At 46.5% G+C, this 142,646-nt stretch overlaps 4 protein-coding genes across 16 annotated transcripts; 3 read left to right on the forward strand and 1 right to left on the reverse strand.

The window, feature by feature from the left end:
- The first annotated feature begins 12,427 nt into the window (after positions 1-12,427).
- TMEM72 (transmembrane protein 72) lies at positions 12,428-38,121 on the forward strand. 6 transcript variants are annotated; one of them, XM_055092689.1, is made up of 6 exons: positions 21,541-22,406; positions 24,617-24,684; positions 29,035-29,101; positions 33,103-33,174; positions 34,743-34,882; positions 35,763-38,121. In XM_055092689.1, exons 1-6 carry the CDS (start codon positions 22,393-22,395, stop codon positions 36,239-36,241), a joined length of 840 nt encoding a protein of 279 aa, XP_054948664.1. In that variant the 5' UTR covers positions 21,541-22,392; the 3' UTR covers positions 36,242-38,121. The 6 variants fall into 6 exon arrangements, with proteins under 6 accessions (XP_003816796.1, XP_008968087.3, XP_008968088.1 ...); XM_003816748.3 differs by lacking the exons at positions 21,541-22,406; positions 24,617-24,684 and adding an exon at positions 12,428-12,788; XM_008969839.4 differs by lacking the exon at positions 24,617-24,684 and having other exon boundaries at positions 21,508-22,460.
- Positions 38,122-61,303: 23,182 nt separating this feature from the next.
- RASSF4 (Ras association domain family member 4) lies at positions 61,304-96,287 on the forward strand. 7 transcript variants are annotated; one of them, XM_003816747.6, is made up of 11 exons: positions 61,306-61,450; positions 71,762-71,861; positions 73,370-73,445; positions 84,116-84,258; positions 85,618-85,709; positions 86,409-86,566; positions 90,861-90,962; positions 91,257-91,308; positions 92,536-92,657; positions 93,495-93,592; positions 94,849-96,287. In XM_003816747.6, exons 2-11 carry the CDS (start codon positions 71,800-71,802, stop codon positions 94,907-94,909), a joined length of 966 nt encoding a protein of 321 aa, XP_003816795.1. In that variant the 5' UTR covers positions 61,306-61,450; positions 71,762-71,799; the 3' UTR covers positions 94,910-96,287. The 7 variants fall into 7 exon arrangements, with proteins under 7 accessions (XP_054948669.1, XP_063463730.1, XP_003816795.1 ...); XM_055092694.2 differs by lacking the exon at positions 93,495-93,592 and having other exon boundaries at positions 61,304-61,450; XM_063607660.1 differs by lacking the exons at positions 93,495-93,592; positions 94,849-96,287 and adding an exon at positions 93,286-93,491 and having other exon boundaries at positions 61,305-61,450.
- Positions 78,947-80,500, reverse strand: DEPP1 (DEPP autophagy regulator 1). Its single transcript, XM_003816749.6, has 2 exons — positions 80,210-80,500; positions 78,947-79,648 (listed from the first exon to the last, which is right to left on the reverse strand). The coding sequence occupies exon 2, from the start codon at positions 79,621-79,623 to the stop codon at positions 78,979-78,981; it is 645 nt and encodes a 214-aa protein (XP_003816797.2). The 5' UTR covers positions 79,624-79,648; positions 80,210-80,500; the 3' UTR covers positions 78,947-78,978.
- Positions 96,288-99,271: 2,984 nt separating the features above from the next.
- ZNF22 (zinc finger protein 22) lies at positions 99,272-106,900 on the forward strand. 2 transcript variants are annotated; one of them, XM_003816750.6, is made up of 2 exons: positions 99,272-102,564; positions 104,853-106,900. In XM_003816750.6, exon 2 carries the CDS (start codon positions 104,942-104,944, stop codon positions 105,614-105,616), a length of 675 nt encoding a protein of 224 aa, XP_003816798.2. In that variant the 5' UTR covers positions 99,272-102,564; positions 104,853-104,941; the 3' UTR covers positions 105,617-106,900. The 2 variants fall into 2 exon arrangements, with proteins under 2 accessions (XP_003816798.2, XP_034786282.1); XM_034930391.3 differs by lacking the exon at positions 99,272-102,564 and adding an exon at positions 102,747-102,869.
- Positions 106,901-142,646: the final 35,746 nt, after the last annotated feature.

Here is a 142,646-nt window from a genome sequence, read left to right on the forward strand (position 1 = left end):
AGCCCCACATGCAGAGAAGCCCTGCAGCTGGCACCACAAAGCTCAGGCTGCCCAGGTCCTGCATGCAGCTGTCTTGAGGCTCCTCCCCTGCAGTCCTGCCTTCATCCATCCCTGTCTGAGCCAGGAGCCAGTAAGGCTTCCCTGGAGACCCTGCCAAAGGCTTTTCAGTTCCTGCTGGTCGATTTTCTGGGTCATGTTACCTTTTCAGGGCATTAGCAGCCTGGCTTCTGAGGAAATTGAGCTACCCGTCCTCTGGGGGTGGCACAAAGTGACTGGGAGGCACCAGCAGTCTAAAAAGAACTCCTTGGGCCAAGCACGATGCAGAGGGCCCTACCTGCAATTTCCCTGATGGGCCCACCAGAACCAAAGCAAGAGAAGCAGGGTGGCTGTTCTGGAGCAAAGGATCTCATCAGAATCTCCTAGAGGGTTTGTGAAACCAAGACTCCTGGGCCCCACCCCAGAGTTTGTGATTCAGTGGGTCTGGATGGGGCCATAATTTGTCTTTCTAACAGGTTCCTGATTGGGCTGATGCCGCTGGGCCTGGGAGCCTCCTTGTAGAACCGCAGGCCTGGGCTGCTGCTTTCTACTTTCCCACAGTGTAGCTTTTTCTCTGACATGAGCATTCTCTGCAAGTCTAACCAAAGCACTCTGACTTCTTGTGCTGAAGTTCCCCACCCCAATCTTCAGCAGAGGCAGAGTGTGTGGAGGAAGGATGGAGAGCGGATGGGGCAGAATAGCGTCCAGGTCCTAATCCCCGGCACCTGTGAGTGTTGTGTTGCTGGATAAAGGGAATACAGGCTGCAGACGGAATTAAGGCTGCTAACCAGCTGACCTGAAGATACAGCAACTAACTAGCCTGGGTCATCAAGGTGGGCCCATTGTAATTACAATGGCACTCCCTTCCCAGTTGGAAGAAAGAGAGGAGCAAAGAAGTAGAGACTCACAAGTGAGAGGGACTGGGTCACATTTGCTGGTTTGAAGACAGAGAAAAGCTGCAAACAAAGGAACGTGGGCCCTTCGAGAAGCTGGGAACAGCCCTACCCTGACAGACAGCAAGGAAAACAGGGACCTCTGTCCTACAGGCACAAGGAACTATCTCTACCCACAGCCTGAATCAGCAAGGAAACAGGAAAAGCAAAAAGGCAGAGGAAAAGTGAGAGCCTGGCTTTTAAAGTTGGGAACATACAGACAGGAGCTGACTCGGTAGGGTCAGAGCTGGGCGCATCAGCCCACATGGAAGGTCATGGGGGCATGCCCTCCGCCCCAAACTCAGAATCGCTTGCCAGCAGCTCAGAGAGGTAGCCTGGCCTCTCCCAAAACCCCCAGCAGCAGGGACCTCACCATGCTCCAGGTCGTTCAGGTCATCAGTTCCCGGCTCGCACTGATGGAACTGCTGGAAACTTCTCAGCAGAGAAAGCTTTGAGTCTGCTGCTGCAAGGCTCATAATCACTAACATGGGCCCGTTTTTCCAGCAAGACTCAGACAAGCACTTCAGTGGCTGTGGGTGGCATGGGCTGGCATGATCCTGGGCTGATTTCATCCTCTTGGGTGCTGAGGCCTCCCATTTGTGACTTGGGGTGATTCCTGAAAACACCTTCTCTGAGAAGCCTCCCTGGGTCAGCTCAGCCTGCTTATTTCTCCCTCATGGCACTCAATTCATGTAGCCTTTATTGCTGTGAACTGTACAGGGCCTCATTCTTTTCTGCAGTATCTGTAGTGAGACATCCAGGTATAAGCACTCTGAATATTTCTGTTGGCACACAGATGATTCCAGTATTTAGGTTAAATAAATCATTATTTAGCAACATGCATGTTAACTTTTTATGGTAAGGAAATGTTTTTCTGTATATGCATAAAAATACGTCTAAAAGGATGTATTTTAGTATATTAAAATCTGGATGGGGAGGAAGTATTTTCTTAATGTTTATGCCTGTTTCTTTTTTTAAAATACTTTTTTATTTTTTTCAAAGTAGTACATGCACTGAGTTTAAAAAGCCAAGAAACAGTAAGTCTTAAAAAGACAAAGAGAAACAACAGTAACACAAAGCAGTCCCATTTCACCCATTCCACCCCCAGTTCTCCCCAAAGACAAACATTGTCATTAACACTTCTAGGAAATTCTTCTCATCTTCACTTTCATATTTTTGGTACTATATTCATGTTGCAATTTTTAATTGATTAGCTGTAGGCATTAACTTTTGAATTCCCCATCACTAACCCTCTTCCCATCTTCCTAACACATAATCACTTTGAAGACTCCTTTTCTTCAGTTTTGGGAAATTTTCTTGCATTAAGTCTTTGAAGCTTTCCTCCCCCCATTCTGTTTCTGGAACTCTTGTAGGTCAGGAGACTGGCCTTGAGAATAAACACTATAATTTGTTTTATGCTTTCTCTTCTATTTCCCTTTGTCTTTTTGTTCTACTTGATTTTAGCTTCTAACCATTCTGTTGCTTTCTTGTTTTATTTTATTTGGGTTTTTTAATTTTTTGCCTGTCTTTAATTTTGAGGTTCTTGTGGTCTGGTTACTTTTCATGGTATTCTATCCTTGTTTTATAGATGTAACATCTTCTCATATATCACTCAGTATAGTAACTGTAGGGTATATTATTCTTTTAAGTTCTCTGTATGTGTCCTACATTGGCTGCACTGCCCTCTCCAGGTCCCCTTTTTCTGTTTGTCCTGGTTTCTGTGCTTCATGTTGGATCCTTTCCTCAAATACCAGCTTACTTTGGGCTGTCCTCATACCTAGGACAATGCCCTGAAAAACTGATTGAAATTATTACATGTGAGTGTTGAAGATTTCAAAGACTTATTGGCTTCACCAGGGGGTCATAGAATTTTTGTTCCTGCAAATGTTAGTATCCCTGTATTAGTCCATTTTCACACTGCTGATGAAGACATACCCAAGACTGGGCAATTTACAAAAGAAAGAGGTTTACTGGACTTACAGTTCCACATGGCTGAGGAGGCCTCACAATCATGGCAGAAGGCAAGGAGGGGCAAGTCACATCTTACGTGCATGGCAGCAGGCAAAGAGAGAGCTTGTGCAGGGAAACTCCCATTTTTAAAACCACCAGATCTCATGAGACTTATTCACTATCATAAGAACAGCACAGGAAAGACCCACCCCCATAATTCAATCACCTCCTGCCGGGTTCCTCTCACAACGTGTGGGAATTATGGGAGTTACAATTCAAGATGTGATTTGCGTGGGGACACAGCCAAACCATATCCCTGTCTTTTCTGGGGTTACTGACACTCTCCAGGAAGAGTCCTCTAACTGCCTGGGATAGAGGTACCTGCTGCTGTTCTGGGGACGGGGACTGAAGAGCCACTGGTTGACACAAGTCTGGCTTCAGTCCCCATCTCCATCCTCTGTGTCACCCAGCCTGCCAAGGCCTGGCCCGTCACCACTCAGTTCATCTGGAGAAAAAACCTCTGGTCTGCATTGGATGGGGAAGCAGGAGAAGGGCAGGGAGGGGGCAGGGAGGAGAGGAGGGATGGGGGTCCCCAGATTGGGTGGGGTGGGAGGAGATTGGGGTCCGACTGCTCTAGAGGCAGACTTTCAGCTATCCCCTCATTTTCAGCCCCAAGCCCAATCTCTGCTCTTTAATTCCTGGTGTTTCTGGGTGCAAAGCCCTTCAGGTGGGCTCAGGTGAAACATTCATTGCTCACAGGAACAGCCCACTGCAGGCAGAACCCTCCTGTGTTCCACAAGATCAGTTACCCCCCAACCCTTCACCAGAATTCCTGTCTGCTCTTATCTGTGTCCTCAGAATGAACGTATTTTAAATTCTCACTTTCTTTTTTGGTGGGGAAGAGCCAAATGCCGATCACTGAGCAGCTATATGTATCTGGAAGTCCCTGTGTTTTCAAAAATAAGCCTGTTTTTTGTTTTGTTTTTCAGTTATGCCAGGAAGTGTGTATTTTTGCTATGTGGATTGGCAATTGGTTGATGGCGGGTGAATGAACAGAGCCAAATGAATAAAACACAATTTTAACACTTAGGGAAGTTACAAATGACTTTTACTGACTAAATTCTCATTTTTCCTGATAGAACTTTAGCCATCTTTTGAGAATTAATTTAAACTGAAAAATTCAAATGTTCAGAGACATTATTATAAAAAGCACTGACACAGATGGGAGGTTGTAGCTTCCCTCCAAAGTCTACTCCAGCCCTACACCCCTTGAAGAGCACAGCCCAGCCCTCACAGAGGATCCTTTGTGCTTTCTCCTGGGCCAGCCCCTTGCCCCTGGAGGCTCTGATTAATGAGGAAACCCTTTTCTCATAGCAAGAGCAGAGGGGGACCCTGTCCACAGACACTCGGTGCCTTCGCCTGAAATATTGCTTCCTCTGCATGTTGGAATCCGTTCCTGGAGGCATTGGGGACTTAACCTCTTGAATGCTGTGTACTTAGTCTCCTGGGTCTCTGGGGAGGACTGACGTCAGACACCAATTTACAGAAATCTGCCTTCATCTAGAAGGCCAGGCCCGGGAAGGTTCAGACTCTACCGTGACCAGACATTGTAAATCTGCCTCGCGACAGCTCATCCCAGGAGACAGAGCTACCCAGCAGGGCCGTCTGAAGGACGTCCAATGAGCTCGTGCAGCAAAGAGGTGATCCCTGGCCTGACCCCAGCTGGCATGGCAATCTCTCACTCTGTCAGTGCCCTGTTTCAAGGAGGCTTAGGTGAAATGGAGCTCATGGTGATAAAGACCTCAGCTTCAGTGACTCACGAGGATCTGAAGGGTTCAACTACCTCTTTGTGAACAGAAAAACCAATGCTCAAAAAGTGTGGCTGCACAAGCTCCCACTGACCTTTAGCTCCAATCAGGATTCACCCCCCAGGTAATCTGGCTCAAAAACCACTGCACCATCCCCCTACCAGAAATCAGGTGGCAAATGACAGCTGCTAAGGCCCCCATATGAACTGCAGGGGGAGCAGAGCCAACTGTTCTGCAGCCCCATTGTGGAGCAGGTATCTCACTCCATCCTGCACAGACCAATGCCCAGTGGACTAGGCAGTTCTAATGCCCTGGAAGCTAAAGATAGACTTGCTGGGCAATGGTCAGGAGAATTATGCACAATAACAGGGCCTTTCTGCTTTGCTGGGAACACAAGCCCTGCGCGTACTCTAGATACTGCCCACAGTGTGAGGCAGGAAACAGGGACTGCATCTAACTCAGAGAAGGAGGGAGAGGTGAGGGACAAAGGTGAACCTGAAAATGTATCCACTGCACCCTGTTCCACAGTTGGGTGTGTGGCTTTACCTGCTTCATGGATGTTGGCCAATTGATTCTACAGAAAAGAATCTAAATAAAAGAGCCCCCTTGGACAAGCCTCCTTCATTCATTCCATCATCTACCACCTCTCATTTTACAAATCTTCCCAGCTGGTGGGAAATGCCAGCATTAATTTAGGGAATTCAAATACAAAGGGGCTGGGCATGGTGGCTCATGCCTGTAATCCCAGCACTTTGTGAGGTCAAGGCGGGAGGATCGTTTGAGCCCAGGAGTTTGAGACCAGTCTGGGCAACATGGCAAAACCCCGTCTCTACTAAAAATAAAAAATAAAATAGTCAGATGTGGCAGCACGCACCTGTAGTCCCAGCTACTTGGGAGGCTGAGGTGGGAGAATCACCTGAACCCAGGATGCAGGGGCTGCAGTGAGCCAAGATAGAGCCACTGCACTCCAGCCTGGGTGACAGAGAGAGACTCCATCTTAAAAAAAAAAATACAAAGAGATGAGTGCTGGGGGCTGGAGGGCAGGTAACTCACTCTGACTGTGAGGATAAACAACTGTCGGGGGGTGACTTATCTGGACTTTGAATAATGTGTGTAATGATGATGAGAAGAAGAGAATGTTGAGGGAAAAAAGGAGAAGGAGGAAACAAAAGAATAAGGAGAACATGACAAAGGTAACAGGAAAGCATTTGTCTGCATGGCCTGGGAGTCAGTCTGGAGGAGAAGGAGAAGGATGGAAGGTGGAAGATAGAGAGGTGGTGCAGGGGAAGCTTGCAGAAAGCCTGGGATCTGGACAAAGGAACTCAGACTTTAGGCAATGGAAAATCTCTGGGAGTCTTAAGCAGGGCTGTAATTGTGAAGACCTGCTGTTTCCAAAGTGAATTCCAGCAGTTGGAGGACAGATTGGAGAGGGATGATGCTGGAGGCTGGGAGGCTCATTAGGAGACTGGGGCAGCATCTGTACAAGAAATGAGAGGGATGGGAGCCACAGATGAGAGATGGCAGGTGTGGAGCAATGAGGATGGGGATTGGCAGAACGGAAGAGGAAGAAGTATTGTCAAAACTTATTTTGTTTCCAGATTTGGTGGCAAGGGTAATAATTAAACCAGTGGCCAAGATGTAAAGTCCAGGAAGCGGAAAGGAATTGAGGTGGAAAGGTGGTTTGATTTAGAATACATTGAGTGTGACACAGAGGTGACCAATAGGCAGGTGGAAATGGAGCTCACGGCTGAGGAGAAATGCTGGTGTAAATCCTTGCTAGGAACAGTCCTTGTGCTTATGGTGCTCAGGCCACAGAGCCCCTTAGCAATAACCAGGAAGAGAGCGGAGAGTGGATGGGAGAGAGAGGGTTGCAAATGATGCCTCGGTCTATTGCTGAGTAACAGATTACCCTGACACCTGGTAAGTTGAAATAACAAGCATCTATTATCTCACAGTTTCTGAGGGTACCTGGGGGCAGCTTAGCTGGGTGGCTCTGGCTCAAGGCCTTTCATGAGGTTGTAGCCATGCTGTCAGCTGGGGCTGCCATCATCTGAAGGCTCAACTGGGGCTTGGGCATCAGCCTTTAAGCTCCCTAACATGGCAGCTGCTGGCAAGAGCCCTCAGTTCCTCACTGCATGGGCCTCTCTGCAGGGCTCCCCATGGAGGCAACTGGCTTCCCTCTAAGAGAGCAACCCATGAGTGAGAGAGTGGCCAAGGTCTTATCTTTTATAACTCAACACTTGGACTATTGCTACTACTTCTGCTGTGCTCAGTCCTATAGGCAAACCCAGGTATAATGTGGGAGAGGACCACATAAGGATGTGAATAACAGGAGGGTGGTTCATTGGAGGCTGCCAACCACAGATCACCAACCCAGGAAACAGCACAGAAAGATGAGTCTGTAAAGCATGCCCAGAAAAAAGAAAGAATGCAAGCCCCAGTGCATGTAGGATGATTACCAGAGAATAATATATATGGGAGATTGTCCAGAAGGACAGGGTGGTTTCAAATGCTAAAAAGTCCAGGCAATGGGAACTGAATGAGCATGGAAATTAGGCCACTGGACTTGGTGACCAGCTTCTAGGCTGGCATGGCCAGCCACAATGCTACAAAAGCAGGTAAAAGCCACCTCTTGGCAGATGGAGAAGTGGGTGGAAAATGAAGACATAATGGAAGGTGCTGGTAAAAGTAAACCACTTTCCAGAGTATTGGTGGTGATGTGAGGAGAGACTGAGAGTAGTTTGCAGGGGAAAGCTGTTGTGTACACAAAAGCTTTGGCTGGTGGGAAGAGGTAGAGGGGAAAACTGGAAGACATGGGACAGAGACTTAATTGATGATCTAGAGTCCCAGAAGACATATGAGGACAGTGATTGGAAGCATGAGCTGAGATAATTAACTCCCCTTCCTCTAGTGGCAGGAAAGGACAGGTGAGGAATGGTTGAAAGGGATGCGAGAGGTATGCAGGCTGCTCGTCTGAGGGTCTTTATTTTCTTCTGCTGACATTGAGTTGAGGGATGAGGTAGTGGAGGGGGTTCAGAAGAAATAAAAGGCTTAGGTTAGCTCTGGTGACTTGTCTCCAGGGACAGGCATTGGCATTGAGTAATGCCCATGACCTTCCTGCTGTGTTGTGAAAATTTCCTCACCCCACAGCTGAAGAGTAGCACACACCCCTGTTTCATCCTCCCCCGACTTCTCATGCTCCACAGAGCCACCCAGGCATCTGGAATTTGTGTGCTACTATCAATGGTGCACAATTTATGTCCATCCCCTACAGCTGGGAATGTCTACAAAGCATCTATTTATATTAATAGAAGCTCCAGTCAAGGCTGGGGGACTTGTGGTCTTGACTGCTGGGGGAGCTTATTCGCCTGGACCACCTGGAAGGAAGATGATGGGAGCCTTCCCCAAATCCATCATCAGCTCTGCAGATCTAGGAACAGTGAGATCAACACCTCTGCCTCTAGTCCTCCCAAATCATCTGCCCCGAGGCTGTGCAGACAGTCTCTTCTCACTAGGCAGCTCTAATGCCTGAGGTACCTATGAAACCAGAGTGGCAGCAGAGGGTCAAGCCTTGGGCAAGTCCACTTAACCTCACATGACCCTGCTTCCTCATCTGTAAAATGGGAAGAATGGGGTTGTTCATATATCATTTAGCACAGTACCCGGAATGCATTTAATGTTAAGCAAACACTAACTGTTTTTCACAAGCCCTGGAGGTCAGACATGACTGCCAAGGGACTTGATTATAGGTTTATTGAGTCTGTCTTCCTATTGCTCCCGCACATAGACACTTTGCTTAGTGTACAGTGAAATGAAACAATATGGTGAATATGGGCTTTGGATGAGCCTGTCATTCCAAAGAAAAGCTACTCCTTTTACCCCAATTTTCCATGGCCAGGGGGCCAGGCTGTGTCCCCAGTTTGGAGTGTTGGTTCAGTAGGTGGAATCCTATAATAAAACCTATGCAGGATTGGTCAGAGTGGCCAGTTTTCTTTGTTCCCTTATGATATTAGCTTCCATTTCCTGGCACCCTCTCTAGACACAGTATATCTGACCCAGTAAGACAACTTCTAGACCCATTTTGCAGATGAGGAAATTAGGACCAACAGAGTAACGAATTTCCCAGGCCACACAGCTGCTGACTGCGAAGCCGGGCTTTGCTCCCCTCCTGTCCCCTCCCCTCCCCTCCTCTCCCCTCCCCTCGTGCCTCTTCTGGCCTCCTTCCCTTCATACATGGCTGCTCTTCCTGACCAAACACCCAAGGACCATGGACAAGAAAGAACCAGCAGAGGGGGAAGCCCCAGCTCTGGTCCTTTGTATGCTGGATTCCAGCAGAGATTGTCTTCCAGAAGTCCTTTTCAACTTCTCAGAGCTCTCAGGGTTCTTTCAGGAATTGCAGATGCCCAGAATCACAGACTCCTGGGTCCAAATGGTTGAGTCAGTGTGTGACAACTGTCCGGGACATCCTTCCCAACCCAGCACCCAAATGGGCTCCAGGTCATCACTACCTCCCGCAGCAGCTCAGCCTAACACCAAGTGGCAGGTTGCTGGAGCATCTTCCCCTACTTTGAGCTAAAAGCTCCCCTACCCAGCTTCCCCTCACTAGCCCAGATTTGGACTCCTTAGGATGCAATGGCAATTGTGCTTTCTTTGTGTAATATCTACATTGCACCATTTTCCCCAGGCAGCTGGGCCCCTGTCCACTCTGCTTCATGAATGCTGTAACTTGAGACTCCCTTCTCAGAGTACTTTTCCGCACTCGGCAGGTTTCCACCTCCCTCACTGCCTTGGGGCTCTCTGTCCTTCCCTCTGTCCTTCCCCCTCTCACAGCCTGTTAGAAGCAGAGCTCCCCGGGCATTCGCTGATTTCTCCAGGAAATGCCCCTTCTCTTTTACCTCTGGGTCCATTAGCAACTGCTGGGTCAGACATGGATGTCTGGGGCTTCACCACCTTCTCTTCCAACTTCTATTGTAGGGTGTGGCCTTTGGTTCCTGGCAACCTCTTCTCTAACTCCGGAGAGGTCTAAGGAGTACACCCACCCAGCCAGACCTCTCCCTCCTCCGGGGGCTCCACAGATGGGCTTAGATGGTAGTAGAGGAGTTGGAAGTTCCACCAGAGCCCTCTTTGCGGGTTCTTCAAGAGGGACTTTCTCTGGGGTTCCTCCATATTTTGTTTTTTGCCACAGGCCCTACTTCCTTTCCACTGTCACCCAATACCCTCCTCTTCCCTCCCTCTTATGGGGGCAGTCCCAGGATAACCCTCAGCCTTGTTAGTTCTCAGCTCCCCTAACCTGAGCCCAGTGCACAGAAAAAAAAGCCTTCTGCAGAAAAGGCTGTGGGGAGAGCACAGCTCAGACACAGTCCACTGTCAGCAAAATGCTCTTAGCTCTAACTGGAAGCCGACATCACCCATTTGACAATTAGGAACAGGCAAGTTTAGCAGCTCCAAAACGTCCCCCACTGCCCAGTGCTGCTCCTGTCTCATGGGCCAGGACCTGAGCTGGTGATGGCCTTGGCTGAGCCCTGCCACAACAGCAGACAGCTGGCCACCCTGAGCAGGTGCATCCAAAGGGAGGGAGTGCAGCTGGTCCTCTCCCTCTTGTTAAAAGCAAGAGAGGCTTTCCCAGAAGCTCCTCAGCACACACCCTGTCTGGGCTATTTGATCGGAACTGGGTCACACCCTCTCATTCCTAAAGCAGTCTCTGGGAAAGGGAGACAGTAGACTAACCTGTGGACTGAACAGACCCTGCCAAGCCAGGCCCGGAAGGAATTCATATCTTCTGAGCAGGTGGCCATCAGATACAAAACAAAAATAAGTGGCTGTTGGCCAGCAAGAAGCAAGTGAGCACTGTGGGCCAGCCAGAGCTTCCCGACCCATGCAAATCAAGGGTTCCTAAAGGACAGGGAGCTGCCATCGCTGCTGAAGCCCGGCCCCCGCAGCTCCATCTGTGCAATTCAGCATATGCCACAGAGACCGGAACACCTGCATTTGGGGGAGTGGGTGTGCGTGGTGTCAAGATATGTCAAAGTCTAAGAAGATTGAAGTTGATAGTCTGCTAATAGAAAACAACTAATCCAGGAAATAAATATGTAAATCATACACTCATAAACTTGATCTTGAAGATCACACGAGCACAGAGGTTCCTAAACTCATTCGAGGCGGAAAAATACAAAAAACGGTAATCTTTATGGAATGCCATGATTCTTGATCAAATTGATCAATCAAATTAAAATAATTTTAATAGCAAAAAATATCTATTCATTATATATGTTGAGGGTGTATCATCCTCAAGCAAGAAAAATGCAAGCCAGGCATGGTGCACACCTGTGGTCCCAGCTACTCGGGAGGCTGAGGTGGAAGGATCGCCTGAGCCTGGGAGGTTGAGGCCACAATGATTGTGCCACTGCACTCCATCCTGGGCAACAGACAAGACCTTGTCTCAAAAAAAAAAAAAAAGAAAAGAGGAAAGAAAGGAAGAGGAAGGGGAAGGGGAAGGGGAGGGAGGGGAGGGGAAGGGAGGGGAGGGAAGGGCCAAACTAATTGTTCCTGAGTTTTCCGTTATTATTGGCAGACCTTGGCTTTCCATGGTTCAACTTAGGATGGTGTGAAAATGATGTACATTCAGTAGAAATTGTACTTTAAATTTTGGGTTTTGATGTTTTCCTGGGCTAGCAACATGCCCTACAATATATTCTTATATGAGCTACTCCACACTTTATAACATAAACCTTGTGTTAGATGATTTTGCCCAACCATAAACTAAGAGTTCTGAGCACATTTAAGTAGGCCAGGCTAAGCTCTGATGTTCAATAGGTTGGGTGGATTAAGTGCATTTTTAACTTAAAATATTTTCAATGTCTGATGGGTTTTTTGGGACATAACCCCATCATAAGTTGAGGAGCATGTGTATTGGGTTTGCTTGGAGTTTTTTTCCTTATTTGGTTGTTTTGTTTTCTATCTTATATGAGCAAAGGGGTAAAAGATTTCAGAAAAACACCTGAGAGATAAATCTTAATACCATTCAATCTAGCACATCCGTTAGTAAATTAAGAATGAGGGAAAGCCCACCACTGTCCAAGTGTAAAGGCTGGGCTCCTTGAAACAGCTACAGGGACACTCCAAGTACGTCAAAAACACCAATTCAGCCAAAACTTCACATTTATTTTCTGCAAAAGTTACCAAGGCTCACAGATGCCTTTGGGTTTCCCCAAGGTCACCCGGTTAATTATTGACATAGCAACTCCCCTCGCAAAGCAAAGAATCAAAATGATTTCCCACGTCCCATGTTGGGATGCATGTTAATGAGGAAGGAAGGCCTCTGTATGGCGGGGCCTGAGCTAAGTATGTCTAGTCAGAGTCCAAATCCGGGACAGACTTGAAAAGCTTTCTAATCCACCTATACGCAGAAGAATAAAGCTTGGAACTCATTTCAAAAGTTGTTTCTACTGGTGATTTAAAGACACACTCCTCTCTCCCATATGCACATAAGCATAGACCTGCAAGAGCACTGTCCCCTCCAGAGCCTGACACTACAGGCCCCCAGCAAGTGTGAAATCCAGGTGTGACTTTCTAGGCATGGCTTGGTAAGGAAGGGCCTGGCCCACTCCTTGGCTCCCTCCTCCCAGCCAGAAACGGTTAATTGCCAGCTCCAGACTGCCTCCAGCCCAGCCCTAATCGCCGATCTCAGGCGGCTGGGCTGCGCTGGGGCTGAGCGGCTCCAGCCCAGGCTGGGGTTGTGTGAGCAGCGGGAGCATTCTTCCAAGGTAATGATTAAGCTGAGTGCCTGGCAAGGGCACGGGCTGAGAGCAGGGAAGGTGAGCCCTATTCACACCTCGGCCAGGCTGCGGTGGCCAGGACTGGTTTGGGAAGGCAGGGCCCGGGTGTGCAGCCACAGCCAGCAGCCTCCTACCTACACAAGGGTGTTCGGGAGCATCTCAGGGCCGAAGACTTTGCTGCCTGCCCTGCCAGGACTTTGTCCTCACCCCTGGCACCATGCAGCTCCAGGTGTTCTGGACTGGGCTGGAATACACCTGCCGGCTCCTGGGCATCACCACTGCTGCAGGTAAGACCCTGCCTCCTGGCTGCTGATCCTTGCGCACTGGCACCACAGATAGGGCTGCCTGAGGGGTGGGAGGTGGCCAGGAGACAGCAGGCACATCTGGCCACTTCTGTGCTTCAATTTTTTTCCCAAGACCCCTAGAAACACTGCTCTGTAGAGCAGCAGCAGGTGCAGTGGGGTGAGCCTAGGGCTGGGGACCAGAGGGCTGGGTGCTGGATCTTTGCTTGGCAACTCACCCTCCCTGTGACCTTGGGAAGCCTCAAGATCCTTATCTGCAAAATGATTCCAGGGGTCCACCCCACCTACTCAGAGAGTTGTCATGAGATGGAGGTGGAGACAGAAGGTGAAGATAGAAAGGGCTGGGCTTCGCTGTGTAGCTACAAAAGGTCAACTGAGCTCATCCTGCTTTACTCAAACCATAGCCCTACCTCATGGAGACAGAATTCCCAGTCATGAGCAGCTCTGCCCTGGAGGGACAGGCTGAGCCCGGCTGGACATGGAGATCACAGGCTTCCCTCGGGCCCATGCTGGACCCTGTTAACAGAACACCCTGTAGGAACCCAGACCCCTCTCTGAGGTCTGACTGCAGGAATGCACTGTGGTCTTAGCAGCAGAGATGCTTCCCAGAGATGCTGGGCTCCTTCTCTCGCCCAGCAGAATCACAGGGCTGCTCAACTGGACAGGAGGGCAGACTGTTAGAGCAGAGCCCAGAGCCACCATCCTGAGCCCTGCCTGCTCGCTTCCCCAGGGCAGGCCTGAACCTTAGCCCCATTCCCCCTACAGGGCCAGGAACTGTTTTGGGGAAATGAACAGGCAGAATTCTGAGCCCTTAACTCTGAGCCACATTGTCCCTTGGGGACAAAGAAGAGACACACCCCCTATCAAAGCCCTTCCCCACCACTGGGCAAAAGCTTACCCACGGGTCTTACCAAATGGGAAAGTTCTCCTAGGTCAAAATCACATAGTGCTTGTTCCTGCCCCAGCCCAGTCACTTGCGTGATATATGACCTTGGGGAGCCCCTGACCCCTCTGAGGCTGCACTTTCTGATCTGTATGATGGAGATGCTGGACCTGCTGGCCAGGTGTTTGGACAGATTAAGGATGCAGGAACTGAGCATGGCTAAGTGGAACTGAGGATGAAAACCTCTCAGCAGAAGCCCCCATGACACACTCCAGAGCTCAATGGGAAGCTGCATCATTTCAGGAGCACTGGGCTGGGTTCAGCCATGAGCTGGCCAGTGGGCTCTTCCAGCATCTAGGCCATGAGTGAGATCATGAAGGTCTACTGGATGGTTTAACCCCACCCCTCCTGCTACAGGATGGGGCACCTGAGCTCAAATGCGGGTGGTGACCTTGCCCAAGGTCATGGTCAGAGGGACAGCCAGCCCGGAGCTCTGGTCCTTCAACTTTCACAAAGGCCAGGGCTCTGGCCAAAACCTTCCCTGTCTTCCAGAGTAGGCAGCAGGAAGAGGTTCAGAATTGCTCTGCTGAGGCTCTGAGTGGAGGCACTGAGGGAGGAGCCAGATCCAGCCACTTTCAGAACCACGTTGTCGTCTACACATAAGAGAATGATGGCCAAGACCCCCAACAAGCAAAAGAGCCATCCTGGGGAGGGGAAGGCCACCCTAAATAGGTTTCCATGTCTGTTGATCTGAGTCCACCCTGCTCCCTCTAGGCTTTGGTTTCCAAATCTGTAAAATGCCAAGAATCCCACAGTTCCCCCAGCCACACTCCACCCAGAGCTGAGGCCCAGCTCCCATCGAGAGGCTGTTCTAAGATGTATGTACCTATCCTTCTAATGGATTAGCTAGAGACAGTTTAACAGTCTGATTTATCTCAGTCACCGGAAGAATCTGCAGCCCCTGACACTCCCATGTGCGCGCGCACACACACACACACACCCGTGCGCGCGCACATAGGGCTCGTCTTAACCACAGCCTTTATCTCCGCACAGGGACTGCTGTTAATGCTGAGAATGGGCCTCCCTCTTGGTTTTGATAGGAGATTCAGACTAAAAATAGCCATGAGCTCCCTTCTAATGGCCAGGCTTTCAAATGATCTTGCTCGGGCTTTCTAGAGTGCTGGGAGCGAGTGGGAGGCTAGAGAGAGGGGTTTGGTGTTCTTGGGCAAATCTCGAGTTTCTTCCAGCATCACTGAACTCCTGGCCTATTTCCAGTACATAAGATTTGCAAATTCCTTATTCTCCTAAGCCTCTTTTTTGTTGAAATCTTCTGTTGAGAAATCCAGGCTTCATTTACAAGGGCACTGCTGCTAGAGAGGAAATAAGACCGGAAATAGAGGGCCTCACTTTGCAGAAACCCTAGGGAGGTAGGGAGTGTGGATTTCTTAAAAGCTAGGAAGACATGTGACCCAAGGGCACTCAGAGTGTCACCTGCAGGGACCAGGCAGCTGCTAAGAGGCTACAGCCTCTCATTAGCAGCCTCTTCCCTGGACCCCCTGCAGACAGGATCAGGGCTGTCAAAAGCACTGAGGGCACCTGGTGGGTGCCTCTGCCAGCATGTCAAGGCCCTATGACTGTGGATGAAGCCACAGCCTTTGGATGAAGCCTCCTTAGGATTCCTCGAAGTCCCGCAGACCATTCTTGCCCCACCTCAGTGTCCAGCCCCATATCATGAGGGGTCGTAGAGCACAGACGGATCATTGCCGCCACCAAATTGGGAAAAACAGGCCTCAGGTAGTTGCACCTGGGTGGAAGTGTTTCTAAAATTAGAAAATTCCCTCCCTCTGGAGCAGTCATGTGGTTTCCAGGACATAACAGACCACTCCCGCATTGTTTACACCGGGTTCATTTGCATCACCTCCCTGGCTCGGGATGTGGGGGTTGGGGGCAGGCGCCCATGGGTCCATGTGCATGCATGCGCCTGTGTGATGTCTAAGTGCCTCAGTTGCTGAGACGCGGCATCCATTGCCGCCCATGGAAGCAGACACAGCTGGGAAATGGCACACAGGCTGTGAGCACTCCACATCCCCCTGTGTGGATGCCGGAGCTCCTGCCTGTCCATCCCTCAAAGCAGGTTCTCCCCGTGTCCACTAGAGACAGGGTAAAGATGTCCTGAGTGTGAGACTCAGGCCCCAGAGGAGGCTCAGCCCTGTGACAGGTTCTCAGCACAGACCAAATGGCAGGAAAGGGGTCCTGGGAAATGGATTTAACTGAGCCTGGAGCACAGCGGTCCAAGGCACTCCTCCCCTGTGAGATGAGAAAGGACCTGTCCCACAGCATTGGTCGCAGTTGCAGGCTAGGAAGGCAGGGTTGGCTTCCCTTTGAACTTCAGCCATCCTCTTACCCTTTAACCTCAGGGGAATCTTGAATAACTCCCTTGCCACTCCCCAGCCCCTGCTGAGGTGGCCAGGAAGAGCATGGGAAGAGCCCCCTTTGTGGGGCAGAGGAGGCACCTCTCAGGCCATCCAGGCTGGGCATGGAGGGAAGGGGAGACATGTCCCTGGGCCCCTCCTTGTAGAGAAAGCCCTCCCCTCAGGCTGTGTCCTCACACACAGATGTGCATGGGCTTCCCCAAAAGAGGCTTGCTCAGAAAATGTCTCTGGGCACTTGAGCAAGGCCTCCCAATTTCCCTCAGAGCAAAGAAGCTCCAGCTTGAGGCCCCACTGCCCCATCTCCAGGGCTGAATTTCACTCTTCCAGCCTCTGCCCAGAGCAGGGGTTGCTGAGAATGAACATGATTATTTGAGTATTTACTCAAATAATACTCAAAGCCCAAGCTTTGCACTATGTATTTTAAATGCAGTATCGCATTTCATCCTCCTGTCATTGGAAGCATCATCATGTTCATCCTCATACCCACTGTACAGGAAGGGAAACCGAGGCCTGATGGAGCGAAGCATCTTGCTCAGGGTCTCACACCAGGAAGCAAGAAGACAAAGTTCCACCTGATGATGGTCTGCTCCTGAGACTCCACTCCTAATCCCTATTTCCTCCACCTGAATCAGGATTAAAAAGCATGTCCCATAGTATTTTGATGACCCCAAGATGCAGGATGCAAAACACACAGAGGAGAGCAGGAGAGGCTTGATCAGAACTTCCCCATCCTCTACCCTCATGCTACTGCCCTTGGTCAGTTCTGATCAGGCAGGTGGGGTCATGGTGAGGACACACGTACACTGAAGCACATAGTCAAGGATCACCAAACACTTTCTAAATCTCAAGACACCGATATTCATTGCAGCTATCCATTCTCTATCTCAAGATTGCCACACATGCTTTAACCAGCACCACCATGACCTTCTCTAGCCAAATATGCTCCTGGAACCCATCTGGGGACAGACAAATCTGCACACATTTCCAGAGGGAACTATCATAGTAGGGCTTGCCTTGATGGGTCCAGAGGTGCAGGGCTGACTGCATGCATTATGGTCATTGTCTCGCTCCAGCCCCACAAATGCCTGAGAGGCTAGAGTGCTGGGCTCAGTCCCATTTTACAAATGAGGAAACTGAAGCTCAGAACACTGAGGTAACCTGGCAGAGGTCACATGGCCAGGAGACAGAGGTCCGGTGTTGGAACTCCACTCTGCCCAAACACAGGGCTGTGTTATGGCAGCTCCAAAGCCAAGGGCATGGCAGAGCCAGCAGGGCATGAGGGGATGGAGGCAGAGCCATTCTGAGCGAACTCTGCTTGTCAGGCTGACGTGCTGTTTCTCACAAATTGAGTGCTTGGAATCAACCTGGAATCACTGAGGGGTTTTATTTTGTTCCAGGTTTTGACCCATTAACCTGTTTCTCTATATAATGGACACAGCCACATTTTCAACTGCTTCCATGCTTCCCGCACAGTTAGAGCATTGGCTTATTAATGTACATTAGGAGAAAAGAAGTATTTAAAACCCAGCTGTTCTCATTATATTTTAAAGGATACAGCAAATGCATAGTTTGACCTTAGCCCTGTTCAAAGCCTTCAGGAAAACAAATGCTTCTGAAGCAGCCATCTTGGGCCCTCCATGCTAATTTCACCCCGCTTACATGTATATCCCCATGACCACCTCCTGCTGTTTAAGAAAGCGTCACGCACTCCAACGCCTCGCAAGAGATTTATCACCCAAGTGAGCCCACATTGCATTTTCAGACCTTCCAAGTGAATGTTGACTGTTTTCCTTTCCTGTTACAATTGGCTCCACAAGTAAATGGAATCTGCCTCCCTCTGTTCCCCCCACCTACCACCAACAGGCAATAGGATTTGGTTCAAACATTTCTTTTTTCACAACTTTGTGCCTGTGCCTTGCTTCTAGATTTATAACAAGAAATCTGAAACTTCAATTAGGTTTCATTTACTTGGCAAACTGTTGCTGAGTCCCCAGTGGTCTGTTCCTGAGACTGCACTCCTAATCGCTATTTCCTCCACCTGAATCAGGATTAAAAAGCATGTCCCATAGTATTTTGATGACCCCAAGATGCAGGATGCAGTCCAGTCCTGCATCCCCAGTCCTGAGTCCCCAGTCATGCCGCATAGACACATGGATTAGAATGGCAAGACCTTGCCCTGTGGGAGTGTATGGGCTGGACAGAGAAGCAAACTAGTAAGTGCACATCCGAGCACCAAGCACTGCAGCGTAGTGTTTGGGAGGTGGGTCTGTGTCCTGGGACAACCACTGTATCTACCCTCTGGAGTTGTGAGGGCTCAATGAAACAATGGCTAAAGTAGCAAGCTGCCTGGCACATAGATTCTCACTCAGCATGGGCTAATTTTAGAGGAACGTGCAGGGCATGGAACTGTGTAGCATGAGTTATTGGCTCCTTTTGTTGGAAGGAAGAAGAAGGAAGATCCGAGGAAAGGAGCAAAGCAGTATGTGACTCATGAGGCTGGAAGGAGGAAGGGGCTACACTGTAAAGAGCATTATACTGGGAAACATTTCCCATCACATTCTGAGCTTTGGTTGTGAAGATCAGCCCACAGGAACTTGGCTATTTCTACACCACATATAGTAAGCCAACCAGAGGAAAGATGGCAGTCCTGTTTTATTTTTCATGGGATGACAGCTCTTTCAAGATTGTCCTGGGTTCTATTCAGCCTTCTGAAGAGGGCTGTGAACAAAAAGAAATGTTGTCTGACATAAGTGGCTGACACTGTGAAGAAGGGGCTCAGGAAACCCTCAGGAGTCCAGGTAAGGGTCAGATGAAGAAGCCTTGTGTGTGTGGAATGGACAGAGAACAATGGGAGCATGGACAATGCTTTCTGGAAACCTGCCACGTGGATGAGTGAGCAGATGCATTCTCCCTGAACACTGAGAAGGAATAGGAAGTGAATACCTCGGTTCTCCCTGACACTGAGACCTAGAAGAAATTTCTCCTGTGGGCCTGTATAAGTTTGTTTTCACACTGCTGATAAAGACATGCCCAAGACTGGGCAATTTACAAAAGAAAGAGGTTTAATTGGACTTAGAGTTCCATGTGGCTGAGGAAGCCTCACGATCATGGTAGAAGGCCAGGAGGAGCAAGTCACATCCTACATGGATGGCAGCAGGCAAGGAGAGACAGTTTGTGTGGGGGAATTCCTCTTTTTAAAACCATCAGATCTCTTGAGATTTATTCACTATCACGAGAACAACACGTGAAAAACTTGCCCCCCTGATTCAATTACCTCCTGCTTGTCCCTCCCACAACAGGTGGGAATTCAAAATGAGATCTGGGTGGGAACACAGCCAAACCATGTCAGGGTCCTTACAAGGGAGATGCTATTCTACGTGGGAGACACTATCCTCAATAGTGCCAATGAACCATGTGGGTCTGCAGAGTCCTTCCTCATCACCAAAGAGTGGGGTATCAGCACAGATGGCCTCACAGGTGAATTCTACCAACACTTAAGGAAGAAATAACTATTCTACACAAACTCTTCCAGAAATTTGAAAGGAGGGAATACTTCTCAACTCATTCTATAAAATTAGTATTTATGTGGATACCAAAACCAAAGATATTACAAGAAAACTATAGACTAATATTCTTCTCAATATAGATGCAAAAATTCTAAGCAAAGTTTTAACAAACACAAATATATTGAAAGAATAATATATCATAATCAAGTGGAGTTCATCTCAGAAATGCAAGGTTGTTTTAATATTTGAAAAATCAATTAATGTAACTTACCATGTGTTATGGACTAAATGTTTGTGTCCCCCCAGCCAAATTTATATGTGGAAATCCTAACACCCAAGATGATTGTATTAGGAGGTAGGGCCTTCTCTGAATGGAAATAATGCCCTTATAAAAGAGACCTGAGAGAGCTCCCTAGGCCCTTCTATCATACAATGTGCGGTAACAGTGAGAAGACAGTTTTCTATAAGGAAGGGGTCCCTCAGATACCAAATCTGCCAGCACCTTGATCTTGCACTTCCCAGCCTCCAGAACTGTAGGAAATAAATTTCTGTTGTCTATAAGGTACCCAGTATATGGGATTTGGTTATAGCAGCTGAAATGGACTAAGACATCATATTTAAAAACTAAAAAAGAAAAACCATATTATCATCTAAATAGACACAAAGTTTTAAACAAAATCCAACATTCTTTTATGATTAAAATAAAACTATCATCAGCAAACTAGTAACAAAAGGAAACTCCCTCAACCTTAAGAGGTCATTACAGAAAACATACATCTACTTAAATGTAAAAGACCAGGTGCTTCCTCCTAAGATTAGGAACAAGGCAAGGGTGTCCACTCTACCACGTCCAGTCAGCATTGTACTGGAGGTTCTAGCCAGTGCAAGAAACAAACAAAATGCATACAGATTGTCCAGGAAAAAGAAAAATTTTATTCACAGATGACATTATCATCTATAGAAAATCTAATAGAATCTACTCCAAAAGCTACTTGAGCTAATGGAGGGAATAGCAACATTGCAGAAGACAAGCTTAATATATAATAATCAACTGTATTTCCATACATTAACAACAAACAATTAGAAAATGAAATCTTTAGAAATACAATTTATAATAGCATTGAAAATCTGAAATATTTAGGGATAAATCTGACAAGAGATGTAAAACAAACTACACTAGAAACTAGAAAACATTGCTGAGAGATAACAAAGAAAATCTAAATGAATGGAGATGTATCTTGTTGATGGGTCAGAAGGCTCAATATCATTAAGACATCAGTTCTCCCCCAAATTGCTATACAGTTTCAATAGGAGCTCAATCTGAAGTCTCTTCCAACTGAATGTCCAGAAATATCTGCCATGAAATCCTTCCCTTTTCCCACACTGTCTCTGAACCCTGGCTCATGTATATCAGCTGAACTGATCTTCACACGTAGGTAAACCTCCCCACCATGCTTACTGTTTGCCACAACTTCTGAGCTAAGAAGCCTGTGGCTACTGCCTTACTGTCCCAGTGAATTCACAGCAACTGTTTCCAGCAACTCCGTAGTCTTGGAAATGGTACAAATCTAGCTTTTCACCTCTACCCTGGCGGTGACCACCTCTCCTGGACCATCCACGCCCATTGTCATCAGCCTGGAGCATCTTTCCCTGAGGTGTCTTTGGACACCCTGAGTCCAGCAGGAGATGAGAATGAAAAGAAGCAATAAATATACACGGTGGGTTCTGAGGCTGCCCTCAGCAACAGTGAGTACAAAATTTTCATCCAATGCCCAGGGCATACAGTGCCAAGGTTAGTGTGGCCTCTCATGACTGTGAAGCATCCTATGTTACCACCAAGGGCATCACAATGAATGCAAGACATATGTCACAATTCAACCCATGGAGTCAGAACGGATAAGCAACAGTGGATCATCAGGTCAGCCCTATGGCAAAAGCAGCAGCAGCCTGAGGCCAGGGGAATATCCCCTCAGTAGGCAGCCCCGCAGATGGCCCCAGCCTCAGGAACATGCTGGCCTGAGCCCCGTGGGGACCCTAGCAGGGTTATGGAGGGCTAACACAAGAGATGTGGAGATAGATGGGAGTTTGGGTCACTTATATCCCAACTGGGCTTTGAGAAGGGACCTCAAAGTAAATTAGTGAACAACAAGCAACATTGGTGCACAGGGAACAGCTTTTTGGCCACAAAAAAAACCCACAAGTGTGTTAATGGGAGCAAAGGATGAGAATAAACCCTCTCCTTCCACTGGAGAATACTGATGGGAACCGCCTGCCTCTTATAATAGCTTTCCTAGCCATCGTCTGCATTTGCGCAGCACTCTCATTTACTTAGACTGAGCAGTGGTCGGCACCATTTTGCATGTTTTTATTTTCCCCATTTTCCAGAAGAAGATGCAGACCAAAGAGTTAATCACTTTCCTGAGGATGCAGGACTCAGCTTTTCTGATGCAGGCCCCATATTCTTTCTGCTCTGGTGCAGCCCCCTCCTAGCTTTCGTCTACCCATGCTGAGACCAGAGCTCCAGGATGAGAAGGATACTCACACAGTGGCTGCCCTGCCCAGGGCTGTACCACAGGCTCTTGGCCCAGGATCTCTGATCTCTGCTAAGCCTGAACTACAACAAACAGCTCAGGAAAGCAACACAGAAGCAAGCCCTGGACCCTGAGAGAAGAAAGTTCTTGTACCAAGGTTGGATCTGGCCCAGACAGGAGGGACAGAGACTGGAGGGAAGGAGCTAACAAGATGAGAGAGGCCAGGCTTGTCCGTGAATGGCTCCATCAAGGTGCGATGCAAGGCACCTCCTGGGATCATGCAGGGAGTGAGACAGAGGCATGGGGTGAGCTGTGCTGGAGTGGGCATAAGGTACCTCTGTTGGGCTGGGGTGAGAGTAGCTGGGGAGCCTGAGGTGGGATAATAGGGAGGGATGGAAGGAGTCAAAGGCCACTAATGGCCGTGTCAAGCAGTGCTGTTCAGTGTTCCCATGCCCCTCCACCTGGGTGGGAAAGACAGCACAGCCGGATTGAAGCACATCTCAGGGCGATTATTTCTTGTAGAGAATTTGGTGTCATGAGGCTCTGATTCTGCGGGTAGCAGGGCCTTTGTCCCATTGTTTGTCTCCATTGATTGGCTCCTGATCATTGATCAGCTGATCCAAAGATCAGCTCTTCAGTCCCTCGTCCCAGCTCAGGGTAATGCCCTGGGGGTATCTTTTCCAGTGAGTTGCTGATTCAGGCCAACCACTTCCACACTGGACTAGTACCCTGTGAAGGCAGAGCTTCCAAGACACCAGCCCCACTGCCCTGTGAGAAGTATGGAAGGCCAGAGCGCAGGCTAAATTCCAAGAGGAGCTAGAAGCCCTCAGACTCTGGGCCTCCCAAATCTCTAGATGCCAGGGCCAGAGCTACCACTCTCAGGGCCCAGGAAGGGCCTACACTGCCCCTGAGGGAGGGAGTGCCACCTTGGGCTTAGACTGAAGGCCACATTAAATTACAATGAGGGCCCCCTTAATTGTAAGAGGAGCACCTCCTTCATTGTAGAACACCTCCTTAATTTAATGGCAAATATCTTCTTAGTCTTAGGGAGAACACCTCCTTAATGAATGAGCACCTCTGTAATTTTAGGAGGTGTGCCTCCTTAATTTTGAGCCCTGGTGTCCTTCTGGGCCCACCCTGCTCCTAGTTATCCGGGTGCCATAACTTCTTTGTGTTTAACAGAGAGCCCCACCTAAATCTGAAACCTGGCAGAAACCTAAGGTCCAATTCCACAAAACAAGGAGTGGGCCGTCCTCATCCACAGGTTGAAGTGCGGCCTTTGAGAGGGCGGGGGCCCACCTGTGCAGTCTCCGGGAACAGACGCTCAGCAGACTGGAGAGGAGCTCCTTCTTACCTGTGACAATCCCATTCTTCATTCAAGCCCCCAGTAAATTTCAGGCCACACTTCATGTTCACCTCCTGCCAATTCTGGAGACCAGTCCCCTGGAAAAAAAACTTTTGGGAAACTCCAGGCCCTGGGTGAAAACACTTTGGGGTCCTATGTCTATGTCATGTGGAACTGTGATACCTTCCAAAAATATTTTGTTCCCAGTACAGTCCAGTTAGCACACCAGGCTAGGAGCTTCCACAGCCAGTCCCAACATGGCTCTCTGGGGTGAGTGTTGGATATGGTTCACGAAATTCCTGCAGCAAGGAATCTCACTTCTTGCTTTCTTTACTTTTTCTACTGGGAATGTTTGCAAAATGCAACTGTGGGAGGGACCTGCTTTGGATGATACAGGATTCTCCTCCACAGATCCTCTATGAAGTCTTAAGTTATAAAACCACCAATAGGATTCCATGACCCAGTGGGAGTCCCCAGACACCATCCCTATTCCTAGGAGCCTGAATCTCCAAGGCTATGGGGCAGGTGCTGCAGGACCCAGAAATGCTTACTCCTGAGGAGTCAGAATATAATGTTTACTCTAAGGCGTCAGGCCAGACACAGAGACTTCTATGCCAAAAACCTCAGGTGGCTAGATGATTGAATTAGCTGCTTTTCCAGTTAACCTTGCATGGCTGCATAACAGCCCACTCTAAAACGTAGTGATGTAAGACTACAATCATTTGATTATACTCAAAACATTGTGATTCGGAAATTCTGGCAGAACTCGGTGGAGGTGGCTCACCTCTACTCCATGATAACTGGGGCCACAGATGGGGTCACAGGTAGGGTGGCTGGCATGGCTCACGTGGCTGAGGTGGCTCATCTGGTGCTTTGGTTCTGATTGTTGTCTGGGTCCATCACTTCCAGTCTGTGTCCCATCTGCTGGAGCTGGAATGTCAAAGATAACTTCTTCCATCATTTGTCCTGTGCAACGCTGAACCAGCTGGGGCTGTTGTGCCTCTCTCTCTCTCTTTTTCTTTCTTTCTCTCTCTCTCTCTTTCTCTTCCTTTCTCTCTTTCTCTCTCTCACTCTCATTTCTCCCTCTCACTCTTATTTCTCCCTCTCTCTTTTTAGAAGTCTCTCTACAAGGCTGGCTTGGGCTTCCTCACAATATGTCGGTCTCACTCCTCAGGGATTAGCAGGTGTGTCTTCACAGCAAAACCATTCTTAGCCAATTTTCCTGAGAGATGGCAGCCAGCACATCGCTGAGAAAACTGGGAGATCTTAGAGTTGGCAGTTCCCACTTGGGAGATGTGCAGAGGAAACAAGACGTATGGAGAAGGTCTACTGTCTACATGGTGTGTGGTGGCACCTGGGTGAGAGGCAACAGGGCTGACATGCCCAGGAAGCTTCCAATCCCAGACACCTCCTGGCCAGCCCACACCTCTGCCCCCCTACTGCCCAGATAAAGTCCAAACATCAACATGCAATGGCAGGGCATGCCTTCTGCTTTATGCCTGGGAAGCCTCCTTCTCTGGGTCCCCAGACAGAACAGACCCTCCACTATTCTGGGCCTCTATGCCAAGCGCCCTGCTGTGCCACTGGACAGTAAAGCCACCTGCACCACACCACCAGGAGCCACAGCCAGAACTGTGTTTCAAGCCCAAGTCAACAAAGAAACTAGCAGATACCCTGTGCTGGGAGAGGGAGTGGCCAGGAGCACCTGGAGCTGGTCTCTGTCCCTCAGCCACCACCAAATATCACCGAAGTCTCTCACCATCTGCACGGGGTCAGGGAGCTTTCTGAAATACCAATCTAAACACGAGTCCCTTCTGCTCATGTTACAGAGCCCAATATTTAAGAACCCCACAATTGCCTTGATCCACATGCACTGCCCATTGCCCCCCACTGTGCCCCTGCTTCTGCTGTTAGGGGCCCCCACACCCTACAGTGCCTGGCCCCTCCATCTGCACAGGTCTATTCCTGCTGCTTTCCTAGTCCACTCCACCTTCGTCTTTATTCATCTTCCCTGATAGTCCCACGAGTGGCCCCTTCTGTCTGGCCCCAGAGCTCCTGGGTGAGTCCCTCGTCCAGCCTGTGTTACTGCCCTCACTGAATGCACTTTTCTCAGTCCACATCACATCTCTCCTGCTGGACTAAGCATACCCCAGCCATGAGCCCAGTGCCTGGCCCAACCGGTAACCACAGAAGACCAGGTGGGCCTCGCAGAAGCGGCCAGGAGCCGCCCCCCAAGGAGGGTGGGCCTGCCGCTCCCAGCAGAGCTGCCCGAACATTGAGACCAGAGGCAAACAGAGCAGGGGACAGAGGAGGGACTCGGTGTGAGTCCGTGTTGTTTCAACCTGGCATGCTCCGCATCCAGGAACACAAACCCCAAAAGTGGGAGGACTGAGCAGAAAGCGGTGATCCGTTGGCCTGGATATCAAAGGGCTTTACAGCCTCCCATGAGCACCCCACTGATCCTCTTCCGCCTTGGCTAAATTGAGGAGCCATACTCCTGGCTCCCCACACTCTCCTCCTCCCGCCAACTGGCAATCCTCAGTCTCGGCAGGCAGAATCCTGCTGGCTATGGTTGGAGGGAGCTTGTGGGAGTGACCTCACGCCCCTTAGTACAAAGTGGCTGACTGGACACTGGCAAAGCTGCCAGGGCCAAGTTGGGGGGAAGGAGTCGCCTCTTTGCATTGATCACCTGACATCTATCAGGCACTAAGCCGTGCATTTCAGACTCCAATCCAAGAAATTTTCTCCAATCCAAGCAATGACTCTGTGAGTTGTAACTTATTCTGCCCCTTCCACAGATGAGAAAACACAGCTTGGATGAGTTAAGTACTTGCCACTTGTATGTAATAACACACAGAACTGGGATTTCCATCCGGCTCTCATTTCTCTGTTGCCATTTTTTTTAATGCAAACCAGCACTCTCTCTACAGTGCTCCTCAAATGCCCCTCTGACCGCTGACCCTCTGTTTGTCTAAAGAGTACAAAACAAAAGCCATCAAAATAGCTCTCCACATGCCAAACAGGTGCAGGTCAGGGAAGAAGCTGAGTTCCCAAGACCCTTTCCTGCCATCTGCTGGTCATCTGCCACAAGCCCCCTGCAAATTGGCCAACATGACGTGTCACGTAAGTGGAGCCCATGCCTGTCCTACAGAGTGCTCAACGCAGGCATCAGCCTGGAGTCGAACACCCCTTCCCAGGCCCAGGGCAGGAAGCACTTCTTCCCCAGCCAGTGATTCACTGAGCACCCATGACACGCTTGGTATCAGTTAGCTCACTACGGTCCTCATGACCACTGTGTGCAGGAGATAATGAGGAAACTGAGACTCAGAGAGATTGGGTGACTATGCTATGAACTGGAAAATGAGAGACTGAAACTCAGGATCTGACCTGGGCCTCCATCCGTGGTTGGTTGGTTGGTTTGACTTACATTACTTACATTCTGTGTGCCTCAGTTTCCTCTAAGTAAAGTGGGGATAACAAGAGTACCTTCTCATAGGACTGCTGCAATGATTAAAAAAGCAAATGAATGCTGGGTGCTGAGAATAGGACATGGCGAAAACCAAATGGCCATTTGCCTGCACATCACACATATACTAACATACACTCACATATTCACACATGCACATTCACACACTACACTCACACACACACACTCACACACATGCACATATATAATCACACTCACATTCACACATACATTCACACATGCACTTACATACACACCCACATACACACATACATACACTCACACACTCACATATATACTCACATATACACATACACTCACACACTCACACATGTACACACACACATACACTCACACATACATGCACTCACAAGCCTACACACACACACGTGTCCACACATGCACGCACGCACGCACGCTGGCAGGCAGTGGGTAGCAGGAAACCGCGCACCACCTAGAGCTGGCTGCCTCCACCTGGTCTCTAGGCCCTCACTGTCCAGCATGTATCCTTGAGTGAACTACACAGGCCACTGAGCCTCACTGTCCTCCTCTGCAAAATGGAGAGAGTGGGACTCCTGTGCCACAGGCCTGCAGGAAGGGCCGGGACGTGTGCAACATGGTGTGGAAGCTCTGAAGTGCTCTGTAAGTTTTGACTCTTCAGTTAGGCTGACACTGCAGGGGGATGTGGCCCGCTAGCATCACCTGTCCTCGCCCCAGGTGAGCCAGCAGGGCAGCTGGAACCTGGAGAGAGTGGGAGACTCGGTGTCCGCCTCCTGTGAACCAAGGGACTGGTGGCACGTTAATGTGGGCAGTCGCCCATGAAGCACAGCGGAGCCCCAGAGCCCTCCATCCATCGCTCAGAAAACATAACCGCCTCTTCTCACCTGCCTAGATCCAAGTGCTCTGTCCCCTTTCCCCCGCCCCATATCTCCATGATCGCCCCTCCCATCCCCCACCCCCAGAATCGAGGGGTGGAGTGCTGGTAGCTTCAGTGCAAGGCTCTTCCCTGCTCTCTAGAAGAGGCATTTCAGCATTGGACGAAGGGCCCCCTTCAGCTTGAGACACCAGGCGATGGAAGCCCACACAAAGTCTCTGCCAGGGAAGAGAGGAAGCACCAGAAGCCAGGAAGCAGCGCCACGAGCAGCAGGGAAGAGACGCCACCCCCAGGCAGCCAGGGATGACAGCCCAGCCCACCATCTTTGACTGGGAGGAAGAGAGGATGAAGCCACCCTTCAGCACACAGCAGGGGCATCATCAGAGCCCTGAGAGAAACAGGGTCAGCATTGTAATCAGTTAGGGACAGAAAGACTTCTAGTCAGCAGGCCGATGCACTGCCCCTGGAATGTTTCTAATGGGGACTCCAAAGGTCAGTGCTGTGCTGGTTGTGGGAAGCCATGGGAGCCAGCAAATCCTTGTGAGGAGAGCACCCAGAGACAGCAAGTCTGGAAAGGCAGGTCCGAGATGAAATTCACCTATGGCAAATGAAAGGTCAGCACTAACTGCCAAGAAAGGGGAGGAGGAGAGCTGAGGTTGAGCAACATTTCCTTGTCAGAGAAAAACCCCAGGAGTTTAATCAGCACTGGGTCCAAAGCAATGAGTGTGACCTGCCGCCAGCCCTCAGCAAGCAAGACCAAGGCCACACAACAGCAGCCAGTGACCCAAGCAAGAGAACAGGGCTGGGGCAGGACCCATCCATGGCCAAGCACTGAAGCCAGACACACAGCACACACTGGGGTGGGCCCCAGCACATGACAGAGAACAGCTGTGAATCAAGGGGCTGGTGCCACATTAGTGTGGGCAGTTGCTGGGGGCACTAAGGGTGGCTGCTCTGGGGAAGCTTAATCAGAAGACCTCTGGGCCTCTGCCTGGAGTTCCAGGGAGCAATCCAGGAGGCTTCCTGCTCTCTTGCACCTTGCTAGTCACAGCTGCCTGTGTCATGAAGAGAAGAACCTACCTTGGCTGTCAGTCCTCAGGAAGAAGACTCACTCCACAGCCAAGGTACACTCAACAGGGCAGTGCTGTGGTGTAGAGCACCAGGCCCACTCTTCCTTCTTCTCTTGCCCCTTAGTGTTGATCGGCGTGGGCACTGAGACCTTCCTCCAGGGCCAGTTCAAAAGCCTGGCTTTCTATCTGCTGTGAGTATGTGTTTATGTGCCACTTTTGACCTGCAAGTTCTGCTCAACTCACCCTACATCTGTCTACTCAGAATAACTCAGAGCAGTCCCCTTCCCATGCGAATTCCATCCTATCTCAGGGGTGAAGGGAGTTGAGGGGGGCTCTAGAATAGCTCCTGGTTTGTGCAGACCATCCCATAAATCAATGAACTATCCTTTCTACCCACCCAACCATCCACCAATTCATCCAGCCAACCACCCATCTATCCATCCATCTGCCCATCCATTCGTCAGCCCACCCATCCATCCACTCACCCACCAATCTATTCATGCACCAATCCACTCATCCATCTATCCATCTATCCATCCATCCAGCTACCTATCCATCTACCCACCCACCTCTTCATCCACCTGCCCATCCATCCATCTATCCATCCATCTACCTATCCACTTGCCTATCCATCTATTCGCCCACCCATCTATTTATCCATCCACCCACCCATCCATCCATCTACCCATATATGCATACATACATACACACACCCATTCACCCATCCACCCACCCATTTATCCATCCATCTTCCAATTCATCCAGCCAGCCACTCATCTATCCATCCACCTGCTTATCCATCCATCTATGCACCTACACATCCATCCATCCATCCAACTACCCATACACCCAACCATCCATCCATCCACCCACCTATCCATTTATTCACCCATCCATCTATTCATCCATTCACTCACCCATCCATCCATACACCCACCCATCTATCTATCTACCCATCTATCTATCTATTCATTTACCCATCCATACATCTATCCATCCATCCATCCACCCACCTATCCATCCATCCATCCATCCACCTACTCATCCATACACCCACCCATCCACGCATCTCATCAATCATTTATTTATTCAGCAAATATTAATTGAGCTCTTGTTTAGAGAATGGGGAATCAAGTCAAAGAAATATATATTTGAGCTTCTCTACGTGCCAAATACAGTTAAATGTCTTAATTGCATTATGTTATTTAACTTTCACAGCACTGTAGGAGAAGGGCATATTGGCCTAGTTTTACAGATGAGAAAATTCAGAAGGAGTAAGCAGGTTAGCCCACATCACCAAGCTCATGAGCAGCAGGATCCAGATTCAAACCCAAGACCCTTTTGTTCCCCAGACAATGTCTTTTCTTCTCCACTACCAGCTACCTCTGTAAATGTGTCCTGGCAGGAAGGTGATCCCTGTGCAGTGGTGTCCCAGGGGATTAGAAGAACCTGGGTCTCTGCCCCAGCATCTCTGCAGCCCCATCCTGAGGGGCTTCTAGCAGTTTTTTCCTAATGATATAGGAAGGCTGTGTGTTCTAGCCCCCTAAATCCTGAAGAGCTTACTGAACTGAGAAGCAATAGATAACAATTTGCCAGGCTGCCCCACAAATGTCCTGTTCTGCCTGCAGGGTCCACCAGGCTGTGACCTCCACTCCCCCCCCCTCCTCAGGATCCACCTCCACCTTCAGGTGGCAGCTGACCTGTGCTCTTAGCAGCCTCCACCCTCCCGCCTCAGGGCAGGCCTCTTGCTGTGTTTGGGGGCTCACACCTGCCATCTCCCAGATGCGGTCCAACCTCTGAGCCCATTTCCACACTGCCATCTAGACACACAGATCTCTCTGACAACCTTCAAGAGCTTCCACCACCTCTGGTCCACACCCTGTGCCATATTCTGGCCTCTGCCTCACTTCTTGCCACTCATGTACAGCAGGAGGCTTCTGAATCTTTTTCAAACTCACCAGCATGGCCTCGCCTCCAAGCTTCACTCATTCTGTTGGGTGCCCAAGCACCTTCCACCCATTTCCACCTGCCCAATGCCTGACACTCCTTCCTGGCATTCTGCCCTGGCAATTGTGCCCTGAGCCTGGAGCCCCTGCTGGCTGGCAGTGACTTCTCCTGGTTCTGAACACCCTCCGTGTCTAACTGACCATGTCCCTAGCCGCTGTGCACCATTGCCCTGGGATCCAGAAGCAGGCAGGCCTTCCTCCTCTCCAGTGGGTCCCTAACTCTCGGGTCAGGCCATGGCAGGTGAATGCAGGCTGCCTTCTGCCCAGAACCCTGTTTTGTCTCTGTTTTGAGGGGACCCTATGCCCATGTGGTCTCTGGGTGGTCCAGTCCAGCCTGGGGTCCCCTGCCCCTTGCTGTGCCCTGCTCTCTAACACCTGCAGGATCAGCACTCAGTACCTGCCCTGTCTGTCCCTCCCTGCCACTCAATAGCACCAGAGAGGAAGTCTGAATGAGTCACTTTATTCCCCAAGCCTTGATATACCCCTCTGTCCCAGGGCATAGAAAAAGGCAGTGGCAATTATTTTGCAAAGCACATGTCTTGATGTGCCTGTTAGGCACACAAGCTCTGGAGCCTGCGTGCTGGGTTCTGATCTTCCCCCTGCTACTGATAAGGGGCCACTGGTGATGGGGCAAACCTCTCTGTGCCTTAGTTTCCTCATCTGTAAACTGACAGTAATTATAGTGTTTATTATAATATAATATAGTACTTATTATAAAATTGTTGCAAGGACTAAATGAGTTGATATTTGTAAGGCCTTTAGAACTATGCCTGGTCCATAGCAATCATTACATAAATGTTAGTTATTATCATTTTAAAACCAAGGGGTAAAAGTTAGGCTCACACTGGGAGGCATAGAGACTGAGAGGAGTGGAGATCACTAAATGATCTAACTAATCACAGGGAGAGGGAAATGATAACTAGAATTGATATAATCACTGTGTGCCAAGCATGGTCCTAAGTGCTTTACAAATATCATTTAATTCTTAGAACAGTTTTACTGTTGATGCACTATAATAACCCCAGTTTACAGCTGAGGAAACTAAGACACAGAAAGGTCACACCTCTCACCTGTGATCACACAATCTAGAAACACCCATGGCTCTGAGGAAACCCTGACCCCAAGCCACCTTCTGCACAACACTATCCACTTTCATTCCTTCATTTATTGCAATGCTCATTAATGGAGCCCAATAAGCCCAACCCACTGTGAGCCTGGGCTGTACAGAAGAATTAGACAGGGAACGCCCTCTGGGAGTTCACAGACTGGTGACTCTGGTCATATGGTACCACATGGAGAAGTAAGAGGAGGTCGCCAGACAGACTGGAGAGGGAAGGGGAAGGCCTTCCAGGAAAAGCTCACTTGTGCAAAAGCCCTGTGGCACCTGATAGCTTCTTGTGTTGTCAAGGGAACATGGAGGATAGGCAGTGAGACCCTCCGTAAGTACATATTCCACTTCCAAGGATTCTGATGTGAGTCTAGGGGTGGCCTGGGAGCCATGAATTCTACACATTCCTCAGGAGATGCTGATTGCAGAATCCGTGGACCACACTAGGAGCACAAGGAGCCTTTGAGGCATCCTGTATCAGGAGGAACATGATCAGATTCAGGTGTCAGGCAGCCCAGAGTGACACAGTGGGGGAGCAGGAGACAGGCCTGGGGTAAGTGAGGAAGTGGAACTGGTGCAGGGGTCCAGGGGGCAGGGCCTGAACCCAGGCAATGCCCATGAGGTCAGAGAACAGGAGCAATTTGGGAGGTATTGAAGGAATGTAATCAACAGCTCGTGGTGACTGTTTGGACAATAGGAAAAGGAAGAAGGAAAGGGTCAGGAACAGGTCCAGGTTTAAGGCTGGAACACAGGCAGTGGATGTCCATCCTGGTGACCAGCAGGTAGAAGGACGTGCCTGCCAGTGTCACACAGGGTGCCAGGTGAAGGCCATGTCACCTGCTGGCCACGGTGCCCTCCTCACCCATCTCTGAACCCCAGACCCCACCTCTCCCCAGCATGGCCCAGTCCGGAACACGCCATGTCCTGGAGACAGCCCGTGGTGAATGTTGTCTGGGGGAATCCAGGTGAGTCCACTGGCTGTAGATGTGATGTCAGGAGGCCACGTGTGAGAAGACAGCCCTCAGGAAAGCGAAGGAAGACAGAGGCGCCAGCCTCCCTCACCTGTCTCCACCTGCAGGTTTACAGGAGCCGCTGTCTCCATATGTGAAGGGGCCTACTTTGTGGCTCAGCTGCTGGCCATCTGCTTCCAGTAAGTAGTCTCCAGAGAGACCCCTCCATTGTCCACCCCAGCCCCAGACACCACAGATGTCTCCACCCAAGAGCCCACAACCAGGGGATGTCCTGCTCCTGAAGCCACTGTGGACAGGAGCCCCCCACCGAGGTACAACCAGCCTGGCCTGGAGGTGGGCACAGGCCCAAGGGGCTCCATTGCCTTCTTTGCCCTGGTCCCAACCAAGAGAACCAACTGACACATTCATTCAGGGCCTGTCGTTGCCCAGAATCCCCAGAAAATTCCAGCTCCCCCTCACCAGGAGCAGCCAGTCACTGGGCCCCAGTGTCTGAGCCATCTGCCATGGGGTGAGGACCCTGCAGAAGGCCCAGCTGGGAGTGAGCAGACCTGGGTTTGGGAACTGGCTCTGTCTCTTCCTAGGGCCCGGGGGCAAGTCAGGGGCAGTATGTCTCTACACCCCTTCGTGGGGCAGGAGTGCAGACCCTGCAGGATCTCGTGAGGCCCTTGCTGCTTCCCAGCCTACACTCAGTATGTGGAAGCTGTTATCGGTGAGACCGAGGACTGCGGCTCTCAGAACCTAGACACTGGTCCCTGGGTGGTCAGTGAGAGAGCCAGTCTTCAGATCCAGATGTCCCAGCACCTTGCAAGGCCACTGGCTGCCTCTCAGGCTCACCAGCCCTAAGGCAGAAAGCTTTCCCCTTTCTGCTGAATTCCACTGCCAAGCTGTGCTTGAAACTTCAGCTGGGGAGAAGGCTGGGGAGGAATGGACCCTGGATGGACTCCACCGCACCCTGCCACCACACACACGCAGGAATGGGCACCAGGGGGCACCAGTGAGCCATGGCAGTCCAGCCTGCTGAGCATAAGAGAGCAGTGCTTTGGGCCACCTGGACAGCCTGAGCACTCCCTGGAAGCTAGAGGGGCAGGATGCGGCTGTGTAGAGCCCCAGCTCTAGGCCAATTCAGAGGATGGAGGCGCTGGGTCTAAAGGCAGGCACTTGCCCCCTGTGAAACATGGAGGCAGCGCCCCTGAAGGAAGCTGCTCAGCATCAGGCTTCTGCCAGGGCTATGTGTGGTCCCTGTGTATACAGTTAGAAAAGAAGCCCTTCTGGGCCAACACTGTACTGTGCCTAAGCAAGGCTGGGTGAACAGGGCACAGCTGGGTGCCAGCCTGCTCACTCACCTGGCCAAGCCTCTTATGCAGTGCACTACAAGCACAACTGTCCCAGGCAGGTGGCTCCCGAACTGCACACTTTCTCTGCATTAGTGCAGACTTCCCAGTGAGCCCTGAGCCTCCAGCTGTCTTCCTCACTAACTCATGCAGCATCCTGAGAACATTTAACTTGCTTCCCCTTCGACTAGAAAAACAGGTCTGGGCAGCCTTTCAAAAACTTGTGGACCCTCTAGAGGGACTCAGGCAAATCCACTCATTGTGGAACCCACACCAAGGACCACTAGGGCTTCCTGTTCAGCCAGGGCCCACTGCAGAGCATGCCCACAGCAGGGCCTGGCCCAGACTCCATGGCATCCAGTCTTGCTGGGGTTTTCCTGGGACACATTATGCTAACCTGGACTCCCTCTCCCCAGGTGTCAACCAGGGTCCCTGGCAGACAGAGTAAGGGAGAAAGCCCACTGGCTGGGCTGCTTCCAGAAGTTCCTGGCCTACCTGCTGCTGTCGGTGGCCTGCTTCCTCCACCCGGTCCTGGTCTGGCACGTGACCATCCCAGGTAAGAGCACAGGGGTAGAGATATGCAGCCCCAGCACAGGTGGACTCTGAGCAGGAGGAGCTGAGCCCCTCAAAGTCTAGCTCCAGTGGTGGCTCCAGGGACCTTACCTACCCCACTGCCCTCTCTGACCTAGAGGGTGGACATGAGGAATCATGGGAATGCCAGACATACTCCATGCTGATCAAATGGCAAGAATGTCCCAAGAAGTGCATCCTTCCTTCACAGAGCCGTCCAGAAGTGGAACCGCAAAGGGGACCTCACCTTTCCTCCCACTGACCATGTGTGGTCTGAGCTTCCCAAGGGTGTGACATGGCCACTTCCCTGCCCAAACCCTTCTGAATCTCCCCAGTGCCTACTCATTCAGGTCCAAACTCCTCAGCCTGGGTTGAAAGGCACTTCAGGGTGGGACCCCAGAAAATCTTCACAGCCTCATCTCCTACTTCCACTTCACTGGGTGCATACCACTGGCCGGCTGGTTTCTGGTCAGAGAACCCAGGATTTCTTGCTCCCACCTCTTCAGTTTCATCCACGACCTTTTCTGCTAGTGTCCTTCTCCTCTCTGCTCCCTATCTGTGAAAACTGTGCCCCCTCCTTATGAACCCATCTACAATACAGGGAAGACAGCCCTCCAGGGAGACCACGTTGAAAAGCAGAGCCTCCATCCTTCCTGCCATTTAGCATCCCCAACCCAGCCTCCAAGTGGACCCCCAAATCTGATGTGAGGTGTGAGGACAAGCCAGGCAAGAGGGCCAGGGCCACAGGGGCCTGTGAATGGCCACACAGCACCGGGTTGCAGGAGCCCTGCTGCACGACATGCTTGCAAGGGCTCTGGATTTTTTCTGCGACTCCTCTAGAGCCCTGACCTCTGGCTCTTTTCCAGGCTCCATGCTCATCATCACCGGCCTGGCCTACTTCCTTCTGAGCAAGCGGAAGAAGAGGAAAGCTGCCCCCGAGGTGCTGGCCTCCCCAGAGCAGTACACAGACCCCTCTAGCAGCGCTGTGAGCACCACCGGCTCTGGGGACACAGAGCAAACCTACACATTCCATGGGGCCCTCAAGGAGGGGCCCAGCTCCCTTTTCATCCACATGAAGAGTATCCTGAAGGGGACCAAGAAGCCCAGTGCCCTCCAGCCCCCCAACACCCTGATGGAGCTGAGCCTGGAGCCAGCCGACTCCCTGGCCAAGAAGAAGCAGGTGCACTTTGAAGACAACTTGGTCCGCATAGTCCCCTCCCTCGCTGAAGGTCTGGATGATGGGGACAGTGAGCCAGAGGAGACCACCTCTGACACAACACCCATCATTCCCCCTCCCCAGGCCCCGCTCTTCCTGTCATCTCTTACAGCCACCGGCCTGTTCTGAGCGCTTGCTCCAGCCTGGAGGACGCTCAGTGAGGGGTCTACCTAGCTCAATGGCCCTCCCTGGAGTTTCAGGGTCTTCTCTGGTCAGCTTTTCAAGGGGTAACCAGACACCCCCACGCTCGCTGGGCCCCTGAGGCCATCAGGAGGGGTGACTGGCCAGCATTTCTGCAGAGGCCTCGAGGGAGGCACAAACAAGGCTCACACCACCTCAAGCCAGGACAAGCTCCTTCCTCCTGGCCACAGGTGGGGAAACACTTATGCTTCCCCAACAAGACCATCACTGCCACTGCGCACGAGGCTGCAGGTGCCATTGACTCAGCCCAGAAGCGACAGAGGATGTCTGCCCAGCAAAAGCCTCTGGGCTTTTCTTACTCCTGACCCAGGGCACAACACTCAGTGAGGAACCTATGGTCCACCCATCTCTGCAGGCCCAGGGAAGTGTCAGTAACTTAAGCATCTCTAAGGCAGAGAAGGTGGCTGTGGGTCTTGACCAACCAAGACTGCTCAGGGTCGGGAGGGGAGGCTGCAGGCCTCTGGTGGGAGCAGCCGGGCTGTGGGCCACATTCTCTGCATGCTCTAGGGCTGGGGCTGAGCTGCTCAGGAAAACAATGCCGCTCTGTGCTCACTGTGGGAAAGCCAGGCCAGATGAGCAAAGCTCATTCCAGAAACATGGCTGGGGACTTCCAGCCTCCTTACCACATGGCCTTTCCAAGATTCCAGGTTGATGATGCAAACTGAAAGCAGTGAATGCCAGGGCCCAGAAGGCAATGTCTGCTGTGTGCAGGACCACAGAGGCTGCCCAGGGGTGGCACAGCACAGAGAAGTGGCAGTGCCATGTTTAGGCACTTGGTAGCAGAATAGGTGATAAATATAAATTTCTTCAAAATGAAAGGAAGTGAGGGGGGAAGAAGAGGAGGGAAAATGGGAGGATAGGAGGAAGTGGGCAGGCAGGCAAGTTCTCTGCCATGGGGCCACGGAAGTGACAGTTAACCCAGAAGAAACAAAGACATCTGAATCAGATATTCATTTGTAAATCTGTAAAGGATTTGCAATATAGGCTTTACTTCTAAAAATTGTTGTCGGGTCCATGAGGCTGTTGCCAGGAAGAGCAGACACACCATTCTTCATGGCAACTGCAGTGAGGGAGCAGTCAGGAGGAAGAGTCCTGTGGCTTCTCAGTCCCTGTGGAGGCTAACGCAAAGCTCTGTAGAACAAGCCTTAGAGTGCACGCTCTACGGTCTAATGAGAAACTTGTGTTTGTGCTTGCACACGTTTCAGTGTTCCCTACAGGATATTTTACAAAGGTATGAAAATAATGGCCAACCAGAAGCTAGTATCAGTTTGGGGCCTAAATGCAGCAGGTGTTCCTGATAAGCAGATAAGCAGAGCTCTTCCTGCAGTAGCCCAGGTCTCACCAATCAAATGACAAATGGCTAATCAAGACACTCCTGCAAGCCCTCGATGGTGAGAGCTGCAGAGCTGCTTCTTCAGCTGCCATCAAGGCAGGACCTCAGGACCTGACTGTCTACAGTCAGGGAATAGTGAACAACATGGGATATGGGTATAGGTAGGTGGTAGGCAAGGATCGTGCCCCATGGCTGATGGGCCGGGTGTCTCAGGCAGGCCCCCTGTGCACAGAAAGAGCCTAAGTGCAGAGAAGCCAGGCATCTTTCCCCTGTCATCTGTGGAAGGGGAATGCGATGGCCACAGACACCCTCATGGCACAGACATGGCCAGCCTCTGACGTTCCTGTGCATCAGAGTAGTTCTGTCCTCGAAGCCACAGTCAGCAGAGTTGGATGACCAGGTCGCAAGAAGCAAACCAGAAAGTGTGATGGCAGAGCTGTCAGATCCCGTTTAATAAACACTTCAGTAAACCCAAGTGTGGAGTGTTGTTTTGGGTGTGTTTTAGAGATGTGTGTTGGGAGCACCCTTTTGGAGGTGTCTTAGTGTGTGCTGGGAGTTCCAGTGATGATGCGATGGAATTCTGAGGCACGTAGGCTTCCTGGAGATTGTCATCAGTTAAGAGAGTGTCTGCTGGTGTGCAGCATTACAGGACTATTATGATCTTACCTAGGTTAGTAAAGTTCTCAAACACTCCTATGGCTACAAAACAAAAAACAAAAAGCTGGAGTGAGATCATTAAATAGGCCAGAACTCTCACCCATCAGTGGACCAAGCAAGAAAGTGGCATCTTCCTCATAAGCAGATGAGCACCACATGTCTCCATTGATTCTCAGCCTGTGACCTCTATGACTACATCCTTGTCCAGTAGGATCCCTGCAAAGCAGATGTTGTAATGATCTGCATCCTTGCCAAGAAGCAAAGACTAGGACTGGCCCTGCCATGATCCCCCTCCCTGCCTCAGCAGAGAGGGGAGCATTTTGTATATGAAGAACAGAGTGACAGGAAGAAGAAAGAGCCCCAGGCTGAGCACCATTCGACCTCCACCTATACACGTCTGACCTTGTTCAAGCCCCTTCGCATCTCTGGCTCAGGTTCCCCTATTAAGCGGGAATCACAGCAGTAACTCAACAAGACATGGGCAAGTGCTTTTCAGAACTACAAACAAGTCACTGTGATTGCACCACATCCCTATCCCTATGGGGGACTCGCCGTGAGGGGGCACTGAGGAAGCACCACCCTGACTTGCGTCTGTGGCAAGGCCAGTTCAAGTCCAAGAGCTCCTGTCTCCACTCCAGGTTCCAGGGCTAGAGCCTGGGGAGAGTACAGCCCCCAATGCCTACCTCAGAGGAAAGTCATAGTGGACCCCACATTTCCTAACAGCTGCACCCTGGGGGTCACACCGTGGGTCCTCTGTCTCCCTCTCCCATCAGCCCTAAGGTGGTTTTTTGTTGTTAGTTTTCTGAAATATCTTTTTTGAGATATACTTCATATAACATAAAATTCACCAATTTAAAGTGTACAGCTAGGCCAGGCACAGTGGCTCATGCCTGTAATCCAAGCACTTTGGGAGTCCAAGGCGAGTGGATCACTTGAGCCCAGGAATTTGAGACCAGCCTGGGCAACATAGCAAAACCCTGTTCCTACCAAAAGTACAAAAAATTAGCCAGGCATGGTGGCACGCACCTATAGTTCCAGCTACTCAAGAGGCAAAGATGGAAGAATGGTTTGAGCCCAGGAGGTCAAGGCTCCAGTGAGCTGAGATCATTCCACTGCACTCCAGCCTGGGCAACTGAGTGAGACCCTGTCTCAAAATAATCTTTAAAAAAATTTTAAATTAAAAAAAAGTGTACAGCTAAACAGTTTCTAGTAGATTTTTTTTTTTTTTAATACATGGAGTCTCGCTTTGTCACCAGGCTGGAGTGCAGTGGTGTGATCTTGGCTCACTGCATCCTCTGCCCCCAGGGTTCAAGCGATGCTCCTGCCTCAGCCTCCTGAGTAGCTGGGACTACAGGCGCGCACCACCATGCCCAGCCATTTTTGTATTTTTAGTAGAGACAGGTTTCACTATCTCGGCCAGGATGGCCTTGATCTCTTGACTTCATGATCCACCTGCCTCAGCCTCCCAAAGTGCTGGGATTATAGGCGTGAGCCACCATGCCAGGCCTCTAGTAGATTCTCAAACTATGTTCATCACAATGTAAATTCACAACATTTTCATCATCCCCCAAAGCAAACACAACCTAGCACCCATTCGCACTCACTCCCTACCTCCCATCACCTGCCCTAAGCAACCACTAATCTACTTTCTGTCGTATAAATTGAATCATATAATACTGGTTTTTTTGTGACTTTGTTCACTTAGCATGATATTTCTGAGGTTCATCCATGTTGTAGCATGTATCTTTATTTTATTTCTTCTCATGGCTGAATAATACTCCATTGTATGGATATACTACCTTCTGTTTATCCATTCGTCTGTTAACGGACACTGGGGTTGTTCCCACTTTGTCCCTATAAAGAATAACGCTGCTATGAACACTCTCGTACATGTTTTTGCATGAACATCTGCTTTCATTTCTCTTGGGTATAAATCTAGGAGTGGAATTGCTGAGTCATATGGTAACTGTGTTTAACTTCTTGAGGAAATGCCAAACTGTTTTCTAGAGGGGCTGCGCCATTTTACTTTCCCACCAGCAGTGTATGAGGGTTCTGATTTCTCCACCTCCTTGCCAACATTTGTCATTGTCTTTTTTTATTATAGTCATACATGCACTGTGGCTTTGTAGTTCCCTAATGACCAATGGTGTTGAGCTTCTTTCATGTAATTACTGGCCTTTGAATATCTTTTTTAAGAAGTGTCTACTCAAATGCTTTGCCTGTTTTTTAATTGGGTTATTATTTGTCTTTGTATTTTGAGTTGTAAGAGTTTTTAATGTACTCTGAATACTATACCCTTTCAGATATATGATTGGCAAATATTTTCATCCATTCTGTAGGTTGTCTTTTTAATTTCTTTTTTTTTTTTTTTTTTTTTGAGACAGGGTCTCACTCTGTCACCCAGACTGGAGTGCAGTGGTGCGATCTCAGCTCACTGCAACCTCCACCTCCCAGGCTCAAGTGATTCTCCTGCCTCATCCTCCTGATTAGCTGGGATTATAGGTGCATGCCACTACTGCCTGGTTATTTTTGTGTTTTTAGTAGAGATGGGGTTTCACCATGTTGGCCAGGCTGGTCTTGAACTCCTGACTTCAAATGATCCACCCCCTTCGACCTCCCAAAGTGCTGAGATTACAGGCATGAGCCACTGCGCCGGCCTTTTTTACTTTCTTGATAGTGTCCTTTGAGGAAGAAACAATTTAATTTCAGTGAAATTCAATTTTTTTTTCTTTGTTGTTTATTCTTTTGTGGTCAAATCTGAGAAACTATTGCCTAACCAAAGGTTATGAAGATTTATTTCTATATTTTCTTCTAAGACTTTTATAGTTTTAGTTCTTACATTTAGATCTATGATCAATTTTGAGATAATTGTTGTACGTGGTATGAAATGGAATCTAACTTAATTATTTTACATGTGAATATACAATTGTTACAGCACTATTTGTTGACTTGAACTGTCTCGACCTCTTTGTTAAACATTAATAGACTGTAAATGAAAGGGTTTATTTCTGAACTTGCAACTCCAGCCTGTTGATCTCTATGTCTATCCTGATGCCATTGCCACACCATGTATTACTGTAGCTTTGTGGTAAGTTTTGAAACCAGGAAGTCTGAGCCCCCTCCAAGTTTGTTCTTATTTTTCAAAATAGTTTTGGCTATTCAGGGTCCCTTGCACTTCTACATGAATTTTAGGATCAGCTTGCCAACTTCTGCAAAACAGAAAGCTGGGATTTTCATAGGGATTTCTCTGACTCTGTAGATAAATTTGGGGAGTATTCCATTCCACCTGAACAATATTAAATCTTCTGATCCGTGAATGTGGGGTGTCTTTCCAGGTATTTAGATCTTTAATTTTTTCAGCGTTTTGTATTTTCCAATGTGCAAGTCTCACACTTCTTTTCTTAAAATTATTCCTAAGTGTTTTCTTCTTTTCCTTGCTTTTGTGATTGGGATTGTTTTCTTAATTTCATTTTCAGATGCTAGAATGTAGAAATATGATTGGTTTTGTACATGGATTTTGCATTTTGCAAACTTGCTAAACAAATTTATTAGTTACAGTCTTTTTGTTTTGTATTTTGTTTTTGAGACAGGGTCTTTATCAGTTGCCCAGGCTGAGTGCAGTGGCACAATCACGGCTCACTACTGCCTGGAGCTCCCAGGCTCAAACAATCCTCCTACCTTAGCCTCAAAAGTAGCTGGGACTACAGGTGCACACCACCACACCTAATTTGTTACTTTTGATAGAGACAGGGTCTCACTATGTTACCCAGGCTGATCTCAAACTCCTGGACTCAAGCAGCCCTCCTGCCTCAGCCTCCCAAAGTGCCAGGATTACAGGAGTGAGCCACCGTGCAGGATTATACAATCTTTTTTTAATGGATACATTGTTATTATCTACATACAATATCATGTCATCTGCAAATATAGAAAGTTTTACTTCTTCCAATTTGGAAGCCTTTTCTTTCTTTTTCTTGCCTAATTTCTCTAGCTAGAACATCTAGTACAATGTTGAATAGAAGCAACAAGAGCCAACATTCTTGTCTTGCTCCTGATGGTTGGGGAAAGCATTTCGTCTTTCACCACTGAGTACCATGTTCCTGGTGGATTTTTCACAGATGCCCTGTATCAGATTGAGGACATTTCCTTCTACTTCCAGTTTGTTGAGTGTTTTTATCATGAAATGGTACTAGATTTTTCGCATGGTCTTTCTGCATCTATTGAATTGATTATGTGGTTTTTGTCCTTTATTGATAAGGTTCATTACATTAATTAACTTTCAGATATTTAATCAACCTTGTATTCATGTAATGCATCCCACTTGCTCATGGTATGTAATCCTTTTACATGGTGCTGGGTTATATTTTATATGTTGATATATTTTGTTGAGGATTTTTGTGTTTCTCTATATAAGGAATACTGATCTGTAGTTTCTATTCTTGTGATGTCTTTGTCTTATTTTGGAATCAGGGCAATACTGCTGTCATAGAATCAAGAAGTGTCCCCTTCTATTTTTTGAGAGTTTGTGAGAGACTGATATCGATTTTTTGTTGTATTTTGGTAGAATTCACCAGTGAGGCCATTTGGGCCTTGGCCTAATTCAAACTCTTCACTTGATATAGAGCTTCAGATTTTTTGAAAATTTCACCTTTGAATCGGTTTCTATAGTTTGTGTCTTCCTAGAGTTTTGTCCATTTTATCTAAGTTATCTAATTTGTTGGCATAGTAGTCCTTTGTAATCTCTCTTATTTCCATAAAATCAATAATTATGCCCCCTCTTTTTATTCCCCATTTTAGTAATTTAAGCCTTGTCTTTTTTCTTGGTCAATCTAGCTAAAATTTTATCCATTTTCTCAATATTTTCAAAGAAACCACTTGCTTTTATTGATTTTCTGTTTTGTTGTTACAGTCTGTATTTCATTATTTCTTTTCTAATATTTATTTTTTCCTTTCTTCTGCTTACTTTGCACTTAGTTTACTCTTATTTTTCTAGTTTCTTGAGGTGGAAAGTAGGGTTATTGGTATGAAATATGTTTGGGTTTTGTTTGGTTTTGGTTTTTGTTTTGGTTTTTTTTGGAGATGGAGTTTCACTCTTGTTGCCCAGACTAGAGTGCAATGGCGCGAACTCAGTTCATAGCAACCTCTGCCTCCCAGGTTCAAGCAATTCTCCTGCCTCAGCCTCCTGAGTAGCTGGGATTACAGGTGTGTGCCACCACGCCCAGCTAATTTTTATTATTAGTAGAGACAGGGTTTCACCATGTTGGCCAGGCTGGTCTTAAATTCCTGACTGTGGTGATCCACCTGCTTTGGCCTCCCAAAGTGCTGGAATTACAGGCGTGAGCCACCGTGTCTGGCCATGTATTTGTTAATATAGACATTTACAGCTATAAATTTCTGAGCACTGCTGTGACTGCATTTCATATGTTTTGGTAAATGCTGTGTTTTTGTTTTCATTCATCTCAAAGTATTTTCTAGTTTACCTTGTAACTTCTTCTTTTGATCTGTTGGTTATTTAGGAGTGTGTTATTTAATTTATACCTATTCTAACTCAATTCCATTGTGGTTGGCAAACCCATTTGGTATGATTTCAATTCCTTTAAATGCATTGGATTTGTATTATGGCCTACCATACTGTCTAACTTGAAGGGTATTCTACATGATCTTAAGTAGAATGTGTGTTCTGTTGTTGGATGGTGTGCTTTGTGGAGGTCTGTTAAGTCTAAGTGGTTTTTATTGTTGTTCAAGTCTTCTCTATCCTTGTTGATCATCTGATTCATTCCACTCATTACTCAAAGTGGGGCATTGAAGTCTTTATTATTACTAATGTGTCTGTTTGTCCCTTCAGTTGTTAGGTTTTGCTTAATGTGTTCAAGGCTCTAAGGTTAGATGCATGTAAGCCAGTAATTTTATATCTTCTTACGCACTGACTTTTTATTATTATGGAATGTCTCTCTTTATCTTTAGTAACTTTTTTGTTTTAAAGTCAATTTTGTCTGATATTACTGTAGCTACTCCAGATCTCTTATGATTGCTGTTTGCCCAGGGAATAGTTTTCATCTTTTACTTTCAACCTGTTTGTGTTTTTGAAACTAAAGTGTGTATCAGGTTTTCATCTTTTACTTTCAACCTGTTTGTGTCTTTGAAACGAAAGTGTGTATCCTGTAGACAACATAGAGTTAAATCTTGTTTTGTTATCCAATACAGTAACCACCACCTTTTGATCTGATCATTGAATTCATTTACATTTTATGTTATTGATATGATAGGATTTATATATCTCATTTTGCTTTTTTATATTGATACACAATATTTTACATATTTATGGGATACATGAGAGTATTTGTTACATGCATAGAATGTATAATCATCAAGTCAGTGTACTTGGGTTATCCATCGCCTTAGGTATTTATCATTTCTATATGTTGGGAACATTTCAATTCCTCTCTGCTAGCAACATTGAAATATACATCGCTGCTAATTATAGTCACCCTACTCTGCTGTCAAACATTAGAACATATATATATATATTTTTTATATATATATTTATATATATTTATATATATATTTATATATATTTATATATATTTTTATATATTTATATATATATTTTATATATATTTATATATATATTTATATATATTTATATATATTTATATATATATTTTATATATATTTATATATATTTATATATATTTATATATATATTTTATATATATTTATATATATATTTATATATATTTATATATATTTATATATATATTTTATATATATTTATATATTTATATATATTTATATATATTTATATATATATTTATATATATTTATATATATTTAGATATATTTAGATATATTTAGATATATTTAGATATATTTATATATATTTATATATATTTAGATATATATTTATATATATTTATATATATTTAGATATATATTTATATATATTTATATATATTTATATTTTTTTATATATATTTTTATATACATATATTTATATATATATTCTGTCTAGCTATATATGTGACCTATTCACCAACTTCTCTTGATTTTCTCCTCTACTTTGCTTCTACTTTTCTATATATCTTGTATATTTTTTGTTTCTATGTTCCCCTTTTACTGCCTTCTTTTGTATAAATAAATATTTTCTAGTGCAAAAATTTAGTTCCTTTTATAATTTTTAAAATTATATTTTTAGTTATTTTCTTGGAGATTGCTCTAGTGATTACAACACGTCTTAACATATCAAAATCTACTTTAGATTTATATTAACTTAATTCCATTGAAATATAAAAACCTTACTCCTGTATAGCTCCATTCTGTCCCCAATTTTCTATAGTACTACTAATATATATTAGATCCATAAATATTACAAACCCGGTAACACATTGTTGTCATTATTACTTTTTACAATCAAGTCTTATAAAGAAGCTGAAAGAAGAAAGGGGTATATATTTTTCACTTCTTATATTAACCTTTTTATTTACCATTTCTAGTTCTCTTCATATCCTTCTTTGAGTTCAAGTTACCATCTGGTTTCATTTCATTTCTGCAATGTAGTTTTGCTTCCACCTGTCTCCTTTGTGCTGCTATTGTCATTGCCTGAAGAGCTTTCTTTAGTATTTCTTATTAGGTGGATATGTCTGATAGCAACAAACTCTTTCAAGTTTTGTTTGCCTGGGAATATCTTTATTTCACCTTTGTTTCTGAAAGAGTTTTGCTAGATATACTATTCTTGGTCAACAGTTTCTGTTTTTGTTTTTACTTTCAGCACTTTGATTGTCTTCACACTGCCTTCTGGTCTCCATTGTTTTTGATGAAAAGTCAGCTGTTATTCTCACTGGGGTCCCCTTATGTGTGCTGAGTCATTTTTCTCTTACTGCTTTCAAGATTTTCTCTTTGTCTTTGTCTTTCAACATTTTTACGAAAATGTGTCTGATGTAGGTCTCTGCATTTATTCTTGAAATTAATTGAGTTTCTTTGATGTTCATATTAATGTTTTTCATCTGACTTGGGAATTTTTCAACCATTATTTCTTAGAATATTTATTCTTCTCCTTTTTTCTCTCCTCTCCTTCTAATACTTCCATTATGGATATGTTGGTATGCTTAATAGTGTCCCACATTAGTTTGATGCTGTGTTCCTTTTTCTTCATTCTTTTTCCTGTCATTGAGGTTGCATAATCTCTGTCAACTTATCTTCAAGTTTGCTAATTCTTTCATCTGCTATCTCAAATCTACTGTTGAGAAGTTTTAATTTCATTTACTGTAATTTTCAAATCTAGAATTTCCATTTGGTCTGTTTTAAAAATAATTTATATCTCTTTTATTTCATAAGATATAATCATACTTTTATTTCATTCTTTAAATGTAGTTTCCTTTAGTTCTTTGAACATATTTATAACAGCTGCTTTGATGTCTTTATCAGCTAAGTTCAACATCTGGGTCCCCTCAAAAGTTGTGTCTATTGCTTGCAATTTTCCCTGTGGATCACACTCTCTCATTTAAACATTTTAGAACATAATTGGTATCAATTCTGGATACTGATTCTCCCTCCTTTTTCACCTGGTCTCTTGTTATTGTTTGTTTATTCATTTGTTTCTTTATTGACTGGTATGGGCTAATTCTATGAAGTCAGTCACTTTTTCCCCAGTGTTCGGCTTCTGATGTCCCTGCTCCCTGTCCTTATCTTTTAGACTAGTTACCTCAGAATTTCTCCTGGGTCAGCATAAGCCATTTACTGGTCAAAAGTTGTGGTTAAGACCCCTTAACCAGTAAGACACTTACCTCTTAAGTAAGTATCTAACTAGGGGCATAAGGCTTGGAGGCCTCTACCAAAATTCAAAGAGGTTACATTTATTCCTACATTCATCTAGGGACCAGTAGCTTGGATGTTTCTTCTCTGATCACTTCTAAGAGGGCACAATCTTGAGCCTACAAAACTGTGATCTAGACTGCCTGAGATGTATGTGATTTTATTTTTTTGGCCTAGCTTTCTAGGAGTTGCCCCAGTCTAGGGTTTGGTCAGAGCATGTGCTTAAGCCCCTTGTGCCAGTGAGGCATCTATACTTTTTTTTTTTGATGGATTTGTGTGTAAATTGGGGAGTGTTTTCAAGTTGCTCCACATTCTGCTCTGATTGCTCCTGAGTGGGTACAGCCTAGTATTTGCCCAGGCTTCCCAATTCCCAGAATTGACTGTGATGCCAAGAGGGCTCTTGGGATCTTGGCTGTCTCTTTTCCCAGTTATTTGTTAAATTTCTGGGTGTCCTGCCCTTTTGTTTTTTGCTACCAGTTTCACGGAGTTACGAGCACTTTTAATTGCTCTCCCCAAGCTATTCATTGTTTTCAATAACAGTATGTTGCACAGAATTATCCACATCCTGTCCTGAACAAAATCCTTCCTCTCAGGCAGAGCTATAAGCTCTTCATTCTTACTGTCTGCTTTCTCCCTGGGTAGAATGTCTGCAGCACTGCACAGGAGCTGGGAGTGGGAACTACCTGCTTCCCTGAAGAGGCACCTCTGCTCTACAAGTAGGTACTAGGGGAACCTCTGCTCTACAAGTAGGTTCTAGGGGAAGTGGCCCCGGGTATTCTCAGCTTGCCCCTTTCAGTGTGAAACCTCTGCCCTAGGAGTGAGTTAGGGTGAGTAATCAAGGCTCCAGTATTCTCAGTCTGTTGCTCCTGTAATAGAGCTTCTGCTAAATGACTCGGTGCTCAGAAGAGAAAGTAAACCTAAGTTATCTTGGCCATGCCTCCCTAGAATAGAGCTTCTGCAACACAGGGCCAAGTGGGATGAGACACACCAGCATCTTGCCCCTCCTGGAGTGAAATTATAGCCTAGACTGAGGGCTACAGGGAGAGGAAGCCCCTGTGTTCTTGACCACACCTGCCCAGAGTAAAGACCCTAGAGCAGAGTTTCCATAAGGCAGAGCTGAGAGAGGGTAGGGGAGTGGGTCATGGTTCAAATGCCATGGACCCTCCCTCACTGTTTTTACCAAAATGTAGTAGATTTTATTAAATGAATGTTTCTCCATTTGCTGTGTGCCCTTAGGACAATTTCCAGAGATTTAAATGAATTAATATTTGTCATTTTCTCCAGTAAAATAGTTGTTTTGCTATAAAATGGGGCATCTGAGCTACTGAGTCCTAAAGTACTGCTCCTAATTTTTACTTTTTTACCATAACCATGAGGAAATGGAGTGCACTGATGAGAACTTTGACCATCAAGTACACAAGACCTAGGCTTGAGCCCTATATCTGCCCTTCACCAGCTGTGTGGCCAGCTAGTGGAACTCCTCTGAGCCTGTTTCTCCATTTGTAAAGAAGCAATAATGGATTCTGGATATTAGCCCTTTGTCAGATGAGTAGATTGCAAAAATTTTCTCCCATTCTGTAGAATTGAACAATGAGAACACTTGGACACAGGAAGGGGAACATCACACACCAGGGCCTATTGTGGGGTGGGGGGACGGGGGGAGGCAAAGCATTAGGAGATATACCTAATGTAAATGATGAGGTAATGGGTGCAGCATACCAACATGGCACATGTATACATATGTAACAAACCTGCACGTTGTGCACATGTACCCTAGAACTTAAAGTATAATAATACAAAAAGAAAAAAAAAAAAACAGAAAAAAAGCAATAATAATGTACTGACATCCACAAATGGCTAAGAATTAAATATTATGATATAAGTGAAGTATTGGCAGGATCTTCCTGGCCCCGGAATGCTTCTTTCCTGGGACATTGGTGCCTACAGCTGCTCTGGGGCCATTTGCTCCCTTCTTGCAGGAACGCAGCTCTCTCTGCAGGCTGGAAGTCACGCTCATCAAGCCCTGTCTGCTGCTGTCAGCTCAGCCTAGAGCCCATACCTTGCTGATGGCATGTTTGCCTGAGAAACAAACTTCATTCCCTTTTCCTGGAATTCTACCCCATCTCACTCCTCACCAATCTCTCAAAGAGAACTTATCCTTTGGTATATCCAAATGGGAAAATCTCTTGCTCCATTCCCTGTGTGCCCAAGATTTCAAGCTTTCTCTGCAAGCTGGTCAGCCATCCAGCTGTCATCTGTCCCTCAAAGCCCCGGGCTCAGCTGCTAGCCTGCTGATGAACAGTCAGCTGTTTGACTACCTGGAAAGGGGAGCAAAAGGGTAGTGTTCTTGGGAGATAAAGAGGAACTGTCTCTGTTGGCCAAAATGGGGATTTCCCATGGGACTTGCTTGACTGGCTGAATGGCTTGTTATGGTCCACAGAAGAAGGAAGAACCGAGTCATGATCTTTGCACAGAAGAGAAGAGGTATTTCGAGAAGCCAAGTTGCAGTTAAGTGGAATGTTATGCCCTGAGTTTCCCATTATGACAAGGGTGAGACAGCTGCATAGAAAGAATAGCAGCATCCAGGAAGTCAGGAGTCCAGGAGTATGGTCCTACTTGACTCTGCTGGGATTTGGAGTCTTGGGTCATTCCCCACATGAAACCCAAGGGATAAGGCCATCCCAAAAGGTCCTGCCAGCTCCAAGCCTCAGGGATGCCCAGCTGTGCACATTACCAGGGGGCATTTGCCCAAACTTAAGAGCAAGCCCAAGGAAAATCCAGCACTGAGTCTAAACATATGCTGTGCAATTCTTTTTACAGTATGAGCTTCTGGAAAGCTTGCATAGTCTCAGGACAGGGATCTGGAGGAAGTAGGGAGCATCAGAACCACAGAAGGTTGTACTGGGAATAACTGGGGCAGGAGCAAGAGCCCATCCAAGCAGATGTTTACCACCTCATTGATATGGAAGACTCTGTGAGTTTCAAATCAAATTTCCCTTTAAAGAGCAGATAAAGAGTAAAGCAAATGGGCCATGCCTTTGATTATTCATTTGTCCCTAAATAGGTGCTTCTACCTGAGGCTGCACACGCTCCACCAGGGGTGAGGATGCCACCAGCCCACTATAGCTTCAGTTTCCAGCTTCCAGGAAACTGGATGAGGTATTTGCAGGCCCCAAGTCTTGAGTTCCTCTTTCCACATTGAAACATGTTCCTTTCTTTTAAACCAACAGCACCAGCATAAACTTAGAGAATAGGTTGCTAAGGGCAAAAGTCAGTTTAACTCAGCAAACATTTACTAAGCACCTACTGTGTGGACCAGGCATCACACAAGGTGCTGGGCTGAAGGAGTGAGTCTGGCATGCTGTGTGCTCTCTAGACAAGCCAAATGTGTGACTGACATGAGGCAGACATGGCACTACAGTAAAATCACAAACAGTATGCTATGAGAGAGGAAGTCAGGCAGAGGGAAGTCTGGGAAGGTAGATTTGAGTTGAGCTTCGGAAGCAGAGCTAGAATCTTATCATGCACATCATTGTCTATCTTGGGACAAAGGAAGCATGGCCAAGTCCATCAGAGTCTGAAGCAAGTGGATTTATTTTCCGTACGTAACAAGGCATTTGTGCAGTAAAAAGAATATAAGGCAAGCAGGCGTATCAACAACAATGATGATAATCACTGAGAGCACTGAGACCTCAGTGGATTCAGTGCTTTGCCTGCTCCATCTCCTCCAATCCCCAGAGCCTGTGAGGCCAGGTCCCTTACAGCCCCATTCTATAGATGGGAAACCATAGTGCGTGGTAATTTGCACACAGCTAAAAACAGGTAGAGCCTGTATTCATTCCAGGCTCAGAGCAGAGATTCTTAATGCCATCAGGAAACTAAAGTCTGAGGCTGGCCACAGACCTCACCTGCCTGATGGCCTGGGCCTCTCTCCTCTCATCATCTGAACAAGGGGGATTTTGACCAGGTAACCCCTAAGGTTCTGTTTCACTCAGTTTGGGCTGCCATAACAAATACCATACACTGGGTGGCTCAAACAACAAACATTTATTCCTCGAAGTTCTGGAGGGGAGGCTAGAAGTCCAAGATCAGGGTGCCAGCATGGTCAGGTTCTAGGGAGGGCTGGCTTCCTGGGTCACAGAGAGTTGCCTGTTTGCTATAGTCTCACGTGGAGGAAAGAAGTCATCTCTATTATGTCTCTGCCTACAGAAGCACTAATCCTATGCAAGAGGGTTCCATGCAAATGATCCAATCACCCTGCAAAGGCCCTACCTCCTAATGCCATCACACTGGGGATTAGAGCTTCTACATATAAATTTAGGGGAATACAATTCAGTCCAAAGCAGGTTCCCTCCAGCTAAGTCACCTGGGATGCTAAGTGTTCGGGGTGGGGTGTGGCAGTGCAGAAGAAGAGGAGGAAAAAGTGGCTCATCGATGTGGGGGATAAAGGAAGCATGAGAAAGGGGAGCACTAGCTCAGGTGGAGAAGGCAAATGGAGCCACTCCCCACTTTGGTTGTGACTGCTGCTGACTGCTGGAGGCCTAGTGCCCTTTGAGTTTTCTCTGAGTGACTGATAATTCCTGAGCGGAGCTGGGCCCCAGCAGAGCCTGGGAGCTGTGCCAAGCTCTCCCACCAGGCCCCAGCCCTGCCACCTCCAAGACCAGAACAAGAACCCTAGCCTCAGCAGGGTCTCCCCAACACCATGCAGATAAAAAGTGGCCAAGAAAATGTCACCTTAAAACTCAGGAACACAGCATGGACATCCAGGCTTCTCCTCAGTTTCCTTCTAAGGGCCCAGGGCTCCTGTTATTCCTGCTTGCTGTGCTCTAATGCCTGGGACTTACAGAGAAGGCTGGCAAACAGAGTCCAGCCAGCACCCAGCCTCCAAAAGCCTCTTGTGCCCTGAGCCCAGAGCTCACTGCCACCTCCCCAAGCCTCCAGCAGCCCATGGGAGCTTTTCTGGTCTCAGGCCCAGCTGCTGCTCTCCCCTTCACCAGAGCATTTTCAGTTCCCATTTCTCTGGCCTGAGTGGCCCCCTGTGCTCCTGGCCACACTCCCTCTCTCTCTCCCCATCTCTAGGTCCTCTCCCAGCTGCCCCAAGCCTCACTCCTCATGCATGGTGCTCTCCCGAGGAGCTGCTCTCCCAGACTTCCATCTCTCCAGCCTGTTCCCTCTCTCCCTCTTGAGACCCAGCTCACACATTGCAGGCCGTGATCTCGCCCCTGGAATAGATCCCCTCGGCTGCTGGGACTCTGCAGGGTTGTGGCAGGCATTGCACGGCTTCTCCCAGGGGATACTATTGACCCCGTTTTCTGATGGAGCTTGAATTGTCCTGGCTCATGTACCTTCCTCCCCTTGGCCAGCCATGTCCTGCACTGGGTCAGTCACAGTGGTCCACCCTCCCCAAGGTGCCTGCACCCTAGTCGTGGCCAATGGGAAGAAAGGGAAGGTGACTGGGAAGCTTCTGGGAAAGGTTTCCTTCCCTCAGTACTAAAAGGATCCCAAGGTGGGGCGCCATGGCTCACACCTGTAAATCCAGCACTTTGGGAGGCCAAGACGGGAGGATTGCCTGAGCCCAGGAGTTTGAGACCAGCCTGGACAACAAAGTGAGACCCCATTTCTACAAAAAATTAGTCAGGTGTGGTGGCGTGTACCTGTGATCCTAACTACTTAGGAGGCTGAGGTGGGAGGATCACCTGATCCTGGGAGGTCAAGGCTGCAGTGAGTTGTGATCGTGCCACTCACTCCAGCCTGGGAAACAGAGTGAGACCCTGTCTCAAAAAATAAAAAAATAAACGGAGCCTCATTGGAACACTCTTCCTCTTCTTCCCCTGAATGTCGGCATGTCTGAGGGAAAGCACAGAAATCATTTGCAAATATCAAGGAGAATTAAACCAATATGCTGAAGATGGCAATGAGCAAAGAAAGAAAGAACTTGGGTCCTTCAAGATGACTTTGAGACACTGAATAAACCAAGTCTGGAGCTACCCATTGCTGGGGATTTTTATTATGTGAGGTCATAAAATCCCCATTGTTTGGGTTTTTTTACTCCTCACAACTAAAAGCATCCCAGCCCAGAGTGTCACTTATCCATCCCCTTCACCATGTTTGGCAGGGAGAAAATATCCCTGCCAAAGGGAGATACCATATAAACTCTTCTTCACCTATGGCCCAAATCAGGCCCTCTGCTTATTTTTGTAAATAATGTTTTATTGGAACACAGCCACACTCATTCACTTACATATTGCCTATGGTTGCTTTTGCTTGAGCAGTTGCAAGAGAGATAGTGCAGCCTGCAAATAGGAAAATATTCATTATCTGGCCCTTTACAGAAAATGTTTGCCAATCCCTAAGGTCGACTCATTAGACCAATGGAGTAGCAAAAATTTCTCAAAAATTGCCACAGGTTGCACAGGTAGATGAAATCCCAGGAAAAAGAGGCACCATTACATGCTAAGGAACCTTGGAATGCCCTGGCATCAGGCCACACTCTGCTACAGAGTCTGTCCTGATAAAACATGAGTACGAGCTGTGGGTCAAACTCTCCATGCTTACTGGTTGTGATGGTTAATTCTAGGTGTCCACTTGGTTAGCCTATTGTGTGTCTGATCAAACATCAGTCTCGATGCTGCTGTGAAGGTATTTTTTCAGATGACACATACATATAAATCAGCAGACTTTGAGTAATGAAGACTTCCTTTTATAATGTGGGTGGGCTTCATCCAATCAACTAAAGGCTTTAAGAGCAAAGATTGAAGTGCCCTGAAAAAGAAGCGATTGTGCCTCAAGACTGCAACATGGAAACCCTGATTCAGTTTCCACCTTGCTGGCCTGCAGATTTCAGACTCAACACTGTAACATCAACTTACCTGAATTTCTAGCCTGCTGGGGTCAGCCCGGCAGATTTTGAACTTGGCAGCCCACAATTACATGAGCCAAATATTCCTTATAATCTATCTATCTAGCTGTATAGTGAACTACCTAGCTAGCTACACCCATGTCTTTCTTGACCTCAATGGGAGATATATAAAAATATATATACTGTTTCTCTGGAATAACCCTGATTAATACACTAATCATTCTAATTCTGTCTTAGTTGTAAGGTCGACAGCTTATTCATTATTTTGAGAGCATTCATTTTCAAGGTAAAAAGACAGAGATGATCCCCAAATGAGACAAAACTTAAGACAATTTGCAATTACATGGCTCTATCCTTTCTTAAACACTAGTCCTTAGTTCACAGTTAGGAGGACTGGGAAGGCAGCTTGGGCATGGGCAGCCCCCATCAAACGGGAGGCTGAACAGAGGTGGCTTTGATGGCAGGCTGGGAGGTGAGGTCAACTCAACTGAAGCATCTTTAAACACAGGGTTAACAGGTCAAGTCTAGCTAGCTGTGGGGCAGTTTGGCCCTTCCCCCTTGGGGAATGTTTTACATTCCTTGGAAGCTGCATACTTAAAAGAGATAGACAGGACAGAGCTTCCCTCCAGGACATGGGAGCAGCCACATTGTCTGGCTGGTGGGTTTTCCCAGAATGCCCTGAGGATGGTGTGTTTTAAAATGTGCAGTCCAGGAGCTGGACAGATCGCCCTTGTTTGTGCATATGTGCTGTGCCCTCTCAAGGTTCCTTTCCTTTTCCATCTGGGAGGTCTCCACTTCCTTTGGCTGTTTCACATCCTGGCTTGAGGGAAGGTCCTGATCACTTACTAGTTCACAGCTTTGCATCTCAGTTATATCTCACCATTCATAGGAATTCTGGAGCCCAAGCTGCAACACCAGGCTCTTTGTGGAGGAAAATCCATTTTTAAGACATTCTCCTTTGAGAAGCGCCGTCCTTCTGTAAACCCTCCTACACTGAACTGTTTTGTGCCTACTTTCCTTTTACAGTGCTGCTGTTTGTTAAATGATCAAAATATTGACCAACATAAAGCTGCTTTCTGATGTTAAAATTAGAGTTATATTGAAAATGCAGTTTGTTCAGGAGTCTTGCATCACGGTAATTATTTTTGTCTTATTTTTAAGATGTTATCAACTCACAGCAGTTACAACGCCCATTAATAATAATCAGCTTACCAGGAGCCCCACACTCTCTGTGCCCCACAGGAGAACAGCCCAAGGCAAAGGTAGAAGGGTGGTGAAGTGTGGATGGGTGGGGAGGTGACACAGTCCTGGGGAGGCAGGGGCAGCCTAGGAAAGTGGAGAGATGTCCCTTTCCAGCCTTTGTTCTGTTGGATAAATCTATATCTATATCTAGATAGATAGATGGATGGATAGATAGATAGATAGATAGATAGATAGATAGATAGATAGATAATTTCCAGTAGCAGGAAGATAGGGAGGTGAGGACAAAGGGAAAAAGCTATCAACAAACCAGGCCTAGTTATGTTCTCTGCATGTGGGCTTTCAGACCATCCTTGTCCTCACAGATGTGTTTGGAGTAGGCATGTGTTAGATAGCTTACCCTTTCTCAGAGACCAAGTAGAGACCAAGTGCTTGAGCCAAGTACTTATTTCTTCCTCAAAAGCAAGTTTCAGCAGCAATGTTTAACTATACCATCTTTTAAAGCAAGCTCCCCCCATCCTAGGAAACCCTGTGCTCAGGCACTTATTAGTTCTGCAGGGTGGCATGCAAAGGCTTTTCTAAAGCATAATCATAATGGAAAAATAATACATAAAATCTGTGCACTTGTGTGTGTGTTTAACAAGAAGGCACTTATGCAGCATACATCATTAAACTTTATGTGCATTTGGAGAATAAATTATCATTTCTAGCCTGCCTCTGGTATGGGTTGAAGAGTAAAATACATTAACCTAAAGTTATTATTTATATGCTAACAAATGGAGTTAATGAAAACTATTTCACATAGAAAGGAAAGATAAGTGGTATGCAGATTTTTTGAGAATTCACCTGAAAATTGATGGTAAATACAAAGTCTTCTGTACGTTAAGATCATGCAATGGGATGACCTCATTGCTCGAGGATTTCACCAGAGAAAACAGAGCAAGAAACGTTCTGTACGTGGTCTCTTCCTGCCAAGCATGCACAATCATCAACTGTTTTCTAAAGAATACACATTTGGAATCACACAGACTTTTTGAAAAATTGCTTGAAAAGGTCATTTGTGGCAGGGCATCGTGGCTCACGCCTGAATTCCCAGCACTTTGGGAGGCCGAGGCAGGAGGATCGTTTGAGTCCAGGAGTTAGAGACCAGCTGGGCAACATAGAGAGACCCTGTCTCTACAAAAAAATTTAGAAATTAGCTAGGTGTGGTGACCCATGGCTATAGTTCCAGCTACTCAAGAGGCTGAGGTGGGAGGATCGCTGGAGCATAGGAGGTCAAGGTTGCAGTGAGCTGTGATTGTCACTGCACTCCAGCCTAGGGGACAGAGCAAACAAGACTTGCCAAAAAAGAAGAAGAGAGAGAGAGACAGAGAGAAAGAAAGAAAGAAAGAAAGAAAGAAAGAAAGAAAGAAAGAAAGAAAGAAAGAGAGACAGAGAGAGAGAAAGAAAGAAAGAGAGAGAGAAAGAAAGGAAGGAAGGAAGGGAGAGGGAGGGAGGGAGGGAAGAAGGAAGGAAGGAAGGAAGGAGGGGGATGGAAGGAAGGCAAGCAAGCAGGGAGGGAGGGAGGGAAAGAGGAAGGAAGGAGAGAGAGAGAGAAAGAAAGGAAGGAAGGAAAGAAGGGGGAGGAAGGGAGAGAGAGAGGAGAAAGAAAGAAAAAGAAAGAAAGAAAGAGAAATAAAAGTCATTTGTTTTTAATTTAATATTGGATACAATGAAGGGGGAAAAAATCACATGAAGCCATCCATAAGAGGCCTTAAGGAATCAATCAGATCGATCAGAAATTAATTCAAAATCCCACTTACTGTCTTAAGAGAATGGCTTGAAAATGGTTCTCATTATTAATATCATTTACATCAAGATATATAAACCTATTTTTCAGGACTCAAAAATCTAAATTACATCTCAACAACATGTGATTGTACCCAGGCATTTCCCCCTGGGAGCACCAAAGGGAAGAAGGTAATTTTTCGGTCTTTTGGATGCTGTGCCCTGGTGCCAAGATGCCTCAAGCCAAAACCACACAGAGCAGCCTGCCTGACAGATGGGCCCAGTCGCCTTTATCAAGCTCTTAGGCTCTTATGAGCTTCCCTACTTGCGAATTAAACATAAATTTATCCTTTGCGGCTCTTTCATAAAATCATTGGCTCATGAGTGTTTCCATTTGTCTTTTTACGAATCTTATAAGTCAGTCCAAACTGTTTGCAGAATAACAGCATTTCCTAAGTCTTTCTGAGGTAGGAAGGCCACAAAGAATGCAATTGCCCAAGATGAACAGGATGCCCTGCTCACTTAATGGACTCCCAAAGGCCTCCTTTACTGGGGCGGCGCCCTGGAGCAAGGAGTCTTGCAGGAACTTCTGTGTGGCCTTGGCTCCCCTGAGACCCAGTGTGTTCCATTAGAGGTAGATGTTGTTTTTCCCTCACTCCTGGGTGGTACAGACACCACCACAGTGGGCCATCAGGCACAAACCTGGACTCTACCACTATCTGCACATGTCATTTGGAGGGGGAACTCAGCCTCCCTGAGTCTGTTTCCTTACCTGAATCTGGCAAAAAGAAAAAAAAAAATCAATCATACATCAGATATTGATTAAACACTGTGACAATCCAGACAGAATCAGTTTTTAAGGAAACATAGTGTCTCTTCCTCTAGGAGCTCATGATAAAGACTGGAATATACAGCATGCCAGAGTGGTATGCGTGGGTCAGGGACGGGCATTTTACAGAGGGCCCAGGGACGACCTTAAAAAGGAGGTGATTTGTGATTAAAGACCTGAAGCAGGGGAAGGAGGGAGCGCTGTGGACATCTGGGGAAAGAGCCCTCCAAGGGAAGGAATGACCCTGACAGGAACAGGCTGGGTGTGTGGGAGAAACAGTGTGATCAGAGCAGGGAGAAGGAGAGGCAGTAGGAGGAGATGAGGTCAGAGAGACAATTAGGGGACAAGATCATCTAGGGAAGGGGTTGGCACACTATAGCCCTGCCATCCATTTTTTAAAATAGTTTTATGAGAACCACAACCACGTCCTTTGGTTTACATATTGTATATGGCTACTTTCAAACTACCCCAGTAGTGGTGAGTAGTTGTGACACGGACCATTTAGCCCACAAAGCCTAAAATATTTACTATCCAGCCCTGTACAGAAAAGGTTTACCAACCTCTGCCTTGAAGAAATAGGGGCTAATTTTTCTCCATGGTAGGGAGTCTGGAGTAGGCAGTGCAGGGTTGGTGCAGAAGCTCCATGATGTTAAGAAGGATCCAGACACCTTTGATCTTTATGCTCTGCCAGCCTCAGCATGCAGACATGTTGCTTTATGATCTCAACATGGCTGCCAATGCTCCAGACATTACACATCATGTCCTCATTTGAGACAGGCAGGCAGGAGAGACATCTGTTCTTTCTACCAGAAAAGCAAAAGTTATCTTCACCATCCCTCAGATCTCTCCTCCCCCAGGACACCTTCCCCCGTCTCTGCGTCCAGAAGTAGGTCATATGGCCACTTCTAGCTTCACTGAAAAAAAGCTATGAAAAGGATTGTCAAGACTTAGACAGCTGTTTTGTTTTTTTTAACTGTAACCCACAGTAAGAAGCACACATAACTGAAACATAAACAATGCAAACAAAAAGTTCCACAAAACACAACTTATATTTACTATTTGTGCTGTACACTGGTATTTTCCCTTGCATTTTTGAAGTACTAGTCACATCATCAACTAAATTAATTTCATGACCCACTATTGGGTTGTAAGTAGAGTATGAAAAATACAAGTGAGCATGAGCCATAACTAGGGGCTGGCATGTTGCTGCTACAGACAAGTGGGTATTTCTCTCTCCTTTCCTTCCCTCCCTCCCTCTCTCTTTCCTCTCTTCCCCCTTCCCTCTTTCCTCCCTCCCTCCTTCCTTCCCTCCTTTCCTTCCTTCCTTCCCTCCTTTCCTTCTTTCCTTCCTTCCTTCCGTCCTTCCTTCCTTCCTCCCTCCCTCTTTCCCTTTCTTCCTTCCTTCCTTCCTTTTTGTCCTTTTCCTTCTTTCCTATCTCTCTTTCTTTTTTCCAAAGAAGGAAATGGACATTGGCTGGCAAGCAACAGTATCTGCAGCCTCCACCATAAGTGAGCTGGAGACCACACCCAGTTCTACTGAACCCTGAAAGAAAAGGTGACCCCTCCTTCTGAGGGGTCTGACAATGGACCCTCCCCTTCTGAGGGGAGGATGCTGACAATGGACACCTGTGTCTGATGTAAAATGCAAGCACTCACAGCCATAAAAGAGAATAAAATCGTGTCCTTTGCAGCAGGATGGATGCGGCTGGATGCCATTATCCTAAGCGAACTAATGCAGAAATAGAAAAGCAAACACCACATGTTCTCACTTACAAGCAAAAGAGCTAAATATCGGGTTCACCTAGACATAAAGATAAAAACAATAGACACTGGGGACTTCAAAAGTGGGAGGGAGACAGCGGGGCGAGGGGTGAAAAACTTCCTATTGGGTACTATGCTCACCATCTGGGTGACAGGATCAATCCCAAACCTCAGTACCACACAATGTACAATTGTAACAAACCTGCACATGTATCCCCTAAATTTAAAATAAAAATGGAAATTTTAAAAAATGCAAGCAGTAACACCAACTGCCCAGGAGTGCTGGGGGAATTGCATGGGATCCCCAATGTAAAGCACTAGCATAGTGTCTGAGCCCGCAATGGGTGCACAGGACACATGGGGTTGCTGTCCCAAACCCAGTCCTCACTCAGAGCCAGTCATGGCCCTGTGAACAGCATTAATTAGGTCAGAGAGAATGATTCACACTCGAGTTCCGGAGAGCCCAGGGAAACTGTTATGTCACCCTGGTGCTATGTTTATTTCTCCTATCAGGAGTGATTAAATTCTTAGGATCTCATGCTCAGAGGTTGACAGTTATATTGAATTTTACCCACTTTTAAAAAACCTTTGGAAGCACCCAATTATTTGTCTCAGCTTTGATGAGGGCTGTGGAAGAGCAAATGTATCATGACAAGTCACCAACCACAGGGAGCCTCAGAGCTGTCAAAAGATGGGCCATTCTCCAAAAATTCAAGCAAACGCAGAAACGGGAGGGCCCCTGGACTGGGTATCTTCAGTCCTGTCACTTTTTGCAGGTGGGGGTTGCAACATAAGTCATACAGCAGCCATACAAGCATTAGCACAGCCCCTCTAAGTCGAAGTTCAGGGACCCATGAGACTCAAATCCCAGGCTGATTTTGGTGCATATGGCCACCTGCACTTTCTAGAAGATCCATATCAGATTCTAAAATGGCCATGAGACCCTAAAAATATTAGGAAACGCACACTGAATGAAACTAAAATGATTTATGTTAGGGGTGGGAGAGAACAGGTCCAGAGGTCAGAGCTGGGAATCGTGAGGTAAAGCAGAAATTGCAAATGTTTTCCATCAACCCCATCCCCCGCCTTGACACCCCCACACCCCAGAAACACTGAACTGTTCCCAGTTCCCCAAATGGCTTGTGGTTTTCTGTCCTCTCTGCCTCCGTGCTGGCAAATATTCGTCCAGGAGGCAGTGACTGGGAGAGAAAGACTAACTTCTTATTCACCAGATCGGATTTCTTAAACGATAAGGAGTTCTAAGAGGCCATGCCAAGCAAACGGCCAGACTGTACAAAGGTGCCCCTTGAGCAATAAATAGCAAATGCTCTGGGCTTTACTGATAAGCCTCCCCAGACTCCAAGCCCCACCAGGCATGCAGACAAGTTCCTGCAGTGATTGCAGCGCCTGCGCAGCGGCCCTTGTTGGAAGTCCAGGAGTCCGCGCTACCCCGCAAAGTCCCTGGCCGCTGCCCGCACACCGAACCTCTCGGGGCTGAGTCGGGCTGCTTTCTCCGCGCGTCCCGGGGCGCCCTCGGGAACTCGGGAGCGCGCGGCGAGCTGAACAATGGCCTGGGGACACCTGGCAGGTCGCAGGCCCCAAATCTTCCCCGCCGCCCCTAGGGCACCGCCCTGCACCCGGACCCTACCGGCGTTCCCAGAGCGGGGCGGACGGGGCGGTGCCATTGGCCGGTGCCGAGTGAGGGGCGTGCTCGGGGCGGGACGGAGAGACCCGGGCGGCACCTTTGGTCGTGCTGGGCGAGAGGCGGGGAGCGGGGCGGGGCGAGGGGCGAGGGGCCGGGCGAGGGGCGGGCCTGGCCCCGAGCAGCTGAAGCCTGGGGTCAGCAGGCGCTGCGGGTGCAGCTCCGGTGCAAGCGAGGACAAGACACATGCAGTGGCTTCTGGACTGCGCGATGACTGGACGGTGAGTGATGAACGAGCAGGAGAGTGCTTGGGCGTCCATGGAGCATCCCCTCCGACCCAGGACTGCCACCAGGCAGGGACGCTGAAGCCTGGGCACTTGTGCCCTTCGGCCGCAGCGCGCAGGGTCCCTCCCCCGCCAGCCTGGCGCATTGCGGGCCTCGGGCTCATTGCTGAAAGTGGGCACTGCGCCTGGCACCTCTGTTAAGCACTTTAGGGGCTACAACCTGAGCACGACAGATGAGCCCGGCCACTGGCTACACCTTTTTTGTTCACCTTGTCCTTAACCAGTTTCCTAGAAGCACTGATCCTAGAGTTGGGGAGAGAGCCTAGAGGCCTCTGGCACAACTCTGATTTCACTGATGGAAATCGAACGCCAAGATAATAGCAGCAGGCGGGGGGGCGTCTGTCTCACAATCGCTGTCTGTAGAGGGCTTGCCTTGCTCTGGGCCAAATGCTTTAACACGATATGCCTCTTACTCCTCACAGCAAGTGAGAGTCCTACTTTCGTTATCCCGTTTTCAGATGTGAAAACTGAGGCTTAAAGAGTTATAAAATTGTCCACCTTTACCGGATGAGTTGGTGATGGAGCCAGGATTTGAACCTAGGGCTTGTTGTGCCCCTGAGTCTCTTGCTCTTCACCCTTAGTCTCCGAAGGTCAGCCTGCCTGCTGCCCTGCTCTTCTGGGCTCCTGACTCCGGTCCCATCCTGCACTTCCCACTTCCAAAACATGCCTCAGTGTTTTCATTAACCTGGCACGGTGGAGGGAGGGAGGCCTCCTCTCACACCAGAATCAGTGCCCAGGCCAGGGCCAGCACTTTCTTAAAACACAGTAAGGACAGCTTCAGGAGCCCCATTTCACATAGGAATTAAATAAGGTCGCACAGCAAATAAGGGCTGGGCTTCTGGAATTTGAACCCAAGCAGGTTAGACTCCAAAGCTATGCTTTGCACTCACAGAGGAGCCCCTCGCTGGCTTTGCTGTAGTTTAACTGCTCACAGTACTAAGGTGTCAATCAGAATTTGTTGCCAGAAACCATTTTTTTTTAAGTTAGAAGTGAATTGGTGAAGTAACAGGTAAATGTAGACCGTCCTGCCTTCTGTTCCTCTGTGTGGTTCCTTAGCTACTGCTGCCAGGACAGCAGGTTAGGGGAGAAGACAGGAAGGGAGAGGGTCAGAGGAGAAAGAGGAAGGGAGGGAAGAGGAGAGATGAAACTCATTAAACTTAGGTTAAAAAAATGCTGGCCGGAAATTGTCATGGGCTGTTTCAGCACTTTGTCAGTGTATGTGAAGGCTGTTGTCATTAGTTCTAGCCATAATTCTCTCAGTGTGTAGTGCTGGTGATTTGACAACAAAAAGGTTGATGCTACAGATTAAAGTGTCTGTCTGAAACTCAGGAGATTGGGTTGTATTTCCACCATGAAGCTCCAGTGGGTAGCCTGGAGGTCGAGAACAGAATCAAGGTCCAGGGTCGCCCTGGGTCAGGACCAAGTGGACCATGACAGATAACAAAGAACATGAACGAAACTTGGGTGTGTGTCAGAGTTCAGATTCTGGAAATGCAAAGCCTCAAAGGGGAGACCCTAACTAGGGGATCTGCCAGAAAGCCCTCTGCCCTGGGTCCCTGGGGTCTGGGGCCTGGTTTCAGGTGTCAGCTCAGACTCTCTCCTCATTCATGGCCACTCCTGCAGGCAGGCCTCACATTCCTATCTCTGGGGCTCCACAGTCTCTCCAGAGCCCCCAACTCCCAGTGTCAATAAGAATAGTAATGGGAGCCTCTTTTCATTATGGGTGAGCCCAACACAAGGCCCATCTTACAGGTCTCCTCATTCGTCTTCACAGAAGTCATCGAGGATTATAGTTATTTAATTGATGAGGAGCCCAAGGTTCAGAGAGGGAACTGGACTTGCTTAAGGTAACACAGCCAGGCAGTCACAGAGCAGAGCTTTAAACCCAGAGCCTTGCAAAGGCTAGGTGGTTATTCTCTCACAGAGTATGTTTGGGGAAATTGTTTTAAAATAAAGAAAATCAAATAAGAAGTGGCTGCACTTCCTAAAGCTTCAACAGTTTTCTTATTTTTGTAAAAGAGAAACTTGTAGTTCCCGGGGTCTCCTTTTCTGGCTATCCCACCTTCTTCCCTAGGATATACTGTTGAGGAAGAGGCCCGGAACCCCCTCCCTTTGCCCTGCCTGACCTTGGGAAGCAGGGGTGGGGTGTCATTGAGCCCCATAGCTGCAGTGCTGGGAAGAGCCCTGAAGACTCTCTATCAGCTGCCACAACAGCTCTGGCTAAACTGATGCCCAAGAGACAGCGCAACACGCTAGGATCACAGGCCAAGTTAATGCCACAGCAAAACTCACATGCAAGGCTCTACAACGTTCCTCTGCCTCCTCTTTCTTGCTGTGACAGGTTTCAGCAGAGATTCTAAACCTCGGATCTGGGGATCTGGGAGTACATGGACAAGAGCTGTCTCATCCCCCTGCAGTGATATGCAAATTGTGTGTGTGTTTGCACGTGGATGCAGATTGCAACAACATGCACATACATGCATTTTCTGGGGACAGTGCACTAAGCTTTCAAGAGACTCCAAAGGACTCTATGACCCAAAAGATTCTGAGACCCTTTTGTCTCACAGGGCCCTTATGTCCCCAGCAGTGACATGTGGCACACAGGCCTGGGGCAGTGGACAGCACAGGTGAGGGCAGCCGTAGAAAGCCTCCAGAGCAGCCCTGCAGCAGCAGGCACCCAGAGGGGTCTGCCGCTCTGCATTGCACTCCCAGCCCCAGGCAATCGGGATATTGGACAGTGCCCATTTTGAGCACGTTTGGCCCGAAAACCATAGCTAAGAAGATCTTTGTTTCTGTGGATCTTCTCTTCCATAGGCTAGAGGTGAGCCTGGTTGGTGGGGAAGTTGAGGAGTGGTTCAGGGGGTTCCAGGAGCAGAGAATGTATGTTTAAGGTGTAAGGGGGGAGCAGGAAGACTGGAAATGGTTTTCTTGTCCCAAATTGCTTTGCCTTGAAACAAGGGCAGAAGCCAGAAGTCTTGCCCACTGGGAAGGCTGGTCTGTGATCTATATGGGTGCTCAGGGCCAGGCTCTCAGAGGAAGGGGAGCTGTATCAGGGAGGCCTGGATGCTGGACTGGACTCAGAGAGACCTGTCAGTGAGAGGCCAGAACCGCAGCGGGGAGTAAAGGTGAGCTGGGCCTGTGTGGTCAGTCCAGGGCAAGGCGGGAGTGGAGGTGGAGGGGAGCTCTGTGCCCGCCTCTCCTGGACTCCCCTGGTCTCCATCACCTCCACCTGGACAGTGCAGAGTCTTCTGGGGCAGGGAGGAGTGAGTTGAGCCAGAGGGATGATGGTGGGAGTGGAGAGGAGGGGTCTGGTGATTAGAACTGGGCAGCAGGAGGGGACAGCAGTGTGGAAGGAGGTGGGAGCAGCAGCTGCTGAGTCGCCGCCTGCCATCTACAACCAGACAGCTGGCTCTCACCACAAAAATGCTTGGCTGAGGGTACCCCCTCAGAGGCACCTGGTGTCGGCAGATGCTGCAACTTCTTCCCTGGCCAGGCTCCTGCCATTTGCTGGCGAACAGGTGCTGGGAGGGGCCTTTTAAAGGTTCATTGTCCTCTGTGCCCTGCTGCCGTTGTGGCTGGCAATTCGAATGTGGTAGCCACGGACTGCAGCCAGGAACTTAGTCCCCCCAGGAATGCCATCAGCGTGGCCTGCACCTGCTCTGTGGCCTGCACTTGCTGTCCTCCACCAGCGGGAGCAGCTCAGGCTCCCAGCTGTGCCACATACACTTGTCCTCCTTTCTTTTGCTTCCCAGGTCACTTTCTTTATGACCTATTTGATTTAAATCACGCTGAAATAAGAAAATAAAAATCACAATTTCAGGAAATGTGAAAACAGAGGTAACCAAGCTCTCAGACTTCACAGATATGCTTAGAACATTTTAATTTGGATGCCTGTACGTTTTCCCTTTTGCCAAGTGAGGACACCACATCTGTGTTGGCCATGTTTTATGTAAGAAGGGACACTGTCAGACGGAAAAGCAGGCAGCACAGTCTTAAAATAAAAGGCTTTCAAGTGGACTCAATTTCGTGTCACGAAAGCCTCACTTCACTCGGCATCTTCTGTTCCTTTTGCCACTGGCCTGTAGGAATTGGGCCCCGGGGGTGACTGAAAGAATCACAGTCACCTTCTTCTGTAATAACTTTCCCCACAAACACAAAAAAGGAAAGACGGCCCATGCCTAGCAGCTCTAAAGCCCTCGGCGGCCTTTGTCCCTCAGTAGTGACAGCAGACTGTCTCTCTCTGCACGGCTGGCAGAGCAGCTGCTGAAGTGGAAAGGGAGAACAACTCACTGCTTGTTCACTGGGACAGGTAGCCATGGCTGGCATGCCGCCTAGGGGGCCTCCTCTGGGGTACAGACAGCCCTGGCTGCAGCTGATCACTCTGGTTGGGGACAGAGTGTCCTCCAGTCTGGGAAACAGGCGTGGAGGCCTGAGCTATGTCCTGGGACCTGGGGGAGGGGAACGGGCCCAGAAAAAGAAAGCTGTACTTTCCCAGCAGAATGGCACGGCTGGGGGGAGGGGAGAGCCTGCTGGCTGACTTGGCCTGTCCAACTGCATCTGTCACTCTGTGGTTTTTTGAGCCTGAGCCTGGGTGGCAGGCCAGCCCCAGCCCATCCTCTTCTGACTCCTGCTGCCACCCATGCAGCCTCGCTTTAATCCATTTGTGTATTGGGCTTCTACCTAGGATCTAATTTCAAGATAAGGTTGTGCTGTTTATAAAAGACTGAAAAATACTCCAGCAGAGATTCTCAAAGGCCCCACCCAGTGCACTTGGAGATTCAATGCAAAAGGCTGTTCTAGGAAAATGCTCCAAATAGAGAGATGGCTCCCTTTCCTCTCCTGTTGGGTGTGCGTGTTCCCCCTTGCAGATTGCTGCTGCCACAGCTGTCTTTCAGACACCCCTTAGGTACTCATGCAGTTTCCTGTAGATGTGATGTCAAAACGAATGAAATTCATCAAAATGAATGAAAGTCTGGTAAAGGGGATAGGGCGCAAGCACAGTGTTGAGATCTGCAGTGGAATTCTGTGAGTGATCCTGGAGCTCAGGAAAAACAGGTCTTCTTGCGGTGTTGGGTCTGAGAACCAGAGAGACCAAGTGACTTTTGTGGGAGCCATAGGCTCTTGGCCCCTTAAAGTTTCACTAAAAATCACAGACATGAGGCAGATTGATTAATAGGAGAAAAGTCATACACATGTACTTAAGGTGCATGCATGGGAGCCTTCAGAATGATGGTCCAGCTTCCCAGTGAGTAACAGAGACTTATATACCATTTTGAGGTTACAGAAAGAATGGGGCTTAGATTCTGGTGAAACAGGCTATGGAAGGAGGAGAGGCTTGGCTAGTGAAAGTGACCTTGTTATGTAGATGAAGCCTCCCTCAAAGAGACTTTTAAAGGTGTGGATTCTCAGTCTCTCCTGGATGTGGGGAAAGATCTGGAAAGGGGAGGGGGCCTGGCTGCATTAATGGAGATTCTCTACAGATGCAAATTTTCCCACTGAAGACACTCTGCTAGCCACTTCTTTCAGGATGGGCAAGTGGCAGCCATTTAAGAATACGTCAAAGAAATATATGTTGGGGATAAAATATTTTCATCTCCTTCCCTTGCTTAGGGCCATGAAGCTCATGAGTGCTGGAGGACACAGAAATGTGTGCCTCTCTCAAAGGAGAGACTCTCTTTGTGTGGAGCCAAGGTTCCCACCCTGTAAGGCTCAGGACCCAGCCCAGCAAGCTGGAAAAACCTTCCTTTGCTGCAGTGGGCCCTGAGCCACCTCCCTTAGCTTTGCTCGCTGACCCCCCTGCCCTCCCCTGGGATGGTGTGCCCCGTTCTCTGCCCCAGCTGTTTACCCTACAAGCCCACCTTGCCCTTTATCCCTTCACTTTGCCATCTGCAGCCTAGGACTCTCCTTTACTTTCCTCCTGGTCTGTCTCCTCTGAGCAGCCGCCCCCAGCTGGTGCCATTCAGTCATGGCCGGAGACACTCAACACGTTGGTTGTGTCCTATAAATAAGCAGGCGTGCAGGGGAAAAGCACTCCTGAAGGCCAGTGAGGGAGAACCATGCTTTTCAAGTAGTATTACCCAGAGCTCTAGAAGATGAAGCTCTCTGCCACCACCACCTCACTGTCAACCACGGCAATCCCCTTTAATCTGTTTTGCATACATTTTCTATTTGAACAAAGAGTTCCACAGTTAAGAAAATTTCAAACCCATTGGAGGTCAATATTCTTGTTGTACAGATGGGAAAATTAAGGCCCAGAGAGGAGAAGGCATGCAACGAAGCACCCCAGAGCTCTTTAGGAAGCATTTTCTATGAATAAGTAACCACTGCCTGACTTATGGGAAATTCCACTTCTAAGTGTTCCTACTACATATGGCAAAATGAACTTCTTCCCCACACGCTATAGGAGACCGGAAGTAAATGTAAATCATGCCGTGTCGTGAATCAGAAGTCACAAACTGGAGCCTCACTGTCCAGTGGACTAGGAGAGGTCCCCAAACACTGGTGGGACTTCGACCCCAGCTGATGTCCAGGCTCTTGACTCCTTGAATTCCTTCCCATATGAGTCAGAAAATAGTGAAAGTACACACTCAAGAAGGGAGAGTGTGCAAGGGGGTTGGGAGCTGCTTCCTTTATGGGTTTCTTTAACCAAGGGGTGCAATATCCAAGAAGATTCCTGGAAAAAGGTGGAACTTTCTTGAAACAGTGGTGCCACCCATTTTTACATGAAATATGGGTGTTCTGGAACTGTCATGGTGCCTGTGGGTGTGTAATTTAGCATCTCAGAGAGTTGCCTGGTTAATGAGCGTATAGTGAGGTCCTAGAAGAAACCTAGGTCGAATCCAGCACCATGTTGGTTTCAGTTGGTCTTAGCCAGCTTGGCCCACACTCTGATTTTTTTAGAGTCTTATGACCCCTAGTTTCTTATGACCCTTATTTTAACAGTTTCCTTTTGCTGGTCATGTGAAATGGCTGCCTAGAATTTTCTATTCTCCTGTGACCATCTGTATTATTCCTGTCTCACCACTAGGTGTATCTGTCTTGCAAAGATGTTTAGTTTATTTATAAACATATTTAAATATAAAATATTACATTAAATATTTGTTGTTTTGATTGGATTATGTATTGCATGAGACTTGGTCTGGGTTATGCTGCAGTAACAAATCCCTGATACACCAGTGGCTTGTCACGGCAGAGGTTTATTTCTCCCTCTCAGTCCATATCCAGTGTGGGTTGGCAGACAGTTCTGGTCCACAGTCACTCAGGGACCCAGGCTGACCATCGAGTAGCTGCACGTGGCTTGAAACACGTGGCTTTCTAGGTCACCACGGTGGAGACAGGAGAACTGGAGGGTTGTGCACGGGCTCTTAAAGCTGCTGGCCTGGAAGGGACCCACAACACTTTTGTTTGCAGCTCAGTGGTCAGAATGAGGCCCACAGCCCCAGCTAGCTGCAGAGGGCCGGGGTGGTGAGCGACCACACGGGCATTCCAGGGACAGTGCATGCCTCTGCCAGCCAGCCACCTTTCAGTAGTGAAATATAGCCCAGAAAAATCCAGATTCCTGGCTTCTTATGAAACGCCAAAAGAGTTGCCCCGTCGAAGAAGGAATGTGCCCCCCATTCCCCATGGACCCCGTGACGAATGTCCCTCAGCGGAGTCACCTCCGTGGCCATTGGAGACTTTTATATTATTTATTCCTGCTATATGTGCACAGCTTTGGAAGAATAGACTTGGAGGGAGTCTAGAAGCTTCTTGTATTTATTCAGCAATTTAACAACCATGTATGGACTTCCTGCGATGTGCCAGGCTTACGCTTGGGGCTGGAAACTAGTGGTAAAGCACCCCCCGCCCTCACCCCCACCATGCTCCCGTTCTCTTGGGAGGGAAGTCTAAACAAGAGCTGGGTTCTGCAGGGCCCAGTGGGGAAATGGGAAGAGACGATGGGGCAGAGAGGGGCTGCCCCAGCATGGACTGGGGCTTTTCTGGCAAGGGTTTCCAGGAGGAGCTAACATCAGAGGACAGGAGTAGTTCTGGGTTCTGAACAGAGAACAGCACTACAAAAGCCCTAAGGGAAAAAAAGCATAGGGCTCCTTAGGGGAGCCGTGAACTTGCTCAGTGAGCCCAGGGCTTAGAGCAGGAAGTTGGGGTGGAAGCTGGATACAGAGGAAGGCAAGAGAAAAAAACACTGCCTGTAATTTTGGGGTAAATCCAGCCCTTCCTGTAATGAGTTTGCTGAAAGCAAGACTTCGTTATGCTGAAGACCCACAGAAGCAGTGTGGGCTAAGAAACCCAGTTCCATGGCTCACCCTGGGCTGCACTAGGCTTCTGCCTTGCAAGTATATGAGGAACTACCCAGAGAGGGGGGCAGATCACTTTTTCCATGGGCAAGCGGAGGTGCCGAGGAACTGAAACTTTATGTTGAAATCCCTGTTGCCTGGCCAAGAAAAATGCAGCAATAAGTCCCCGGCTCCAGGCCTTGCTGCTGGGGGCCTGACATCTCTCCAGGCCCTGAGGTGCCTAACTCTGGAGCAAGGCAGAGGGGAGGTATGGATAGGATGATCCTGAGGTCATCAGGAAGCCCACTCCCTCAAATCCTTCCCCTTCTCCAGGCCAACTGTATTTCCCTGCCTCTTGCATCACAGGCTCATGCAGGGCTGATGCTAGCACAGAGGGCAGGTTTGTCACATTTGTGGGTGTCAAGCAAGGAGGGAGAGAGCAAACTGGACCGGTCCGAGTGAGTGCCTGAGGAGATGGGCATTCTGCAGGGATGGGCTCTGAGGACATTAATAAATACGACAGCAGGTGGAGCTGAGCTTGAGCCCCCCGCCCCCCGTGGCATTTGCACACACTCAGGTCAGGAAGACATGATGGGTTTGTGTGAACAGATGTGGGGGAGTTGTGAATGAGCAGAGCTCTGTCGTGGGCAGGATGTGCTGTGGCCCCAGGCTGTGCCCCCTCCCAATGTGTCCTAACACCCCTAGCCCTGAGCTGCAACTTGGGAGATGGAAGGTGGAGGCAAGGTCAGCACTGGAGTATGTGTGTGTGTGAGTGTGTGTCTATGAGATTGTGTGTGTTTGTGTGTATGTGTGTGTGTGTGCATGTGAGCATGTGTGTATGTGTTAAGTGTGAGTGTGTGTGTTGAGTGTGAATGTATGTGTGCATGTGATTGTGTATGTGTATGCGTGTGTTTTTGTGTGTGTGTGTGTGTGTGTGTGTATGTATGTGTGTGTGAAGCTTTACCTCCCTGCCCAGCATGTAGGAGGCCTTGATAAGAGTCCTTGGCCACATTGACATGGGGGAGAGAGAGGAACAGGAAGCTGTGCAGATGCCAACAGGATCGAGAAAGCTCTGGTGGATTTACCGTCCGTGAAAGAAACCTGGGGAGGGCAGGAGCGGCTCCTCAAACCAATCAAGGCTGTGTGTGGAAAGAGGGAATAGTATGTGTGTGGAACAGTGTGTGTGAACCGCGTGTGTGTGGATCCACTAATGATCCTGTGGGCTTGAGATTACCTTGTTGCACAGACGAGGAAAGGAAGGTTTGGGAGTTTAAGTCACTGCCCGTGATCAATATAGAGAAGGTGCTAAGAGACCAGAATCAGGGGTCCAAATGCTTGTGCTGGAACAGTGGCTTTTCTGCTTACTTGCTGGTAATCTTGGGCAAAGTGCTTAAGCTCTTGTCCCTGTCTTCTCATCTGTAAAATGGGAATATGGTGATACTCACCTCACAATATTGTTGTAGGGACTGGAGGAGATAACTCAGAGAAGATGCCAACCATTTACAGCACATAGGGAACACAGTGCCGACTAACCCACTGCCAGGACAGCCAGTGATGGGCCACTGCCTGGCTGAGTGGGAAGGCAGGAGAGAGGCCCAGGGTAGCTCTGGAGGATTGCAGGAGCAACCGAGGCAGAAGCCATTAGTCAGGCTGTCCCTGCCAAGGGAAGGGAGCATGTGATCTAAAATGCTTAGGAGATGGATCTGGATTCCTGGGGATTATGGAGAGTCTTCTGGGGTGGGCGGCTGAAAGGACCAGTGTCACTGGCTCAGCATGACCTTGCCCAACCAAGGCAGCTTGACTGACATGTGGCCATGTGGGTCTGGGCCAGACCCTTTCAGCCGCAGCCACCTTGTGCCAAGGCGGTGTGATGCCAAGGCCGACGGTGTCTGTGCCAGGGCTGCGGGTGTTGGGTGCTGCACTGGCCAGCACTCCTCTGGCTCACCTGTCTGTCCACCCTTCCTTGTCTTCCCAGCAAGTAACTTCTAGGTCTGCAGACAAGAGGAAGAGAAGATGAAGGAAGACTGTCTGCCGAGTTCTCACGTGCCCATCAATGACAGCAAGTCCATTCGGAAGTAAGCCTTGGTGTGCAGGTTGGGTGGGGGAGTCTTCACATTTGCCATCCCCCTCATCCTGGGCAGCCTTTAGGTGGAGGGGTTCTGAGCACTTGTTCAGAGATCTGATGGGGTGCCCTGGGGGACAGTGATGGGGTGCTTCTTTTTGAGCCTGTCCAATAGGGGATCCCCAAGCTACACATGACCATGGCTGGGAGGCATGGGCAATAGAAAAGAGGCTCCAGATGGCAGGCACTTTATACGAAATAGGTGTGTACAGGGCCTCATTATAACTTTTACATTGATTGCATGTTGACAAATAGTAATTTAGATATATTGAGTTCAATAAAATGTGTTATTAATGCTAATTTCACCTGTTTCATTTTCCCCTCTGTATTAGGCCATTCTTGTGTTGCTATAAAGAAATACCTGAAGCTGGGTAATTTACAAAGAAAAGAGATTTAGTTGGCTCACGGTTCTGGAGGCTTTACAAGAAGTGTGGTGCTGGCATCTGCTCGGCTTCCAGGGAGGCCTCAAGGAGCCTCCAGTCATGTTGGAAGGCGAACGGGGAGCAGGCACTTCACATGGCGAAAGCAGGAGCAAGAGAGAGGGAGTGGAGGGTGGTGCCACGCACTTTTAAATGACCAGACCTCGTGTGAACTCAGAGCAAGAGCTCACTTATCACCACGGGGATGGCCCAAGCCACTCATGAGGGATCTGCTCCCATGATCCAAACACCTCCCACCTGGCCCCACCTCCAACACTGGGAATTACAATTCCACATGAGATTTGGGTGGGGACACACATCCGAACCATATCACCTCCTAACATGTACTAGAAGATTGAAATTACCAGTGTGGCTCACATCCCACGTCTGCTGGCCCCACGGCCCCACAGAGCCCAGCTTGGGTTCAGGCAGCTGTCCAGGCCTCCCCTTCCTCCAACATTAGCCAGGGCTGTGGCTTTCCCTTCGGGAAGGGAGACAGCATTGAGGGAAAGTGGCTTACTGCAGACTTCAGGGCCTTACTCACAGGACTATCACCTTCCACTGCGCCTTTGGAAAGTCAGGGTGGGGAAGAAGCAGGCACCCCTCAGGGTGGCCCGCAGCAGCCACAGCAGGCCTTGTAGGAAGTGATATGGGGAAAAGCAAGAGGCTGTACAATGCCAAAAGCAAGTCCAGGGCATTTACTGTGAGGAAGCAACGCAGGTGGAGGGCAGGGAGGCTGCCAGGGCCTTACCTGTGATAGTGAAAGTGTCGGCACCCTGGACATCCTGGACCAGACGCAGGCCTGTCCCGTGAGTCTCGCCTCCTCCTCAGCCCTACCCCCATGCCCCCGACCAGGGCCATGTGCAAAACCATCCGGGTGCATCGCGATGGCAGTCTGGTCTCCTCTGGTTATGCCTGGCCGGCGAGAAGGGTGCTGTCACACTCCTGTTACAAATGAGGAAACAGAGGCCAGGGAAGCCAAAGGCCAGAAGCTGAGGCCCTGCCACACCCTAGGAGTACATGTGTGTCTTTCCCTTTTTAGGTCGGAGCTCTTAGGCCTGCTGAAAACCTACAACTGCTACCATGAGGGCAAGAGCTTCCAGCTGAGACACCGTGAGGTGAGCCTGTTGCTCTTGTTCATGGGGTCACCATGTACCCTGGGAGGCCCTGCCTGATACCTGTTGTTTCAGGGTAATGATGAAGACCATCCCCTTCACTCTCAGCAGTGACCTAGTTTGGACAATAAATTATATGGTCACTCTCATCACTCACCTCTGACCCTGAGCCAGGGACCAGGTTACCAGCAGCCAGGTCATCTCCCTTGCAGAGGGTCAGCGCATCCCTTCCAGAGTTCCCAGTGGCAGAAATCACCTTGGGGGTCTTCCCCCTTTCCCCTTCCCCCGAGACCTTTGTCCATGTGAACTGCTGCTGAGAACAGGTCCGTCCTCAGCCCATCACACCACTCAGCGGACAAGAGGAGTCAGTCCCTCTCTGTTCCCTGCTGGTCCCGCCACATATCTGCAGGGTCTCACCTGTGGCCCCTGGTCCCCAGTACTCTCATTTGTAAAGTGGGGTGTGGGGCTACACAGGGGCTTATAGGCTCAGATGCTCACAGCAGGCAGCGCAGGTGTGGGGAGTGGGTCTCCACTCAAGAAGTCAGCCGCCCATCAGATCAAACCATCCCTACTGTGCAGGACCGTGGGCCTGGTGCAGCCAGACCCTTTCTGATTTTTCAAAAGAGGATAGATTATCTGGAATTTCATGAGGAATTTCCCAAATCTTGAAACATCATGTGGGCTAAATACATGTCTGATGCCAAACACAGCCCTTGGGCACTGGCTGGACTCTGCAGGGCCTAGGCTTGGGGGACCACCCACTGGGCGGGGCAAGTGGAGCCCTAGTCTTGCAGTCATTCACATCCTCTGATGTTTCATGCGGGAATCTTGGTTGGGCTTTGTGGCCCTATCTTGGTCTAAAAGTACCGCCTAATGGCAAGTCTTATCGTGGTAAGGCTGTTTTTTGGGGGGTTCTGCAGTTGAGATTGGGTTGGCTCCCGGACTTTCTCTCCTCACTAGTCTTGGCTCACTAGTCCTAGTCCTCCCTCTTCAGTAACTCAGACACCCTTCTATAGCTCCCAGGCCAGAGCTAGCCCAGGCATCCAGGCAACTCTGGGCAGCTGGGGATTGCCAGACAGTGGCAGATCAGAGGGCCGGCCGGAACCTGCTGCCAGACGGCCTCAGCCAGCCCCTGAGGCGTCCCCTTGGCTGGCCAGGCCAGACGTCACACCCTTCAGGAGCTTCTGGCTCCTGGTCCAAGCTGTGCTGGGCTGCCTGTGACCACCAGGCATGGTACAAACCTCACACTCTGCCTCCTTGACCTGCCCAGGCTGCGAGGCCCCACAGCTTGCTCCCCTCCCTCTCCTGCCATCCCACCTCCTCATGCTCGCTTCTGTGACACCTGTCTCACCCTGCCTGCCCCCATCCTGCACTCCCCAGGCCAGGCACCCTGTGGGTCCCTGTGCAGAGTTGGTGGGTGACTTAAGCAGCAGGTGTAGGCCTGGAGAGAGTTGGGGTGAGTCCTCGGTCCTGAGCTCCAGTGTGCTGGGTAGAGGGAGGCATTGGGGAGAGGGTGATGGCGCCACAGGGATTTCCACCTGTGCTGTTAACACACGCCACTTCATATCTTCTGGTGGAGGCCTGGGGTGTGGTCACTGCTGTTCTTCAGCTCTGGCTGTTCAGGGATTGATCTAAATCCCAGGTGGCTCTCCACAGGTGGTCCAAGCACCAGCTGCCCTGGGAACTGGTTAGATATGCAAATTCCTACCACGCCCCTCTCCCAGCCTGCTGAACCGAAAACACTGAGTCCTCCTGTCCAAGTTTTAAGGAGCCCTCCAGGGCATTCTGGTGGAAGGTCAAGTTTGAAAACCACTAGTAAGAGCTTAGTTTTGGCACTCGGGATTCCCCAAGATAATCCCCTCTATAGGAACAGTTGTCGGGGGCAGGGGCGCGGGAGCGGGAAGCCCCAAGAGCCTCCACCCTGCGTTTGTGGTTTGTGTGTGTTGGTGTATGCTGCGGGACAGCCCACATAGAGAAGTAGGGGACTGTCGGGCTGGGAAGAGGTGTTCTTGACAGCCCTTAATGATAGAAAGTTAACCCACCAGGGGGATTTTCCTGTCCCTAACGCTGAAGAAAGTGTAAGGGTTTGACCTGGTCTCCATGGAGTCAGAAAGTACCTTTCAGGAAAATTCTGTAGCCTTAACAGCCCAGGGGGTACCGGCCTGAAGAAGTGTGTGTTTTTGCTGGGTCACAATTACCACATAAGACGAGGCTTTAGGCTGTGACACTGATAGGCACAACTGGTCCCTGGGGCACCAAGCCCCTCCAGGTCTCACTGTCACCCTGTGATGCACCCACCACGACCTCCTGGGCCACTGGGCACTTGCTGCAGGGGCAGGGCCATCCCAGGCCAGTCTCTCCTCAGGCACCACAGGCCCCAAGGGCTGGGCAGACAAGAGGTCTGCCAGAGAACCTCCAATGCACCAGGCACTTTGCCTCTCCTTTGTTTAATATAAGGTGATATAGGAATGATTATTTTCCAGGCAAAGAGATGGAGGCTCCCAGAGTTTAAGTCTCTAGTCCAAGGTCACATTGCAGTAAATGAAAGGTGCTGGCCATGGCCCCAAGCTCACAGCCACTTACAAAACAGCAATACCGTTTCCATTAGGCTTTGGAGGTCTCCACCCAGTATCAGTGAACAGGTCTCAGGGACACAGGGTGCTGTTTGTTGCCCTTGAGCCCCAAGCTAAGGGGCTCTCAGGCTGGCGAAGGGCTCACCACCCGGGGCGCGCTCCCAGAGCCGCCTGAAAGAGAACCCCCGTGTTGTCACTGCCCCTCACCCGCAGCACCGGCAGCCTTAGCAGTACGGTTTGGGGTGCCTTCTCCTCCACTGTCTCATCCCACTTCTCCGAAGGTGGGCAGGGCCACGCCCTGGGGCCAGCGTCACGCCCTGGGACCAGCGGCTCCTTGTGAGCCTTCTCCCCGCTTCCGAGGGGCTAGAGGAGGGACGCCTTCTCTGGAGGCTGAGGCGCCGACTTCCTGTATCATGAACCTCGCCTTTGAGATAATTTTGCTTGTATTACAACAAAAAGCCTGAGCAACGGGGAACAGTCTGTGCCTTTTGAAGATGGCAAAGGGCTTTAGCCAGGCTGGCTGGTATCTCAAAAGAAAAAAGGACCGCCCGGAAATGTCCTTGTGTAAACCCATGGCTCTGGACAAGCAAGTGAGCCCCAGGCTGCAGGACCTTTTCTGGGGACTGTGTGCAGGCCCCGCCCGCCTGGGGCGCGGCGCCGAGGCTCCGGGGCGCCCCCTGGTGACCGCGGGCGCGCTCCACATCCAGTCCCGCTCCTCGGCCCAGGGACCCCTCAGCAATGCGAGAAACGGAAGGGGCTTCCCCTGGTCCGGGGGCTCTGTCTCTCCCAGGGGTGCGGAAAACCAGCATCCCGCCTTGAGAGAGTTGCCCCGTCCCCTCTCCGAAGGCCTGGCGCAGACCACTGGCCCCTGGAGTGACTGGCCAGCCCCACGAACATCTGTTTTCTGGGAGCCGCAAAGCGCTTCCCAGCCTGCCCGCTCTGGGCAGGGCCTTGTGTCCCACTCACTCCCTTCTTCGCCTCCCATCCCCACCTTCCAACCCCACCCCCACTCCCCTCTCCACCTCCCACCCCCACCCCCACTTCCCTCTCCATTCCCTTCTCCAGTCCCCTCTCCACCCCCAGCCCCACTCCCCTCTCCATTCCCACCCCCACCTCCACTCCCCTCTCCACTCCCCTCTCTACTCCCCTTTCCACTCTCCCCACCCCCACCCCAGTGGCAAGTAGGAAGGAGAATGTAACTGCTCTACAAGGGCCCCACCAGGAGGCTTAGCTTGAAGGGAAAGGAATTCCCCTGGGCCTCTCTGCAGGAGCTTGGGACACTGCCAGAAGCCCCAACCACAAACCTGTATTCTACTGGGAGGGAGCGCCTTCCAAAGGTGCCATTGACCTCTTTCACACAGCTGGGTATTAGTGAGGAAGCCCGGGGATGGTCTCCTCAAACTGCCAGACCTCCCCAGATGCAGCGAGGTGGCTTCTGAGCATAGGGGAGGAGTCTGCTGACCTCATCCTAGTTGCCGGACTCTCCCTCTGACCCCGTTTCATGATGCTTTGCAGAAGGGGCTGTAGTGAGGCTGGGCCCAGCAAGCCTGGACCTCAACCCCTCTGCCTTGGTGGGTGGGCCCTCTGGATCTCTCCCGAGGATGATGATTGGCTAAAGGCTGCCCTGGCTAAAGGCTGCCCCACACGTTTGCCCAAAGTCAGGGACCTGCAGGTTTGAGACCACCACAGAGACACAGTGGGCTGTGACAGATACAAACATTTGTCTACAGTGCTCATAAATGCAGCTCCAAGTTCACATGCGCAGGTTCCCAGCCCTTGCAGGGTGTGAAGAACATTGCTGATGTCCCCATTTTATAGATAAGGAAACTGGGTAATTGCTTGTCTGAAACTTTTTCCTTTTAATATGGTTTACATTCTATCTCCCGAGAAAACACACTTAACAGAAGACAGATAAACATTTAACAAATCCAAAGCAATTAAAAATAGCCACAAAAAAAGAGAATAACCTAGACTGACAGCTCACAGAGCAAGGAGGTGGCAGAGACCTGCCCAGGTGAGCTTGGCTGTTGCCCCCAGCTCAATCTTCCTCCTCTCCTCTCTCTGTCCCTTCACCTCTGATCAGTCCCAGCCTGATTCCCGTTCCCTGATGCCTCACCTTCTTGCTGCCAGATGCCTCTAGGAACTAGGGTCCTTCAGACTCCAGATGCCCTGGCCTGGGCCTTAGGACATCTTGACTTCCCCAGTGGACAGCTGGACAGTGCCCTGCTCTCACCCACAGCTGGGACCCTGACCATGCCATGAGGCCCCTGTGTGGAAGTGGTGTAGGGGTGGGGATGGTAGCACTGTGTGGTACAGATTCTATCTTGGCCCTCATCATGGGGGAACTCTCCCAATGCCACCACAGGACGTATGAGTTGTAGCCAGCAGAGTGCCCCAGTGGTGCCAGGTGACAGTCCCCCGGAATACATTAGTGCATTTGCTAAGACTCCATGTGTTCTCTTGGGCCTCACAGAACATGGGCTTTGAGGGTGGGAGCCAAGAGGCAGACTTGGGAGTGCCCGAGGCCTTGTTCTGAAACACCTGGGGGGCTGACACCCCCACTACCCTCACACCCCTACCACCAGTTTCTCCACCAGCGATGACGGTAGCTACTCAGCCAGTGGGCTCCTATATGCGGTTACACGTCAGAATGGCCTGGGAGGCAGGTGCCAGTAATTATCCCCATATTACCCATGAGAAACTGAGGAACACAGATGTTAAGTTGCTCAAGGTGATCAGCCAGCAAGGATCAGAGCGAACGGGATTGGTAACATCTCCTCATGTGAGACAGGCTGTTTTCATATTCAGAGGGGGTCGGTCTCACTGTGAACTGCCCAAGCAGGGGCCTCTGCAGAAAAGCATTTGCCTTTCAGAGACCTGCCAGGGGCAGTGACCACCATGGAGGAGACGAGAGGAGATGCAGACCCAGCATGCTCTTTACAGAAGCCTTTATTGGGGAGGGGTCAGAGTTCATGGATCACCGGGAGGTGCGAGTAGAGTGTTCTGAGGACACTGCTGGGGTGGGGGCGGGGGCGGTGGCAGGAGGCCATGGCTTGGGCAGGCTGCCCAAAAGTCCAGCTTCTTAGGTCAGAGCTCTGCTGCCCATCCCGCAGTGGTCTTGCCAGGGAGTGCCCAGGCATCCTGGCTTCACAGAGCCTCCCTCTGGGGGCCCCCCTGGGCTTGCTACTGTCCATCTGTCTATGTGGACCCCAGAGGCCAGCAGAGGGGCCAGTCCTCCTTGGCAGGTCCCTCTGGCTTGGCTGCTTTTCCTGGGACTCCCCAAAAAGCCAGTCCAGGGGGTCCACAGCATCAGCCATGGGCAGTGTGGGCTGCTGGCCACTGAAACGTGCGGTGATGTCTCGCAGGGACACGGCAGGGCGGCCCTTCCGGCAGGCCTGGGCTGGCCTGTGGGGTGGCCTGGGTTGGCCCTGGGCCGTGGCCTTGTCCAGCACAGAGGTGGGCTGTGCCAGTCGAGATATAGACCTCACGTAGTCATCCAGGCTAGGAGAGGGTGGGGGCTCCTGCCCAGGACCCCCAGGCAGCATCTCCTCCGTGGTCTCCCGAATTGTGGGCAGATGGGCCACGGAGAGCAGAAGCCGGGACCTCATCACTCTGGCGAGAGGAGGTGGCAACCTGTTGGGAAACAGAAGCCTGGTGGTGAGGGCCTGCCATGCGTCCCACCGCCCCTCAGCGTCACCACACTCCTCTGGGGCTGCCTGTAGGAATCCGGTGCCCTGAGAGCAGTTCGAAGTCTACAGAGCCCAGACCAGAGCTCAGACTGCTGGGATCTTTCTTCCTGTTCAGGTTAAAAACCCCAAAGGCTTAAGATTTTATCATTATCGTTTCAGAATGTGCACAGATAAGAGAACCTAACCTAACAAACACTGGTCAGAGGAAGGCTGGGTTTAAAACCAGGATCGGCCACGCACTGACCTTGGGACCTTTGGCAAGGCCACCTCTCCAGGCCTCCACTTACCCATCCATAAAACAGGGTTATAAATACCCCTGGCCGGGATGTTGTAGGAAATGCCTGAAATAACCCCTGAATCCCTTTATAAATGCAAAGCCCTCTACAGACAGCCCTGGTCTCTAACCCACAGGGAGGCTGTGCAAGTTCAGGCTGGGAATTGCCCTCAAAAATAAACAAAGCCCTTGTGTTTTGTCTCAAACCCAAGGGCAGCTGCTCTCTCTTACCTGGAGCTGAGGAGGTCTGGGGGTGGCAGGAGAATGGATGAGCAGGGACAGTCCAGTCCAAAGAAAGCCCCTGGGAAGCTTGGGGGCCGAAGGGTGGAGGGTCCAGCAGGGGGTCCAGCGTGGGGTCGCTGGGAGGAGGACAGTGCACTGAGTCTCACAGTCCACCATAGCAGGCTCTTCCCCGAGCAGTGTGAAGAACCTTGGCAGGCAAGCTGCTTTTATACCTTCCCAGCAGCTATCCATCACTGTCACGAGGGCCAAAAATAGCCTGCTCAGGAAGGCTGTCTTAGGAAAACAGCTTGGTGGGCGGGGCCTGGCCCAGCTGCCAGCTTGGAGGTGTTTTTCTGCCTGTAGGAGGCTGGGGAATGTTTACGCTGCAGGGCAGGAAAGGGGTGGGTTCACTGCTGGTCAAGTAGGGGCACTGGGAGAGGGAGGGGTTCCACTGGGCCCTCACAGGTAGCCCCAGGGCCACCCCTGCCCCAAAGCTTGTTTCCCACTCTGTATTACACCACCCCATCATGACTCCTGTGAAGTTGGGCCAGGTCCTTGGCAACTTTGATGAAAAATCAGCAGCACAGGACCCCAGTCTGGAGGCAGCTGAGGCTGGGTCCCTACGCCTGCTCCTAGGAGAGACACACCCTGCTCCCAAGGGACCAAGGGCGGTCTGCGGGGTCTGACCCTGGTCTTCTTACACCCCAGATGGGGTGCTTTCGGAGGATTTGTTTACTTGTTCACCAGATATGAGGTGCTAGTGTGTGCTGTGACTGCACTAAGCACAGCAAACGTAGCAGCGTACAAAGGTGTGGCCCCCTGGAGCTCATATTCTAGTAAGGGAGGAGATCAAGCCAGAGATGAATGGGTGCTGTGATTCAGGCAACAGCAAGAACTGCCTGAAGGAAAGCAGCACAGTGGCATGCTGTGGTGGGCTGCCGCCACAGGTACAGTGGTCAGGGGTGTCTTCCTTAAGAGCAGATATTGGAGCAGAAACCTGAAAAAAATGGGAAAATGCACATTCCAGGTGGCGGGGGCAGCACGTGCAAAGCCCCTGTGGTGAGGGCGCGCCGGACAGACATGCTCAGGGCACAGCAAGGGGCCTGCAGACTGGACCATGTAGGAGGGGGTCAGTGGACCTTGGGGTGGATGCTGTGTTTCCCTCTAGGAGGGAGGGAAAGACACTGCAGGGTTTGAACAAGGGCACTGCAGTCTGGCTTCTGCTTCAAAGGATCGCTGCAGCTGCTGGGACTGGGCTGGGGCTGGGGCTGGGGGGCTGCCAAGGAGCACCTGGGCAACATTAGAAAGCCACTGCATCTGTCCAGGAGTGACCATGCCAGCAAAGGAGGCTGCCAAGGATGAGAGAGGCAGCCCCTGGGAAGCTCCTGCACTCCCCAGACAGGCCACAGATCCTCTGCCCCAGCCACAGCCCCACCTGGAACACACCTGCCTGTGCTGCAGGTGGGGGAGAAAGAGGAGTCTTGAGAGTTAGCCCAAGCCTGAGCTCTGAGTACTGGGCAGACCCCAGACTCCATAGGCAAGCAAGAGGGACCGGCAGTCCCAAGTTGTTGAATTCTAGGTGGGAACTCCATGTGCACAAAGGCATCGGGGCAGGGAGTGCCTGAGACAGTGACCAGGATTTCAGTGGCACATGGCACTTCTCACCTTGCCCAAGCTCTTATATCTTTTGTAGACCCTTTGTCTAGTTCGCTGGCTCTTCTTTGAATTTATTAGCAATGAGCAGATTAGTCAAGAGACCAAAAGGAGGAGGGAGGCGGAGAATTCGCTGCTGGCTGACGGGGCTTTCCCTCCATTCAGATGCGGCCAAGCTGGGGGAGGGTGAACAGTGGGCGGCTATGTTGGGGGCACACACGTCACCTGTGTAGGCATGTCTGGCCTGAGTCATGGCGAGCCAGCCTGTCCCCAGTACAGCCAAGCCCCCGACCTTGTCCAGGCAGGTCCTGAGGTCAGGGCCACCTGCTCAGCTTTCCTCCCTGTCCCCCTTCACTCGTCTTCCAGGGTGCAGTGCACAAGCAGCTCCTCCAAGAAGCTCCATTGCATCTCCTTCTGCGTCCAAGCCTGAGCCCCTCGTGGCCAGGGCTGTGTCTGCTCCATCTTCCTCTGCCTGGGGTCCAGGGTGGGGCTGGAGGGCAGTGGGTCTCCATGAGTGAGCCATCCTCACAAGCTCTCTCCACTGAGAGGCACCCGAGACCAAGAGGCAAGAACAGAACCCCCCATAGACCTTTGAACTCCATAGATCCATGCTGGCCTCTCCTTCATAGGAAGCTCAGTGACACATCTGTGCTTGTAGAGCACCAGTGAGTATCAAAAACAGCTCTGGTTTCTGCTTGTTTGTTTTCCTTCTTAGCAGATAGTGCAAGGTCATATCTGGAAGCTGTGTGTATATTTGATAACCTTTGGATACACTATTTTCTCTGTGGATGGCAGGATGTTTGAACCTAGAAACCCCATTTCTAAGTTACCATGAAATCCACATTGTGTAGGGTCTTCCTGAGTGCTGCCAGGGGTTCAAAGAAGTTTCCATGGCGTCCCTGTTCTCACAGGGCTTTTAGTGCCAACGAGGAGAGAGAAATGGGATTTGTGAATCTAAAATATGGGTCAGAAATACTGCATGATTCCCTTATATAAGGCATCTAAAATAGGCTCATAGAGGCAGAGAGTGAAAATGGTGGTTGCAGGGACTGGGGCAGGGGAGGAGGAAGTGGGGAGTTGCTGTGCAGCTGATATAATGTTTCAGCTATGCAAGATGAGTAAGTCCTGGATATGGGCTGGACAACGTTGTGCCTACAGTGAACAATACAGTATTGTGCACTGAACAGTTTGTTTAGAGGGTAGTTCTTATGTTAAATGTCCTTATCACAATAAAACATAAATAAATAATAAAATTAAATGTTAGTTGAGATGGCAATGAGAGAATGATATTCAAAGTTAATTGTGGGAAGACTAGTGTCAGAGCACATTAGGAGTGTGTAGCTTCGAGACTGCGGCTCTGGGTAGAGGGCAGCCGAGGTTGCTGGCAAGTATTCTGGCAAATGACTCAGCTTGGCCAGGCTTACACACAGAGTGACCGGGATTGGCACAGAGGCCTGGGGTGGTCTCACAGAGACAGAGGCCTGGAATAGGTCAGAGGCACTGAATCAAGGGCCCAAGGGGTGCCAACCAGCACTACTAGCAAGGTGCCTGCAGAGGACTCTGTTGATTAGGGCCCCAGGTTGGCAGCAGGAGAGAAGCCATGTCACCTGCAGACCTAGGGAAACCGAGGGAGGTTGGGGACATGGGATGAAGGCTGTTGTAGAAATTCTGGTATGGGATATAGGGCTAGTGATGTCTAAGCAGTGGTGAGAAAAGCAAGACCCTTTGTCAGCCCTGGCAAGTGGACGCTGCTGCTGTTGGAAGGCACCGGGAGAAGGGTGAGGCTGAGACACAGCTAGGACAGAGAGTGCCCACTTCTGCTCTGGTGGGTGTGGGACCCTGCCGGGCCTGGTGGCCATAGGACCTGGTGGCGCAGGACCCCCTCCCAGGTGCAGTGTGGGCAGAGAGGTCCCCTGCTTGGCATGAGCAGACAGGTTGTGCGTCCCTGGAACCACTTCCTCACCGCGGTGTGGACGTGCCTGCCGGCCAGCAGCTGGGTTCCTGTGGGACACCTGACTCAGCCACTGTGTTCTGCGCTGTGCCCCTGGCCAGGCATGAGCTGAGCACATCTCAGGCTCCCTCCCACAGGGCCTGGTCACACACCCCAGGGCACGTAGTGGCTGATGGTCCTTCCTGAGGGGATGGGGCCACTCAGGAGGAGGGATGTGCGAGGCCTGAGTGTTCAGAGCATCCCATCCCTAGGGGGCACAGGGAAGGTAGGCAGCTGCTCTGGGGGAAGGGCTGATGTGTGGACCCCCACAGGAAGAAGGGACTCTGATCATCGAGGGGCTCCTCAACATTGCCTGGGGGCTGAGGCGGCCCATCCGGCTGCAGATGCAGGATGACCGGGAGCAGGTGCACCTCCCCTCCACCTCATGGATGCCCGGACGGCCCAGCTGCCCTCCGTGAGTACCCGGTGGCTTCTGTGACACCTGCTCAGCCTGAGCTCCCTGTCTGGGGTGTGGGTTGGGGATATCCCGAGCCTCAGGGTGGGAGCCCTGTTCCCTTATGGGACACTGGCACAGGAGGGTGACCCAGCCTCATCCCCATGCCCCGTGACTGCCTCAGTCCACAGCCTCACCCAGGGTGGCCTCTCCCTCCTTCCTGGAGAACATTCCAGGCTCCCATGACCTCCATTTCTGTTTCTCAAACCTTCCTGCAAGCCACCTTGCTGGCAAGAAGGGACGACTACAGCCAGGGGGGCTCCCAACACCTATGCAAGCCGAACATGTCTCGCCATCTCTTGTTCTATCTTTAAAATTTACACGAATTTAGCCTCTTACTACTCTGTTTTCATTTTAATGTCAAAATTTTAAAAATAAATTTATCAGAATTTCACATTACATTTGTTTAATATCAGAATAATGTTTCTGTCAGGAGGAAATGGTCTCCTGCCTGCCTTACCATTCAATGCACATTTATCTCCTCCTCGGCCCACTCCCAAAAGACGCAGTTAGTGGCTGGGCCTTGCCTGCTTCTGCAGTAGTAACTCCTGTAGAGGGCACACATTCAGAGCTTTGCCCCCTTCAGATTTCATATGAAACCCATGCTGTGACAGCACCCACCACCCTGACAGCCCCAGCACATACCTAGGTGTCCCCAGTCACTCAGCAAATTCTGGGGCACACAGAATTAGAGCATAAAGTCAGACTCCTTAGGAAGGCTGCAAGTGTGACTCACATGTGCCCCTCTTCGAGGTAAAGCACTCACAGACAGCAGTCGCGGCTGTGCCCGTGTATTCTCCAGGATCCCATCTGTCTTCTCTTCCCCAGGTCCCCTGGGCTACAGGGCTGTGCCCCATCATACCCACTCCTTCTCCAGCCCAGCACTAGCTACCCTGGCCTGGGGTTCATCCTGCCAAGAGGCCTGGAGGTTGGGCCCTTCTAGGTGGCCCCTGCCTGACACCCCAGTAGGCCTTCGGGAGCCTGTTTGGCACACAGCTGCTGGCCTGGCTAAGCCTGGTGTCTAGGAATGCGCAGGCCCTGACTATGTTCATGTGTCCATGTGTCTGTGCGATGCAGCCCAGCACAAGCCCTCAGGTCTGCAGGGCCAGGCTCACTCTCCGTCCAGCAGATGCTGGGGGAGGCCTCTACTTTTCTTTTATTGTTTCAGACTGACTCTCTTGGTTTGAAATCCAGGCCTCACCTCAGCCTGCCTTGCTTCCCGCCTGTGTCCTACCCCAGGGGCTGCTGGTCTCTTCTCCTTGGCCTGAGCTCCCTTTCTCTGCCAGCAGCCATCTCAGCCCTGCAGTTGTCTCTTTTCAGAAAGGAGCCATCGCCCCAGAACGGGAACATCACAGCCCAGGGGCCAAGCATTCAGCCAGTGCACAAGGCTGAGAGTTCCACAGACAGCTCGGGTAAGCGGAGCCCGCAAGCTGCCCAGACCCCTGCCTCATCCAGGGTAGGAGCAGAGGGGCTTGGCTCACAACCACAATCTCCGAAGGACAGCTTTGTGCCCCAGCAAAAGAGGGGCTTCACCTGCTGGACCCCTACCCAGGTGCCTGCCTGTGAGGTGCTCTGCCCTCATTCTCGCTCCTTTTTATGGAAAAGTGAGCAGAGGCTTGGGAGGTGACAGTGACAGTGTGGGGGTGGCCTGAGTCCCCCACCCTGTGTGTGCTATGGGAAACAGGAGCATCCACAGAAGGCACTGCGCTCTCCTGGCCCCTCGCCTCCCTCTGCGACCTCGTCCTCACCCTCTGTACCTGCTCATTCATCCTTTTTGTTCCCCTTCGTTTAGCCCTCAGTGAAGGGCCTGTTTCAGAGCAGGGGCTCAGAAGACAGGGCTGGGGCCACGAAAGACCTCCATGGGCACCCTAAGACAGAGACCAAGAGGGGTATGGCCATGTGACATTGTGACCCAGGTTACCCTGTCTGGGTCTCACCTTCCTATCTGCAAGCTGGGAATATCCAGCCTCCAGTCCAGGAATGGCCCTCACGTCCCCATCTGCCCCAATGCACGTGACTACAGGGCTCTAGGGTGCCAGATCTCCCGACAGCAGGCAGTTGCTCTGTCAGCATCACCCACCCTGCCATTCTCTCACCCATTTCTCATGCAGGGCCCCTGGAGGAGGCAGAGGAGGCCCCCCAGCTGATGCGGACCAAGAGCGACGCCAGTTGCATGAGCCAGAGGAGGCCCAAGTGCCGCGCCCCCGGTGAGGCCCAGCGCATCCGGCGACACCGGTTCTCTATCAACGGCCACTTCTACAATCATAAGGTGATGCCCCAGCCTGGCCTCTCCCCTGTGCGCATGGGGAGCCAGGCCTGAGCACAGGCACAGCAAGCACCATGACCTGTGTGGGGGCTGCTGGCATTCCTGTGCCCTCAGGAGGAAAAACCAGGTTGCATCTACATAACAGCCCCGTTTATGACCTAAGCGTTTTCCAGCACATGCTCACTGTCAGTGCATCCTCACAGGTCACACAGAATTCTGGCAAGTAAGCTGGGGATGCCCTGGGCAGACAGTAACGCTGACCGTGTCTGCAACGAGGGTGCTTTCTAGGAGGCTTCCCCCCGAACTCGATTGATCCCTGGGAACACTGTGTATCCAGCCATCACTCTCACCGAATAATTAAGCAGGGGTGTGCCCAGGGCACGTGTGTCTGTGCCCCAGAGAACCTGGACGACCCCAGATTCCCAGCACACAGCCTTTTGTCCAAGGATGCATTGTACTGGCCTCAGGAAAAGCTTTCTTTCCCCAAATTACATCATTCTATAAACAAACTGAACTGTAGCAGGAGAAGTTAATTGTTACTGTAAATAGAATGATTGGCTGTCTGGGCAAGGCCCTGGATGGAGCGTCCTGTGACAGGCCATATCTTTCCCTCAGCACTGGGAAATGCAAGCCGAGATTTCCAGTTGAAGCAGCTGCCCTTCTTGATAGAGGATGACTTATGGCAGGGAGGGGGCTCAGGAGGAGGGTCTCAGGGTCCGATCTGAAGGAGCATGTGTTCCAGGTTAGGCTATCCAGGGGCCATTCAAGCCACACTTAGGGTGCCCTGGACTTTGAAATGTCTACTTTGGAATTCTGCTGGGCAAGCTGAAGGGACCCTGCTTTAATCTCAGGATCTCCCTTCCACCCCCTGCTAGGCTTGTGGTGAGTGAATGAATGACAATAGGGTTGCCTTTGCTAAATCTGGAAAAATCCAGGACTATTCCAAAGTAGAGTCTCCTGAGAGAGTAAAGGGGACCCAGGATTGAAGTTAGGCAGAGATTAACAAAGGTGTAGATTAGCCCAAGGACACATAACATGACTTGAGTATTCTTTAAATCTTGTTCCAAAAGGGGTTTAGTGTGTAATGTGTTGAGTACTCATTGTTAGCATTCAAATAAATGTTGATATGCTAGTTTAAGGAATATTCAAAAATTTTCCAAAATATGTGCGTGGGTTTAGGTATTTTCCAGTTCTATGTTCCTTACCAAAAAAGTGGGGCGGGCAGGGATGTTTTGCTCCATGATTCAAAGTAGTGAATGGTGGAGTTTAGCATTGGTACATTCGCTTATCCTCAAAGGGTCTCATTCATCACTAAGAGGTGTGTCTGGTACATTAAACCTTATTGTAGTGATTGCTAGTGTCATAGGAACACCATGTCCCGAGCACTCTGCAGCCTTTGAAATGAACAGTGAGGGTTTTCATCACAGCCTCTCATTTCCAACTGAACCACACTATCAAGAAGAGCTCAGCCAGATGACACGGGGTCTCAGCCTGTCACCCAGTGAGGGCTGCTTTTCCTCCTAGTGACAGATTTGCCTGTGGAATGTGAATCCATTCTTCCAGAAAAAAGTACTGCTTTCAAGGACACGGAATAGTGTCTTAAGCATTTGGGACAGTAGCTCCCCCACCTCCTGGGTAAGGGAAGTCCCAAAGAAAAGCACTATGCAAAAAGCCCTTTCTTACCATGCTCAACATCCATACAGAACTAACGTCCTTGGAAATGAGGGCGCAGATTCCTTGAGTCAGAGGCAACAATTGAAATAAGTAATTCCTAGCATTGAATTTCTGAGATAGTTCCAGGTTTTGTTTCTTAGAACTGTGCACGATTACTTCACTCAGTCATTTTCCAAAACTGTTCTGATTCCCAGAAATGTTGGTTTTATTTCCAGACTGGGTGAAACTTTGTAGCTGTTTCTACTACCTGACCTATTGGATTCAAATGCGTTCTGTTAGAGAGAAACCATTTGTGGTTAGAGATAAGAAAGTAGCCAGGGGGCCTTTGTTCCTACTTGGAGTTGGTTGGTATCATCTTGAGAAAAGGCTTCATGCAGAAGAAACACAGTGTCTTGTTAACAAGACTTTTTGTCTCTTTGAAATAGCCTAACTCCTCTGTTTCATCTTTCTTTTTTTTTTTTTTTTTTTTTTTTTTTGAGATGGAGTCTCACTCTGTAGCCCAGGCTGGAGTGCAGTGGCACGATCTGGGCTCGCTGCAACCTCCACCTCCTAGGTTCAAGCGATTCTTCTGCTTCCTGAGTAGCTGGGACTACAGGTGCGCACCACTATGCCTGGCTAATTTTTGTATTTTTTGTAGAGACGGGGTTTCACCATATTGGCCAAACTGGTCTTGAACTCCTGACCTCGTGATCCGCCTGCCTTTGCCTACCAAAGTGCTGGGATTACAGGCGTAAGCCACTGCACCTGGCCCTCTCTTCCATATTTCTTTGGACAAGAAAGCCTAATCCTAATCCTGGCTTTCTGTATAACTCAGTCATTCTGCACCTCAACTAGAATTGAGCTGGGGGAAGCAGGTTGAGGTTGAGTCTGACTCTGGCACAGCGTGCTTCATTTTATTGTGCTTCTTGTTACTGTACCTTGCAGATTTTTGCAAATGGAAGGTTGCTGAACAGCAACCTTCTATTTGCAAAAATGTGCACTTTTTTTTTTTTGCTGCACCTGCGGTTTCTGCAAATTGAAGGTGTGTGGCAACCTTGTGTTGAACAAGTCTATCGGTGCCGTTTTCCAACACTATGTGCTCACTTTGTGTCTCTGTGTCAGATTTTTTAGCAATAAAGTAGTTTTAATTAAGGCATGCATATTTTTTAGATGTAATACTGTCTCACCCTTAAGAAACTACAGTATAGTATAAACATATCTTGTATACGCCCTGGGAAACCAAAACATTTGTGTGACTCACTTTATTGAGATATTCGCTTCATTGTGATGGTCTGGACCTGAACTCACAATGGCTCCCAGGTGTGCCTGGACTTACCAAAGCGGGGATACTGAATAGGTCCTTGAGCTCTCTGAGCCTCAGCTACCTCCTTGGGAAAACAGAGCTAGGATCTCAGAGGAGGAATATGCGAATCTAAACTTGAGTTTGAAAAGCAAGGAGAGGTTCACCTGCAGAGGAGTCACATTCGCTGGGAGGCACCAGCACCAGGTGGGTAACATGTAGGTTTTCAGGAATCATGGAATCCTTTGAATCGGGGCTCTGTCTTTTCTAGATGGGTAACTCTGAACAAGCTGGTTAACCTCCTAAAGCCTCTGATTCCTTTCTAAGAAAAGGGGACTAGTTATAGCTGCCTCAAAGGGTTGTTATGAATATTAAATCAATGATTGTATGTAAAATCTTAGCGGGTTCAATACACAGCTAGGGTTTATTGAGGACAGACCTATTATGTGTCAGGCAGAGTCCTGGTTGATTTCATATATGGTGTCTCTTAGGCAAAGGCAAGATACCTGCAAAAATATAATGTGTCCCCCCACCCCCCAGCCAAATTGTGAAGAAGCTCTGTGACTGGAGCACATGGTGCTTGTTAGGCAACCATAGTGTCATACGTGCGAGACAATGAGAAGAACTACAGATGTTATTGCACAGTCCCCAGGAAGCCTTCAGATACTTTTAGACCCGCGCTTTCAAACAGTGCTTCTCACATTGAACTGCACAGATCGCTTCACCTTGTGTTCTACAAACGCAGACTCTGATTCAGATGGTATGGAGCAGGGTAGGGAAGGGAGCCGAGACTGTATGGATGCAGCTGGGCTAGACGTCACTTGGAGGTGCAAGGGTTTTAGAAGTCCGTTCCTGTAGGCAGCGGTGCAGACTACGGATTAGAGGGACTGAGACCAGAAGGGAACAAGCTGGGAAGCTGATATGGTGTGACCAGTGCCTCTACTAGGCACTGCTGGGAGAATGAAGAGGAGGAGACAGATTGGGTAACTTTCAGCCTTAGAATCAACAGACAACTGGTGACTTAATCAATAGAAAGAGTGATGGAGAGACTGATTCCCCCACCCTTGAGAATGACTTCCATGGCCCTGGTTCCTCGGGTCCAGAGAGCTGGCCCTTCTGGGTGTGTAGACATCTTCCTTAGGCCTCTGGAAGGCGTGCACTACTACAGCTTCCCGGAGTGTCTCCCAGGTCTGGGAACAGCTTGTGTGTGCATCAGCGTGAATGGACAGGTGCAGGTGTTCCCAGATCTCAGCGTCACCTGCTGCCTTGGTCTGTTCACCATCGTGATGTCAGTCCCTTGTCCCCTCTGGGTCTGACCTGAACTTCTTTCCCTTCCTGGTACAGACCTCCGTGTTTACTCCAGCCTATGGATCCGTGACCAATGTGAGGGTCAACAGCACCATGACAACCCTGCAGGTGCTCACCCTGCTGCTGAACAAATTTAGGGTAAGCCTGGCCAGGAGCGGCCTTGCCCCAGGATGCCAGTGGTCTGCTATTCTGTTGGGGGTGGGGTTCTGGGGAAAGCTGCCCGTGGCAGAAGCTGCCTGGGCAGAAGGTCTAGCAAGGGTCCCTCTGCTGAGCTTTGGTCTCTCGGATTTCAAGCAAGAGGAGGTTGGGAGAGGGCAGGTTCCTTGTGACTAGCGTGTGTGTTACTGGGGGTGTAGTTACTGTCAGGGGACCCTCTCAGTTCTCTCCCATCTCCAAGCACCGTGATCTGACTTCCTGTGACTTCCTGTGCAGGTGGAAGATGGCCCCAGTGAGTTCGCACTCTACATCGTTCACGAGTCTGGGGGTAAGTACCTGCCCCACTTCTGGATCGTAAAAGCAAAAGGTCTCTACCTGTCCAGCAAGCCCCCTCCCCACCAACCACTGACTGTACTCCCTCCCAGATGGGCTCCGTGCTGGCTTGCCTAGTGGGCTAGGGCACACTGTGCCTCCCAGCATGAATATTTCTCCTCCACCCAAACCCAGGCACACTATGGAAGCCTTGAGGAAAAGAAAACATACTTTTGGCTTTGAATTTAAAGCACATTAAAATGTTCTTGGATTTTCTAGGTCGCTCAGTACATTAAGTTTAATTCTTTCAGGATTCTGAAAGAGAATCCCACCAAGCTATAGGAAGCCTCCCTCTCCACCTCTTCCAGAGAAATGGATGGGTGGGTCCCTAGCTCATTGACGCTGGATCAGGAAGGGTGGGGTGCGTGTCACAGTGCTTCAGGCCCTGGCCCTCCCATCTCAGCTTTCCTTTCTCCCACCCCGTCAGATCTTGTTTCTCTTCAAGCTGCACCTTTGCTGAATGACACTGTAGGGGAGGAAAAATATCTTCTCTTTCTACCCATTTAGGTTTACTGGCTGGGGCCCTGTATTTAGATTAACAAAAGACAGATTAAGGAGAAGAACAAACAGAAGTTTGTTAACACTTGCATCATGCATGCCCTTTGGAATATCCAGGGATGAATGGTTAGAATTTGGGCTTAAATAGCATATTCACAAAAGAGCAGTAAGTTTTTAGAGAAGTGACAAGACAGAGGAGAAGGGCCTGAGTTTCTGGGGAGGCGAAGGGTGGGAAGGTCACCACACGGGGAGCTGCGGGAAGGGAAGGGCTTCAGCGGGACGTGCTGTGCAGGTTCCTCTGGTGCCCTCTCCAGGCTGAGGAGGGGCTCGGGTTGTCTCTGGTGATTAACTCCATCATTGCCTAGAGAGGGACGGGGGCACACCTTGACAAATTTATGTCCTGCTTTTTGGCAAATAGGGGAGGGTAGAGAGCCTCGCTTGTATCTTCTTCTTCTCAATTGCCAGCCGCTCCACTTAATCCTTATGCCAAAGTGGCAGATCTGGGGGCCCTGTTCTGCCTCCCTTCTGCATGAGCAGGAATCTCTCAGGGCAGCGCTGTTAGCGAGGTCTGTGTTCTTAGGGTTCCCTGCGCCCCTAGACGTGCATTTTCTATCAGTTCCTAATCTGGAACAGACAGAGGTGATCCTAATCTCCCGTGATTTTTGTAAACCACCTTCTTTTTCAGAGCGGACAAAATTAAAAGACTGCGAGTACCCGCTGATTTCCAGAATCCTGCATGGGCCATGTGAGAAGATCGCCAGGATGTTCCTGATGGAAGCTGACTTGGGCGTGGAAGTCCCCCATGAAGTGAGTGGGGGCCAAGGCTGGGGAGGCCTGCTCTAGGGTGAGGGGTTCTTGGGTGACGGGGCCTCCCAAGGACTCCTGGCCAGAGCCCTCTCAGTTGGTGTCTCCAGGAGCTCCACACTCTCCCAAAGGGCTCCCAGCCTAGCACAGGGAGGCGCCAGCCCTCCCTCTCCCATCAGTGACCGCCAGCACCAGCAGCTTAGGGGAAAGAAGAATTTGGGTCCTATAAAACCATGGCCCTGTCCTTTTCCTCTTAGGGAAGTAAAGTCTTTTCCTTCATTGGAATGTATTTTGTTGTCATTATGTGAGAGACCTATGCAAAGGCTTTTTAACTAGGCCCTACCTCGCACCTGTGGAAAACAGGGAGATATTTAAGTCTTACCAACAGCCTGAGTTCTGACCAGACAGTGAGTGCATTTCCAAACTCCTCTGCATAGAAGATGCTTATGGGGTTTGAACCTCAAGTAGGAGGCCTAGTGACCCCGTATCCCTCAGGCTGCTGCAATTGCATTCCATTGTTAGAAAAAATGGTGCTCCCACCTCCCTACCCCCTAGCCCAGAGGGCACCCAATGTGACAATGCTGCTGTACTGAATGCTCTTCCTAATATTCAGTTTAATATTTCCTCCCAGGGATAACAGTTGCCTTTGAGATAATAATAGGCTCCCGTCCTGGCATCTGTACACAACACAGCAGTGTGGGGGTGGGGTGGAAAAAGCGGCAGCTCCTTCTGTGGATACAAGATGTTGGCTGGATGGGCCACTATGGAAGCCTTGAGGAAAAGAAAACATACTTTTGGCTTCGAATTTAAAGCACATTAAAATGTTCTTGGATTTTCTAGGTCGCTCAGTACATTAAGTTTGAAATGCCGGTGCTGGACAGTTTTGTTGAAAAATTAAAAGAAGAGGAAGAAAGAGAAATAATCAAACTGACCATGAAGTAAGCAGCACTTAAACAGCCAGTCATGGGTCCTGAACATCAGGGCAGGTCTGCAAAGCACAGCACCAGTGCCGGCTGGGAGGTCTCTCTCTTCCATGGGCACCAGTACCCTGGTATGGGAAGGCCTGCTAACCCTAGCTCCCCAGCATCACCCTCTGGCCCCCTGCTCGGTATTGCCACCATGCTGGGGTGACAGCTTGCCAAAACAGTGGGACACAGCCCCGATCACCCATCCAGTCTTGGCATCCTCACCAGCGCAGGCATGAGCTGCAGAACACCTGGCAGGAAAGTCAGGCAGGAACCCAAGTGGGCGCTGGGTCAAGCTTCTGAGTTCTGCTGGTGATGTGGCTCCAAGGAGCAGGCATGCTGAGGCAGACTTGGCCTGGTTAGGGCCTTTTGTCCTAGTGGGAATTCTGAGCCTTCCCCAAAGTGGCAGATGCTGGAACTCCCAGCCTCAGCTGATGTTTTCAGGTGCAGAGGGCTAGTTCAATGAAAAGGTGAGCAGGTCTCACCTGCCAGCTCCTGGGGACACCACGCCAGGGCCCGGCTGCATGAGTTAGCCAGGCTGTAGTCCCAATGACGTCTCCCCCTCAGCAAAGTGAAGTGTGGTCCAGGACTTGTGGAGGGCACCCCACCAGGGCTGGTGGGGAGGCAGCTAGGAAGGAAAGGGCAGGAGCTCACTGAGAGGGCCTGGGGTGTGTGGGGAAAGGATGGATGTTAGCCTCTGGTTGAATGACCCGTGGAAAGCCACATCCTCCACAGGCTCCTGTCTGTGCAGCCAGACCCCAAACAGGCAGAGGAGACCAAAGTCAGAGGGAATCTTCCATTCTGCAGTCAGTCCTGACCCCGTAGGATTTGAGGATCTGGGGGGCAACTAGTGGGTCCACTCAACGTACAGAGTGGACGCTGAGGCCCAGCACAAGGAAGGTTGCCGCATAGGTTATGGCAGAATCTGGGCTGAAACATGGGCTTCCCGATCTCTGCCCTACCGCTCTGTCCACTCCAGTGTGCTGTTGTCTGTATTAGAGTCTGCAATAGAAATGACAACACTCTGCTCTGATGCTCTGTGCAGTCCACAGCCTGGTTTGACTGCACCTCATGAGGCGCAGGCCACAGCCTTCCCTCTCCTTGGCAGAGGAGAGATGAGGCTGCTGCAGGGATCTCCTGAGCTGGCCATCTGCAGGTCCCTCGCTCTGCTGCCCACCTCCCTGCCCTGTCTGGCCTCAGTGAGTCCTCTTGGCGATGTCTCCCTCCAGGTTCCAAGCCCTGCGTCTGACGATGCTGCAGCGCCTGGAGCAGCTGGTGGAGGCCAAGTAACTGGCCAACACCTGCCTCTTCCAAAGTCCCCAGCAGTGGCAGGTGTACATTGATCCCTGGTTGCTGGCCCCGGGCGGTCACATTGACTGATGGCCACCGCCTGACGAATCGAGTGCCTGTGTGTCTACCTCTCTGAAGCCTGAGCACCATGATTCCCACAGCCAGCTCTTGGCTCCAAGATGAGCACCCACAGGAAGCCGACCCAGGCCTGAGGGGCCAGGAACTTGCTGGGTCAGATCTGTGTGGCCAGCCCTGTCCACACCATGCCTCTCCTGCACTGGAGAGCAGTGCTGGCCCAGCCCCTGCGGCTTAGGCTTCATCTGCTTGCACATTGCCTGTCCCGGAGCCCCTGTGGGTCCACAAGCCCCTGTCCTCTTCCTTCATATGAGATTCTTGTCTGCCCTCATATCACGCTGCCCCACAGGAATGCTGCTGGGAAAAGCAGGGCCTGCCAGCAGGTATGAGATCTAGCCTGCTTTCAGCCATCACCTTGCCACAGTGTCCCCGGCTTCTAAGCCTCCAATGTCACCCTGTGAGCCTCGCACAGCTCAGCCCCAACACAGAGGTGAGACCAGGAATAAGGCCACAAGTATCTCACTTTCTCTGCAGAAATCAGTCTTTACTTCATCAGAGAGACCTAAAGCGATTCTTACAAGGAGCTTGCTGCAAGAAACACGGTCATTCAATCACATTGAGGAGGGTCCACATGGCATTGAGAGGGTGCTGCCCTCTCAATGCCCAGCAGCAGCTCTGGAAGGCAGTGCTCAGCCCCATCACCACTGTCCCGTGGATGCCTGTGTACCTCTTGCCTTTTCTGGGCTTGCGTTTCTCTCCTCTAGTGGGTGGGGATGACTTTCAATACTTCCCCTGAAGGAAGAATGATAAGGAGAAATGTCTGTTTTGAGGAAAGGGCTTTGAATTCCCCAGATACTGAACAATTTGTGTTTGTGACTGATGGAGAATTTCAGGAATGAATGAGAAAGCCTTTGTGAAACTATGCAACAGTTTACATCAGTCATGTGAAGTATTTGTCTATAACAGAGCAAACTGAAGACCAAATTATTCTCCTGTTGAGGTCTGTGGATGGCAAATTTAAAGGGAAGAACCACAAAGGCTTGCAAAGATAGGAGAGGCTCCATCTCTAATGCATGTAGAAGCTCCTTACGGGTGCCCATCAAGAGCATAGCTTGGAAGCCACCATGCTGTGCCGAACTGCATCAGGGCAAATGTCACAGCAGGATTTCCCCAACCCAGCTCCATCATCACAGACACAGAGAGCTGCAGGGGAGGCCTGCCCACTGTTTTGTCGACTCTGCCCTCCTCTGGCAGCATAGATCCTTAGGTGCTCAATAAAGGTGTGCTGTATTGAACTGAAGAAGTGAGAACCAAGCTTTTTTTTTTTTTTTTTTTTTTTTTTTTGCTTTCTGTGCATCCACCCTGACCCCCGGCTCTAACTTCTGAAACTCTTATCCTAAAGGATGTGTGGCCATGTTTGGCAGAAGAGCCACAACTCGCTGCTCTAGGAGCCGACATGACTCCTTCATTTCTGTGCATGCCCTGGGGACTAGGGTGGAGCCTGAGGAGAGGCTGCCATGGAACACGCAGGCGTCACTGGTGGGAGCCTAGAGGTGACCTGGATGATGAGCAATAGAGTCACCCCGAGTCACAGAGTCTTAGCATCAGAAGGGCCCCAAGAATCTTCCAGGCCAGGGGCTCAGGTGGGATGGAAGCAGGGCCTAGGAGAGGGTACAAAACAAATCAAACAGGAGCTCCCAGGTAATTGTACTCCCAAGCTATTATTTACAATCTCAGGTGGAGGACAGCTCCTGTCCCATTGTTCAGCTGTAACTGAGTGACTGCCTTGTGCCAGGCCTGTGCTCAGCCCTGGAGGCACAAAGATGGAGCCAGTCTGTCCTGTGTCTAGGGGTCTTCTCATCAGGAGAAGAAGGCCAGACACTGGAAGGGTCAAGAGATCAGCTGAGCAGCGAACCGGCAAAGCTCCTGGGAGTGAGGTGGAGGCCAAGGCAGAGTTGGCTAAGAAGCGCATGTGGCATCACAGGCCAAGATGCACCTGCCAGCTAGGAGCAGGCCAGGTCCTGGCACACAGGAAGCCAGTGGAGCAGGAGACCCTCCCTAAGTACCAGCCTGTTTGGTTGGTTGGTTTGCTTTTGAAAGTTATTACAATATTATTTAAGGCCTTTTTGGATAAGTGTCACTTTTAAAGTAGGTGTTATCAATCTAATTTCTGAACGTTATGGGTCAGAAAAATCACTAGCAAGTGGCTCAGAAAAAGGGAAAAGTACACTTCTGCAATCAGCTGAGGAGTTCACACCTTTTTTTTTTTAATCAACATCATATTTGCTGTTCAGAGGCAATCTGAAAAGCTGCAAATTCAGCTCAACTCAACCCCATAATTTCAAACGTTAGAGGCTGGTCTCTGTGGTTTCCTACTGGTTCCTGTGGGGAGCTCCCGCTTTCTTTCTCCATAGAGCTTAGGGTATTTCTCATATGCCCCATTGGCTACCTAGTGTCTCAGGTAATAAACGTATCCGAAGATAAAGCAAAGATTGCTATGGGAGAGTGTTGTCTCCTAAAATAGGACTGTCTTGCCAGGCCAGGCCTCAAGAACCAGAGAGAATAATAAACAGCACAGGATGAAATCAGCATGATTGCAAAAGGACTGGACTCAGGAAAAACAAGTTTGTTTGCCCAGAACAAATTACCAGAAGGGATCAAAAACATCTTGTTTTTCCTCGGTGATAACCATATGCTACCTGATTGGAATGTTTACCAGAAAATGGAAAAAGACCTTCCCACTGGCAAAATAGAGCCAGGGTTCACCCAGGATACATCTGGCCCCTTAGACCCATGGAAACAAGGCCCAAAGCTTATCCAGTCTGACCAGATGATTTGTGGAGGAACCAGCCCTGCAAAATGTGTCCCGGGTGTGTAGGACGCAGGTGCCTTGCAGCTGCGGAGGGGCAGCGGGATATCCTTGCCAGGTGCAGTGGTGGGCAGCAGCCCCCTGCCCTCAGTTCCTCAGTGGTGATCAGACAGGAAGCTTGGTCGATCAGAGCCAAGCAACTGAGTATAAAAACAGCCAGATGCATGGGCTATATTTAGGCCCTGAGAGCTGCGATTGTTTGGGATCAGGCTAGCTGCTCACGTGCCCTGCCTGAGACTCACGTTGTGTAGGGTAGGGCCCTGTGCCCTCCTGGTCAACTTTTAACAGAGATGTTTTCTCAGACCTAGGAATGGGAACTCCCAGGGTTTTCTTTCCCAGAGAGTCCAAAGGAAACAGAAAGCCAAGTCTCAGGCTTGGTGGAAAGAACCATTGTTCAGGATCCCTGGGCTGAGAGTTCTTGGTAGGAGACGGACCACTGTTGTTACCGCACATGAGCCACACCTATAACTGCCTTTCTGGCACTTGGGCTGGGGATCCATGTTGCCAAACACAGACCCAAGGCAGCAGTGCTCCCTGCTGAGACAGCGTGTGTGTGTGTGTGTGTGTGTGTGTGTGTGTGTGTCTGTGTGTGTGTGCGCAAGCCAGTGGGGTGCAGGGGACAAAGACATAGGAAAATGAAACTGTCTTGCCAGGATTTTTCTCACCCCAGAAGACTCTTCTTCCTGGAATGAACCCTTCAAATACCACTGGGCTCAGGGACACACTGGTCCCTGCTGGGTAATTTCCCAGAGATGTCCCAGCCACTAAGGGATCTGGCCTCTCTTGGGCCAGAATCCCCAGAAATATGTGCAGAAAGATGCCCAGACTGTGTCCACCCCCTGCCTCCCACGCCCTTGTTCCCTTTCTCCCTTGTGTTTTGTAAATATCATGCGTGACCATTTTCAATAATTTAATTTGCATAAAAATTGCCTAGAATCCCATTTGGGAGATAGACTGTTATAGAGAGGTTAATAGGCTCTGGAGCCAGGCTTTCTGATTTCAAAGTCTGGCTTTGCCACTTACAAATGTGCATGACCTTGGGCGAGTTTCTTGCCTCACTTTTCTCATCTGTGAAATGGGGATTCTGTGTGGAAGAAAACAAACTCAAAGTGCTTTCTACTATTCTCTCACTCAGCAGCAATAATCACAAAAGACTTCTGTGACCAAATGGGGTGAGGGATTCTCCCCACACACCAACCAAGCAATCATTTCTGCAGGGACACCAGCTGGGTGTCCTCTAATTCAGTTTTGACACTATCTACTTGGAGATGGCATCACCTCCCATAGGTTGAGGGCTCAGTCCCATAAGATGGTCTCCACCCTTCCCATTAGTTACAAGCCCTGGCCTCTGGAACTTGTGAACCACCCACTTCAAGTTGGGATTCTCGTGACCCCCTCCTTGGGTTAATTTGCAAGAGCGGTTCACAGAACTCAGCGAAACACATTTCCTGGTTTATTACAAATGATATTCCAAAGGATATAGAAAAAGAAATGCATATAGTGAGGTATGAAGGAAAGGGTGCGGAGCTTCCATACTCCTTCCCCTTTGCACCCCCCGACCCCAGGTGGCACCCTCCGGTAACATCCACGTGTTCAGGTATCCAGAAGCTCTCTGAACCCAGTCCTTTGGGAGCTTTTATGGAGACTTTGTAACACAGGCATGATTGATTAATCCATCAGCCATTGGTGATCCACTTCACCTTCAGTTGCCCTCCTCCCCAGATGTTGATGGGGTGGAGCTGAAATTGCCATCCTTCTAATCCTGCTGTGGTCTTTCCAGTGACCAGCCCCATCCTGAAGCTACCCAGGGGCTGCCAGGCATCAGTCAACTCATCAGCATATAAAAAGACTTCACTTTGGAGATTCTAAGGATTTTAGAAGTTGTATGTCAGGAAACGGGGAGAAGATCAACTATGTATTTCACAATATCACAGGATAATAACAATTCCTATCTCTTACGGTTGGTGGGAGGTACATTAGTCAACTTTAATGCAATAATACCACCAAGAATCTCAGTGTTAGAAGAGCATTTGTTTCTCTAACATTACGTGGGACTGTTGTGGTTACATGTGAGCTTCTGTGGCTCTGCTCCATGTGTCTTATCATCCTGGTTCCTAGACTAAAGGGGCAGCCCCTACTTGGGACATGCTATTCTCAAGGCAGAGGGAAAGAGCAGAGTCCTGGCAGAAACACAATGACTTGAAGTTTCTTCTGGGATGTGATGTACCCCTTGCATCCAGTCACATGCGGTCAGCCAATTCAAATCAGTGGTCAAGTCAACATCAGTGGGACAGGCATGTGGTTCACCAGGAGGCACCAGAGTCACACCACAAAGTGCAGGGACCAAAACCAGAGAAGGTGGAGCAAACCCTCAGGAATAATCATGCCTCAGGAATCTCACGTGAGATCCTCAAATGCTGCAAACAGTGCCTGGCACACAATAAGCACTCAATAAGTGTTAACTATTATTATACTAACAGCTAGGCTGAAGGCATAAAACCCTACCTGCTTTCTCTCCTTGTCTTTTTCCCATTCTCCTTTACCCCCCTCTCCTTCATATCTTTTTCTGGCTCTCCCTCCTCTCCATCCTTACTGCCCAGGACTCTGTCCACACTTAGGGACACACACCCCTTTATTTCCTGACTTTCGTCTCTCTCTTTTTAAAAAATCCATCCTCGTTTACCCAATGCTTTAGTTGACATACCTCTGGCCCTTCTATGGCTGGCCCAGTTGTTTTCAGGTATAGGAAAAAGGGATAATCCATCTTTATGTAGACATTAAAGGAGTTAGTTTTAATTAGTAACTACCTTACTAACAAAATGGCTTTTTAAAAATTATCTTTTTATTTTAGTGTACATAGAGCAGACAGTCCCAACGGGTCATGTTTGCTCCTGACGCTTTTCCTAAACCATTTCTAGATCTCTGGCCATTGCCCTTTACCCCAAACTCTCCAACCACCAGCATCAACCAACTTATAACAATTTAATAATAAAAGTAACAACGACTCTCATTTCTTCTGTGTTATACATTGTGCTAAGTGCCTTACATTACCTCATTTAATCACTGCAATAGTCCAGATACTCTCTAGATTGCGAGTGGAGCTTCTTTGTCCAGACCTCATTCAGCTTTGTGCTTTGCCATATGCAGAGACAGCTCCCTACAGAGCAGAAAGCCCCAACTTAAGAGAATGAACCTATGACTTAGTTTAGCCTCCACCAACAAACCACTGTATTACTTCAGGCAGGTCAGCCTCTCTTGCTTCAGTTTACTGATTTGCAAGACAGATATGATAATCTGTGCTTCATGAGACTATGGTGAAGATGAATAACCAGAAGATAAGATGTAAAAGTACTTTGTAAACAATAAGGCATCTTATAAATTCATTCATTCAACAGCTATTTACTGAGTGTCTGTTCCCTGCTGAGCACTGTTTTCAGCACTGCAGACACAATAAAGAACTAAAGAGACAGATCATGAGAGGCATCGGGTGCCACTGCGAGGTCCTTGGCTTTGCTCTAATAAGTTGGGAAGCCTTTGAAGGTTTTTAACAAATGAATGACATGATCTAACTTAGGTTTAAGAGGATTACTCTGGGGCCGTGAATAGACTGTAGGGCAACCCGTCTGGAAGCCAATATAATAATCCAGAAGGTGGATGAAGGTGGCTTGGTGGTTATAGCAGTGGAAGTGTTGAAAGTGGCTTGATAATGAATATATTTTAACGATGAAGCCGACAGAATTTGTGGATAAATCACAGGTGAATTTTGGATGAAAAAAGAAGAGACAACAGTGACATCAAGGTTTTTGGCTTGAGCAACTGGAAAGATGATGGGATCTTCACCCATCCCTGGGAAGAAGACTGTTGCAAGAACAGGTTAGGTCGATATCAGGAATTCATTTGGGGGGTATGTTAGGTTTGGGATGTCCATTACACATGCAAATGCAGCTCTTGAGTAATCAGTTCGATATACAAGTCTAAAGTTCAATAACATTTACGTCCCACAGTCAGACTGGAGTTACCAATGCGGGAGTCTTCAGCATGCAGCAATAGCATTGGAAGCCAAAAGGCGGAGGAGCTCCCCAGGGAGTGGGGGAACACGAAGGTCAGCTGGTCAGATGACTGAGCACGGCCAGGATGGCTGAGGAGGAGCCTGGAAGGAATAAGAACAAAGAGAGATCATTACTAATGAGCAACAAAAGGGGTGTGTTGAAATCAGACTTTGGAGCCACAAAGAACCATTCCAATTCTGGGTCGTCCGCTTACACACGGTGAACGGAGCACATTTCTTCTCTGAGCCTTGGTTCCTTTCCTGTAAATGGAGTATAACCACTCCCATCTTGCAGGAGCTTTTTGGTGATAATTAAGGTGACTTCGTGAAAAGTACCAGGGTCTCAAAAATCTCAAAATTTGTAGAAAGTATGCAGTTTCTAGGTTGGAGAGGCTAGAGTTCGGTTTCAAAAGCCTCGACCACACACAGGGGCGGTTACAGCTCTTGAGGTCCCGGGGGTCACAGGACGCCTTCCGAGTTGGGGGGAGGAGAAAACAAAACCCAGGAAGAAACGAACAACGCTTTCGGGTGGGCCCGGGACCATAGAGGGTCGCTCCGCCACGTTCCTAGAGCGACCGCGGCGGCGCCAGAGCGCGGCGAGGCCCTCACTTCCGGCGGCGCGGGAGGCGCCCAGCGAGCCAGGGTGGTGGCTGGTCCCGCGCGGTGAGTGGGATTGGGGCACTTGGGGCGCTCAGGGCCTGCGTCGGATACTCGGGTCCGCTCGGGAGCGCGCTGGCCGCAACGAGGGCGGCGCGGGCCCGGGCGATGGCGTGGCTTGCGTCTCCCGCCTCCGGGCAGGGCCTGCCCGCCGGGCGGGGGCGGGAGGGCCACGCGGGCCCAGGGTGGGGCCGCGGCCTGCGCGGCGGGCGGGCCGGGTCAATGAGGAGCGGCCAGCGGAGTGCTGGGAACGGGAGGCTTGGACTGGGGGCCCGGGCGAGGCGCGGCCCGCGGCGGGTGGAACTGGGCGGGTGAGCAGCAGCCCCGGCCCCTTCCGTCGCTCGGAGCGTTCGAGGACTCGATACGTGGAACAAATGCTTAGGCAGCACAGGGCTGCTCTGAGCGGTTTTCAGATTCAGACTCATTGCAACTTCTAACATCTTGATGGTGTTGCCACTTTATCATTACCCTCCCCATTTTACGAGGAAACTGAGGCACATTCCAGTTAGCTGGGTGTGCAGGAACAGCAGCTTCTGTCACTCAGGTTTAACTTCGTGCTTGCCCCTGCTGGGGAGCTATGCAAAGCACGGGTCGCCGCGCTGGACTGAGCAATGGAAGATGTGGCTGCCACTAAGAGTACAGGCTCTGGAGTCAAACTGCTAGGGTCTGGAAACCCGGCCAGTGCCTTCTAGCATTGTGCCCTCGTTTCCTTAACTTAAAACGGAAATAACTGCATAAAGGTGCCAGGAGAATTAAAGAGCTAGCACAGAATCAAGTTACACAGTGTCTGGCACATACTAGTATGATTGCCTCATCCGTAGGTGGATTTGACAGTCTGAGTTTCTGACTAGATCTGACTTCCACTGTATTAAATGCGTGTGCTTTTATGTATAATGACCATTATAGTTATTAAAAAAAAAAAAAGCAACACCAACACCATGTACCTAACACAATGTCTTCTGTGTGGTAGATGTTCTGTAAGTATTTGCTTAAGTTAAGGAGTGGGTAGTCCTAACTGTAATCTTGTGTTACATGCAGCTTACTCTTACGCTGACCATAATTACAGCTGATGTAATTATTAAATATCCACATAAAGTCCTGGACCTAAAGTCTCAATTATACAATAAGATGAAAGGAAGGCAAGAAAAATTATGTTTCTGTTTTCATTTATTTGCTTGTATGCAAAGAAACCCAGAATAATTGTTTCTATTTTAAATTCCACATTCTGACACAAGATAATGAAAAATAGTTCCAATAATTTTATTGCTTTTGAAGTTCTAGATTTTCCGACATTGCCACCTATGTGGGGTTTGTAGGGGTTTTTGTTGGTTCGTTTTGGCCGTTATTTTAAATAGCCACAAGTCAGCCTTATAAATAAATAAAATCATTTGAAATTTTGAATTTTGCAGCATTTGGGTATTCTAAAAATTCCATCCTAGTTTTACATGTAAACTCATTTTCTCCCCCCTCTCCTTTTCTTGTGTCCTACCTACCGTGCGTTTTCTACTCAGTTTCATTCCACTTTCTGGTAAAAGTTCTTTTGCAGTTTTTCTGTCTCCGAAAACAGTACTTTCGTTTTGGGTTTTCAACAAATTGCTTTCTTGGATCATTAGGATCTATAAAAACCAATAATAAAGTGTGTCTTCATAGACTAAGTAAACCTACCACTCCCTGTAGAGAAGTTTCAATTTTCAAAACACTTTATGCTACAGAATTAGAGCTAAACTGTCATCTAGAGCTATGGAAATCGAATGCTAAATACAGATAAACAGGAATATATCATAAAGTAGTGTAATTTGTCATTTCTTATTCATTTGGATACCTTAGGCAGTTACTAGTTAGTAGAAGTTTAACATGGAACTAAATATTAAAGCATAGTAATGTTCTGTTACACAAATTTTGATTGTCTTTTGGAGTTACTCCATTCCCATTAAGATTTACCTTATCTCCACTTTTTAGTGCTTCAAAATTATGTACTCATTTGGTAATGCTTGGAAGATTTATATTTCACCTGATCACTTTTAATTTGTCTTGTCCCAATAGACAGAAACTCCAGTGGTAAACTCAGTCAAAATTTGGTGATATTTGTTAAGCTTAAACTCTGGAATTAGAATTACTTTGCAAGTATTTCCCCCAAATTTCCCCCCATATTATCTTTGTTTGCATTTATACTTTTTAAATTTAAACATGAATGCAATTTTGGTGGGTTGAAGAGATATTAAAATTGAATAGTTAACAGATATCTATAATTTTTTTTCTGATCATCTCTAATTTTTTTTTCCTTCTACACACAGAAAATTCTGAGCTGTACACCTCTAGGAAATGAAACACTAGTTCAGAAGAAGCCTGTAAACTCTTTTACAAATACATTTGGTTATTCACCATGAGGTTAGCAAAGCCTAAAGCGGGTATTTCTCGGAGCTCAAGCCAAGGAAAGGCCTATGAGAACAAGCGCAAAACAGGCCGGCAGCGGCAGAAGTGGGGCATGACTATTCGATTTGACTCAAGCTTCAGTAGACTCAGAAGAAGCTTGGATGACAAACCCTATAAATGTACTGAATGTGAAAAGAGTTTCAGTCAGAGTTCAACTCTTTTTCAACACCAGAAGATCCATACTGGAAAGAAATCCCATAAATGTGCTGATTGTGGGAAAAGTTTCTTTCAGAGTTCTAATCTCATTCAGCATCGACGGATCCATACGGGGGAAAAGCCCTACAAATGTGATGAGTGTGGAGAAAGCTTTAAACAGAGCTCAAATCTCATTCAGCACCAGAGAATTCATACTGGAGAAAAACCCTATCAGTGTGATGAGTGTGGCCGGTGTTTCAGCCAGAGCTCCCACCTTATTCAACATCAGAGAACCCACACTGGGGAGAAACCCTACCAGTGCAGTGAATGTGGCAAATGTTTCAGTCAGAGCTCTCATCTGAGGCAGCACATGAAGGTGCATAAAGAAGAGAAGCCTCGTAAAACCCGGGGCAAAAATATCAGGGTGAAGACTCACTTACCCTCTTGGAAAGCTGGTACAGGAAGGAAGTCTGTGGCTGGTCTCCGTTAAGTATAGGGCTTTTTGACAGCTTTTTGAGGCCTCTTAAGAAAAAATAAAAAGTAAAAAATGAAAGGAATCTTTTTTAGAAATAGAGATGCTTTATAGTAGATCACTTAAATACTGGATCTTTTGCTAGTGTGAAAACATTGGGAATTTAATGACATTATTGAGCTGAAAGAAATTACATGAGTCCAGCTACCCTCATTTCTTTTTTATGTGACATGGAGCACAAAGAACTGAAAATATGTTTTGAGGGAGCATGACATCCTTGACCTCGTTTGAAATTACTTCCATTTTCGAAAACCATCATGTTTTGCAGATACATTTTGAGAAAAACCATCATGTTTGGAGGATACATTTGTGAAAGTGCAGGCATGCCAATGACTACTCAGTTTTAGGACTTTCTGTGGAAGAAAAAATTAAAAGGGAGAAGAAATTAATTCCACTACTTTTGAAGTTCTGCAACAGATGAGATTTTGTTTGTAAAGTTTTGTAGTATATTAACCATTGGTTTATCACTCTAGATTCAACATATTAAAATGTATTCAAGCTCACAGATTTTTAATCAGTAAGGCCTATCTATATTAGTTGTCTTTTATTTCTTCTCCTTGTGGACAGTTGTTAATGAAAGGAGTAAGGATTTCCCTTTTTTTGTTTTGTTTGTTTTGTTTTTTTTAACCAAATTCTTAGAGATACTATAGAATCCAAATGAGAACTGAATTGGACCTCAAGTCTTCTATTCCTACTAATAGAGTTCTTTGTGATGGTAACTGCTGTGTCGTTTGTTTTCCACAAGTTGGGATGGTTTCATGTTGATACATCCCCATGCCCTTGACCTCTTCTGGCATTCTCCTGTGCTCTGACAAACTGAGCCAGCCTTTTAGATCTACATGAATAAACAAACTTTTACCAAGAAAAATCTCAGCTTGCTTACTGCTTAATTAAAAACCTACAATTTACACACCTCCCTGCCTTCAAGACTGTGAGCTTTGGATAGCCCTGCTTAAATGTTTGTCAACAACAAGAGTCGTAATGTGTCAGTACATTGTAGCTCCTTTGAAATTTAACTCTTTCTGTGTTACATGAATTGTTTTAAGGAGTCCGGCAAACATGTTTCTTCACTTCCATGAGAATGGTGCCAAGTGTCAGACTCTAATGAGCCCTCAGCTCAGGTTTTAATTTCTATTGAATGCTAACATTCTTCTGATTTTTTGGTATCTTTTATAATCATATCGGTTTCTGCTGTATTAATGACAATTATTCATGAAAATAAAAAATGAAATATTTTGTGTACTACTACCTTCTGTTTATTTTTCTCCTGGGGAATTGTTTTAATTATTTAGACAATAGATCTAAAGTCACAGCTTTTGGATGGATCACTTGTTTTGCCTGTTTTTGATTTCCTCAAACTTGAACTTTGCCTTCCTCTTGGCCTTGCATTTGAGTGCAGGGCCATAGAAGTTGGCCTTGTTATGGCCTTGTTGACAAGTGTCATTCAACAAGATATTCACAAGGTGTTTTATAAACATGAGGTGATCACAGTTTTTTATGAAAGCAGTGATCTTTGGCCGTCCTATTATATCCAAGTCACTCCTTGGCAGGATTGTGGCTATGGGGCCCTTTTGAGGATCTATCAATGCTATTCACATTAGTTTTGTGTATGCAATAGCTTCTGGGTAGGACCAACACTTCTTTCTTACATTTCAGGAATTTGCCCATTTTGACAGCAAACAGGGCTGTGCACAGTAGTGATATTCAAAATAATTTAACAAGCAGTATGCCCTTCAGGACAGCAGAGAAATTGTCACAGACTAAGGTCTTCTGTGCGCTTTGAGCATGGGGATGCATTACTCTTCTCCACTGTGTTGGGGAATGTGGAGAGGAGCACAGATGAGGGATGTTTTTGGTTAATACAGCTCTGGACCAGTGGGAGATAGATGGAGCCAGTCTTGATCTAGAGATGTCCCAGGGTTTTCAGAGTGTAGTGACTATGGGATTTGGGGTTGTCTTCCTTGGGTAGAAGGTATGTTGTGTGTGGAAGGAGGAAAGAGGGATATTTGGTGAGCAAATACCCAAATACTCACCCCACGTTTCCTGGCACCCTTACAGTGCTGTTAGAAACAACACTAGGTCTGGCCATTTGAGTTAGTGATGTTTTTAAAAGCTGTTGGGTGATTCTCTGTGCTCCTATTTCCCAGGCCAAAGTGGAGCTGACATTTAGGTAGTTCCTGAGTCTCTTGCCAACCTGCTTTAGGTATCCCATGAGTGAGAAATAAACTGTTGAGATAGGCCACAGATTTCAGTGTAGATTTGGTACCTGTCCTGATTGATGCACCCATCCTGCTGTTTTTTGTGCATCTCTGGAGCCAATCATCAGTCTTAAAAGTTCTATCCTTCTAGTAGCCTGATGAGAAAAAACAGCTTTTTGAGTTCATAGTTGAGAAACACTGCCTTGCCTCCCCCACATTGTCTTTCTGTTTCTAGCTGATACTCTGTAATACTGTAATACTTCCATACTTCCTTTTTTTTTTTTTTTTTTTTTTTTTTTTTTTTTTTTTTTTGGCCTGGGACCCTTCTCTTTGTTCCTTACTGAGACTTAAAGGCAGCATTAAAGCTTGTTTGTGTGTTTTATTTGTATCCCATGACTCTGTGGCCTGGGTTGAAAGTCCCCACACATAGAGTTGCCAGAATGTCCTGTGATATCAGCTCTGGAAGTTGAAAATCTGTCCTGAGACTGATATGCTGTCTTCAAACGTGGGAGAAAGGGGTGACTGTCCCTCCACCATGCAGAGTCTGAGTGTGACAGGACCCATGAGAGGATGCTGAGTGGGTGCCAGGAGGACTCACCTCCAAGAGCAAGAGCCTCTGGTCCCTGTTGCACATTGATTTCAAACAGACCAACCAGCTTGGACAATTGAACTTCCCAATTGCAGTCATGATGAACTGAAGACCAGAGGACCTTCCTCCAATTTCCTGGTCCACATGAAGCGCTAGATTGTAATGTAACCCTAGATATGTTGAGGGGACTCCAAAGTAGGATTTCTCACCACACTGGTAAAATAGGGGGACTGCCTATTTTAGTCTCATTTAGGGATAAGTATAATGGCTGTTTCCTAAATTCAGAGTTCTGTAGTAAACTGATAACTAAGAGATTCTTTTCTGTCATTTTTCAAATAAAGCATTGTGACATCTGGTGAAAGAATTACTTTTTTCTTGTTTTATTGTTTGGAAGAGGTGGAAAATAATCCAGAACAGTTTGAAATGGATAAATTTTACTGCTGAGTGATGGAAAGAGACAAAAATGACAGAAACATAATTCATAGCTGCATTCCTTACAGTAAATCCAAGCACAAATAGTTCTATTGCTTAGAATCATTGCATTTAAATATAGAAAGAACAAATCTTTCATAGTCTTTTTATGGATGATATTTTTTTTCCTTTGATCCTCATGGTTGGTAATGTATCAGAATAGATTGAGCAATTTAGTCCTACTAAGTAATGGCATTTTATAATTCTGGTGTTATAATATCTGACAGTATTTTATTTAGAACTTTTACATCAATATACATCAACTGACATAGTTGTAAGTTTCTTTATATGTTATCTTTGTCATAAATGTCGATTACATCGTAGAGCATTTCAGGAACTGTGCCAAGTTCATAACACCAGGTTACTAATGTGTTATGCTACCTCCCAATTTGTCAAGAGACATCTCAGGCACAGATCTTTTGAATTCAGGAATTCAGGATGGGTATGCCAATTTAAATGAAGCTTCTGAGATGAGTAACCTTAAATCCCAGAGAGACCCTGGTTATATCTCTGTGTTCAGGGCAATCTAAATGGGTCCCCTAGGATACAAGAAGCCTCTCTATTCAGTGGGATTAAAAGGCTAAATATCAGAATTTAAGCAGGTGAGTCAAAGAGGGGACAATATGATGATTTGGGGGCAAACAGTCATGAAGAGAAGTTCAGGTTCAGTGAGAAAACTGAGGCCATTCTGTGTATTCCACATAGTTTAATATAGCTAGTTAGACTTTCTGTTATGTCTGTGTTTCTTCTTTGCCTGGTAAGTTCACCAATTCAGTTTAACCCAGCATCTGTATTCCATTTTCTCTATTAGAATAATTGGTCTGGTTTCTCTTTTTCTGGCTAGACTTTGGCTGAAAGGACAATAATAAGAGAAATAAAACTACAAGGAGCTACTATTTCTTATGTATCAAAAGTGATCAAAAGTGTAAAACCTACTCTGTTGGTAAGGCTGTGGAGAGCCAGCCAAACTCAGGCACTGATGGTGGGATACAAAATGTTACAACCCATACTGAGGAGGGATTTGGCAATATCTAGCAGAAGTATATATGCATTTACTCTCTGATCCAGAAATTATATTTCCAGAGTTTGTTTCCGAAGATACAGTACCAACAATATGAAACAACATATACACATGGCTGCACATTTTTATAGAAAAGACTCATTTCCCACTAAGGCATCTGGCTCCAATGTAGTGTCATGTATTTGTTCAATAATAGGCTTTTTTGTGATGCTCTCATGACCTTTCCTTGTGCTGTAGTTGTACCATATGTCATTTTCAGAGGTCAGCTTGCCTCGCTTTGTGCAGGACCCAGAGTGTAGTTTAGTAAGTACTCTTGAGGAGATTAAGTGTCACTGCTGATGCAAACCAGCAAATTAAATTCCCAGTCTCAGTTGGAAATACTTCAGTCCAGTGAGGGCGCTGCATAAGTAGAGGAAATAGCCACATCAAGACTTCATTGTTAGAAGACAGACTTTTTCTATTTGACGTTACACAAAACTGTCACTAGATGGCAGCAAAGGAGAGATCATGGAAAACAGCCTGTCCTGTAGTTTCTCCACATTCAGCTTGCACAGGTTGAGTGTCCCTTATCTGAAATGCTGGAGACCGGAAGTGTGTCAGAATTCAGATTTTTAATTATTTTTGGGAATATTTGTATGTATATGATGAGGTATCTTGGGGATGGGACTCAAGTCTAAACATGAAGTTCATGTGTTTATTATAACCCTTGTATAGATAGCCTGAAGGTAATATTTTTAATAATTCTGCACATGAAACAAAGTTTTGACTGTGACCTATCACATGAGGTCAGGTGAGGAATTTTCCACTTGTGGCGTCACATTGACATTCAAAAAGTTGTTTTTTTAAAAAAATTTTATTTATTATTATTATACTTTAAGTTTTAGGGTACATGTGCACAATGTGCAGGTTAGTTACATATGTAGACATGTGCCATGCTGGTGCGCTGCACCCACTAACTCGTCATCTAGCATTAGGTATATCTCCCAATGCTATCCCTCCCCCCTCCCCCCACCCCACAACAGTCCCCAGAGTGTGATGTTCCCCTTCCTGTGTCCATGTGTTCTCGTTGTTTAATTCCCACCTATGAGTGAGAATATGCGGTGTTTGGTTTTTTGTTCTTGCAATAGTTTACTGAGGATGATGATTTCCAATTTCATCCATGTCCCTACAAAGGACACGAACCCATCCTTTTTTATGGCTGCATAGTAATCCATGGTGTATATGTGCCACATTTTCTTAATCCAGTCTATCATTGTTGGACATTTGGGTTGGTACCAAGTCTTTGCTATTATGAATAATGCCGCAATAAACATACGTGTGCATGTGTCTTTATAGCAGCATGATTTATAATCCTTTGGGTATATACCCAGTAATGGGATGGCTGGGTCAAATGGTATTTCTAGTTCTAGATCCCTGAGGAATCACCACACTGACTTCCACAATGGTTGAACTAGTTTACGGTCCCACCAACAGTGTAAAAGTGTTCCTATTTCTCCACATCCTCTCCAGCACCTGTTGTTTCCTGACTTTTTAATGATTGCCATTCTAACTGGTGTGAGATGGTATCTCATTGTGGTTTTGATTTGCATTTCTCTGATGGCCAGTGATGGTGAGCATTTTTTCATGTGTTTTTTGGCTGCATAAATGTCTTCTTTTGAGAAGTGTCTGTTCATGTCCTTCGCCCACGTTTTGATGGGGTTGTTTGTTTTTTTCTTGTAAATTTGTTTGAGTTCATTATAGATTCTGGATATTAGCCCTTTGTCAGATGAGTAGGTTGCGAAAACTTTCTCCCATTTTGTAGGTTGCCTGTTCACTCTGATGGTAGTTTCTTTTGCTGTGCAGAAGCTCTTTAGTTTAATTAGATCCCATTTGTCAATTTTGGCTTTTGTTGCCATTGCTTTTGGTGTTTTAGACATGAAGTCCTTGCCCATGCCTATGTCCTGAATGGTAATGCCTAGGTTTTCTTCTAGGGTTTTTATGGTTTTAGGTCTAACGTTTAAGTCTTTAATCCATCTTGAATTGATTTTTGTATAAGATGTAAGGAAGGGATCCACTTTCAGCTTTCTACATATGGCTAGCCAGTTTTCCCAGCACCATTTATTAAATAGGGAATCCTTTCCCCATTGCTTGTTTTTGTCAGGTTTGTCAAAGATCAGATAGTTGTAGATATGTGGCATTATTTCTGAGGGCTCTGTTCTGTTCCATTGATCTATATCTCTGTTTTGGTACCAGCACCATGCTGTTTTGGTTACTGTAGGCTTGTAGTATAGTTTGAAGTCAGGTAGTGTGATGCCTCCAGCTTTGTTCTTTTGGCCTAAGATTGACTTGGCGATGCAGGCTCTTTTTTGGTTCCATATGAACTTTAAAGTAGTTTTTTCCAATTCTGTGAAGAAAGTCATTGGTAGCTTGATGGGGATGGTATTGAATCTGTAAATTACCTTGGGCAGTATGGCCATTTTCACGATATTGATTCTTCCTACCCATGAGCATGGAATGTTCTTCCATTTGTTTGTATCTTTTATTTCCTTGAGCAGTGGTTTATAGTTCTCCTTGAAGAGGTCCTTCACATCCCTTGTAAGTTGGATTCCTAGGTATTTTATTCTCTTTGAAGCAATTGTGAATGGGAGTTCACTCATGATTTGGCTCTCTGTTTGTCTGTTATTGGTGTATAAGAATGCTTGTGATTTTTGTATATTGATTTTGTATCCTGAGACTTTGCTAAAGTTGCTTATCAGCTTAAGGAGATTTTGGGCTGAGACAATGGGGTTTTCTAGATATACAATCATGTCTTCTGCAAACAGGGACATTTTGACTTCCTCTTTTCCTAATTGAATACCCTTTATTTCCTTCTCCTGCCTAATTGCCCTGGCCAGAATTTCCAACCCTATGTTGAATAGGAGTGGTGAGAGAGGGCATCCCTGTCTTGTGCCAGTTTTCAAAGGGAATGCTTCCAGTTTTTGCCCATTCAGTATGATATTGGCTGTGGGTTTGTCATAGATAGCTCTTATTATTTTGAGATACGTCCCATCAATACCTAATTTATTGAGAGTTTTTAGCATGAAGGATTGTTGAATTTTGTCAAAGGCCTTTTCTGCATCTATTGAGATAATCATGTGTTTTTTGTCTTTGGTTCTGTTTATATGCTGGATTACATTTATTGATTTGCATATATTGAACCAGCCTTGCATCCCAGGGATGAAGCCCACTTGATCATGGTGGATAAGCTTTTTGATGTGCTGCTGAATTCGGTGTGCCAGTATTTTATTGAGGATTTTTGCATCAATGTTCATCAAGGATATTGGTCTAAAATTCTCTTTTTTGCTTGTGTCTCTGCCCGGCTTTGGTATCAGGATGATGCTGGTCTCATAAAATGAGTTAGGGAGGATTCCCTCTTTTTCAATTGATTGGAATAGTTTCAGAAGGAATGGTACCAGTTCCTCCTTGTACCTCTGGTAGAATTCGGCTGTGAATCCATCTGGTCCTGGACTCTTTTTGGTTGGTAAGCTATTGATTATTGCCACAATTTCAGATCCTGTTATTGGTCTATTCAGAGATTCAACTTCTTCCTGGTTTAGTCTTGGGAGAGTGTATGTGTCAAGGAATTTATCCATTTCTTCAAGATTTTCTAGTTTATTTGCGTAGAGGTGTTTGTAGTATTCTCTGATGGTAGTTTGTATTTCTGTGGGATCAGTGGTGATATCCCCTTTCTCATTTTTTATTGCGTCTATTTGATTCTTCTCTCTTTTTTTCTTTATTAGTCTTGCTAGCGGTCTATCAATTTTGTTGATCCTTTCAAAAAACCAGCTCCTGGATTCATTAATTTTTTGAAGGGTTTTTTGTGTCTCTATTTCCTTCAGTTCTGCTCTGATTTTAGTTATTTCTTGCCTTCTGCTAGCTTTTGAATGTGTTTGCTCTTGCTTTTCTAGTTCTTTTAATTGTGATGTTAGGGTGTCAATTTTGGATCTTTCCTGCTTTCTCTTGTGGGCATTTAGTGCTAAAAATTTCCCTCTACACACTGCTTTGAATGCATCCCAGAGATTCTGGTATGTTGTGTCTTTGTTCTCGTTGGTTTCAAAGAACATCTTTATTTCTGCCTTCATTTCATTATGTACCCAGTAGTCATTCAGGAGCAGATTGTTCAGTTTCCATGTAGTTGAGCGGTTTTGAGTGAGTTTCTTAGTCCTGAGTTCTAGTTTGATTGCACTGTGGTCTGAGAGACAGTTTGTTATAATTTCTGTTCTTTTACATTTGCTGAAGAGAGCTTTACTTCCAACTATGTGGTCAATTTTGGAATAGGTGTGGTGTGGTGCTGAAAAAAATGTATATTCTGTTGATTTGAGGTGGAGAGATCTGTAGATGTCTATTAGGTGCGCTTGGTGCAGAGCTGAGTTCAATTCCTGGATATCCTTGTTAGCTTTCTGTCTCGTTGATCTGTCTAATGTTGACAGTGGCGTGTTAAAGTCTCCCATTATTAATGTATGGGAGTCTAAGTCTGTTTGTAGGTTACTCAGGACTTGCTTTATGAATCTGGGTGCTCCTGTATTGGGTGCATATATATTAAGGATAATTAGCTCTTCTTGTTGAATTGATCCCTTTACCATTATGTAATGGCCTTCTTTGTCTCTTTTGATCTTTGTTGGTTTAAAGTCTGTTTTGTCAGAGACTAGGATTGCAACCCCTGCTTTTTTTTGTTTTCCATTTGCTTGGTAGATCTTCCTCCATCCTTTTATTTTGAGTCTATGTGTGTCTCTGCACGTGAGATGGGTTTCCTCAATACAGCACACTGATGGGTCTTGACTCTTTATCCAATTTTCCAGTCTGTGTCTTTTAATTGGAGAATTTAGTCCATTTACATTTAAGGTTAATATTGTTATGTGTGAATTTGATCCTGTCATTATGATGTTAGCTGGTTATTTTGCTCGTTAGTTGATGCAGTTTCTTCCTAGTCTTGATGGTCTTTACATTTTGGCATGCTTTTGCAGCAGCTGGTACCAGTTGTTCCTTTCCATGTTTAGCACTTCCTTCAGGAGCTCTTTTAGGGCAGGCCTGGTGGTGACAAAATCTCTCAGCATTTGCTTGTCTGTAAAGTATTTAATTTCTCCTTCACTTATGAAGCTTAGTTTGGCTGGATATGAAATTCTGGGTTGAAAATTCTTTTCTTTAAGAATGTTGAATATTGGCCCGCACTCTCTTCTTGCTTGTAGAGTTTCTGCCGAGAGGTCCACTGTTAGTCTGATGGGCTTCCCTTTGAGGGTAACCTGACCTTTCTCTCTGGCTGCCCTTAACATTTTTTCCTTCATTTTAACTTTGGTGAACCTGACAATTATGTGTCTTGGAGTTGCTCTTCTCGAGGAGTATCTTTGTGGCGTTCTCTGTATTTCCTGAATCTGAATGTTGGCCTGCCTTGCTAGATTGGGGAAGTTCTCCTGGATAATATCCTGCAGAGTGTTTTCCAATTTGGTTCCATTCTCCTCGTCACTTTCAGGCACAACAATCAGACGTAGATTTGGTCTTTTCACATAGTCCCATATTTCTTGGAGTCTTTGTTCATTTCTTTTTATTCTTTTTTCTCTAAACTTCCCTTCTCACTTCATTTCATTCATTTCATCTTCCATCACTGATACCCGTTCTTCCAGTTGATCGCATCGGCTCCTGAGGCTTCTGCATTCTTCATGTAGTTCTCGAGCCTTGGTTTTCAGCTCCATCAGCTCCTTTAAGCACTTCTCTGTATTGGTTATTCTAGTTATACATTCTTCTAAATTTTTTTCAAAGTTTTCAACTTCTTTGCCTTTGGTTTGAATTTCCTCCTGTAGCTCGGAGTAATTTGATCGTCTGAAGCCTTCTTCTCTCAGCTCGTCAAAGTCATTCTCCGTCCAGCTTTGTTCCGTTGCTGGTGAGGAACTGCTTTCCTTTGGAGGAGGAGAGGCACTCTGCTTTTTAGAGTTTCCAGTTTTTCTGCTCTGTTTTTTCCCCATCTTTGTGGTTTTATCTACTTTTGGTCTTTGATGATGGTGATGTACAGATGGGTTTTTGGTGTGGATGTCCTTTCTGTTTGTTAGTTTTCCTTCTAACCGACAGGACCCTCAGCTGCAGGTCTGTTGGAGTACCCTGCCATGTGAGGTGTCAGTCTGCCCCTGCTGGGGGGTACCTCCCAGTTAGGCTGCTCAGGGGTCAGGGGTCAGGGACCCACTTGAGGAGGCAGTCTGCCCGTTCTCAGATCTCCAGCTGCGTGCTGGGAGAACCACTGCTCTCTTCAAAGCTGTCAGACAGGGACATTTAAGTCTGCAGAGGTTACTGCTGTCTTTTTGTTTGTTTGTGCCCTGCCCCCAGAGGTGGAGCCTACAGAGGCAGGCAGGCCTCCTTGAGCTGTGGTGGGCTCCACCCAGTTGGAGATTCCCGGCTGCTTTGTTTACCTAAGCAAGCCTGGGCAATGGCGGACGCCCCTCCCCCAGCCTCGCTGCCGACTTGCAGTTTGATCTCAGACTGCTGTGCTAGCAATCAGCAAGACTCCGTGGGCATAGGACCCTCCGAGCCATGTGCCGGATATAATCTCCTGGTGTGCCGTTTTTTAAGCCCGTCGGAAAAGCGCAGTCTTCGGGTGGGAGTGACCCGATCTTCCAGGTGCCGTCTGTCACCCCTTTCTTTGACTAGGAAAGGGAACTCCCTGACCCCTTGCGCTTCCCGAGTGAGGCAATGCCTCACCCTGCTTCGGCTCATGCACGGTGCATGCACCCACTGACCTGCACCCACTGTCTGGCACTCCCTAGTGAAATGAACCTGGTACTTCATATGGAAATGCAGAAATCACCCTTCTTCTGTGTTGCTAATGCTAGGAGCTGCAGACCGGAGCTGTTCGTATTCAGCCATCTTGGCTCCTTCTCTTCAAAAAGATTCAAATACTAGATTTTCATATTAGGGATGCTCAACCTGTGTTTTCCTTTGAAAATACCATGCTCAAAATGTAGAGACTACTCCTTACAATCAACTAGGGTTCAGTTAAATGTCTGAAAATACAAGCATAATTTTAAAAGTTGAGCACATTTTAGTCAAATTACCTGAATGCCATTTCTATTTCCACTGTAACTTAGATGTTAAATAACTTACAAGACACAGGAGGACAGGCAAGTCCCTTTCTTATCCTGGTAGAAAAACAAATTATCCAAAGTGTTTGCTAAATTAATAATAGCTATTTTCTCAGTTTCTCTCTTTTACTATTTTCTACAGCCAGCTCCATGAAAGATTAGTCTACATTTATCTTCCCTGTTTCCTTACCTGGCAGTCTCCCCTTAGTCTATTTCCATCAAGTTTTAATCCATCACTCTGCTTAAAACCACTCTCTCCAAGGAGTCTCCATGAAAATCTGTGCAGAATAGGTGCCCAGACTTTGAGAGGATGGCTAGAATACAAGGCCAGACCCTTTGGGAATGAAATGCAGCTGTAGAGACTGATGCAGGAGCGGCAGAGTTGGGAGAACAGCTTACTTTTCATAGATAAGCTGTTTGAACTTCTTATCATGTGCAGACATTCTATTGACAGTTGAAATGTAAACTAAAAGTAAAATACATTCCAGTAGCAAAACAGAGATTGGGAACAGCCTAGGGAAACAGGAAAGGGGGTCCCAGAATAACACTTAGGTCCTTTCTCGCCTTTGCCTGGTAGATGAGAAGTCACCACTGAGAAGTCAGTTGTGAGCACTGAATTTCATAAAGCAACCATCTCATCTAGTACTTATTCTAATCCTCTTGGTGCTTTTCTTCTCCCCTCTTCCAAAAGGCTGAGCTGTACCACAGAGCCTACACATGTGAACCTCTTTGTGGTCAGCAGTTGAGTGCGTCTCGGGTGGGATGTAGAATCTGAAAGGCAGTGTGATGTAAGAGAATAATCTCTGAATTGGAGTCATTAATCCTGAGTTTTAGATCCAGTTCTGCTATGGAAAATCTATGTGCCTTTAGGCAAGTCATTTTTTCTCTCTGGTCTTAATACCAGATGAAGCCAAAGTTGGCAATTAACCTTGTTTCATTTATGATCCTATGGCTTCAAGGTGCTGAAACCAACATTCACTAACTAAAGCAAAATAAAGAGAAGTAAAAAAAGATGACTGAAGAAAGAGTTGAACCACCGGGACTTAGGAAGGGTAGCCAGGGCAGCCCCAGGTATCTCGAGGTTATGAATGGGCCTTCAGGGGACTACCATTAGAAGTTCTCAGCTCTAGCTACAACCTGCCCATAGCTGTAATGACAGGGCTCCTTCCTGTCTTTAATGTGTGTGTTTTGTAGGGGGAGGAGTAATGTTATTTCTAATGATAAGAAAGAAAGTAGGAAAGAAAGGAAAGAAAGGAGGGAGGAAGAAGAGAAAAGAGAAAACAGAAAAGAGATGGAATTTATATTCTTGAAACTTATTAGCTCTGGAGGCAATTTCTAAATTTACAAATTAGTATTCTAATAATATTTTGAGCAATCGCAGCATTGCAATGAACATACAACTTTCACATATGACTACTTTGAAAAAACAATAATTTGTCAAATATGTAAGTCTTGGTAGTATGTTTTGTTATGTAAGTCTTGGTAGTATGTTTTATATCCATTCTGGAAAAAAATACTAATAATTTTTTATATTATTGAGTCAGGTCTTCTAAGGACTTCCAGTAAGTGAATCCTATCTACTTAGAAGCAATAAAACACAAAATTATAGGCATACCTCAGAGATACTGCAAATTTGGTTCTGGACTACAGCAAAAAAGTGAATATCTCAATAAAGTGAGTCAGACAAATTGTTTTATTTCCCAGTGCATATAAAAGTTACGTTTACACTATAGTCAAGTGTGCAAGGGCAAGATGTCTACAAAACAATGTGTATACTTTAATTAAAAATACCTTATGGCTAAAAAAATGCTGAAGATGATCTGAGCCTTCACAGACTCAATCTTTTTGCTAAAGGACGGCCTTGCCTTGATGTTGATGGCTACTGACTGATCAGGATAATGGTTGCTTAAGTTTGGGGCGGCTATGGCAAATTCTTAGTGAAGTTTACCACATGAATTGACTCTTTCATGAAAGATTTCTCTGTAGCATATGGTGCTGTTTGATAGCGTTTTACCCACAATATAACTGTTTTCAAAATTGGAGTCAGTCTTCTCAAACCTTGATGCTGCTTTACCGACTAAGTTTATGGAATATTCTAAATCCTTTGTGGTAATTTCAACAATGTTCACAGCATCTTCACTAGGAGTAGATTTCATCTCAAGAAACCACTTTCTTTGCTCATCTATAAAACACAACTCCTCACGCATTCAAGTCTTATCATGAGATTGCAGCAATTTAGTCACATGTTCAGGCTCCACTTCTCATTCTAGTTCTCTCACTATTTCCACCACATCTGCAGTGCCATCCTCCACTGAAATCTTGAACTTCTCAAAGTCACCCATGAGGATAGGAATCAACTTCTTCCAAAGTTGATATTTTGATCTTCTCTCATGAATAATAAATGGTTTTAATGGCATCTAGAATGGCGAATACCTTCCAGAAGGTTTTCACTTTATATTGCCCTGATCTGTCAGAGGAATCAATATGGAAACTACAGACAAAATATATTTCTTAAATAATAAGATTAGCAAATCAAAATTACTCCTTGATCCATGAGCTACAGAGTGGATGTTGTATTAGCAGCTGTGAAAACAACATTAATCTCCTTGTACATCTCCATTAGAGTTTTTGGGTGACCAGGTACATTGTCAATGAATAGTAATATTTTAAAAGGAATCTTTTTTCTGAGCATTAGGTTTCAACAGTTGGCTTAAAATATTGAGTAAACCATACTTTAAAAAGATGAACTGTCATCCAGATTTTGTTCAATTTACAGAACAGAGTCAGTAGAATTAGTATAATTCATAACAGCCTTGGGATTTTCAGAGTGGTAAATGAGCACTGGCTTTAACTTAAAGTCACCAGCTGCATTAGCCCCTAACAAGAGAGTCAGCCTGTCCTTTGATGTTTGAAGCCAGGCATTGACTTCTCCTCTCTAGTTATGAAAGTCCTAGCTAGATGGTGTCTTCTCCCAACAGAAGACCATTTCATCTACATTGAAAATCTGTTGTTTAGTGTGGCCACCTTCATCAGTGATCTTAGCTAGATCTTCTGGATAACTTGCTGCATCTTCTTCATCAGCACTTGCTGCTTCACCTTGCACTTTTATGTTATAGAGATGGCCCATTCCTTTAAACTTCATGAACCAACCTCTGCTGGCTTCCAACTTTTCTTCTGCAGCTTCTTCACTTCTCTCAGCCTTCATGGAATTGAAGAGAGTTAGGCCCTTGCTCTGGATTACGCTTTGGCTTAAGGAATGTTGTGGCTGTTTTGACCTTCTATTCAGACCACTAAAACTTTCTTCATATCAGCCATAAGGTTGTTTCAGTTTCCTGTCATTTATATGTTCACTGAATCCATGAATGATGATTTTTTTAAAAAAACATTAATTTCCGGCTGGATGTGGTGGCTCACGCCTGTAATCCCAGCACTTTGGGAGTCTGAGGCAGGTGGGTCACCCAAAGTCAGGAATTCGAGACCAGCCTGACCAATATGGTGAAACCCCGTCTCTACTAAAAACACAAAAATTAGCCAGGTGTGGTGGTGGGCACCTGCAGTCCCAGCTACTCAGGAGGCTGAGACAGGAGAATTGCTTGAACCCAGGAGGCAGAGGTTGCAGTGAACTGAGATCGCGCCACTGCGCTCTAGCCTGGACGACAAAGTGAGACTCCATCTCAAAAAAAAGAAAAAGAAAAAAATTAATTTCCTCAAGAACATTTTCTTTGCATTTACAACTTGGCTTACTGCGTAGCTTTTGACATGCCTTCCCCACTAAGCTTAACCATTTCTAGCTTTTAAGATGAGAGACATGCAACTCTTCTTTCACTTGAACACTTAGAGGCCATTGTAGGATTATTGACTGGCCTAATTTCAGTATTGTTGTGTTTGAGATATTGTGAAATTACCAAAATGCGAATGAAGTGAGCACGTGCTGTTAGAAAAATGGTGCCAATAGACTTGCTGCATACAGGATTGCCACAAACCTTCCATTTGTAAGCAATGCAATATCTGCAAAGTGCAATAAAGGGAGGCAGTAAAATGAGGTCTGCCTGCATTTAAATTGCTTTTTACTTCACACTTACTTGAGAAAAGTTCCTCACCGGCAATTTTCCCTTTAAAAAAATCTTGATTTAACTCAAGTACTGGTTTTAAACTTAATACTTCATAGCAGAATTATTAAGCCATATTTTCTAACTTAGCTTTCAGATTGCTTATATCTACTATGACCACATTATTTTGTTCTCTTTCCTGTGCTCCAATAAAAAGTGTGTATTCTTACCTAGATGTGTATAAACTTTTAATTAACATGTAATTAGGAGAAAAAGTTCTCATATTAATATTGATATTTATTGAAATATATATAAATTTCTTTTAATCCTATTATACTCATCGTTTTAAATATTACTACTGTTTTATTACATAATATTAACTCTCCTCTTTTAAGTACTTTATGAACTCATGACCTTTTACTGGCTTAAGCTCTTCTAATTAAACATAATTATGATTGTGGTCTTTGATTCTCACTAGTAGGAGCAGATCGCCCTGACATCTTGAGAGCATCCCCATTTTCTGTTACTAGTAAGTCTAGACCCATGGTGATTTTTCCTGAGCTGTGGAATCAGTTGTCCTCCAAGAGGTGATGGTTCCTTTTCCTGGAAAATAATCTTGGAGATGCAAATCTGGTTACTGTGCATGGGCATGAGAGTCACAAAGTGGGAAAAATCATGCTTTTTAAGGTTATGTGTTTGCACTGGCTTGTCTTTTCTTTTTCATTTCAAAAAGTTATGTAGCCATGTCCCACTAGACTCCAGGTTTTGTCTATCTCCACAACTTTATACTATGCAGACACCAGGCTGCTACTCAGCTGTGATGTGACTTGCTACTCAGCTCTGATGTGACTCTGGATGGGCGGCCAGCACTCCACTTTGTGTCTTTAATCAGCAAACACTGATGGGCTCCATGCCAATAGTGCCAGTGGGGGACTCAGTGGGCCCCAGCTATGCAAAAAATGAGCCACAAAACCAAATCATGCCTAAGATGGGGATACATGCAGAACGGAGACATGCACTGGCCCCAGCACAGCACCAAGGATGAGAGAACCTCCTCTGGTTGGGTGGGCCAGGAAGGATTTGCCAGTTCAGAGGAGATGAGGATGAGGAGGTAGAGAGGGCACCAATCATGGAGGGTGTGAATGACCAGCTAAGAAGTGTGTCCAATGTTTCTGAAGTCATTCTGGTATTACCAGAGGGCTTTAAGTAGGGGCAATATAGAGTCAGATTTTTATTTTTATTTTTATTTTATTTTACTTTATTTTATTTTAAATTTGAGATGGAGCCTCACTCTGTCACCCTGACTGGAGTGCAGGGGCAGCATCTCGTTTCAATGCAACCTCTGCCTCCCCGGTTCAAGCAACTCTCCTGCCTCCACCTCCCAAGTAACTGGGGTTACAGGTGCCTGCCACCACGCCCAGCTCATTTTGTATTTTTAGTAGAGATGGGGTTTCACCCTGTGGGCCAGGCTGGTCTCAAACTCCAGACCTCAAGTGATCCACCCACCTTGGGCCTCCCAAAGTGCTGGGATTACAGACCTGAGCCACTGCGCCTGGCCAGATTTGCATTTTTAATGGATCTTTCTGGCAGCCATGTAGAAGAATGTCTCAAGTATATATGCTATTGCACGTTACACAGATTCTTTTCAGTTTCCTCTTCTCCATTTTCTGATGCTGAGGGTATGTTATTCCAAATAATACCACTTGACAATCATATATTCTAATATTTCCTTTCTGAAATTCAAGGGAAATTGAGTGGCTTAGGCCTTTCCTTTCCAGAGCTGGCCTTTTAAACCTCCAGAGCTCCAAAGCCAAGGCAAAGTTTATGTAGTGGATTGAAGGACTTACTTATCTTCTATCAACATTTATTATTTTGATAATTAATTAATGCCTCACATGGTCCTAGAAAAAAATTATAGTAAGTTTCCAAAATGTGCAACAACAACACTCAGAATGGTCATGCTTCATAGTGGTTGTGATGGTTAATTGTACTTGTTGACTTGACTGGGTTAAATAATATGCACGTAGTGGATAAATCATTATTTCTGGATGTGTATGTGGGGAAGAGATTGGCATTTGCATCTGTAGACAGAATAAAGAAGATAAGCCCTCACCAATGTAGATGAGCATCATCCAATCCCTTGAGAGTTGGGATAAAACAAAAAGGCAGAGGAAAGGTGAATTCACTCTCCTCTGGAGCTGGGAAATCCATTTTCTCCTACCCTTAGGCTCTGATACTATTGGTTCTTGAGCCTTCATATTTGGAGGCTGACACCAGCAGCCCCCTAGGTTCTCAGACCTTTGGAGTCAAACGGAATTATACCACCTGCTTTTCTGGTTCTTGAGCTTGCAAATGGCAGATCGTGGGACTTCTTGGCCTCCATAATCATGTGAACCAATTTCCATGATATAGGCTGGGCGTCCCCTTTTATAGGCTGGGCGCGGTGGCTCACTCCTGTAATCCCAGCACTTTGGGAGGCCAAGGCAGATGAATCACCTGAGGTCAGGAGTTTGAGACCAGCCTGATCAACATGGTGAAATCTCCATCTCTACTAAAAATACAAAAATTAGCCATTCATGGTGGTGCATGCCTGTAATCCCAGCTTCTAGGGTGGCTGAGGCAGGAGAATTGCTTGAACCCAGCGGGCGGAGGTTGCAGTGAGCTGAGATTACACCAGTGCACTCCAGCCTGGGTGACAGAGGGAGACTCTGTCTCAAAAAATAAAATAAAATAAATCTCCTTTTATGCATCTATATATATCTGACTGATTCTGCTTCTCTGGAGAGCCCTGACTACTAGAGCCGTCTCTAAAAGAGCTTATTTCAACTGCCCACTGATATCTTCCTGAACACACAGGTGAGAATACAAACCCATGCTCTCACTAAAACCTCAGAATGATAGACAACCTATTAACAAATAAGCCTAGATTAAGGAATACAGTCCAGACTTTGTTACATGGAAGGCTCAGGCTTTGATTGATGAAACAAAGGCGACATAAAAACAGCAGAAAAACACTTAGGTCCTGTATTAGTTTTCTAGCCCTGCTATATAGCAAAGTAACACAAACTGGGTGGCTTTCAATAACAGAAATTTGTCTTCTTACAGTTCTGAGTGTTAGAAGTCTGAAATCAAAGTGTACACCGGGCCATGTACTCCTTGTGGGGTCTGGAGGAGAATAATCTGTTCCATGCCTTTCTCTTAGGTTTTGTTGCTGCTGGCTATCTTTAACATTCCTTGGCTTATAGACACATTGTTCCAATCTCTGCCTCCATCTTCGCAAAGCCTTCTCCCTGGTGTGTCTCAGTGTCTGTGCCTCTTCTCTTCTTATAACAATACCCGTTAGTTAGAATGGATTAAGGGCCCACTTATTCCAATAAGACTTCATTTTAACCGTAAGTACACTTTCAATGGTCCTATTTCCAAATAAGGTCACATTCTAAAATTCAGGAAGGACATGAATTTTGGGGAGACACTATCTAACCCAGTGCAGGTTCTATCTCTTGGCCTGCTCCTGTGATTCAAGATCAGTGAGAAAACAAGGTACCACCAACTAAGTAGCTTAAAACAACATAGGTCTATTGGTCAAAATTCTGGATGGGCTCAACAGAGTTTTCTGCTTAGGGTCTCACAAGACCAAAATCAAGGTTTAGGCTGGGCTCTCATCAGGAGGCTCTGGGCAAGAAGATGCTTCCAGGTCATCTAGGTTGCTGGCAAATAATACAGAGTAGTAAAAAGGAATTATCCCGGCATTAGAAAGGAAGAATATACTTGGCTTGGCTTGGATGCTACCAAAAACAGTGACTAAGCAAGAATATATATATAGGATAATTAATTTGGGAGAAAATCTCAGAGAATGGAAGGGAGGCCCCTGGGAAAGTGATAAAAGGAAGAAAGACTGAGAGCAACTGGAACTTAATTCCATCAGGACATTCAAAGGAGCCTATAGAGTGTCTCTCCCATTTGTCTATCCAAGGACCCACAGGGAGCAGTCTTTATCCATTGGCTCTGATAGGGCCGCTGCCCAGGACACTAAATCCCCCACATACTTCCAGATTGTGATGGTTCTTGTGTGCTGGAGAGAGGGCTGCAGTCTATGATGACAAAGACATCCAAAAATGAAAGTAAAGGATGTGCAAGGCATATTTGGAGCAAGACGCTTGTGGTGTGAGGTGAGTCAAAGCCCATGCTAAGTTGTTTGCCTCAGTCACTGCTGGAATCAGAAGCAAGACTGAGAGGATGGGAGTTTGGCACCAGACCTGGTACAATACTTCTGAAAACTATCTACTGAAATGCAGCAAAATGCTTCTCATCCTCACAAATATGAGAGAAGCCAAGTTCAGAAAGCAAAAAGACAAAATAAGAAAACAGTTGGATTAGGAAAGATTGCAAGAAATCTAAAATTGAAATCCAGGCAATTGAAATCCACACTGAAAGCAGCAGAGACCAACGCAGATATTTTAGACAACAAAATGATGTAAAAGAGAGATCAGGAGACACATCCAGAGTGTAGAGAAAAAGAACATAGAAATAAAAATGAGGCTGGGCACAGTGGCTCACACCTGTAATCCCAACATTTTGGGAGGCCGAGGAGGGTGGATCACTTGAGGTCAGGAGTTCCAGACCAGCCTGGCCAACATGATGAAACCCTGCCTCTACTAAAAATACAAAAAATTAGACAGGCGTGGTGGCATGCACCTGTAATCCCGGATACTTAGGAGGCTGATGCCAGGAGAATTGCTTGAACCCGGAAGTTGGAGGTTGCAGTGAGCTGAGTTGGCTCTACTGCACTCCAGCCTGTGCAACAGAGCAAGACTCCATCTTAAAAAAAAGAAAAGAAAAAAAGAAAGAAAGAAAGAAAGAAAAGTGAGAATTACAATGGACAGAGTTCAGCTCTCGAGTCTCTGGCTAGCATGATGGGGAATGCACTTGGTGTATTGGAATCAAGAGGAAGGAGCATCCCAGCCGCTGATGACCAAGAGTTTTCTGAATTCAGAGGCTGTATTAGTTATGTGTTGCTGCATAACAAATAACTACAAACTTAGCAGTTTAGAACAACACACACTTATTATCTTATCGTTTCTATGAGTCAAGAGTTCAGGCATAGCTTCTTGGGGTCCTATGCTTCCTGGCTTCCCACTAGGCTGCAATCAAGATGTTGGCTGGCATTGTGGAAAACCATGTGGAGGTTTCTCAAAAAACTAAAACTACCAAACAATCCAACAATCTCACTACTGAGTGTTTTCCAAAGGAAATGAAATCAGTATATCAAAGGCATACTTGCACCCCCATAACACTATTCACAATAACTAAGATATGGAATCAACATAAATGTCCATCAACAGATGAATGGATTAAAAAAATTTGGTGTGTATACACAATAGAATACTACTCAGCCATAAAAAATGAAATCCTGTGCTGGGCACGGTGGCTCATGCCTGTAAGCCCAGCACTTTGGGAAGCTGAGGTTAGAGGATTGCTTGAGAGTTCAAGACCAGCCTGGGCAACATAGTGAGACCCTGTCTCTAGGAAAAATACAAAAAAGCAACTGGGCATGGTGGCACATGCCTGTAATTCCAGCTACTCAAGGAGGCTGAGACAGGACGATCACTTGAGCCCAGTAGTTCCAGGCTGCAGTGAGCTATGATCATGCCACCATACTCCAGCCTGGGTGACAGAGACCTTGTCTCAAAAAAAATATGAAATAAAAACTTGTCATTCATGGCAACGTGGATGGAGCTGGAGGATATTATGTTAAGCAAAATAAGTCAGGCACAGAAAGATAAATACTGAATGTTTTCATTAATGTGTAGGAGCTAAATAAAAACCAAACTCATGGAAGTAGAGAGTAGCATTGTGGGTATTAGAGGCTGGAAAGGGTAGAAGGGAGGGGAGATAAGGAGAAGGCTAACTGATACAAAGTTACAGCTAAAGAGAAAGAACGAGTTCTAGTGTTCTGTAGCACTGTAGCATGAATATGGTTAATTATAATTTATTGTGTATTTTCAGAAAACTAGAAGAGTGAATTTTGAATGTTCACAACACAAAGAAATGATGTGTTTGAGGTAATGGATATACCAATTACCCTGATTTTGTAATTACACATTGTATACATACATCAAAATATTATTCTGCATTCTATAAATATGTATGGCTTCTATGTGTCAACTAAAAAGAAAAAGAAAACAATTGGGGAGAAAAAAGATGGTGGCTGGGGCTGCAATTTCATCTCAAGGCTTGACTGGGGAAGGATGTTCTTCCACAATTATGTGGTTATTGGCAGAATTCAGTTTCTTGTGTTCTATTGACTGAGGGACTTTATTTCCTTCTGGCGGTTGGCTAGAAGCTTCTCATAGTTCTTTACTATGTGGGCCTGCCTCCTCATATAGCAGCTCATAGGATAGGAATTTGTTTCATCAAAGCCAGCAAGAGACAGTCTGCTAGCAAGGTAGAAGTTACAATCGTATGTAACATAATCATAGAGGTGATATTCCATTATGCCTGCTATGTTCTATTGGTTAGAATTAACTTAGAGCTCCCCCTCCATCAACACTCAAGGGAGGGAACCACACAGGATGTGAACATTAGGAGGCAGAGATGACTAGGGACCATCTTGAAGCCCACACAGCACAGGAGCAGAGGAAGGGTATTCCAGAGATTGCAGTTTGTACAAAGATATGAAAGTGTGAGATAGAATGTCACATTTAGGGACTTGCCAGGGGTTAGCATAGCTGGAGAATAGAATACAAAGTAGAGATTAATAGAAATAGAAATACCATTTGACCCAGCTATCCCATTACTGGGTATACACCCAAAGGACTATAAATCATGCTGCTATAAAGACACATGCACACGTATGTTTATTGTGGCTCTATTCACAATAGCAAAGACTTGGAACCAACGCAAATGTCCAACAATGATAGACTGGATTAAGAAAATGTGGCACATATACACCATGGAATACTATGCAGCCATAAAAAATTATGAGTTCATGTCCTTTGTAGGGACATGGATGAAATTGGAAATCATCATTCTCAGTAAACTATCGCAAGAACAAAAAACCAAACACCGCATATTCTCACTCATAGGTGGGAATTGAACAATGAGATCACATGGACACAGGAAGGGGAACATCACACTCTGGGGACTGTTGTGGGGTAGGGGGAGCGGGGAGGGATAGCATTGGGAGATATACCTAGTGCTAGATGACGAGTTAGTGGGTGCAGCGCACCAGCATGGCACATGTCTACATATGTAACTAACCTGCACAATGTGCACATGTACCCTAAAACTTAAAGTATAATAATAAAAGAAAAAAAGAAAAAAAAATCTGAACTAAGCAGGGACCACATCTTTGTGGGCTTTTTATGCCAAGCAAGGCTCTAGATTATGTTACTAGATCATGTGTTGGGTGGATTATATTGGTGGTCAGAACATTACATGGGCTGTAGGTTGCTAAATTCAGGACCACCACTAGTTTCATTGTTTTTGTATGAATAAGAAAGGAATCCTTTCCTCCAAGTTAACAGGACCCTGCTGCAGGAGATATAACATGTAATGTGGAGGAGAAGTGAGGTTTCAGCCCCCTTCATCCTTCCACTGATGAGTGCACAAGTAGAGTGCAGAGCAACAACCTTGCAGGTGCCAATTGAAAGAGTGCAGCATTTTTTTTTTTCAGAGAGAAAAGATATGGGCCTGATTAATGAGGCCAGTGGTTGTGATGATAGAAGAGGGGAGCAACAAAAGTGATTTCTTAAAAAAAAAAAAAAAAAAAAGCAAGAATCACACAGACTCAGCAATGGCTAGGTATGAGGAATGAGAGAAGGGAAGGGCACTAGAATGATTTTTTTTACATCTCTGGCTTGGACAACCTATTGAAATGTGACATTGCTAATTAAGATAAAGCAATATGTTAGAAGAAGGATATTGGGGACAAAGGAGCTGTATCAGTGAAAGTCACAGCAGGAAACAGATGGTATGTTCCAATTAGGATTTTCTGTAGAGGGTTTATTAAAGAAACTATCTCTTATAGAGAAAATTATTAAAGGTATGGGCAAGATGTGGGAAAATCACAAGAAACAGTGCAGCACCCTGGGGCTAGTAGCAGTGGGGCTGGAACCACCCTTAGGCTTAAAGAGGGGAGAAGAGGGGAAGGAATGATTGTCATAGTGGGAAGGATAATTGTATGGTGAGGGTGACCATTGAGAGGAGCTAGGGCACTTGATGGAGGCATCCAGCCTCCATTCCTCTGAAATGACACAGTAGGGAGGAAGCTGTTAGAATAAATACCCTGACTTCACTCTCCTTCCAACCTCCAATTTGTCAGGGTACCCCCAAATGGAAGAACAGAGAACAAAGAACTCCTATTGGTGTAGTCCTTCCAGGGAAGAACCCAGAGAATGATATATATGAATTAAGCAAAAAACTGCCAAAATATTTTATTATTTTTAAAATATCTGTGGTATTTGGAATGATGTCCCTTTTTTCATTCCTGTTATTTGTAATTTTTGTGTTTTTTTCTTTATCAGTCTTGCTATCATATCAATTCTAACATCAATTCTATTAACATATCAAAAAAGTCATTTTATTGAAATTGTTGAGTTTTCTATTTTCATTTTTTTTAATGTCATGGAATTCTGCTATTTTCTTTATGTTTTCATTAGCCTTTCAAAAGTTTGATTTACTTTCTTTTTCTAGCTTATTTAGAGGAAAGTTAAAAAATAACATTTCAGATATACTTTTTCCTCTAAGTATGCATTTAAGGCCAGAAATTTTCCTCTATGAACTATGCTTAGAGTATGTACTTTGAATAATTTTGATTATTTTGTATTGAGATTTACTTTGTACTCAAAATATGGCCAGTTTTGGTGAATGTTCCATGTACACTTGAAAGATTTTGTATTTTGATGTTGTTGGATTCTATGCACATCAATTGGGTCACATTTCTCAGTTAAGCTCTTCAGAATGTTTATCTTTACTATATATCCTTTTTAGATTATATTATTGGTTATTGAGAGGCGTATTATAGTCTCTTACTTTAATTGTGTTTTTTCTGTTTCTTCTTCTATTTTGTCAATTTTGGTTTTATATATTTAGAAACTATATTATTTGGTGCATACACATTGAGAATTGTTATATCTTCCTGGTAAATTGATTCCTTCCTAATTATGAAATATTCCTTTTTCTCTAGTGACTTTTCCTGCCTTAAAGCCTACTTTGCCATTAATTTCTATATCAGTTTCCCTTTTTCACTGTTTTCTTAATACCTTTTCCCACAATTTTGCTTTTAAACTTTGTGTCCTTAACAAGTTGTTTACTTGTAATAGCATATAGGTGAATTAGTCTTCTACTTTTCTAATTCAGTTTGTCTATTTATTGACACAATTACATTATTTATATTTAACATAGTTACAGAGATAAATGTGTTTATATATACCGTCTTTTTTCTTTATATGGATTAACTTTTTTCTATTTGATATATTTCTTTTCCTTTCTTCTCTTTTTTTGGGGGAGAAGGATTTAATTTTATATATACTATATATAAACATCTAATATGTATAATATTCAATAATTAATTACATAAATATATATATTAGATGTTTATATACAGTATATATAATATTACATATTAGATATTTATATATTATATGTAATGTTACATATTAGATATTTATATATTAGATATTTATATGTTATATCTAATATTACTTATTAGATATGTATATATTATAGCTAATATTACTTATTAGATATGTATATATTATAGCTAATATTAGATATTAGAATTATCTAATATTACTTATTAGATATTTATATATCTAATATATATTTATATATCTAATATTTTGTATTTGATATTTATATAATCTATTCAAATGTACCATATATTATTTAATTATATAATTTTTATATATAGTATATTTAAATATACTATATATAATATATTTTAAAATATATGAATGTACTATATATTATTTAATTATATGGTTATTATATATAGTAATTATATAATAACTATATATTTACCATACAGTACTATATATTATTTACTATATATGATTTTAATTATGTTATCATATATTAATTATATTACTACTAATTATTATCAATTACTAAATGTTACTTAATATTACAAATATTATATAAATATATATATCTTAACTTGTTAGCCATACAATATTTTACCCTTTTAGTTGTTACTCTAATAATTATGTGTATCTTAGGTATTTGCAGTCCAATATAATCACTTTTATTATTTCCCTGATAATACCAATGCCTTAGAACAATTTCACTTCTTTTATCATCTGCATGCCTTTTATCTTAAGTTTGGCATGCATCTTAATTCTATATGTATTTTAAATTGCATAAGAAACTGTTATTATTGTTTGTACAGGCAATATTCAGTCACTTATATTTTCTTATATGTTCCTTTATTCCCTCCTGCATTTCTACATTTCCATCTAGCATCACTTTTCTTCTGCCTAGACAACTCCCTTTAGTGTTTCTTTTAATGAAGTTACTTGGCAATAGAGTTACTCAATGTTTTTTGCAAAGTATCTTATCAAAATATTTTATCTTTGTTTTTGAAGAATATATTTCTTGGTATAGAATTCTCAGTTGACAGTTAATTTTATTTCAACACTTTAAATATTGTTTTCTTATAGTCTACCTTCTCTTGTTTCTATTGAGAATTTGACTTCAGTTTTATTGCTACTAATTTAAATTTTTTTCTCTGGTTGTTCTTAGAATTAACTGTCTTTGATTTTCAGAAGTTTTACTATGATATATTTAGGTATGGTTTTGTTTGTATTTAACGTATTCGTCATTCACAGAGCTTCTTGCATCTGCGGACTGAAGTCTTTTTCTTAGTTCTGGATAGTTCTCGACCACTATTTTTCAAATATTTCTTCTGCTCCATTCTGTTTTCTTATATGTCTCCAGTTATATATGCATTTTTCACTGTGTACCTCATGACTCTTACACTTCTTTGTTCTTTTTATTTTTTTATCTCTCTGTGCTTTCATTTGGATATTTTTTATTGAGCTGTCTTCTAATTTACAAATTGTTTCTTCTGTTGTTTCTAATCTGCTTGTTAAATCTATTCTTTTCAGTTATTAATTTTGAATATTTTTCTACTGCAGAATTTCAACTAGATTCTTTTTATTAAATTCAAATTATCTGGTGAAATTGTTCTCCATTGTTTCCTCCACCTTCTCCTCTATATCTTGGATATGTTAATCTTTTTAAATAACTCATTTTAAGCCCTTATCTGCTAACCTCAATATCTGAATCACCTGTAAGTCCTTTCATTTTTAATTTTTATATTTTATATTTATATTCCCTCCTGCATTTCTGCATTTCCATCTAGCATCATTTTTCTTTAATTTTTTTTTTTTTTTTTTTGAGACAGGGTCTCACTTTGTCACCCAGGCTGGAATGCAGTAGCACAATCACAGCTCACTGCAGCCTTGACCTCCCAAACTCAAGAAATCCTCCCACCTCAGCCTCCCAGGTAGCTAAGACCATAGGAACACATCACCAAACCTGCCTTTTGTTTGTTTGTTTGTTTGTTTTGGTAGAGACAGAGGCTTATTATGTTACCTAGTCTGGGAGTTGGCTGGTCACTTTATTTTCATCAGGAATTGTGTTGTGTTGAGTCAAATGTGATTGCAGCTTCAGAAACGCTCCATCTGCCTCTGGCCCATCCATGTTCTTAGGGTACAGTTGTTTAGTGATTCTAACTAAAAGCCTAGCATATTCACCTGGGCCCCTTCTCTTGGAGGTTCCTGAACTCCCTTGTTTCCTCAACTAGCCATGATTGCTAAACATGCTTTACCACTCTCCAGGTGCTTTTCCCCCCACACTCCCACCCCCCAGCTGTGCCCCCACTTGCCTTCTTTTCTGTGAAGCTTTAGGACTCAGCAAATGTCTTAAAGGGAAACTTGTCCACGTATCTGGCTTAGGATTTTTTTTCTTTTCTTCTCATTAAGATCTTGTTTCTTCCAATCTCTAATTTCTCTTCTTCAACTCCAGAAGATTTCTAGAGTTTCCACTGGTTTCTTTGCTTCCCACTAATGATCCTCTACCTAACCAGATTCTTAGCCTCTTTTCTCTGCACTAGGAGTCTATCAGGCGAAATTCACCCCCGATATTTCATGTAGGTTCTTTTCTATTTTCCTTAAGTGTCAGGCAGTCTGAGAAATAAAGGGACAGAGTACAAAAGAGAGAAATTTTAAAGCTGGGTGTCCAGGGGAGACATCACATGTGAGCAGGTTCTGTGATGCCCCCTGAGCCGTAAAACCAGCCAGTTTTTATTAGTGATTTCAAAAGGGGAGGGAGAGTACGAATAGGGTGTGGGTCACAGAGATCACATGTTTCACAAGGTAATAAGATATCACAAGGTAAATGGAGGCAGGGTGAGATCACAGGACCACAGGACCATGTTGAAATTAAAATTGCTAATGAAGTTTCGGGCAACCATTGTCATTGATAACATCTTATCAGGAAACAGAGTTTGAGAGCAGATGACCGGTCTGACCAAAATTTATTAGGTGGGAATTTTCTCATCCTAATAAGCCTGGGAGCACTATGGGAGACTGGGGCTTATTTCATCCCACTGCTGCAACTGTAAAAGACAGCCACCCCAAAGCGGCCATTTTAGAGGCCTCCCCTCAGGGACACATTCTCTTTCTCAGGGATGTTCCTTGCTGAGAAGAAGAATTCAGCGATACTTCTCCCATTTGCTTTTGAAAGAAGAGAAATATGGCTCTGTTCCACCTGGCTCACCGGCAGTCAGAGTTTAAGGTTATCTCTCTTGTTCCCTGAACATTGCTGTTATCCTGTTCTTTTTTCAAGGTGCCCAGATATCATATTGTTCAAACACACATGCTCTACAAACAATTTGTGCAGTTAACGCAATCATCACAGGGTCCTGAGGAGACATACATCCTCCTCAGCTTGCAAAGATGATGGGATTAAGAGATTAAAGTAAAGACAGGCATAGGAAATCACAAAGATATTGATTGGGGAAGTGATAAGTGTCCATGAAATCTTCACAATTTATGTTCAGAGATTGCAGTAAAGACAGGCATAAGAAATTATAAAAGTATTAATTTAGGGAACTAATAAATATCCATGAAATCTTCACAATTTATGTTCTTCTACCATGGCTTCAGCCGGTCCCTCCGTTCAGGGTCCCTGACTTCCCGCAATGGGAGTCAGCAAATGCTTCTAGGGAAAAATGTGACTGCAAAGCATCATCTAATCAATCCATGATTTCTCTCCTCTGTGTAAAATATTGGTGCTTCTAGTCCTGGTTAATTCAACAACTCCCCAGTGCCTTTGATTTTTTTTTTTTTATTTTTTTGAGATAGAGTCTCACTGTGTCACCCAGGCTGGAGTGCAGTAGTGCGATCTGGGCTCACTGCAAGCTCTGCCTCCCAGGTTCACACCATTCTCCTGCCTCAGCCTCCTGAGTAGCTGGGACTACAGGTGCCCACCACCATACCCAGCTAATTTTTTTGTATTTTTAGTAGAGACGGGGTTTCACCATGTTAGCCAGGATGGTCTCGATCTCCTGACCTTGTGATCTGCCCACCTCGGCCTCCCAAAGTGCTGGGATTACAGGCATGAACCACTGCGTCCAGCCAGTGCTTTTAAATTAGAAAAAAAAATCTTATCTGGTTTCTCAAATTGGTCTCAAGATCTTTTTTATTTTTTCAACCATACCACATGTAGAAGTCCACTACACATAAGTGAAACCCCTCATGTGGTATTTTTAACATTGAAATTAATAGTGGGTTGATATCTTCCCAGTTGTAGAAGCTGTTAAGACATAAAACCTGAGTGCTATCAGTAGCCATGTTTAATAGTGCCAGAGAAATTTCACCACTATAAGAAACAACAAGTCTAACACACAAAGAGATGCATTTATGAGAGATGGAAAACATGTCCTGATAGCATTTAAAGTCCTGGAGTCCTAGTTTCAGTTTTTGTTGAGGCCCATTTTTACTTTTTTTTTTTTTTTAATAGGGTCTTGTTCTTTCAGCCAGGCTGGAATGCAGTGGCATGATCATAGCTTACTGCAGTCTCCAACTTCTGGGCTCAAGCAATCCTTCCATTTCAGCCTCTTGAGCAACTAGGACTACAGATGTGTGCCAGCATACCTGACTACTTTTTACATTTTCTGTAGAGATGGGGTCTCACTATGTTGCCCAGGCTGGTCTTGAACTCCTGACTTCAGGTAGTCCTCCTGCCTCAGCCCTTTAAAGTGCTGGGTTACAGGCATGAGCCACCATCCCTGGTCTCTTCTTATAGTTGGGATATTCTTTTATTACTTGTATTTGTGAGTTAACAAATTTAGCTTCTTCATAAACTAGTTTTGGTTTGGTGTATGTTATTTTAAAACTGGAAGTCTTGATTAATATAGAAATATGTTACTTGGAATTGGAGTGTTATAAATGACAGATTGTAAAATATGATGAGATGGGGGAAATGAGGAACGTGAGCATTCCTCGATCTGTGGCCAGGTTGTCCCTGTTATGCAGTGTTGTGGTGGACAGACTCTAAGATTGCCCCTATGCTGCTCACCTCCTGGTGGTCAGACCCTGTGTGATGTACCCTTGAATGGGAATGACCTCTGACTTGCCTCTATCAAGAGAGAATATGGCAAAGATGATGGGCTATCACTCTCATGATTACATTATCTAAGACTCCATCTTGCCAGAATTTCACTCTCTTTCTCCCATGCTGGCTTTGAATAACCAAATTTTTATGTTATGAGAGGGCCTCTGAAGAGGGTCAGGTGTCAGGGAACTGCAGACAGCCTCTGGGAGTTTAGGATGGCCTCCAGCCAACAGCCAGCAAGAAGCTGACTCTCAATCTTATAACAACAAGGAAATGAATTCTGTCAACACCTTAGAAGTGGATTCATCACCATTTGAGCCTCCAGATGAGAACCAAGCTCTGACAGACACCTTGATTACAGCTTTGCAGAGGACCCAGTTAAACCATGCCCAGAATCTTGGCCCATAGAAACTGTGAGATAATAAATTTGTGTTGTTTTAAGCTGGTGTATTTGTGATAATTTGCTACTCAGCAATTGAAAAGTAATACAATTAGTTAAACAGTTGAGGGCAAGGAGAAGATAGTGGAATGCACTTGTCATTGGAATGGGAGACTTCTTTCCAAATCCTGATGTTTCTTTTCATGCAGAGAGAGCTCCTCCAACTGTAAGACATTTGCTTTCCCCCAACCTCATTTACTGAGAAGATGTGAATTGGAGGATGACCTATGTTATTGGTGAATTTTGAGAGAAAAGCTGGGCAGGTATGTCCTCATCCTTCCTTTTCCCTTCCTCCTGGAATCAGGCTGCCCCACAGTTGGCACATGCTCTTCCTGGTATTTCCAGTGGCACATCCCTATGGAATTGCTTATGCCCCCACTTCCCAGCAGGGCCCATTTGTCTGCATCCATTCCAGCATTCAGTATTAATGCACACTTTGGCCTTTCCATTTTATAGTCAACGTCTAGATCTTGCTCTCTTAAGTGTTATAGTTTGTTGGATTTTTCACACATTTATTAGCACTTGAAATGATTTTGCTATTTTCTATTACTATCTTTTGACAGTTTTAGAATGTGTATATTTTACTTAGTGACTTGGTTGAGCTTTTTTACATTTTAAGAAATTAACTCTCCTATATATTCTGGCTATTTTTACATTTAATACAGAAGTTTAGCATTTTATACAGTTAAATCTTACATGTTTATCCTTCTCCTTTTTCTCTTCTTTCCCTTTTCTCTTTCTCCTCCTCCTCTTCTTCTCCTTCTTTTTCACTTTTGTGCTTAAGTTTTGTGATTAAGAGATGAGTTAAATATCCACTGTACTTTCCTATTGTTTCATTATTCATATTTAACTCTTTAATTCAACTAGAATTTAGTTTACCATATATTATTATAAAGAGAGTAGCTATTTTTGTAAATAATTCATTGTTCAAACACCAGCATTTATTTGTGAAACTATGTGCTACAGGTTTGTTTGGAGCCCATTTTTCTGTTCTATTAGATTATGATGATTTTCTATAGTCAAGTGATAAAACCCATATAACAAACTTTCAATTGCACAGCCTTAATTTCAAAGGTAAAGGAAACTAACATGTTCTGAGCTCTTCTGTGGTTTCAGGCCACCTTACACAAGACAGAGATATCAGAGGTGAAATCACTGTGACAGGCACATGACAGGCAAGTGACAGGGTGATGTCCTAACATTGTGTAACTCCACATTACCTACATATTCCTGCCTCTCTGCACAGACCAAGGATCTCATAGAATTAACTCCAGCCAAATTCTAGTTACCTCACTTATCAGACTAACATAATAGCATTGTCTCCACATTTTATTTTTTTAAAAAGAGTCATGCCCTTAAAGCCAGTGAAGTTGTGGTTGAGAGGGTGGGATATGGGGTAAGAGGGATAAATGTTGGGTGATGGTGGAGGAGAGGAAGCCCTATAAACACTGCACATCTCTCATTACTCAAAGCAAGCATCCTAACCCTGCAGGCTTTTGGGAAACTCCCTCACTAACTTGGGACATCATTGGTAGAAAGATATATGATTCCCAAACAAAGGGTCCTCTGCAGCCTCTATTTTCTTGGCATACATTTACTCCAGCCTGTAGACTTTTCTCTTAGTCATAATAATTCCCCTGAATTTATCCATCCCTTATCTACTAAGGGAAATTTCCCAAAGGCTCCGAGTCACTTCAGCCTAGAATTGACCTCTGAAAACACCCCAGAGCCTCCAAGCTGCCTGGAAGAGCCCACTGGGAGGCCACCCTCCTAGAGTTAACAAAGTCCTCAGAGACAGGCAGATAATGACTGAACTCCAGGATCCCCGCAGACATGGCTGGAGCTGTCTCTGCTTCCAAGATCCAGAGGCTTCTTTTTGTAGTTTCCCCAAACTTTCTGGGAGTAATTAATACCAAGAGAAACCTCAGTAGACTAGTTAGTCAAAGTTCCAGAAAGGGGCCCTCTAGGGTGGCTCTATTCTGGGCTGAGGAAGCACAGGCTTCTCTCCTGCACTGTCACATTTATCTCTGCTATTTCCCATGTTGTATCCTCTGAGTACTACACTGTGGGAAACACAGAGGATGCTGTGTGAGGAGTCAGGGTAGGAAATCTGGGATCTTCTTTTGGAAATCCCACAGTATTTCCATGTTGCCGTGTGTTTTAATAGTGATAACTAATTTTCAAAATGCATTTCCTGTTCATTAGCTTTAACCCCAGTAATGGCCTCATGAAGTACACACCACAGTCAACTATTTACCAGTGTGGAAGCTGAGACTGTGATACAAATTTTGCACATAGATCTTTCTGTACTAGGGCTTTAAGTTCTGTGGGATAGACTCCCCCAAGTGTGATTGCTGTATCAAAATGTATGCCTGTCTCTGTATCCTACAAGCATATATGAAAAAAGCTCAACATCACCAATCATTAGAGAAATGCAAATCAAAACCACAGTGAGATTCCATCTTCCACCAGTCAGAATGGCTGTTATTAAAAAGTCAAAAAATAACAGAGGCTGGCAGAATGTGGAGAAAAAAGAATGCTTTTACATTGGTGGGAATGCAAATTAGTTCAACCATTGTGGAAGACAGTGTGGTAATTTCTCAAAGACCTACAGGCAGAAATACCATTTGATCCAGCAATCCCATTACTGGGTATATATAAATTATTCTGTTATAAAGACCCATGCATGCATATGTTCACTGCAGCACTATTCACAATAGCGAAGACATGGAATCAATTGAAATGCCCATCAATGATAGACTGGATAAAGAAAATGTGGTACATATACACCATGGAATACTATGCAGCCATAAAAAATGATATTATGTCCTCTGAAGAGACATGGATGGAGCTGGAGGCCATTATCCTTAGTAAATTAATGCAGGAACAGAAAACCAAATGCCACACGTTCTCACTTATAAGTGGGAGCTAAATAATGAGAACACATGAACACATAAAGGGGAACAATGCACACTGGGGCCTACCAGAGGGCAGAGGGTGAGAGGAGGGAGAGGATCAGGAAAAATAACTAATGGATACTAGGCTTAATACCTGAGTGATGAAATAATCTGTACAACAAACCCCCCAATACCTGTTTACCTATATAACAAACCTGCACATTCTGCATATGTACCCTGGAACTTAAAAGTTAAAAAATAAAAGTGTATGCGTGTCTCAGTGTCACTAGGTACTGCACATTCTGATCCACAAAGGCTGCAGCAACTCACCCAAAGCAGAGGAATGGGGCTTTTTCCCTGTATCTTTTGTTTGCCCTGACTGTTGTACTTCTTTTAAGTGTGGGCCAATATCATGGATAAATGTCATTTTACTGTTATTTATTATTTTATTACTTATTATGTATTATTCTTTTGCTTTTTTTTTGGTGACCAGCATGATTGACGTGCACACTTCCTCTTCTGAGAGTTGTCTCTTTATGTCGTGTGTCAATTTTTCTATTGGATTATCTATTTGGAGAGATTTTTGTGTTAAGAAAACTAACCTTTGTCTGTCAAATATGATGTAGGGGAGGTTTGATGAGAATTGTGGATAGAAGGCAGGACTAACTTGCAGCTCCCACTCAGGTGGACAGAACAGCATGTGGAGACCCACATCATGAACTTTTGCTCCAAGAACCACCACAGGAACACGGGAAAACTGAAAGAATTCGCAGATGCCTTGAAAGGAGCAGCTTGCCACTGCAAATGGTGTGAGACTGGAACAAGACAAGGATGCCCACTTTTACCACCTTTATCCAACATAGTACTGGAAGTCCTAGCCAGAGCAATCAAACAAGAGAAAGAAATGAAGGCATCCAAATCGGTAAAGAGGAAGTCAAACTCTTGCTGCTTGCTGATGATATGATTGTATACCTAGAAAACCCTAAAGACTAATCCAAAAAGCTCATAGATCTGATAAATGAATTCTGTAAAGTTTCAGGATACAAAATCAATGTACACAAATCAGTAGCACTGCTATACACCAAATCAGTAGCACTGCTATACACCAAATCAGTAGCACTGCTACACCAAATCAATATACACAAATCAGTAGCACTGCTATACACCAGCAACCAAGCTGAGAATCAAACCAAGAACTCAACCCCTTTTACAACAGCCGTGAATAAAATAAAATACTTAGGAGCATACCTAACCAAGTAGGTGAAGGACCTCTACAAGGACAACTACAAAACACTGCTGAAAGAAATCATAAACAACACAAATGAATGGAAACACATCCCATGCTCATGGAGGAGTAGAATCAATATCGCAAAATAACTATACTGCCAAAAGCAATCTGCAAATTCAATGGAATTCCCATCAAAATACCACCATCATTCTTCACAGAACTAGAAAAAACAATCCTAAAATTCATATGGAACCAAAAAAGAGCCCATATAGGCAAAGCAAGACTAAGCAAAAAGAACAAATCTGGAGGTACCACATTACCCAACTTGAAACTATGCTATAAGGCTGTGGTCATCAAAACAGCATAGTACTGGTATAAAAATAGGCACATAGACCAATGAAACAAAATGAGAACCCAGGAATAGAGCCAAATAATTACAGCCAAATGATCTCTGACAAAGCAAACAAAAACATAACTTGGAGGAAAGAACACCCTATTCGAAAAATGGTGCTGGGATCATTAGCAAGCCACATGTTGAAGAATGAAACTGGATCCTCATCTCTCACCTTATACAAAAATCAACTCAAGATGGATCAGACTAAAATCTAAGACCTGAAAATACAAATATTCTCAAAGATTACATTGGAAAAACCGTTCTTGGCATTGGCTTAGACAAAGACTTCATGAACAAGAACCCAAAAGCAAATGCAACAAAAACAAAAGTAAATAGACGGTACTTAATTCAACTAAAATTATCCTGCAAAGCAAAAGAAATATGAGCAGAATAAACAGAAAACCCACAAAGTGGGAGAAAATCTTCACAAACTATGCATTCAATAAAAGACTAACATCCAGAACCTAAAAGGAACTCAAATAAAGCAAGAAAAAACAAATAATCTCATCAAAAATTGAGCTAAGGACATGAACAGACAATTCTCAAAAGAAGATATACAAATGGCTAACAAACATATGAAAAAATGCTCAACAATCACTAATTATCAGGGAAATGCAAATCAAAACCACAGTGCAATACCACCTTACTCCTGCAAGAATAGGCATAATAAAAAAATAAAAAAATAATAGATGTTGGCATGGATGCAGTGAAAAGGGAACACTTTTACACTGTTGTGGGGAATGTAAACTAGTACAACTACTATGGAAATCAGTGTGGAGATTCCTTAAAGAACTGTAAGTACATCTACCTTTTGACCCAGCAATCCCACTACTAGGTATCCACCCAGAGGAAAAGAAATCATTTTACAAAAAAAGACTTGCACACGCATGTTTATAGCAGCAAAATTTGTAATTATAAAAATATGGAATCAGCCCAAATGCCCATCAATCAATGAGTGGATAAAGAAAATGTGGTATATATATATACACCATGGAATACTACTCAGCCATAAAAAGGAGCAAAATAATGTCATTCACAGCAACCTGGATGAAGTTGGAGACCATTATGCTACATGAAGTAACTCAGAAATGGAAAGCCAAACATCATATGTTCTCACTCATAAGTGGGAGTTAATCTGTAAGGACGCAGAGGCATAAGAATGATACAATGAGCTTTGGGGGCATGGGAGAATGGGTGGGAGTGGGGTAAGGGATAAAATATGACACATTGGGTACAAGGTACGTTGCTTGGGTGATGGGTGCACCAGAATCTCAGGAAACACCACTAAAGAGTTTATCCATTGAACCAAATACCACCTGTTTCCCCAAATCTATTGAATTAAAAAAAAAATACAACTATTTTCTTCCAATCTATCATTTTGTACTTGACTTGTTCATATAAATGTATATTTTGCTATGCAGAATCTTAATAATCATTTATGTTCTTAAAATTCAGCTTTTAGTTTAGTTGTTTTAACAATTAGCTTGACAGCTTCTGACTTTCTTCTCTTGCTTAAGAACCGTGGCACAGTTGTGCAGCTGCTAATTAAAGGAAATCACACTTTTCTCAAATCTCCAACAAAAAAATTTCAAAATTCTTGCTTAGGCAAACAGGAAACCAAATGTAGTATTGACATTTGTCATTTTTTAGATAAGACCCATCAACAAATAAAGTCACATTAAGATTTTGAAGGGGAAAATCTAGATTATCAGCCTTTGGCATTCTTCCTGATAAAAACATCATTGCAGCTCAGTCATCAGGTAAGGGAAAAGAGTAACTAATTTCACTAGCTGAAAAATTTAGCTGAAGCTGCAGTCATCTGGAGGCAAAAGGATAAGTCTTGGCTTCTGGATCAAGAGACAGGCTATAGGCAATGAGTTACTGATGGGTGTTTTATATTCATGCCTTAAGACCACGACCTGAACTTATCTGGAAACACAGAAAAAACAAACAAACAAAGAAACAAACAAACAAAAACAGCTGTTTATCATAATCTGG

The sequence above is a fragment of the Pan paniscus genome, chromosome 8 (genome assembly GCF_029289425.2).
Source record: "Pan paniscus chromosome 8, NHGRI_mPanPan1-v2.0_pri, whole genome shotgun sequence".
In the NCBI taxonomy this organism is placed as follows: Eukaryota; Metazoa; Chordata; class Mammalia; order Primates; family Hominidae; genus Pan; species Pan paniscus.

Excerpts from the sequence above, each read along its gene's own strand:
- TMEM72 (XM_055092688.1), top strand. The coding sequence starts at position 25,061 with ATGCCAAGCGCCCTGCTGTGCCACTGGACAGTAAAGCCACCTGCACCA. Across the intron at positions 25,272-29,034 it reads TCTCTCACCATCTGCACGGG|TGTTGATCGGCGTGGGCACT; the intron begins GTCAGGGAGCTT and ends CTTGCCCCTTAG. Across the intron at positions 33,175-34,742 it reads CTGCTGGCCATCTGCTTCCA|GTGTCAACCAGGGTCCCTGG; the intron begins GTAAGTAGTCTC and ends CCCTCTCCCCAG.
- RASSF4 (XM_055092692.2), top strand. The coding sequence starts at position 73,215 with ATGGCAGTCTGGTCTCCTCTGGTTATGCCTGGCCGGCGAGAAGGGTGC. Across the intron at positions 73,446-84,115 it reads TCCAGCTGAGACACCGTGAG|GAAGAAGGGACTCTGATCAT; the intron begins GTGAGCCTGTTG and ends GGACCCCCACAG. Across the intron at positions 93,593-94,848 it reads ATAATCAAACTGACCATGAA|GTTCCAAGCCCTGCGTCTGA; the intron begins GTAAGCAGCACT and ends GTCTCCCTCCAG.
- DEPP1 (XM_003816749.6), bottom strand. The coding sequence starts at position 79,623 with ATGAGGTCCCGGCTTCTGCTCTCCGTGGCCCATCTGCCCACAATTCGG.
- ZNF22 (XM_003816750.6), top strand. The coding sequence starts at position 104,942 with ATGAGGTTAGCAAAGCCTAAAGCGGGTATTTCTCGGAGCTCAAGCCAA.